Genomic DNA, 144,179 nt, shown 5'->3' with positions numbered 1-144,179 from the left:
ATCTATGCATAATAAGTTCCTTGAAGGCAGAAGCTACTGAATTTTTCATCTTTGTATTTACAGTATATAACAGAGGACCTGGCACAGAGTAGGTACTTAATAAATGCTTTTTAAATTGTTGAACTGAATCTCTCCTTCCTCCCCTTCTCTAGAAGTCAGAATCTTTGTATAGAACAATTTGAGGATGAATGCATAGTACATTTTATCCTTTATCTCATTTGCTTTAGGATTTTTGACACACCTTTTCATCGCCTCTGTCTCCATTTCTCTGCAGTCTTTTCACAGTTGAAATCTCACCTTACAATGGTGACTCTTAGCATATACAAGACTAGCAGAAAACCTTGGTCTCTGAAGAGATGTCTGTCTAGAGTTCCAGTCCTGATTTTTCCCAGGTTGACTGACCCTTTTAGCTAGACATTCCTATCACTCACACGGTTGACCTTGGAAAAATAACTTTACTTCTCATTTGTAAAATAGGATTATTAATAATTGAGCTAATTTATAGTATTAGAGAGGAGCCAGACAAACAGATGAAGGCGGAGACTGACAGAAAAAGACAGAGAGATAGAAAAAGAGACAAAAAAGAGAGGGAAGAGAAAGAAAGAATACTAGGTAGGGGAAAGCAGAAAAAAGATGAGGGAAAGAAATAGGAATGTGCTGGAATCTGCTCTTAAGGGCTCATAAGAACGAATTATTAAATTGGCTTCTTTACATCTTATGAAATCACATGTAAATTCAAATTAAATACAAGAGATAATTGGAAAGGAGCCAGCATGGAGGGATTTGGGAAAGGCTTCATGAAGAAGGTAGCAAAGGATTCGGAGAAGGAAGCAGGGGATTTTAAGAGGCAGAGATAAAGGTGGAATGTATTCCAAGCAAGGGGGACAACTTGTACCAAAGCATGGAAAGTGGGGATGGATTATTACATGTGACAAACACTCAGAAGGCATGTTGGCTGGACCATAGAACTCTCACAGAGACAAGAAACATAGAATGAGGCTGCAGAGGCAGGCCTAGGGTCAGATTGTAGATGGCTTTATATGCCCCAAGATGAAGTTTAGATGTTGACCCACAAGGCAATAGTGAACAATTGTAGTTCCTTGAGTTGGAGGAGGGGGAAAGGCAACATGATCAGACCTGTGCTTTAGAAGACTCATTATATCAACTGTGTGGAAATGAGATTGGAAAGAGACTCAAGGTAGGAAGAATTATAACAATAACTCATTTCTCCTCCATAAATCCATCTTAAAGAGAAAAGTTTGCAAGTAAGAAAAATTTTTTCTTAATAGTAGCTTTTTTATTTTTCAGAATACATGCAGAGATAGTTTTCAACATTCACCCTTGCAAAATCTTGTGTTCCAAATTTATCTCCTTCCCTCCCCTAGACAGCAAATAATCCAATATAGGTTAAACACGTGCAATTCTTCTAAATATATTTTCTTATCTATCATGCTGCACAAGAAAAATCAGATCAAAAAGGGAAAAAAATGAGAGAAATAAACAAGGAAGCAAACAACAACAAAAAAGGTGAAAAAACTATGCTTTGATCCACGTTCAGTTCCCATAGCCCTCTCTCTGGATGCAGATGGCTCTCTCCATCACAAGTCTATTAGAATTGGCCTGAATCATCTCATTGTTGAAAAGAACCAAGTCCATCACAGTTGATCATCATATAATCTTATTATAGTGTTCTTCCTAGGAGAAGCTTAAAAGAAAGGGAAAGATCGCTTTCAAAAGTCAAGGACTAGTTAAATAACTGGATTGCTTTTGGCCTTTGGGCTGGTGAAGGGTCAATAACAGTTTCCTCCCACCCCACCATAATTCATAAGATCTATAAGAGTTAGGAAAACTCTCAGAGATCACATAATCCAAATTCCAAAAGGATTCATTGCCCTGTCCCTCTCTGTTATATCCCTAAAAGATGCTCTTTCAGCCTTTATTTATTTATTAAGTTTTAACTCCCAGCCCAAGTGCATTTAACTATCCTGTATTTGCATTAAGTACACTGGCTCTAATTGAAATAATGAGCAAGCTGAGGGCCAGAGTAGTTAAATGACATCTTCTTATATAACCTAATAGCCTTTGGACTTGTCATCTATCTTGTTGCTGAAACCACTGGGATTATAAAACCTTTCCATCTACCCTACAACTGAACTTTATTCTATGTATTATTGCCTCTTTCAATTAGAGAGAGTGGGCTTTCTGAGGGCAAGAACCCACTCAATTTTCCTTTTGTATTCCCGGAGCTTAGCCCAGCATTTGGCAGATAGTAAGAACTTCATGAATTCTTTCCCACTCATTCACTCATTTATGTCTTTATTTTGGACTATATAAATCTCATTTCTCACCTGGATCCATGACTTTGAGACTTCTCTGATTTTTCCACCCTGGCCCCCATCAGGTACCTTCTCCAGCTCCCTTCTCTTCCTTTCCAGCTTCCTTCCCCCAGTAGACTGTAAGCTCCCAAGGGGCAGGGACTGTCTTTTTTTATATTTGTATCCCCAGTGCTTAACTCAGTGCCTGACATTTAATAAATCTTTGCTGATTGACTGCACTCAGTGGTAGAGTCCTAATTCCAATAGAAATCTTCATCCAGAATCCTTCCCCTTTCATTATTCTGTCTCTCTGTGACCTTGAGCCCCTCTTGGCTTCAGATCTCCATCTGTTAAATGAGGGAGCTGACCCTGAATTTCCTTTCCAATGCTAACACTCGATGAGCATGAAAAATCAAGCTAGATTCTGTCTCTCCAATAAAGAATCACTCTGTAGCTTACATCGGGTCTTTTGCGTACCCCCTAGAGTTCAAATATTTGTATAGCTATCAGAAGTGAATAAGGAGTTAATGTTAGTGCTCTCTTGAGTGTCATTCATTCTTCTGTGTGACTTTAATTAGCATTTGCAGGCTGATCAGGTTCAGGATATTAATGAGTCACTGAGTCGAAGCCAGTTTTCCAGCATGTTGGTTGATGATGAATTAATTGCCTCTGAGGGCTCAAAGCTCTGAGCTCCTTGTTTGCTCTAAGCGAGGCCTGGGAATAGCTCTGGTATTTTTGTAAGGGGCTTTAGGACAGCCAAGCTCTCAGAAGCTCCCCTTTCCCTGCATTGGAGTGCATCACATCTAACTGGGCATCCGATGCCCTTCATAAAACTGACTTTATCTTCCTATTTAATCTCATCTCCCATTACTGACCTACATATACCCCCTATCCGAGCCAATTAGACCTTGATTGTGCTTTGGAACTTCAGTAAAATGAGGAAATGGGTCCTTCTTGGCGTTAAATCCCATTATCTTATGCCAAGCTCATTCCTGCCTTCATAGCTTTGCTTGCACCATTTCCCGTTAGTTGTCCAAGTCATTTTCCTAAAGCACAGGGCAACCATGCCATTCTTCAATTCAGCAAATGCCAGCGGCTTCCTATAATCTCTAGGATCAAATATGAACTTCTCTGTTTGGTTCTTACAGCCTTTCACAACTTTGCCATCACCTTTCTTTCCACCTTTAATATATATTGCTTCCTTTTTGACCCAGCTAAATTGGCCTTGCCGTTCGTCATACGATGCACTCCTGAAAGTAAATTTAATAAATGTTCATTGATTTGACTTATTGACACTCCCTCCCTAGCTCCACTTGTACTAGTATTCCAGGTTCCAATAGGATGGTTGCTACTGTTATTATGATTGTAGACATAATCCCAAGGAGGTTTTTAGTACTATCAACCATGAGCCTTTACTAGTGAGATTTCCACTATGTCAGGCAAAATTTGCTTTTTTGGCAAAGGCAGTTTCAATGGTATAGTAATAATAGTTGGTACAAAATATTTCCCCCAAAAGTCTGAAGCAATTTCAGCAAATACACATGGGGCCAGTGGGGAGAGTGGACATAAACTTAAATTTGTAGTGAAGTACTCATATGCAAAACAGTAACATAGCTTATGCTACTCTTGGTCTCTGCTTTAAACAGAGATATAGATGCATTTGGGGTATGTATAAGTCTCTTTTGCATTCTGAGTATCAATGACTTCAGAGAGATTATGTCCTTCTCTCTATAGTGAGGGATCATGGTCCCTCAAGCTCTCCAGTGACTATCTTTGCTGGTTAGGTTGTCTCCTACTGGTCCAGTTTCCCTGATGACATCATCAGAGGGCATGGGGAGGAAAGAAAGATTCTTTTTCTCTCCTCCTTTTCCTCCTTCTTTTCCTTCTCCTCCTTCTTCTTCCCCTGTTATTTTCATTCTCCTTTTTCTTCTTCTTCTTCTTCTTCTTCTTCTTCTTCTTCTTCTTCTTCTTCTTCTTCTTCTTCTTCTTCTTCTTCTTCTTCTTCTTCTTCTTCTTCTTCTTCTTCTTCTTCTTCTTCTTCTTCTTCTTCTTCTTCTTCTTCTTCTTCTCTCTCTCTCTCTCTCTCTCTCTCTCTCTCTCTCTTCTCTCTCTCTCTCTCTCTCTCTCTCTCTCTCTCTCTCTCACACACACACACACACACACTCACTCACTCATTCAATGAACCACTGTTTTATTGAACTGACTTCAAAATAGCTTGCTATCTTAATGTTTAGCCCAAGAAGTGTGACTTGATCTTTTTATCCAATCACAAGAAGTTTTCTGTGCAGATTTGTCTGTCTTTTGTCCAATCCTTTTAAATTAATTAAGGACTACTTTATACCTAGCTTACACTTTTAACTGATTAATTCAATCAAGCTGTCTGGGTCTATATGATTCTACTGATTAGGTTGAGAGTAGAACCCTTCACTTTTATGACACCTTTTGTTTCCCCCTATAGAATGTAAGTTTATTGGAGGCAAGTAATGTTCTGGTTTTGTTTTTACATCTTCACTGCTTAACACATTGTCTTTACCTTATGAGAATTTAATCAACTCCTGTTGACTGACAAATTAGTAAGTGAACCTCTTCCTTTCTCTTCATCAAATTCAAATTATACTTGTCCTAAGGTTTGGCTCAAACAGAGAAGAGAATAGAGAAAGGGAGGAAGAAGAGAGAAACATGCAAACTAAGAATTACACAAACAAACTGTCAAAGAAAACTGTCATTTCATGAAGTCATTTGTAGACATTGTTGTGTGTTGGACCAAGAAGAACTTGCCCAACCCCTAAACAATTCACTGCATAGTGTTGCTAGTCCTCCAGAAAAAGCTCTCTAGGCGGAGTTGATAGGGTCTGTATTTCCAAAATTTTTCATTTTAAAAGGTGAAAATATTAGTTAGTCTTCACCTTAAGTCATAGAAGGTGAAGGGAAAACTATAAGACAAGTTTTTCTATCAAATGGAAAGAACTTTGGGAATGGCAAGGTCTAAAAGCAAGAGGTCCAGTGTCCCTGGTCCTTAATACAGCTCTTGAAGGAGAGAGTAGAGCTGAAAAGATCTATTAAAATTTTATCAGATCACCTCTGGGCAGGAAACAGGGGTGACAGCCTCTCTTTACCAGCTTCATAGATCATAGGATCATAGACTAAGAGCTCTCAGAGACCATAGTTTAAAACCATCTTTTTATAGGTGAAGTAATTAAGACTTAGGAAGATTCAGTGACTTACCCAAAGTCACTTGGACAGTAATTGGCAGAGTCAGAATTCACTAAGATCCTTCTCCATTCCCATATCACTATGTCTAAAGCCACTGGCTTCCCTGGCTGATCTCAGACTACTCCCAAATTATTCAGACAAGGGTTCATTGCCCCTGCTCCTATTCAGAAAGATCATAGTGAAGCTCACTGTCATTGTTTCACCAGCAACCCAAATGGGAAACTGTGGCTCCCCAGTACAATTGATCATTGTGCCTCAATAATTGGAGCCAAGATGTAGGCTGGAGGGTACTGCCTAAGGGATCTTCTGTGTCCCTTTTGCAGACATTTGTACCCTTAAAGCTCTGCCCTTGAAACCAGTAGATGAACCTCCATCTCTGACAGGAGCTCTTTTTTCCTCCTATCAGAATGAAATGCTCGGATCTGTAGAAAAGACCAGTTGCTATGGCAACCCTGTGACAGAATCAGCCTGTTTCAAAGAGCTTTGCTTTCTAGCAAGGAGAAAGGAGGTGTGCACCTGTCCTAATGTATTATGAAAATAGAACTCACCATCCAGCCTTAGGTTCATGACACTGGGGAAATAAGGCAGGAACCCCTTCAAGAGGGATGAGCCAGCCAGAAAAGTAGTAGCAGGGTGATTTCAGAAGGGTCGTCACCTTTCAAACACCACATTCAGCAGTTCACCTCCATGCTCTCAAATATTCAGCAATTCCCTGTTGCCTCAAGGATCAAGCAATGCAGAGGAAAGAGTAGCTTTGGAGCCACTTTGCTACTTATTACATATATGATCTTAGCCAAGCCAATCTCCAGTATCTCTACCAGCTCTATTCCTCTATTTCTTCCTCTGTTGTTATCTACCTTTTCTAGGTTTCTATGGCCCCAACTTCAGATTTAATCATAAACTTCCTGGTCTTATTATTTCACGATACATTGAAGATAGTAGATAAATTGTTGGATTCTGAGATGTGCAATGCTGGGTTCAAATTCCACCTCTAACACTTAATAACTGATGTGTTGATGCAGTTTACTTGTCCTCAGTTTTGTTTATTTGTACAATGAGACTATAATAATACCTGTAGGACCTATCTTACAAAGTTATTGTGAGACTTGGGTGAGATTATGTGGAAGAGATGGGTGTAGGGACCACATCTGTAATCTCGTTGGAAATAGAGAACTCCTAGCTGAAGAAACACTCTCCACTTTATGCAACTTCAAAACTTAAAATCTTAGAGATTTACCTAGAGAATCAAATTAAGCCACCCAGAATTACACAGACACTTAAGTGTCTAACTGGGGATTTGAACACAGGATTTACTATATTCAAGGCCAGCTCTGTTATCACTAGGCTACAGTACCTCTCAGGATCTTGTATATAAACCTTAGAGTGATAGAATAATGTCTATTATTGTTGTTCTTATTAATATTACCATTAAATCATTTCACAATCTCCCTCCACACTTAGAGTACCATATAGGAACTGGAAAAATGGCATTACATTAATAATCTATCCATTCCAAGAGTCTATTGATGGAAGGACCCAAAAAACAGGCTAAGGGATAGTATACTTGTCCTCTCTGATGTCAGCCTTCAAAGGAAGCTATATCTCAGCTTCCTGGCACCTTTTTTGGCTTAGTCGTGAATAAATATGCCCAAACTTTTCTCTATCTGCTTATGTTTTTCTCCCCTTACCACCTCTTATTACTAACAGGCAGGAACCATTTAATTCAAGAAGCAGTGATTCCTGTTTTTTTTTTAATATATAAATTTACCCTCCTCAAGTATCATGAGGCACCTTCACATCCTAGGACCTCATGATTTCTCATTCTAGTCTCAATCCACCTGACTTAAAATGATTGTGGTTTTATAATTTCCATCATGGTGCCCCTCACTGCAGCATCATGGAAAGAGAAAGCTAGAAGAAAGCTTAGAAATCATCTGCTCCAAACCCCTCAATTGACAGTTGGAGATATTGAAGTCCAGCAAAGGGAAACTGAAGTCACCCACCAGTGAGTAGCAGAGATGGGTTGCTTTAAGAAGAAAGAATACTTTAAGAAGGATCGTGTAGTAGGAAATAAATTAATGTTTGTTGTTGGGGCTCAAATTCTGGATCTGCCACTGAGCCACTAGATAAATCTGTGCAGATCACAGTTCCTCTGGAAGCCTTAATTTCCCTCATTTATAAAAATAAGAGCACTGAACTAGATGATCTCTGAGCTTTTATCCAACTGTAAAATTATCTTAGCCTATGAATTCTACTTAAATGTATGTGCATAGTGTATAAAATTGTGTGTGCATACATATATGCTTGAATAGAATATATACACATATGTATGCATATATGCATGTAGTATGTCTGTATCTAAGTCTCATTTAAGCATTTGTGTTAAGTATTGGAGAAACAAAAAAAAGGCAATAACCATCCCGGCCTCGAGACAGTTAGTCTGATGGAGGAGACAACAAGCAATTACATGTAGAAAAGATATATCCAGATAGATATCTATCCTAGAGAGAGAGAGAATTGGAGGCAGTGGAAAGCACCAGCAATAAGGAGGGCAGGGAGCTGATCATGAAAAGCCTCTTGTAGAAGGTGGGATTTGAGCTTTCCTGAAAAAAAATCTAGGAACATCAGGAGGCAGAAAGAAGGAGAGAAAGCATTCTAAACATGGAAGACAGTCAGTAAAAAGGCAAATAGTCATGAATTAGAGTATCATGTGGGAGAAATAGCATGAAGGTCTCAGTGGCAAGATTGTAACACGCATGGTGGGGAAGGGACTAAAGTAAAAGAACACTAGAAATGTAGAAAGGGGTTAGGTTGAAAAGGGCTTTAAAAATCAAATGAAGGATTTTATCTTTGATCTAAATGACAGGGGAGCCACTTAAATTTATTGGGCGAATTGTGGAAGGGGGGTCAAGGATAAAATAGTCCTACATTTTAGAAATATCAGTTAGGCAACTACTTAGAAGATGGTTTAGAGGGAGAAGGATTCAAGGATGGAGATTTATCAACAATATAGTCTGGAAGTGAGGTGATTGGAGGCTACATCTGTGTATGTGTGTATATATACATATATATGGGGATATGCATATGTATATGATTTAGGTTTGTATGCATATATGTGTATGCATACACACATATTATATATAACACAGAATCACAAAATCCAAAAGTTAGATCTTCAGAATATCTCTCTTATTTGACCAAGACTCTTTTCCTTAACATCCTATCCCATCATGGTCATCCAGTTTGTCTTGAAGGCCTACATCAAAAGTACATCCATTACCTTCCTAGGCAGCATTTGGACAGCTCTCTATGTATTAGAAGTAGGTCCTTATGCAAAGCTGAGTCTGTCTCTAATTTCCACTGTGCCTATTGCTCCCAGTTTTTACCTCTGAGGACAGGTAAAGTAAATCTAATTCCACTTTTCCAAATCCAATGAGCATGTTTAGCCTAAATCATCTCTTGCAGACTAAATTTCACCTGTTCTTTTAACCAAATCACATCTGGGACAGTCTCAGGGGAGTGCTGAAGATAGCTAAAACAAGAGCTGATTATTAACTTTTCAGTGTGAGCATTTACACAGTAAATATCAACAAACCTACACATCATAGCTTAATTTGTTGCTTTGTTGATATCTACATTTAAGAAAGCGATATAGAAACTGTTAATAATGAAAATTAAACTTAAAACTGTGTTGAACATATATTTTCCTCTAAGAGAATCACTTGTCAGATATTTATCACTATACTCTTGGATGATCTATCCTCCCACAATCCTAATTATCCTCTGTTGTTAGATGCACTCCAACTTACCCAAATCTTGCCTAAAATGTGATGCCCTCAATAGATATTACTCTATCAGAGTAGAGGATAATGGAATGATATTATGGAGGCTATGCCCCTTTTAATGCATTTATCTTTGGGAGTTAACATATCACAATGCTGATTCACATTGAGCTTTTGGCCTATTGAAACCTCCAGATCTTTTTCACAAAAGCTGCCATACAGCAAGGTCTCCCTAAGCCTGTACTTGTGAAAGTGATATTTTGACCCCGGTCATATGACTTTATTTCCTCCCTATTAAGCTGTGTGTGTTTTTTAATTCAGGCCATAATTCTGCCTGTTAATATTTTTCTGGATCCTAATCCAGCCAACCAACATGTTACCCACATCCACAAGTTACCTATATTCTCCAGATTTTATCACTGGCAGATACGGCATCCATGCCTTTATCCAAGACATGACTTTATCCAAGTCATTGATAGGAATGTCAGATAGCACAGGTCTAAGGGCAGATATTTGAAACATGGCACAGGAGACTTCTTTATTTGACATTAACTCATCATGAGTCCATTCATTTAGCCATTTCCAAATCCATTTAACCACTTTATTCATGACTTGGTCCATATCTTTGTACCTTGTATACTAAGATAAAACACTTTGTCAAATGTTTAATCAAGATAAACTATGTTCACAGCATTCTCTTTATCTACCATAAGTTGTCTTGTCTAATAAAAGAGACGAGCTTACCTCAGCATTACCTGTTCTTCATGGATCTATGCTTGCTTTTATTGATTATTATTGCCCTTTCTAAGTGCCTCTATGTCATTCCTTTATTCTTACACGCTTGCAGGAACAGAAATCAACCAAGTTTATTTGCAGCTTTTAAAAAAATAATAACACTTGCCCTCTCCAGCCTTATGATAATTATCCTAAAGCTCTCAAAGATCATCAGCTCAGCAATCACACTCTTCTATCAGTTCTTTCAGAAACTGAAGGGATAGTTCTCTTGGGCTTAGTGACTTGTACTCATTAACAGCTGCTAAATATTACCTGACACTAACCTTAACCTGACCCTCACTTATCTAGTGTTTTCATTCCCTGCTAACCAATTTTTTCCTATGCTTGAAATCACTTTTGATGGAAGAGAAAATGGATGAAGAAAATAAAATTGAATGATTCAGTGTCCTTTCTATCCTCTGTGGGTATGATTTCAGCCACTTTGAAATGTAATCCTTTCTCTCCTTTAACCCTCTCGTTGTCCCCAATAGAGCTTTTAAAAAATGTTGCTTGTCTTTAGTATTCAACATTTGTCTCAAATCATTCTGGGTCCTAACTCCCCTGGCACTATTTCTACATAACCTTGTTCATCCTTGCATTCTCATTTTCCATTGCTTGTCCTTCTATATTCCATACAAGTCTTTTTGAAATATAAGTTGGTAATGAGTTCTCTGTGCATTCATATCAGTCTCTTCTACCATTTCCCTCTTTTTTTTCCTCATTAGAAACATTTCTAGGTGCATTTTCAAAATTTCATTTTAGAGAGCTTTCTACCTCATGTGAGCAGACTTCACCTATAAAATATTATGTCACCAAATCCTTCCAAGCCTTTTTTTTTGAACCTTCTAAAATCTGCTCCCCTCAAACCTGGAATGAATGCTAGACCATGCTCAGTTTTCTCTTCTTTATCTATCATTGAGCTCAATGATATCTTGCTCCTAAAATTTTCACCATTTATACTTCAGCAGCCTCAGCAACATTGGATCTAGATGTTGAATAGTGGGCTTTCCTTATTACTATTTTCTTATCTTGATGAGTGAAATTATTATTGAGGGGAATCATAATTTAATTAACCTATTCTGCTATTGGCAGTAAGAGCTCTGGTCAGTCAACTAGCATTAATTATGGACTTAGTATGAGTCTTGGCACATTACTAAGCACAAAGGAAGGCAAAAACCATCTGTAGGAGCTCACAGTTTAATGGAGAAGACAGCATTCAGCCAGCTAGGTATAGATAAGGATAAACTGGATATAATCTCAGAGGGAAGGCAGTAAGATTAAGGAGAACTGGGAAAGGCTTCTCACAGAAGATTGGATTTTAGCTAACATTGAAAGAAGCCAGAATCTAGAGATAAGGAAGAGAGAGAGAGAGAGAGAGAGAGAGAGAGAGAGAGAGAGAGAGAGAGAGAGAGAGAGAGAGAGAGAGAGAGAGAGAGAGAGAGAGAGAGAGAGAGAGAGAAAGAGAGAGACAGAGAGGGGGGAATAGGAAAAAGACAGAGAAAGAGATAAAGAGAGAGAGAGAAGCAGACAGACAGAAAGAGACAGACAGAGAGATAGACAAACAGAAACAGAGATAGATAGAGACAGAGATAGAAACAAAGAGAGATTCTGGGACAGAGACAGTAAAACAAAGAGAGAGAAAATAGAGAGGCAGAAACCGAGAGACAGAGAAAGAAAGAGAAACAGGGAGACAGAGAGGCAGAAGCAGAGAAAAACAGAGAGACTGAGAGAATTAGTTAATTAGTTTCAGGCATGAAAACTAATAGAAATGCTTGGAGTCAGATGACTGCTATGTACATGAGCAGTTGTATCTGTCTAATTCCTCACCTAATTCCTCCTATCTGGATGACCAATGATATACCCTCACAACATTATCATTAATTTTTCCCTCTATTTGTCTTTATCCATATATCCTCCATCTCATTTTCCTGCCAAGTTGCTAAATTTCCTCACATGAACATTACATATTTTCTTAATACCCAATGACTTTACCCTACATCTCTTTATCTCTTGTCTTCCATTTGAATAAAGTGTTTCCTTCCCAAGTCATATCCTAGACATGAGTTCCATTTCAAGTTTCAGTCACATTTTGAGATCAAATTTACCTCCTTATCTTAGATCTATATTTCACCCTATTTACCACCTAGACTTTGTATATTTGAAGATGGATTTCAAAGGCTATGAGTTTTTATTGCCAGCTGTCTTCTTGGTTATTGTATCCCATACCTTATCTCCCTACCCAGCCATCCTAAGTCCCTGAACACATGGTATCTATTTCTTTTGTGTCCATTTTATTGCTGATCTTAGATGGATGAGTATCCAGCATTGGAATAAAACAAGTTGCAACCCTGTGAGCTTCAAAAGGTCAGAACTAATAGAAGTCTCCCTCAATACTCCAAGTCGGTAGCAGATATCTGTTAGCAGCAGTAATTGAGTTAAGTAAAAATAAGACGTAATCTGCCTGACCCAGCTCAGCAGGGGATTGACCCATCCTCAGAGACACCAAATTGAACAAAGAGTTAACCCAGCTGAACAAGGAGCTGTTCATCCATCAATGATATCACACACAGAATCAAACTTGATTGGTATTCCATGAGGAGGAGAAAAGAATTCTCCAGCTTTGTTCACAGGGTTGTTATTAGAAATGTAATTCATAAAATGTCAAGATACTATATAAATGTGAATTATGATTATTAGGTCCCAAGCCCCCTTAAGAGGTCTGGCTGTGTGGTTTTGAGAATTAGCTCAAATAGGGTCTAGAATTCCAACTTCCCTATTATAATCTATGTTGGTTTTCCCAATTCCCACCTCATCCCAATTTCCTACCTTCACCTGCAGGATAGTTACAGCTTCCAATTCTCTGGGTTTTAAAACACAAGAACCTTAAAAAATTTATACTATTAGCCAATAGGAAGTGACTGTCACCTGAGAGAAGCTTATGTATTCTGTCCATCTCTTTCTACTCACACCACCAGGGTAAGGAACCTGTGTGATACTACCTCTGAAAGAGACAACAAAGGCCAGTTCTTTCATTTTATAGGAAACTGAGGAAAATAGGATGAAATGATTTGCCCAGGTTCACACAGCTAGTGTCAGAAACAACTTTTGAATTCAGGTATTCCTGACTCCGTATCTGACATTCTAGCCACCGTGTCACCTAGCTGTCCAATTAAGGACTTTAGTGGCTTCTTCTCCCCTCCCCACTTTTAGAGATAAGAAACTTGAAGTCTGGAGAATATAAAAGAGTACCCAAGGTCATACAAATAGTGACAGAGCTCAGATTCAAATCAGCTCCTCCAAAATTAGTTTTAGACTGTACCACACAGCATCTTAAGAGTGTGTGTGTGTATATACAATATATATGTCTGTGTATATATATGTGTGTGTGTGACATATATGCATATATGTGCATTTGCATATGTGTAGACACATATCATGTATATGCATATATTTGCATCTATGCACAAACATAAATGTGTTCATATATATTTCTTCATCCTCATTGTGGGTGCTCCTTCTGTCAAGGCTGATGCCATCTGGTCCAAACTTTCTCGTCTCAAATTGTTTGCATATTATCTCTCATGAGTTCCTTGAGAGCAGGGACCAACTTTAATCTTTCTTTGTATTTCCACCACTCAGCATCATGCTTGGCATATAGTAGGCACTTAATGAATGTTTGCTGATTAATTGACTGATTATTCCGTGTCTTACGAATCCTTCCTATATATGCTACAGACTTTCTGTAGGTCTTTCCATCTTGAGTATCAACATAAATTTTGGCATCAGTTCTCCTTTGTTCTTGCTAAGAGATTTCCCATCACCAAAAACCCCTAAAATGTGACCCAATTCCTTTACAGCAGCCAAAAGCATCCATAGGAAGTTTAGAGATTATCTCATATAAATCTACTCGCATTTAAAAAATCTGAAACTCAAGGTTCAGGGGCATGATTCTACAGAAGCTCTCTCTATATAGTAAGCAGAAGAACTAGCATTCAAATTTAGAGCATTGGATTCCATGTCTAATTATGGAAAGAAGACTTGTCAAATGTAAAATAATAATAATAATAATAATATAGACAGTATTATATTCTATTTAATTCAATAAACATATATTAATTATTAATTAATTAAAATTATTAAAAATTAAATAAAGTAGATATTAAATATCTACTATATACCAGGCACTATGCTAATAGAGATACAAAAAGAGGGGGGGAATCCCCTGTCCTCATGGGGAAGACAATATGCAAACAAGCTCTATATAGGATAAATAGAAATAACAGAGGGAAAACACTAGAATTAAGAGGGGTTGGAGAAGGCTTCCTATAGGAGATGGGGTTTTAATTGGAACTTAAAGGAAGCCAGGAAGGTCAGTTTGCCAAAGGCTTTGTCTATGCTATCTCATTTTCACTGTAACTCTGTGATGGAGGTGCTATTATTATCCCCATGTGTACATATACATATGTGTATATTGTGTGCATACCAGCAGGTGTAGTCTCGGGACACAACTTAGAGCCAAATTCTAATCCTCCCTTTGCAGTATTGCAGATAGCTGAGCCAAACCTTCCCTCCCTACAGTTCCCTAAGCTCTCGGCAAAGCAGGGCTAGGAAGGAAGGGAGGACCTAGAAGAGGGTCCAGATGGGCCTTGAGATGCTCAATTTCCTGTCCCATGATTTAGCAGGTTTACTCACCCCTCATTTACTGACCATCTGTCGTCTGCGCCGGGAGCTTCCTGAGAACAGGATCTGTTCCTTTCACACCGGAGAGATCTGCTTCTCTCGCCAAAGGTTGCAGCCTGCAGACTGGACTAAAGGGCACTCTTTGGCCTGTACTATCCTCTGGGCTTTTCTCAGCCCCTGGTTCCTGTCTACATGGTCCTATGTCAACCGATGCTCCAACCTTTGAGTTTATCCCCCAGACATTAATAAAGAGATGATGGGGTATAAAAAGTGCAAACCCAAGAGAAACTTTCAGGGAAACCTGGATTATTAAATTTATAAGAGCAATGTCTTTGGCAACCAAGTGGAATAATGGCTTGTAGTCAGGAAAAAACATCTTCCTGAGTTCAAATCCAGCCCCAGACACTTACTAGCTGTGTTACCTTAGGTAAGTCATTTCATCCTGTTTGCCTCAGTTTCCTCATTTGTAAAATGAGCTGGAAAAAGAAATGGCTAAGTTACTCTTGTATCTCTGGAAGAAAACCAAAAATGGGCTCATGAAGAGTTAGATGTGTCTGAGCAACAAGAAAGAAACATTGTCTAAACATTAAAGCACACTCTAGAGTTTTAGGGGAGCAATTATAACAAATCAATCCCTCCCAGAGAACTCTTTCCATTCAAAGTAGACTCACAAGTCAATGGAGCTAAATGGGTTAAACATAGAATGTAACAGCTAGCTAGAGGGAGTTTTTGTGTATCTATCTGATCCAACTCTTTACTTAGCAGACAAGGAAATTGAGGCTCAGAAGGGAGTGCAGTAACAAGAACACCAGATTTAGGCAGCTAGGCTACAAAATAACTAGAGCACTGACCTTGAAGTCAGGAGTTCAAATCCCATTGAAGATACTTCTTAGCTGAGTAACATCAGGCAAGTTACTTAATTACTTTATGCCTCAATTTCTTCATTTATACAATGGAAATAATTGTAGCATTATCAGAATTGTTGTGGGGATAAAATGAAATAATATTTATAATGGGCTTTGCAAAACTAGAATATGTATTATAAGCTATGTAGCTTAATTATCATTTATTTATTATAAAGATTATTTATACGTTATAACTATATATGTCATAACTATATATACTTACAAATGTTAGCTTTTATTAATATTGTTATTTTTAGAAATTTTAGGAGACCTCCGTTTTCTCAGTTGTAAAATAAGAGGGTTAAACCAAATGATTTTCTAGCTTTAGCACCTCTGCATTTATGGTCAATGAAGGACTTAGCTAAGCTTGCAAAACCTAAGGTCCTGACTCCCAACCTATTGATCTGAACATTCTGAAAGCTCATTAATTGGAAATTGATCAATAAGCATTTATTAAGTAACTAAGCACAGGAGTTGTTCAACATAAAACACAGCACAGAACACAAGACTGAAGGAGGAAGCAAAGGTTACATCTTTCTCACTAATCTTCCAACACCTCTATTCATAAAGTCCATCAAAGTTCGGAGTTGGAGGGGACCCAAGAGGCCAAGTAGTTCAGATTCTACCTGACTAAAAATTCCCTTTACAACAACCCCTCACTCAGTTTTCTCTTGAATACCTCCAATGATGGTGAACTCATTATCTAGCTTTCAGTTTTTGGACAGCTTTTACCTTTAGAAAGGCCTTCCATATTGAGCTGAAAAATGGATCCCTGGCCGTTCTACCCATTGAGCTAATTCTCTCTTCCACAAATAGCAGAAAGGATCTGACCTTAGTCATAACTGATCATAGATGGTAGTGGGGTAAGAATAATATCCAGGAAGGGCTCAGTTGCATAAACTAGTTTTTCCACAAAAAAAAAAAAAAAAAAATTGATTATACTTTACTTAAGGCTTAGTCAGTCCATAGACTAAGCCTCATGCTTTATTATCCCCTAAGTAATAAAATCCAGCACATAAAGAGTCAAGGGCTTTTCAATCTTTACACAAACTCCAATCAGGCATATCACCATCACAACTTTGGAGCCTGCATCCAGTGGAATCAGTGTCATATCCTTACTGAATAGGTTAAACCTATAAGCAAGGGCATTTTGGTAAATGTTTAACATTCAGCTCTCTGGGAAGCAAATGTACACATGATATATTTTTACTTTTAAATTGCATTACTAACATTTCCCCCCCTCACTTTCTTAAGTCTAGACAATTAACAAATAAATAAATAAATAAATAAATCAAGCCTTAATTGTTGCTGAGGTGTATATAGTTATATTGAGAATGTAACAATCAGCTTTTTGGAGTCAGTACAAACTGTTTTAGCAAACCCCTGGATAACAACAACAACAACAATAATAATAATAATAATAATAATAATAATAATAATAATAATAAATGCTGTGATGATGGTAGTGGTGGTGATAATAAATAGTTAACATTCATATAGCACGCACTATATTCCAGACACTGTGTTGAGTGTTTTACGATTATGGCATTCGATCCACACAACAACCCTGAAATACTATTATGAGGACTTTGAGACAAAATGTCTTGCCCAAGGTCACATGGCTAGTAAGTGTCTAAGGCCAGATTAGAACTCAAGTCTTCCTAACTCAGGTCCCAGTCTTTATCCACTGAATTACCTGCTTGTATCATTTCTTTCTAATCAAGGGTCTGAACCAGAAGATGAGCCCGAGTCAGTCCTGGACAAAAGCCATTAGACACAGGTCTTGATCAAAAAAGGAAAAAGAAAAATCCTCTTTTGTTCAGTTTCAGTGATGACAATAGAAATAAGTTTTTGTCTTCAAGGAGTTTAATTCTACCAAGGAAAAATAGCTTGCATAAATAAACAAATAGAAAATAAAAACAAATGCAAAGTAATTGCAGCAATGTGGATGGATAGTATACCAGTAACTAGGAAAATCAGCATAAGCATAGTAGGTAGCATTTGGACAGTTCCTTTAAGGGAATTAAGGATTCCAATTTAGGAAAGCATTCTAATCAACAGTATGCCATGGAAACCCAAAAGAGTTCATTTGAATTGAGTCTATATTAATCAAGGCATGGGGGTCAGAAGGAGGGAGGCAATAATCCTGCCTAAGGACTCTGCCTTATTCTAGAACCATATTTTAGGAAGGATAATCATAATCCAGAGACTTAACAAAGAATGGAGAGAGCAGATTGGTAAAAGAAATAGGGGATTGATTGAATGACCTGATTAAAGATGTTTAACTTGCAGAAAAGAAAATAGTGAAAGACACAATCCTAGTTCATAGGTTTTTGAAGAGCTGGCAGTCAAAAAGGGATTCAACTTGTTCTGTTTGATTCCTGAGATAAGAAAAAGGAGCCGAGGACAGACATTCTTTGTAGAAAGACAAACAATGGTTCAACCTAAGGAAAAATTTCCTAGCAACTAAATCTGTGTTTTAAAAATGAAGTTCCATATCAAGAGATAGTGAATTGACCATCACTGAAAGTACTCAAATGGTACCTGGATAACTATTTCTCAGGAAAATATAGAGAAGATTCATGCTGAGATACAGGTTGCCCTGGATCTTGAAATTTTAACTTGAACCCTATTGAGGTCTACAGACAAATGTTAAAGGGTCTGTGAACTTGAAAAGAGAAAATAATTATGTTTTTATTTTATCAACCCATAACTGAAATTTAGCATTTCCTTTTAATATGAGTATTGTCAACAAACAATTATCCTGGGAAGGAGTCCATAGACTTTACCAGACTGCTAAGAAGGATCTATATAGATACAAGAAGAGTTAAGAACTCTAGGCCAAAATTAATTTTGAAATCTCTTCTATTTCTGTCTCTGATAGCTCTCTAATTCTGAAAACTGTCATGAGTTTCTGTATTCCTCTAGTCCAGGTCTCTCCATTAAAAGAAACTGAGGCTCAGATGGTTTAAATAAGTTGCCAAAGTTCATCTAGTTAACCAGAAATTAAACTAGAAGCCAGCTTTTTAGTCCCAAGTCTTGTGTTGTATTTATTATATCATCCAGTCCAATTCTCCTCCATTTAACAGATGAGATAATTGAAGAAAAAATGACTTGGATGAATTGCATGGAAAGGGAATCCAGATCTTCTCATTTCTGGTCCAAAACTCTTCCCACTATGCATCTCTGCCTCTTTAAAGTCTTTGAAAAAGTGCTCAATGTCCTTTTTATCCTCTTCTTCCGACAACGTGTATTCTGCCAATATTCCTATAGAAGCTCTCAACTGCCTGTTTCTAACACTGGAAACAAGCTAAATCCTGGCTGATGCTATGCTTCCCTTCCTTTGTAGGGACAGCTACAGAAGTTCTCTTTATCAAGAGAGATTTCTACTTCTCTCTTCCCCTCGAGACCTCCAATTGAGCTATTTCCTTTATCAGCACGAACCAGAAACTCCTTCCAGATTGGCTCAAGCTTCCCCTGTCCCTTGATTGCCAATTGTTTCTCAAAGCAACATTTCGATATGGGGGTGTTTCTTTCCCCTCCAGTAAGCCTATTCTTGTCAACATCAATAATTCTTTTTAAAATAAAATGCTGAATTCAAAATTTTAAAAAAGCAGTATTGTGATTAGTTTCCACTCTAATAAGAATCAGAGTCAAATGAGCATATTTTGACATTTTCCATTTTTTTATTTTCTTCTTTGAAGAAAATATCCCCTATCCCCTTGATATCTGGAAAACAGGCACTGAGGGAAATTTCAGAGAGCAATCCAAAGGAGTTTCAGAACAGAACTATTGGCTTCTATCTCAGTGGTGTCCAGCATTCTATTTTTTTTTTATCCATTTCCTCCAGAATCCCAGAAAAGTAAAGCTGAAAGGGACCTCCAAAATAATAATCCAGAGGTGGGTGGGATTGGAGAAGGTATAAGAAGCAGTCCAGCACATGCGGAAAAGCATGGGACCAGGAATCAAAGAATCTGGATTTAAATTCCATTTTTGCCACATCCCACTTGTGTGACATTGAATCCCTCTTGGCTTTGGTTATGTTGAAGAATCTTTAGAGATCATCTGATAAAATCTTTTCATTTTTCAGATGAGGGAACTGAGGCTCAAGAGATGCTGTAATTTGCCTACATTTACATAGCTGTTAAAATATTGGAACCACGACTAACTAATTCCAAATCCAGTGCTCAAGATTTCCAAGACACTAAGCTGCCTCTACTGACATCACCAGCTGAGAATCTGTAAGTCATAAAGTTCAAGTCCAAATTTCAATCAACCAATTAATAGCTACATGGTTTTAAGAGAACCACTTTTCTTCTCTTAGCTGTAGTCATTATATCGTGAAAGAACGGATAATAGCAATAACATGACTTATTAAGAATCTGCTGCGTACAAGATAAGAAATAGTATAGCATAATGGATAGGATAAGATAAGGAACTAGCCTTAGGATAAAAGACACTTCCAATCTATAACTATTATTAAGTGTATCAGGGTTTAGAACCTCTGTCCCTAAGTCCATTAGCTGGCCCACTCCAGCATATTAAATATTATTTTTAAACAAACTGGAAAAACTCTTTTCTCAATATGGCTTGTCCATGTCTCCATATAAAACAGATATCCAATCTTAAGTTTAAATAATCATCAAAATTATTGGCTATATAAGTTATTAACAGTATAACAAACAATTAAACAAAAATATAAGTAAATTTTGTCACTGTATTAGTAGTTGAAAAAACTCACAGCCAGAGGTTCTTCTACTGGTTCTGCTGTTTTCTCTTCAATTCTGGAGAGACAAGTATCACCAGTCATCACTCTTAGTTAGCAGTCAAAACCTCTCAGGAATTCTCCAAATAATGCTGCTGCACAAGAGCATAAGTTAAAATCAATTTTTCAGGAAAGAAGTTACGTTAATCCTGTCTGCCTGTACCCCAGTTAGTCTCTTTCTAGCCAGCAGAAATTAACTCTACAGAATAACTGCTATACTCTCATCTCTCAAGATTAATATAACTTCATAGACTGTGTGAGAGAGACTATTAAATTGTTGTCGGAGGAGCTAGATGGCACAGTGGATAGAGTGCTAGCCCTGAAGTCAGGAGAATCTGAGTTCAAATCCAGCCTCAGACACTTAATACTTCCTAGCTGTCTGACCCTGGGCAAGTCACTTAACCTTAGCAAATTGCCTTAAAGGAAAAAAAAGAAAGAAAGAAAGAAAAAGAAAAAAGAAATTGTTGTCACAAATATCATAGATATATCATATTTGTCACATATACATATGTGTTGTATGTATAACACATATGTATATGTGACAAATATGATATATGTAACTTTAAAAAGTCAAAAAGAATATTTTATCATGGAAAAATTCTCAGGAATGAGAAAGTGAAGATGGAGCAGAATAGAGGAGACTCTAGATCAAAGAATAAAATCTTACCAGAAGCATGGGGATAGAGGTGGGAGAAGCAGCTAATGCATTGGACGATATTTAAGACTACTTGACAGGCTAAAACATTTAACTTTAATAATCAAGAATTTGATAGATAGATGTAAATTATTGTACTTTAGTTTAAAAATTCAACTTCTCAAGTACAACAGAAGGCTTGTTCATAAAGCAGTTAATCTAAAAAAATACATAAGAATTTTATCGGGTTGTATGTTCAATATGTATTAATAGTGTGTTACAATAGAGAGGAATAACAATATGATCTTAGTTAATATTAAAAGAATCCTAGCATCCAGGACTAGGCAAGTAATAACTCCACTATTCTCTGCCCTCTAACTCAGTCTATATATAGTTCATTAAGGAGCATTTATTAAGCTCCTACTATGCACCAGCCATTGTCCTGTTTTGGAGATACAAAGGAAGTAAAAAAAATCAGTCTCTAGCCTCAAGGAATTTATAATCTAAAAGGAAATACAGATATAAGAAACTATGTACAAACAAGATGAATTGAGGATAATCTGGGGAAAGCACTATTAAAGAGGAATGGGAAAAGATTCTTATAGGGAGAAGTTTAGCTGGTACTTGAAAGAAACCAGAAAAGGCAGAAAAGTAGCAAGGAAGAGGAGGAGCATTCTAGGCAAGAAATATAATGAGGGAAAATGGCTGGAGTTGTCAGATGGAATGTCTTCAGCAAGGAAAAGCGTGGTGGTCAAGTTTCATTGGCTGGCAAAATATTATCTAAATCTTAAAGATGTCTTAGAGAGTGTCTACTTCAACCCTAGGTTTATTTATTCAGTGTCTGAAGTAGGACTTCAAACCAGGTCCCCCTTCTTCAAAGTCATCCTTTCTTCATTGTGTCAATGTGCGTTGGGAGTATCATGTTTAGTTCTTGGTACTTCCTTTTAGGAAAAACACTGAAAAGCTGGAAAACATCCAGAGGAAAGCAACCACATAGGGAAGGGCCATGAGTTCCTTTCATACGAAGATCATTTGAAAGAGCAAAAGATGTTCAACTCAAAAAAAAAAAAAAGACTTAAGGTGAGCATTAAGATGGTCTTCAAGTTTTTGAAGAGTTGTCCTATAAAAAGTGGTCAGACTTGTTATACCTATCCCCAGAGAGCATCTCTATGAAAAATGGATAGAAATGTTAAAGTAGTAAATTTAAACTAAATATAAAGGGAAATGTCCTAAGAATTAGAGCTGCCCAAAAGTGAAAGGGGAAGCCATTAAATATTCACTTGAAATCTTTATACAAAAATTGGACCAGCTTGTGAAGTATGTGGCAGCAGGAATGTTCAAGGATGTATTAGATGGCTCCTGTCAACCCTGAGATTTTGTGAATTAACAAAACTTGGAGTCCTGAGACTTGGGTTTGGTTCCTGACTTCAACACTTCCTAGTGTGTGACCATAGGCAAATTACTTTCCCTCATCTGCAAAATGGGAATAACAGCATTCCCACCACTTGCCTCTCATGGTTGTTTAAGAAAAAAAGACCATTGTAAAAAACCTTGAAGCATTTGAAGTCTGGCAGTTATTATCATTATCACTAACTGGAATCTGAGAAATCGACTGTGGGCCTTACCGTCAGGGGTTCTGAGGTGGGAAGCCATTTCCCAGTCCATAATTGAGAGCATGGCCCAGCAAACCTATGATTTAAAGCAATTTCATGGCTTCCTTTTGAGTCTGAGTCTGAAGAAAAGAGGTTTGAATCGGGCTGGTTGCCGGCTCAAACAGAGCAAGCAGACACCTCATATTTAAGGCTCGGCAGGCACAGAACAGCCAAATCATGGGCAGGGAGATCCAGCAGCCAATGCAAAGCCAGGAGAGCTTATTAAGGAAACTGTCGGATTGTGTTCTATGAGGAACTAAATCGCAAGCCTGGTGTGGAGAACAAGCCAACCATTAGCATCCAGCCCAGCTCCAAAATTGGACAGAGCCAAGCCCATTAACACCTCACAGCTTTAGTCTCACCCAGGGTGGTAACTGGGCCTGTTAGCAATGCCTTTGCCTAGATATTCTCCCTAGAATCTAGGTTATGATTTCTCTCCCTAGTACCATGTCCCTTGGAAGGGCAGGTTCCTCAGCTTTTTTCTCCCAGGTTTGCCCCTCATTTTAAGGGCCCCCAGTGAATTTCCTAGAATTATAGGGTTATAAGGGATCTCATCTGCTTCATTTTACAGATTGGAGACTGTGATCCGAAACATATAGACAACGAGTCATCAAGCAATTATTTAAGCACTTACTGTATGCCAGTAGAGAGAAGGAAATGGCAAACCACTCTAGTATCTCTGCCAAGAAAACCTCATGGACAGTGTGATCCAAAGGGTCACAAAGAATCAAACATGACTGAATAACAATTGTGCCAGGGACCATGTGAAGCTCTGGGGATTTTGCCAAGCGTTGGTTTGGAAGTGAAATTTGAACCCAATTCTTGAGGAAAGGAGATGGCTCAGTGTCAGCCCCAATCAGGATTTTTCTTGTTTTACTCTTTTTGTGACCCTTAACAAGTCTTTTCAACTTTTCAGATCCCAATTTCATCAGTTTTACAGTCAATGATAGAAACTTTTAGAATCCATTTTTTATGGTTGAGGATAAAAAAGAATGGTAGATATCTCATTTAAGGCCCTTGTTTATAAATAAGGAAACTGAGGAACACAGAGATTAAAAACCTTGTCAAGATCACACAGCTACTGAAATGGTACAATCAGAATTTAAACAAAACCTTACAGAATTCAAGTGCAATGCAATTCCCACCACAGCGTGCTATGACACATGATCCTGCCCACACGTAATTCCTACCAGTTCCTAAGGGAAGGGCCCTTTCTTCACATGGAGCCATATGGACAGATCATAGTTTCAGCAAAGTGGGCTGAAGATCTGCTTGTAGGTTGGTGTGGAAGGCTGGCTGATTGCTCAGCTGTAGCCTTTCATATCACCTCCAGAGAGAGCAGAATTCTTTCTGGTAGTAACTGCCTTGGGAATGTGGGCTCCCCGCTTTGTATCTTGGTTGCTGCTCATCAAAATTCATCATGATTGTCACCTACTCTCAGGATAACAAAAACTTTTGCCTAAAGACACAGGCCATTTTTCTTTTTCCATCATGTCCAACTAAACACGACTCTACTGGCAGATTTCTCAGCAAGGATACTGGAGTGGTTTGCCATTTTGTTCTCCAAATCATTTCACAGATGTGGAAATTGAAGCAAATAGGGTTTTTTGACTAATCTAGCTAATAAGCGTGGTCAGGTAATGAATTCAGGTCTTCCTGACTCCAGGCCCATCACTCTGTCCCATTGAATCACCTAGCTAGCTATCCAGTCAGGTAGCAGAGGATATCTCCATGAAAGCTGAGCCCAGATTTCCGGACTAGATATAGAGACAAACTTGACCTAGCTAAGGAGACAGTTTATACTGAGCCCCACAGAAGGATAATTCTATCTGGTTCCAAAGTTCAGTTTGTACTTGGTATAAAATTCTTTTGCTTGATTCTTGAATCCGTTTTTAATCTCTGAGGCTGACATGCTCTCCTTTAGATCACATTGCTCCTCATGAAGTCTCTAATTAGTTGTATTCTTCAGTCCCTCTCTCCAGCCAAGATTATTTTTGAAAACCCTTTGAGTTAGTTTATGAATCTGGGTTCAATTCTCTTTATCCCCATCTGTGAATCCTATGGCAAGTCACCTTTTCCCTCTGTTCCTCACTTTCTTCCCCTGAAAAATTCCCTCCAATGATGGATTTCAACAACACATCTACAACTTAGAAAGCTTGACACCCCAAAAGGCTAAATAACTTGCCCACTGTGTCATATTATAGCTTATTTGTGTCAAATGAAGGACTTGAATCCTGACATCAAACCCTATACTCTCTTCACTGTGCTAGGCAAGTTTTTTTAAAATCCAGTTTTCAAGTCTCTAGGAGAGCCAGAAAGGCCTCTTTGAATGATTCACAAACAGTTAACTACTGGAATCATTAACACTCATCCACAGAAGATGGCCCAAATTCAAGCACATTCAGTGGAGTGCAATTCACCACAGCAAGACGCTTGTGATCAATGCCAGCAGGTCCCCCAGTGACTGTACAGTCCTTTTTCTGTATCTGGTAAGACTCAAAATGAGAGAGAAAAGGTGGTTTTCATAAGTCCAGGAAACATAAGTCCAGCATATTGCAGTGGAGGCTCATGATTTAGGTATGAGTTCTCAGATTTTTCCCACCACATCTGGAAAATCAAGCGAACCCAGTCACTAGTTAAACATGTATTGAGCATATGGGAAAGTCAAGGCACCAAACTTTTTTGGGGAAACTACTATGAGATGTATGAAGTATTCAGGGTTGTTTAGCCATCTTGGATGTCCACCTTAATCCAACTCTCACCTGTGGTTCCAAGAAGTTATAGCATGTTAAGTGTCCATATCCCACTAAATTATCTGGACAGATGAGCTAAATTAGGTTTAGGGTAACCCATCAGTGAGTTAGGGAGATATCTACCCCAAGAATATGAAGACTTCCACTGTGGAATAGGCATATGAGAACAATTTGTTCCAATGACTTTGAGAGTGGCTAAAACAAGTGCTGTGATGCTCTGAGAGTTTGGTCACAAATCAAAGATTCCAAGACCTCCCACTCTGTCTTGGGCCAGCTATCCATCCTCCAATAAAATTAAACTGTTTATATTCTTACATGGAAAGATGATGCATGTAACCCCAAAGAACTTTAACATTATTAGACATTAGAAGGAGTCTTCATAAATAGAGAGTAAAACTATAAATTTATTATATTGAGATGATTTCATAATAAATAAATAAAGGAGTGATACAGACTATGTTTGAACCTTATTCTCTTTGTAATTGGATCAAAGAGGAAAGAATATAAATACACATTTAGTAGAGAATAGAAATCTATTTTATCAAAAAGGGAATTAAGAGGGGAGTGGGCCAAAGAAAAAGGTGGGGCATGAGATGAAAGGGAAGACAGCTCAGGGTAGGCAGTGGTCAGAAGTAAAATAGACATTTGGGAAGGAACAGAATAAAAAGAGAAAGAGTTAAAGGAAAGGAAGGAAACAAAAACAAATGAGATAGAAATACACAGACAAGAATCATAACTGTGAATGTGAATGGGATGACCTCACCCATAAAATGTAAGGGGACAGCTGAATAGATTAGAAACCACAATCTAATAATATGTTGTTTACAAAAATATACTTGAAACAGAAAAACACACAGAGTTCAATTGAGGAACTGGAGTAGACTCTATTATGCTTCATCTGAGGTTAAAAAAAAAAGGGGAAGAGAAGCAATCATGATCACAGACAAAAGAAAAGCAAAAATAGATCTAATTAAAAGAGATAATTAGAAAAACTACATTTTGCTAAAATGTACATAGCCAGTGTAGTAATATTTTAAAAATTACAGTGTTTCTCTGACAATCACTCAAACATATAAGGAATCAAGTCAATTTTATAAAAACAAGAGCCATTCTTCAATTGGTAAATAATCAAAAGACATGAACAGACAATATTCAGAAGATCTCAAAGTTAAATATAGTAATATAAAAATGTTCTGAATCACTATTGATTAAAGAAATGAAATTTTTTAAGAAATGAAAATTTAAAAAATTCTGAAACACTACCTCTTATGTCTAATTAGTTAACATGACAGAAAAGAAATGTTACAAATATTGTAGAGGATATGGGAGAAACAGATCAACTAGCATACTAACAGAATTATAAAATGGTTCAATCATTCTGGAGAACAATTTAAACTATGTCCAAAGGACCATAAAATTGTGTACACACAATCCAGAAATACCTGTACTAGGTCGTTACCCCAAAAAATATCAAAGAAAAAGAAAAAGTACCTATATGTACAAAAATAGTTATAGCAGTTATATAGTATTGGACATTCAGGGAATGCCCACCAGATAGAGAATAATTCAATAAGTTGTGGTATATGATAGTGATAGAATATTATTTAAGAAATGGAAAGCAGGATGATATCAGAAAAACGTAGGAAGACTTGTATGAAGTGAAAAAATTAAAGTGAACTGAATCAGATGACTGTACAGTATTGTAATAATGATCTCTATGATTAACACTCTGATAAATTTAATGATTCATGACAATTCTAAAGGACTAATGTTGTAAAATGCAGTTCAACTCCATAAAAGGAACTGATGAACTCTCAGTACAAATGGAAGTATTACTTGGTCGTCTTCTTTATTTTCTCTTGTTTTTTGGCAACATAACTAATATGGAAATATGTTTTGCATGATTTCATATGTATAATAAATATCATATTTCTTGCATTCTTAATGGGTAGGAGAAGGGCTAGAAAGAGGGAAAAAATTAGAATTCCATTTTTTAAAGAATGTAAAAAATAAATACATTTTTTTTAAAGAAGAAGAATCATAGACTCTCTGAGTTGCAAAGGACCTTAGAGTTGGGCTACTCTAGACCATATCTAAATCATGAATTCCTTTTACAATTTCCTTGACAAAGGATCATCTCATTTCAGGGTCCATGCTCCCATGCCAACAAGTCTTTTCTTCTAAATGGTGAGTAACTCCTGTTTAGAATAGTATATTTAGAGGTACAAGAGACTTTAAAAGACAATCTAGTCACTTCCCTGGTTTTACATATGGGGAAACAGAGGTCTAAAGAGATCAAGTTACTTATCCAAGGTAGAATTTGAATTCAAGTTGTCTGACTTTGAATCCATTCCAGTATACAGTGACACTTTTTTCTTCTATACCATGACTTCCAGTCCCTTTTACTATCTTACATACCTTTTCCTGGACACTTTCTACATTGTCAATGTCATTCCTAATAGGAATTCTTCACTATCATGGAACTATTGCCTTAGCACATTCCTACCTGGAGCTAATACAGCACCCTATTAATTAATTTCTGCCCCTCAAATAAACATTACAGAAAGTCACCAAAATGAGAAATCAGAATGGATGTCTAATAGGTATCTTGAAGTCAACATGTACAAGACAGAATTAATAATCTTTTCCTCTAATTTTTACTCCTTTCTGAACTCCCCAATTACAGTAAAGGATATCAGCACCTTTGCAGTCATCCAATCTTACAATCTCTGTGCCATTCTTGACTCCTTACTCATACTCATCCATATTATATCCAAATCTTGTCATTTCTGCCTTTGCATATTACTCCCAGGCATTTCCACTAGCATGTCCCTCATGAAATTCTCTGCCTCTTCATTTCTCCTTCCCAATTTTCCTGAATTCCTTCAAATATCAATCAAAATCTCACTTTCTACCAAGACGTTTTTCCCCAGTCCCCTCAGTGTCTTGTCTCTGTTGATTATCTCTTTATCCTGTACATATCTGGTCTGTACATATTTGTTTGCATGTTGTTTTCCCTATTGGACTGTGAGCTCTTTGACAATAGAATTCTTTTTTGCTTTTCTTTCAGTGCTTAGTACTCTATGCCTGGCACAAAGCAGGTGTCTAATAAGTGCTTATAGACTGACTAACATTTCTCATATATGACCATCTTTCTCCACTTATACAACTGCAACCCTGGTTCAGACTATTGCAATAGCCTTCTATTTGATTTCCCTGCTTGTTTCTTTTTTATTCCCAATCATTCTCCATTTAACCTATAGTGATTATTCTAAAGAACAGTTCTGACCATCTAACCTCCCTGTTCAGTCTTCCTATTACTTCCAAGATCAAATATAAAGATCTGCCCCATTTATAACTTTCCAGCCTTCATAGGCTTCACTACTTCTCCATCCAGGAATTCTATAATATAGTTACAAAAGCCCCTCTACCATGACATCCTATCTCCTGTTTCCAAACTTTTGCAAAATGCTCTGTTCCTTCATTTCCACTTCATTTATTTAGCTTCCTTGGAAACTCAGTTCAAATCCCATCTTCTACCAGAGGCTTTTCCAGTTTCTCAGCTGCTTTCAAATTATGTTCATCTATATTTTATATATGTTATATGTTGATTTCCCCCATTAGTATATAGGATTCTTAGGTCTTGAGGTCAAAGACTTTTATTTGTATTTGTGTCCCCAGTGCCTTCCACAATAATTGGCACACACTAAGCACCTAATTAATTTTTTCATTCATTCTTGAATCCCATGGGAATAGAAACAAAAAGACAATCAGAGAGTTCATGAGAAGAATTGGACAGTCCTGATGACAAATTCAACATGGGAAATAAAAGAGCACTTATTACAATGTTTGAACTTGGGAATCTAGAAGAATATATGTTCACCTTTGAAAAAGAAAATGGGAAAACTGGATAAGGAAAGAAGCTTGAACAAGATTATGGCAACTCTGGGTTTAGTGGATGGAGTGCTTATCCTTGTCTTGAAGACCTAAGTTCAAATTTAGCCTCAGGCCAAGTCACCTAAATTTTTATCTCAGTTTCATCTGTTGTAAAATGGTCATAATAATAGTACCTACCTTCTAGGATTGTTGTGAAGATCACTAGATTTTATATATATATATATATATATATATATATATATATATATATATATATATATATATATATATATATATATATATATATATATATATATATATATATATAAAGTTAGACTTGCAATTAGATAGACATCTATTTGGAAAATTCCTCTAGACTTCTGAAGAGAAGGAACTGGAATTTTGGAAGTTAGAACCGGAAACATAGATTTGAGATTTGACAACATTAAGCAAAGATTGAAGTGGAAACCACAGATGAACAAACTCTCCAAGGGACTAAATAGAGAAAAGGAAAAACAGAAGACAGAATTAAGAAAAACATGCTTAAAAAGTAGAAGATAAAAAAGAGCAAAGCAAAGAGCTTAGAAAGATAGTCATTTTAATTTAAATCAATTAAACAAGCATTTATTAAATGCCTATCAACTTCAAGATTATACCATAGGCACCGATGATAGAAAAATAAAAATAACTCAGTCTTTGCCTTCAAGGACCTTGTATCCTATGAAAGCAGGAATACCCAACAGGTATACAAATAGAGGAGGGGGCAAAGGAGAGATTCAGAAAAAATGATTTAAGAAAATGTGTGAAAGCAGAGAGTATTAACAGCTGGGATCAGGATAGACTTTCTGAAGTAAAGAACATCTGAACTGTGTTGAACATCAAAAGTAAGCAATCTGAAAGACAAGATGAAGAGGAAGTGAATTTCAGGGATCAGGAATGGCTTGTACTAATGTAGAAGTGGGAAATTAAAGGTCAAGTTCAAGGAAAAGCTAGTGAAATGTGTCTGAAATATACAAAGCATGAAGAAAAGCAATAAAAGACTGGAGTCAGATTGTGGAAGACTTCAAATACCAAGTGGAGGAATTTGAATTTTATCCTAAAGACAAAAAGGAACCTTTGATTGTTTTTGAGTGAGGAAATGACATAGTCAAATCTGTATTTGTGAAAAATTATTTGGAAGCTGTGGAGAGAGAATATATTGGAAAAGATCAGTGTCAGGGACCTCAATTAAGAAACTTCCAGTGGGAAAGGACAAAAGATGGATAAATGAGATATCATGGAAGGAAACATGTAGAGAAGGAATAGTCAATAATTCCAAAATGTGAATTTGGATTACTAGGAGGAGGAGGATAGACTCAACAGAAAGAGAGAAGTTTGGGAAAGGATAGGTTGGGTAGAGGAAAAGGTTGAAGATGATGAGTTCTGAAATACCACTACACACCTCTCATATTAGCTAAAATGACAGTGTTTCTATGGGGCTTGAATCCCAAAGAAATCATAAAGGAAGGAAAGGGGCCCACATGTGCAAAAATGTTTGTAGCAGTCCTTTTTGTAATGGCAAGGAACTGGAAACTGAGGGGATGCCCATCAATTGGAAAATGGCTGAAAAAGTTATGGTAAATGAATGTTATGGAATATTGATTGCTCTGTAAGAAATGATCAACGGGATGATTTGAGAGAGGCCTGGAGAGATTTATATAAACTGATGCTAAGTGAAATGAACAGAACTAGGAGATCATTATACAGAGCAATAGCAATATTATACAATGATCAACTCTGATGGACGAGGCTCTCTTCAATAATGAGGTGATTCAGGCCAGTTCCAATGGTCTTTTGATGAAGCGAGCCATCTGCACCCAGAGAGAGGACTGTGGGAACTGAGTGTGGATCACAACATAATATTTTCACTTTTTTATTGTTATTTGCTTGCTTTGTTTTGTTTCTCACTTTTTTTTTCCTTTTTGATCTGATTTTTCTTAGGCAGCATGATATGTGTAGGAATATGTATGGAAGAATTGCATATGTTTAACATATATTGAATTATTTGCTATCTAGGGGAGGAGGTGAAGGGAAAGGAGGGAAAAAATTTTGAAACACAAGGTTTTGCAAAGGTGAATGTTAAAAATTATTCATGCATATGTTTTTGAAAATAAAAAAACTTTAATAATTTTTTTTAAAAGTTACATTTTGATAATATTGATACAGGTGAAGCTGTCCAGCAGAAAGTGAGAAATATACAGGGGTATTATAAGATGCAAATGAAATAATGGATATAAAGTGCTTTATAAAACCTAAAACACTGTGTAAGTGCTATTTACTATTACTATTATGAGCTTCCTGAAGCAACAGAACAACCAAACTCTCAAAAACAAAAGTATACACATGCCATTTTAAGTTTATTGATACTTCCCTAAGTTCAGAAAAAAAAAAAAAAACACAATAAATTAAGACCGTAATGTAGTGATTGCTGATTTCTGAGGTATAAATCCCTATACTGGAAATTTAATAACTGCCTTTCACAAACCAGTTAGAGCTGCCTCCAGTATGCCCCTGAACATATAAATACTTCAGTTCAGAAGAGATAGATTATGAATGAATATAGTCTACTACTATAACTACAAGTGATAATTGAACCCATGGAAGCTTTGGGATCAACAAATGGAAATAATAAAGGGGGAGAGAGAGACAGACAGACAGACAGACAGACAGAGACAGAGATAGAGACAGAGACAGAGACAGAGACAGAGAGAGTGTGTGTGCTTTGGAAGAAAGAAGTAGGGTGCCGATAAACCAGCAAAGCAGACTGAAAAGAAGCAGTCAGAGAGTTAGGAGAACCAGGAGAAAATTATCATACAAGCCTAGGTAGGAAAGAATTTCCAAGAGGAGTTCCATTGAATAGAAAATATTAAAAGAGAGATGGAATACTATTAAATAAAAACAAATTAAATTAAAATAAAGACATTCAGAAAGTAGATAAGTATGACAGAAAACATTTGGGTGAAGATCTTTCTTGATGAACTGCCATTAACACCTATGGAAATTCCTCTTTTGTCCTTCCTTCTTAGCCAATCATCCAAACAAATAGCAGATCTAGAAAATAGGAAAGTACTGCCTCATCCTGGGTGAATGTTTTTCCAAAACTATGAGCCAGCATGAGCCAGAATCAATATCTACAAAAATTGTAGCAGCCTTATCCTTATTTCTTCATGATGCCAAAAAGAACTAGATTGAAGCCATCTAGTATGGACCTAGGCCAGGAAGTAAAGGGAGGAGGAAATATCCCAGAGGAGTAGGAAGGGCTCAACAGTGACAAAAACTGCAGAAAGGTTGAGAGGAAGAAGAAAGGATTGAGAAAAGGCCACTGGATTTAGCAATTAAGAAATTACTGGTAACCTTTGAATGAATGTTGTCTGTAAGATGGTAGAGTTGGAAACTTGATTGCAAAGGGCCAGTGAGTGAATGAATTGCTGAGGAAGTGGAGGTAATGATGGGAAGCTAGAACTCTAGGCATTAAAGTGAAATAAGGGAAGAGACAGAAAGAATGATCAATCATTTGAGGGATGTCAGGATCCAGCGAAGGTGGGGATCTGAGTGTATTTGAAGGAAGCTAGAAACGAGCCAGAAAATAAGGGAACATTTGAAGATGAGGTGGAAAGGTAAAAAGATCACTGTCGCAGCAATTTTGAGGAGACAGAAAGGAATAAATCAAATACAAGGATTAACTTTGGCAAAGACAGGGGTTCTCTCCTTTTCTGAGGCTGTAGCAAATCTAGGTTGGTGAATATATAGAGATATTACGGTGTAGTTAGTAATATACAGAGAACACTCATTAAATGTTTGGTGCCTGATTAGCTGGATGGTTAAGGGGGATAGGAGAATCTGCCATGGTTGACCTTAATTTTTCTTTTTACTAAAGGAGAGTAAGTAATTTACCAAATGATAGGAAGGAGACTGGCATTGAGTCCATGAGAAAAAAATTGACAAGACTCCCTGGAGATATTTGATAAAGAATCAAGCAGATTTAGCTAAAGCATTTGCCACATGGCAGTGAAGATCCAGTTGTATTTAGGAAACATGGATTTGTAGTTAACTTGACAGAGTTGTATGCTTTCTTTCATTATTATGGGGGTAGGAGTGGAGAAGGTAGATAGGCCATAGGGCCCAACCTGGAGTTGAAAAGATTCAAGGCATGAATGGCAGGACAAAAGAGTAAGGGACATAAATGTGAAGTACTGTTGAATTGGTTAATGATGCCATCAAGATTATAAGGAAAATAAAATGAGACTTGGGCTAATGAACTAGAACCTCAAGAACCTAAAGTCATATTAATGACGAAGAAGAAGTTGCAAAAGACTGAGACAGAGAGAGAGAAGTAAGTAGGGAAGGGAATTTCAGACTGAGATAGGATAAGATTCCTGGTCAAAGAAGAGGAGAAGGTCATTTAAATGCTGTTAAATTAAAATTCAATTCAAATAAAATTCAAATATTCTGAAGGTCATTAGTGTCAATATCTAAAAGGTAAAAGATGAGAGCTTGGGTTGAGATGAAGAAGGTTGTAAGACAGGTCCAAACTAAGAAAAGAGGAAGAGGGATGCTAAAAGATGACTATAACAATAATCTAATCAGAGTTACTAGACAGATGAAATGAAGCAGGATGAAGGAAAAATTGCTAAGAGATGGCAACAAAGACAGTCTAGAAGTGACCAGAAAAAGCCATCATCTCTTGCTGGTATGAGAGAAATTCCCAAATGTGTGGCAATCAATCAGATTTTTGCAGAAAGTCAGATTTTTGTAAACAGTGGGTGAAAATAGTGTGAAAGAAAAAAATTAAAGATGAAGTTGAGTTTGTTAATTACAGGGAAGAAAATCCAGAAATCACTGTAAAAGGTGAGATCAGAAGAGGCTACGGACTGGGAGGGCTGGGGCTATTCTAAATGGGGATAAGTGCTTGTGTAGAGGTCATAAGGGGAAGAGATTTTTTTTATTTATTTGCTGTAAAAGATAGTGAGTCTGAATTATGAGTTAAAGAAATAGTACTTAGGAATATGCCAGGTCAGAGGAATTAACTATCAGAGTATTCAATTAATTGGAATTATGGGTAGGAAGAAGGATCAAGGAAAATGTTGACCTCTAACTTTGTGCAATATAGGGGAAAGGCAATTGTTATTGCTAAAGCAGAAATCAATGTGTAATTTTCCTGGTCTAGAAGCTTCAAAAGTTCCCACTTGCCTCTAAACTAAAATACAAACTCTTCTGATGCGTATTTAAAAGCTCTTTACTATCTGGTTTCAGCCTTCCTTCCCAGGGTAATAAACTATATTACCTATCACAAGTCAATATGTCCATTTGTTAGAATATATTGTTTATTATAGTTCTAGAATATATGGAATATATAGCTTGGTTTTTTTCTTTAGGGGAAGGGATATTTGTGAAAAAATTGGAATAAATAATAGCTAGCTTTTAAGTAGTTCTTACTATGTGCTAAGCACTTGACAAATATTATCTCATTTGATCTTCACAACTATTCTGAAAGGTAAGTACTAATAATAATACCCTTATATTCCAGTTGAGAAAACTGAGGCAGAAAGCAGTTAACTTAACTTGGCTAAGGTAGCACAGCTAATAAGTGTCTGAGGCTGGATTTAAATTCAGTTCTTCTTGACTTGAGGGCCAGCATTATATCTACTGCACCACCTAGCTGCCAATTAAAAAATAAAATGAAAATGATGTAGGCTTTTTTTCCTTTGCCCAAGCTTTACCCCATACCTGGAATACCCTCTACCCTCATCTCTGCCTCTTGCAAGCCCTAACTCCCATAAAGCTTCAGCTCAAATGACGCCTTTGAAATGAGTCCTTTCCTAATTGTCCTCCCTAATTATTTTCTATTTATTGTACATTGCTTTATATTCACTTATCTGTGTACGTGCTACATATACAGCACCATCCCAAGTACAATGTAATCTACTTGAGGGAAGGAATTGTCTGTACTCCCAGAGCCTAAGATAGTAAATGGTACACAGTAAGCACCAAAATAAATGTTTGTTATAAGATATTGAGCATGTTTACTACCTCTTTCTTGAAGCTTCATATGGGAGGAATGGTGGAAGGTAACTGGATCAGATATTCTCCAAGATCCCTTTGAACTCATATTGGAGACTCTTAGATTTGGCAATTGCAAAGTTATTGGTATCCTTTAATCGGATCCAGCAATAAGCAAGGGAAACAGATGCTTGGAGAAGGGGTGGGAGTTGGGACTCAAATGGGATGCATAAAGAATTAATACTTTTTATAAATGTGCATATTTTATTGCAAGAAAATCCTGCTCTCTACAGTTCCTTTATGTTTATTTTGTGATAAGACACATGTGTTGTAGTACAAGCTCAAAGCATCTGGTGGACAGACACAAACATAGTCAGGAGGTTATTTTCCAAACTTGCTCAGTACTACTTTCAGAAGAATACTTGGAGGGAGAGTGAAAGGACAAGAAGGTTGTCTAGAAATGAGAGGGGTGGGTTATTCTTCTAAGGGACTAGCTTTGAAAAGAAAGGTGCTGCCAAAAAGACTGATGGTTCTGGGCACTGGAACATGATAAAGATAAGTTACAAATTTGCCTTGTAGATTGAGAACTTAAGGGCTCCAGGGGTAGAAGACTCACAAAGAAGCCCCTTCTACTGACTAATTATTTACAATGTAATCTAATGCAAAATAGCTTTTGGAGGTATGGACAAAGTGTCCAGCCCATTACATTGTCTCTATTCTGTTAAATACCCACCCCTCTGCATTGGTCCTGTCCATATTTGGTTCAAGGAACTGGGAAGTCCCAGGAAAACAATCTACAATCTGTACAATTTGCAGGCTACAAGGGATTGTGGGGTCATTTCATTCAGCTGCTTCCCCCTAGGCAGTGCTGCTGCTAAAGCATTCCCGGAGAGCACAAGTTAGCACTCTTTCTAATTTTTTTTTCTAAAATAAATAAATTTCTGGCTCCAAGAGTGGTTTTCAGAAGAGATGGGAATTTGAGACCTTGAGCAGAATTATTAGGGCCTCTGGGAGGAGAGGAGCCCTGCAGCCATAGTTTTTTTTGCCTCACACAAATACCTCTACATGTATCACTTCCTCTGAGTCCTGGCACTTTGTTATTCCTACCTCTGCAGCAAAGAGAAATAGGATTTTTCTTTGGGTCCGCGGGTCGACACTCTCCCCAATCTTACCACATCTCAGTCTTTGCTTCCCTTCATTTCCCTTATCACCACTATCCCTCGCTTCTACCCCCAAGGAAATTTTCCTCCAGGTATTTGGCTATCCAAATTAAATGCCCATGGCACCAGCTTGGGAGAAATGAAGACCTCAGATATTTGGACAGCTTCAGGCGAGACGCCTGGGAAGGGGATGGGAAGGGAGACCAAAGATGTGAGAAAAGGGAAAGTGGAGAGGGAATAAGAAAGAAGGCAACAGAAGAGGGAGGGAAGAGGAGGGGAAAGGTAGAAGAAAGAATGGCGGGAGGGAAGCGAAGAGGAAGGAGAAGAGCAGTTGAAGAAAAAGACGAAAAAAAGTGGAAATAAAAGGAAGATCGGCTAGAAAATGGAAGGGGAATAGAGATGGAGGAGTAAAAACAAAATGAAGATGTAAGAGGAAGAGGATGGAAAGAGAAAGGGAAAGGAGGAAACAGGAGAAGCGAGAGAAAAAGTGGATCAGGAGAAATGGAAAAAGAAGAAAGAGGTAGAAGGATGGCAGAAGAGAGAAAGGTAAAGGATAGACAAAGAGAAGTGAGGGCCAAAAACCCAGAAAGAGCGAGAAGTAGATAGAAAAGCAGCAAAGAAAGAGAAAAGAAAGGTGGGAGAGGAAGAGAGAGGATGGAAAGCGGGAGGAAATAGAAGGAGAAGGGAGACAGGGAGAAGTCGAGGGAGCGGAAAAGACGGAAGAGAAGGGAGGGAGGAGAGAATAAAAAAAGAAGGGGAAAGGGGGAGAAAGGAGAAGGAGGGAGGCCGAGAGGAAGGGAGCGCTCTGTACTGAGGAACACTGGGCTGGAGGGGGGGAGGGCAAGAGAGGAGAGGAGGAAGGGGGTGGGCTGGCTCGGGCCCGGCCCCGCCCCCGGGTGCCCATTCTGGGCTCTGAGCGGCGGCTCCGGCGCCCCTCCTCTGGCGAGCTGCGGAGCTGGGGAAGGAGAGCGAGCGAGGGAGCGAGCGAGTGAGGAGTGGAGAGCAGAGCGCGGAGCGGGAGCGAATGATCACAACGGTGCTGCCTGGCTTCGGGCAGCGCGACGCGGCTCGCCAGAGCGCAGCGGACCGAGCGGAGCCGTAACCGGCCCATGCGCCTCCTCCAGCCGCCCCAGGAGCGCAGTCCCGGCCCGGCCCGGCCAGGTCCCATCCCGGCCCCGGCCCCGGTCCCGGCCGCAGGTAGGAAGGCTGGCTGACTGCTTCGGGGTTCTCTGCTCCCGGAGGGGTGCGGGGAACGAAGGGGTGACTACCCGGGACCCACATCCGTCTCGCGGGGAAAGAGGCTGGACAGCCTCCCTCTGGAGCTGAACCTTGCGCCTTCTTATCCCAAAGAACTCGGGGGTGAAGAGGGGAGGGGGGCGGTGTTGGGTTCTCAGAGGGGTGGCGAGGAGAGCAAAAATTGAGGGTAGGAAAGAGGGGGAAAGGGGGAGGGAGGGAGGAAGGGAGAGAGAGAGAGAGAGAGAGGAGAGAGAGAGAGAGAGAGAGAGAGAGAGAGAGAGAGAGAGAGAGAGAGAGAGAGAGAGAGAGAGAGAGAGAGAGAGAGAGAGAGAGAGAGAGAGAGACTAGAATTGGGAACATCTGCCCCGTTACCCGTTTTCCCAACTGAACTGGGGTCCTCCCTAGAGAATTTGGGGAGAGTGTTGGGCAAACCACACTCCTCCTGTTCCAGTATGGAAAAGAGACGGGAGCTCTTCTAGGCTCCTGATTCCATCCTTCCCAGCATTTGGGGGCTAACTGCCTTCCCTTCCCAATCCAAGTCCCAACTCTCGGCCGGAGCTGGGCTCTCGACGATCGCCTCGAATGCCTTCCCTCCCGAGCCAGCCCTCCCCCCATCCCCGTGATCTGTCCCTTCCGTGTCAGCGCCCCCAACCCCATAGCCCAGTTATTCTTCCAGGGGCTGGTAGCCGCGAGGGTGTCTGGAACTTGAGGTCCGAGACACCTCTGAACCCCTGATCGGGACGGCTAAGGAAAAGAACCCCTGGGGCTCTTTGCAAACGGAGCTTCGAGGGTCTCTCCGATGGGTTAGCTTTGTGTTTCAAGACTCGCTGCAGGACAGCTGTTCTGTTACCTGTGGGCCACTGTTGTGTCATCTCCGTGTGTGACAGCTGCGTCCAACTTGTGGTACAGGTGGAATCTTGAGGCGTTTCAGATGAGTTCTAGGTTTGGGTCAGGGGAGATGTAAGGAGTCCCACATTTTCCTCTGGAACCTTTTTCTCGTGTGACCGCTGCCTCCGCCACCCCCAACCCCCTCCCACTCTCGGTCTTGCCCCCTCCCCCGTCCAGCCCCAAGGGTAATGCTTAAGGACTGGGGTTCGGTCTGGCGACATTTTCATTAAAAATGAAAACTGATTTTTTCCTCCCCTCCAAAGTCCTGCCTCCCAAGGAGACCAACCTTTTCCTCTGGTTAAGATCCCAAACCAGAAAGCTCCAAGTCTTTTGTCTTGAAGAATTTCCGAACAGCAAAGCTTCGTAAGTGAACGTCTGAACTGCCGCCGCTTCTTGTTCCGAATCTCCCTCTTGGCCTGTCACTGCTTTCACAAGATGAAGTGGGGGGGGGGGCGGGTAGAAGAGGTCTAATGTACATACTAATTATGTATTGAGAACATTTTCTTTTGACGTGAACTTTTTCAAAAATAAATGTTCAAGCGGTTTATTTAATGGAGAACCCAAGGTCGCAGGAGAAGATGGGGGACCTCAGACCCCCAAAAGAGGTCAGCAGTGAATTTTAGGTAAATGCTCCCTTGGGGAGTCTACAAAGAACAAGAACAATTTGCTTTCTTCTGGGCAATGTAGGGGAGGGTGCGGGGAGCCTCTGCTGCCTCCAAGCCAACGGAGCCAACAAAATGGTCAATTTCCATCCCATTTTCCCCTAATCAGTTGTGAATCGGGCGATTCTCCATTACCCAGGTTCGGGGCAGTGAGATGACCTTGACCTTAGAAGTTGAAGACTGGGACATACGTATTGACATTTCTAAAAACAAGCAGAGCAAAATGGTTGAGGCGATAGTCATGCTGAAACACTGAGAGGAAAACAAAGGGAGCTTTTGAGCCAAGAGCTGGATCCGTGGTGGGTGCGAGGACAAACAGCAGGTCCAGGGGCAATGGTGGAGACAAAGAATAGAGCCGGGCTTGTTTCAGAGAGGAACGGCAGCCTGAGCTGAGGCTTCCAAGGTGAATTGAAATAACAGCTAAGCAGTCACAAGGAGTAGAGGAGAGGATAGATGAGAATAAGAGAACTACCCCAGAGGAGTAGACCCTACAATTTTGAGGGCTTTGCCTGCTCCCTGCTGGACAGATGGTTAGCAAGATGCAAGGACTTCCCCAAATCTGTATGAAAAAAAAAATGCTGTTTCCCAAACATCAGGGAATGCTTGCTATGTTTTACTCAGGAAATGGGGGGAGGGGGAGACTTAGGCTACAAAAGAAAGCAAGAGAATTCAACAATAAATGAATTGAGGCAATATGTACAACAATCCTGGGGTCCTGAGGGACCTCTGATTTTACCTTCAGGGAAACATACTGTGTAATACCAAGCATACAGTAAGTGCTCAGGCAGTGTCTGGCGAAAAAAGATACATAAGGTTGTGATTCTCTCTTCTGTGTAATCAAACTTAGTGCCCTAAATATCTCCTGAAAGAAATGAATACAAATTCAGATTGCAATTGACAACTACCTCTGATGGCATCCTATTTCAGCAATTCCATGGTGCAAGATTAAGGGAATGTGCTGTCAGAAGGTTTTATTTGGGGTGGAAAGAGCACTGGATCAGGAGCTGTAGGATCTGGGTTCTAGTCCCAGCTCTGCTGCTCACTAGCTGTGTGACCTTGAACAAGCCAGGATTCTTCTCTGAACTATCCCTATATAGTAAGGGATGGGGACCAGATGATCTCCAAGGACCCTTCTAGCCCTTAGTTTTCTTAAAAGTAACACTCTTGGTTCTTTTTTATGAAGGTCTCATAGATGTCTCGAGTTCAATATAAAATACAGCCTAGAACAAAGGTCAGCCTATTTGTTTGGCATTGCATAAAGAAGGGTCCTAGTGGCGTATTTCCTTTTTCAGTAGCATAGACAGCCTGAGCCAGTCAGAATTAGAAAATGTCTTTTTCTGCTTCCTTCTTGCATGTAAGTAGCTTATAAGCTGAATGTCAAATCTTGCCTCTTTGGTTCTATTCAGCATAATCAACAAACCCATAAGCATTATTACTTCCATAGTTAAGGTAGCTTAAAATAACCAGCTGATTATAAAATGGGATCACTATTCGAGAATAGCCAAAGATGATATCGACAAGTTGGCAATCACATGCATTTATTATACACCTACTATGTGCCAAAAACTGTGCTAAGCACCGGAGATTCAAGAGAAAAAAAAAAGGCCAAAAAACCCCAAGTAAACAACAATAAAAAAAACCCAGTCTCTATATTCAGAACACTGGGTGAGATTTCTATTTGAGAATAACCAAAGACCAAAGTGGGATAACCTTTCATTCCATTCATCCTTGAAATCCATATTGCTTAACCATATCTGCTAACCCTAGAGAGGACAGGTGGCTAAAATTCAAAACTGGCCTTCACTGAATGACTGTCCACCTGTTCTGTGATCCTTCAAGATGGTAAATAAACTCCGAAGCCCCAGAGAAAGGGAGACAATGACATAATCACTATGAACATTCACTCATCAGTTGCAGTCCTGATGCTAAATTGAATTAGTGCCATTTAACTCTCCTATACAACCTAAAGTAAGAGAGAAATGTTCTATCAGTGACCTCTCTATGTCTGGTTGTATACCCTCTCAATTCAACCATGTATAATGTCCCAAGCCTTTCTCTGCCCATAATATGGTGTAGAGAGACACATTTCCTTTAGTAATGAAAAAGCCCAGCATTGACTCTGATTGGAATAAACAGCAGTTCCCCTTTTTCCTGGCTTGAATGGCTTGTTAATCACAAGCCATGGCAGTGCCTCTTCAACTGCCTCCATGGATTTGGCTCCCACTCCCTAGTCCTTCAGGCTTTTGCCTGCATTTCTCTTTCTCCAGAGGTAATTGGAATGAATTGGTGCATTATAGGGGGGAAAAGCTGTAAGCGCTAAATGCCAAAATGAAGCCAAAAAAGAGGGCTTCCTAGAGCCTGTTGCCAAAGTAGCTTTCAGGCAGACCCCACACCATTTTCAACCTCTTTCTTATTGCCTCCCTGGGAAACCAATAGAATAGCAGGGTAGCTATTGGGGTCACTACCATGTGGTCCAGAAGATGGCTGCTTTGACATGAGCCAAGGCTAAGGAAAGATGGTATGGGGGTGGCAGCAGGAGCTGTCCAGCTATCTGGAGAATGAGCCATTTTGTGGATGAATTAATTGAGGGAATGAGTGATGGGGATGACAGGTGTGTTTCAGAGGAGAGTGATTATGATAAATGGACTGTAGCCTGGCATTATATAACTGATTGTCAAGTCACAGGGCAGGCTTGCATATCATAGGAGAGCCCCCAATCTCACAATATACAACAAACTCATATAAACAAGAATGGCTACATGATATAGTGGGGAAAGACTGGATTTTTGAAATCAGAAGACTTGGATTTAACTCCCAACTGAAATTTAAACCGAATTACTTGATTCTTCCTTGAATTCTATTTCTTCACCTGTCAAAATAAAGAATTAGACTAGATAACCTTTAAATGTTCTAGTTTTAATTCCTATGGTTTAAGATCCTATGGTTCTTAGTGCTGTTGTCAGAGTTAATAAACAGTACGATACCCTTTAATACTGTGGAAGCAGTCTTTAAAAATGAATCATATATTGGTCCCTAGACTCCTAGAATTTGATGTGGACAGGATCTAAAAGGTTATTTGATTCCCCCTTCTCCATCCACATCCCGGTGTTTGGTGCACACCCCCCTTTCAACAGGTTCTCAGAGGTCCACTTGCATATTTTGTATACAGTCTATGCTCCCAATCATATAATCTAATCCAATTCAATAAGCAATTATTAGGTACCTACTATGTATGAGGCAAGGTACCAGGCTCTTTGATTACAAAACCAAACAAAAATTCTCTGCCCTCAGTTAACTTAATCATATTTATCTCGTTTCTTACTGCATAGCAGAGAAAAGGTATAGTGTGGTGAAAGCATGTTGGGACTGACCAACAATTATTAGCTTTGTAACCAGAGCAATTCAATTGCCTTTGCCGAGGCTCCATTTTCTCATTTGTTAAATGAAAATGATAAGATTTGCACAATCTACCTCACAGAATTGTTGTGATGAAATTGATGTATAGGCTTCAAGATATAAATGTGAGTTCTTGCTGTGTTTATCTACTCCAAAGAAAACATAATCAGATATTGGAGGGTTGTACCCTTCTATAATTTTCTAAATAGTATCGCTGTCTTTGAGAACCAATTTCCTATGGATGAGATAGAAGGTAGCGAATGGAGCGGTCATTTAGGTTTTACTTGATCGGATATGACAACGAGATGGCATCCAATTCGATCTGAGCTGCCCACAGTGAACATTTGTCTATTTTTATATTTCTTGCAAATTGGAAATTACAAGGTGGTCAGAACTTGCCATGTGATTGGCTGTGACGTTCTCAAAGGGGGGTAGGATTGCATCTCAGTGGAACAGGCTGCCTTGGGGTTCCAGAGTCATCCATGCCAGGAAGGGACAAATCCGTGTTTGCTGTTATGACCTTGGGACAGGCTATGTGCTTCTGTGGATATAGCTGTTGACATGTTTTATTAATAATAATTGGAACAATAGCTCACACAAAATCAGAGAGCTAAAAGGTACCTCAGACCATTTAATTGAACCCCTTTACTTTGTCCATGAGGGAAAAGACACTTAGTGAAGGTAAGTGGCTTGCCTAATGTCACACTCACACAGGTAGTAAACATCAGGTCCTCTAACTAGAGGGGAAAAAAAGGAGATAAATATTTATATAGTGTCTACTATGCTAAGCAGATTTTTAAAATTTTTGTTTTTAAAAATCTCATTTTCTCCTCACAATGATCCTAGGAGGTAGGGGCTATTATTATTATTGGTGTTATTATTATTATTATTATTATTATTATTATTATCATTATCATTATTATTATCACTTTACAAGTGAGGAAACTGAGGCAGGCAGAGGCTAAGTGATTTGTTCAGGGTCACACAGCTAAACTACTAAGTGATTGAGGCTGGATTTGAACTAGGGTCTTCCTGATTCCTGACCCAATGTTCTGTCCACTGCACAACCTAGCAGCTGAACACTCCACTAGACCACCAAATTTTTAGGTTTACATTGAAGGGTCCTCAAGGGCCAATTAATCAAATTTTCTCCTTTTACAACTAAGAAAACTGAACATCAGTAAGATTAAGCCTGAGGTCATATAGCTAAGAAGCGTCTAAGGAGGATTTCAAATTCAGATCTCCCTGAGTCAAATCCAGTATTCTATCTACTATATCCCTCCACTTTCAACCTGAAAGAATAGCCCTTCTTGGTGACAGTCACAAGAGGAGGGAGCATGGCATATTCACTTGGGTGGGTAGAGACCCTGGATTCAAAGCCAGTAGACCTGTTCCCGAGTCCTGGCTATTAATCCTAATTTTATGACATTGGAAAAATTACATCACTTAAGCCTTACTTTTCTCACTGTAAGATAAGAAGGTGGGAAAAAGCTAATTGTTAAGATACCTTCCAGCTCTGACTCCTGTAGTTATTATTTCCCAAACAGTGCAGCTCTGTAAATAGACCACTGGACCAGTGATAGAAAAAAACAGAATTTTGTTTCCAGCTTTATCATGAAGGAGCTGAGTGGCCCTGAATCACTTGCTCTCTTTACCTTTCCAATTTCCCCTTTAATAAAATGAGGGCTATGGACTACTTCTAGGGTTCATACCCCAGGGTCCATGATATTTTGGGGGGAGGAAATATTTTGATAACTATTTCTATAAAATTAATTTTTTGTAATCCTATGTAGTTTATTTTATACATTTGAAAACATTCTGAGAAGATTTAGACTGACATTAAAAAAAAAAGATTGTGAACTCCTGGACTGATTAATCAATGTGATCCCTTTCAGTTAGATGCATTCTCCTTCTGTAAGACAGGTGTCCAATGCCTTCACTCCTTATCCTGAAGGGGCAATTAATGAGGATCTTTTTGGGATTCATGAGAACTTTGATCCTGTCTTCTGCCTCACTCACCTAGAATTTTAAGTTATACAGTGCTGGGACAGTGAAGAGAGGGCACCTCTGGAAATTGAATATCTTCCCTCAGCTCCTAAGTGTGCCAGTAAGGAGATGGCACCCAGGGTCAGCCTTTATACCCATCTGGTAGCTTATCCCTGCTTGCCATCCACAGAAGACAGTCCTCTCTATCTCAGGTGCCAGGGATCACTAGAAAGGAGAACAGAAGAGATGTTATGAATGAGCCATTCTCACTCCCTGGGACACAAGTCAAGGAAAGCACTCTCGAACACTTGCAGGCATTAAGGGCACATCCTCCTCTGGCAGAAAAGGTGGTATTCTGTTTTGAGCCTTGGCAACTCATTCCTAGGCTTTCACACTCAAATCTGGAGCCAACAAGAAGGGAATTGCTTGTCCACCACTACTGAATAGCCTTCCCACGAAGATGAATCAACAACTCCATAAAGGTTGAAAAATCAGCCTCGAGCTGTAGAAAGAACAGTGAATTTAAAGGCAGTAGCCTTAAGTTTGAATTCTGGATTAGACTGGACAACCCATGACTCTCTGGAGACCTCCCACCTGTAAAATGAAAAAGTTGGACTAAATAACCTCTAAGTCCCTTCCAATTTTACATTTATAGTGTTATCCAATTTTATATTTCGAGTCTTTTCCAATTATGTCACATGCTGCTATGATAATATAATAGCTACCATTTATAGAATACGTTAAAGTTTGCAAAGAGTTTTAAATAAGTTATCTCATTTGAGTCTAACAACAACCCTGGGAGATTGGTACTATTATGGTACTCATTTTATAACTGAGGAAACTGAGGCAGGCAGGCAGGCAGATTTGCTCAGTTACCAATAAAGGTCTGAGGCACAATTTGAACTATCTTCCCAACAGTCAAATGGTGCGGTGGATAGAGCACCATTCCTAGAATCAGGAAGCTCTGATTTTAAACCCAACTAGCAGTGTCACTTAATCCTGTTTACCTCAGTTTCTTCATTTGTAAAAATGAGTTGGGAAAAGGAAGTTGGGCAAATCGCTCCAGTATCTTTGTCAGAAAGACCCCAAATAGGATTGCAAAGTGTTAAACACAACTCAATAACAACTGCAACATCCTGACTCCAATTCAAGGGACAGTCATGCAGCAAGCAGTTTATGCTGACCCAAGCCTATTGTCATCCCTTTGGGCACTAACCATTGCCCTTTGGGCAAATTTTACTTCTGTGAACTACTGTTGGAAATACCACATCCCTGGGTCAAAGCAAATCAAATTCCAGAGGAATTCTCCTTTCTAGATCCTTGTTCAGAAGAAACCAAATGGGATCCAGTGTTAGTGTCAGATAGAGAGGCAGCACATATTTATTCTTGCACACTGGGCAGGGGATAAGGAATCTCATGCTTTCCTTCCCAACACTCCTTCAAGAAAGACCAATCCAGGGACTTCGGATCATGGAATCAGGTAGGTGGTGGCTTCTGACAACACACCCAGCATTCTTGCCACTACTGCTTCTGACCCCAGATCCAAAAAGCTTTCTGTTACCAAATTACTTCCTCTTAGAACCAACAGCTGACACCTGGAAGAGCGTTCTTTCAGACTGTGAATGTCATTGGCTGTACCCACAGACAGAAGCACATGTCTCCAGGTCAAACCATCACAAGCTGATTTAATCTTTTCCCTTTAGGGAGTGACACGTCCCATTACATCACATATAAGAGAGCAATTCCTCCCCCTATGATTACCCAGCCCTGAAGCCCCGAGCCCCTCTCCTGGGTCCAGAAACTTCATGTAGTGGGGAAAACCACATTTAACAACTGAGTGCCTGCCTTCAGTTCCCAATATGCCTCCTTGTATAATCTCAAGCAAGCTACTAATTCTGAGATTCATCTGTAAGTAATAGAGTTGGCCAAGATCTCTAAGACCCCTGCCCTTGTTGGTTGCTATTGCTGCCTATCATTTATTACTCTTTTTATACTCACCTTCATCTTAAAACAGAGGCTTTCCCTCTAACTTTCCTCTGGTTATGTGACTCAATAAACCCCATGGGGGGATTTGAACCCATCAGGACAGGGTCACAATAGGTTGAACAAGATCTTTGAATCATAGTAAGAAGGTACTGTTGGCTTCTGTTGTTCTTGCCAAGTTTCTCTTAAAAGGACCTGAATAAAGAAGCAGCTACCATCAGACCAGTCACATTCTTCTAGAAATGGCCAATAGGTCTACATCACAGAAGCTCACAGAACTTGGAGTTGAGAGCTAGGAACAATCTTCCTTAATTTGGTATTCATTCCAGTGATCCCTACTAGTAGTTTGCATGAAGAATCTAATTTAATGGAGAAGGAAGGGGTAAGAGACAGAGGGAGAAGTGGGGAGGACTTGAAGGTAGGGCTCTAGCTTTATCAAGATCTGTAAAGATTCAATGGGAAGATATATTTGAAAATATACATTTATTATTTATTTCTTAAGACCTAGAGCTAGAATGGGGTCTCACAAAACATCTGCTCTAATCTCCTCAGTTTACATATAAGGAAATGGAGGTCCATAGAGAGTATGTGACTTGTCCAATATTCCAAGTAAGTGTCTACTAAATATATACATGAAATTTGTCTAGAAAGATATATTTAATCTAGTTGTTTAGTACAGTGGAGTAGAGCGAAAAGAATTTGGTTCTAGGAGGGAGTTGGGAAGATTTAGGTCATAGTTCCAATTCTCTAATAGCTAGATAACCTTGGGTAGTTGATCTCCCTCTATGAGCCTCAGTTTTCTTATTTATTAAATGGAGACTGCTCCTTCTATAATCTTTTTCAGTCCCTATATTCTGTGATTCTCCAAAAGAGCGGAAGGAAATCAGCATGCATGGCTTCCTCCTCCATTTTCCCCCTTCCTAATAGCTTCCCCCAAATTAATGACTTGAGTGGAAGATAATGGCTCTTTCTTTGAATGGCATTGAATGCCATTAATGATATGGTACAGATGTAGCAGTGTTAATTATACCGTGGATATTAAGTGAAAATCTCAACCCCAGAGGAGTTAAAAGGCGCCACTAGAATTGTGACTGGGGAGCTTAAAAGGCTATGTCATTGTCATATGCAAATGAAGAGCTCAGACCCTGCAACCCTTATCCAAAAGCATCCACTATCACTCAGGCTCATTGTCTATATAGGGTAGTGATATCAGGGGGTGATTCTTTGCAGGGAGAAAAGTACATGCTTCAGAACCATTGGATAAAAACAGGCTTCAAGGATCTTAAGGACTAGTGAAGGCAGTGTCTACATGGGCAGTTATGGGAAAGCATATCAAGCTGGGCTCCCTAAAAACAGGACAGTAGTTTGGAACCCATATTTTTCTAGCTTGTATGGATATCGATGGATCAATCAATAAGAGGGCTAAGCACTGGGCATACTAAAACAAAATTCCTGCTCTCAAAAAACCTCATAAACAATCCCCTTGACAGGGGATATATATACATATATATATATATATATATACATATATACATATATATATGTATATATATATATATACACACATATAAACACACCACTAACTCTAGCCAAGTGTCTTTCTCTCTCTGGGGCTCAATATCTTTCTTTCTCTGTAAAATGAGGTTATTGGGCCAGATGGATTATCTTGAAGGTTCCTTCTACTTCTAACATTCTTTTATTCTACTCCCCTAAGGCCTCTGAATCTGTGTCCTCATCCATGCAATGAAAATTATAATAACCTGTCTAGCTGTTGTTGAGGTCTCAGAATCCTATATCTGGAGCTGGAAGGGACTTTAGAACACTTAATCTAAATTCCTCATCTTACAGACAAAGTAACTGAGGCCCAGGAGGTTAAAATGGAAGGCTTGCTACTGGAAACAGCTAGAGGCAAGCCAAAATCTTTGTTAAATAAATATTCCAGCTCAATGAAGACCAGTGGTTGGCTAAGATCATCCATTGGATTTCATTTCTGAGCTATCCTCTTTCAGTCCCCTCCCCTGCTCTTTTCCCTGCTTGCCTCCCACTTATCCTGCTCCTACCAGGTTTCTCTACCCTTGTCCTTACTCCAGGACCATTAGCACCTGGCAGACTGAAGGGAAGTGCCTAGAATAATAGAGCTGGTAGAAGGATTCTGGTTGCCGTGACAACGGAACATGTGCCCTCCAAAGATAATGGGGGAGCCGGAGCCCAGAGCTTGATGCTCTGTGTGTGGAATGTTGATTCCGGCAGCTCTGTTGAATTTGTTTGTGGGGGCTCATCTCTTCTCCCATTGCTCTTTTCCTCCCCACAGGAAAAGTGTTCACACTGCTAGGAAAATGGCCATGCCCTCCTTGGTTTCTGGTGGAAAGACAATATTGAAAGAGTACTTGGAACCAAATGGAGAGGGAGGTTGTCAAACACTCATTTCCCTGACCTACAGGGTTGAACATTGGAAACTGATGTTTATATGTGCACGTGGGCATAGGGAAGCATTTTCTTTTTTCTTTTTTCGATTAACAAGCATTTATTTTTCTCTCTTCTCATTTCCCCATCATTTTTTTTCCTTAAAGAAAAATGAGATTAAATTCTTTTGGAACTTAGACCGTTTGAACTGAAATTTCAATTATAATTAACTTTTTCCCCTTAAAAAAGAAAGAAAAGAAAGAAAAATGAAGTCCTTGTTAAAAAAAATATGTAGTCAAGCAAAACAAATTCTCTCATTGGTCCTGTCCAAAATGAATGTTTCATTCTACAGCTTGAGTCCATCACCTCACTGTCAGGAATTGAGTAATATATTTCATTATAGGTTCGCTATAATTGAATAATCAACTAGTCACTTCATCAATCAGATTTCTCAAGTATTTTGGATTTCTTTGTCTTTAAAATGTTGTTGTTATTATATGAAATATATTCCTGATTCTTCTTCACTTCACTCATCATCATTTCATACAAATCTTATCAGGTTTCTCTAAAACCATCCCTTCCCTTATTTCTTATATTACATTATTTCTATTACAATTTGTCTGCCATAGTTTGTACAGCCATACCCCAACTGATAGACACTCCCATAGTTTCCAGTTCTTTGCCACCACAAAAAGGGTGAAACAGTTCTATTTGCAGCCCTATGAGAGAGTTGGATCAATTGCCCTTAAAGTTCCTGCCAACTCTAAATCTATAATCTATCTCCATTCTCAACATTCTCAACACAAATCCATCTCAGGACATGTGAACATCAAAAGAGGAGCTTTGGGGCCACACAAAGCCTCAAAGCCCATTTGCTAGATTCTTAATTTAGAGTCCATGGACTTAGTGTAAAAATACTTTACAATAATATTTGAATACAATAATATTGAATCAGTTTCTTTTGTAATCCTATATGCTTAAAAACATTATTCTGAGGTTACTTAGTATAGACTTCGCCAGAAAAGATCCATGGCACAGACAAGGTGAAGAACGCTGACTTTAACATGTGGAATGTTTACAATTTATTTCAGTGACAGTAATGCCCATGCTGGTGAAATCATGATTTATAGGATTATAGACAGAGCTGCAAAGAATCTTAGACTCTAGCAAATTCTTACTCTTGTTCCCTTTAGCTTTTGTCTCTATCTCTTCTTTTATTCATTTTCTGTCTCTTTGTCTTTCTCAGTTTCTCTGTCTCTGTCTCTCTTTGTCTCTTCTCCCTTTCCTTTCTCTCTTCTCTTTTTCCCCTTTCTCTCTCTCTCTATCATTTTATCTTTTTCCCCCTTTCTATTTTCTTCCTTTTTCTCTTTCCTTCTCTCTGTATGTCTCTTTTTTCTCTATGTCTGACTCTGTCTCTCTGTTTCTATCTCTGTGTGTGTCTCTCTCTATTCCTCCCTGTCTCTGTCTATCCCTCCTTCCCTCTCTCCTTCTTTCTTCTTCCCTCCCTTTCTCCTTTCTTCTTCTTCTCTTTTTCTTTTTTCTTCTATCTCATTTCTCTTTAGAAGGATCATCATTTCATAAAATCATACATTGTTAGGTCTGAGAAAGATCTCTAAGACTATCCATTCTTACCTCTTCTTTTTGGTAACAGATAACTAAACTGGTCCCTGAGAAAAGAGGTGACTTATGCAAGACCATATAGATAAGAGGAATTGGGAAGTACCTCACTAAATGAAAATTGGGCAGAACCTCTGTGATCATACAGCTTAATTAATCATTACCTTAAAAATCCCCTCTACAATATCCTTAATCAGGTAGTCATCAAGATGCCATTCCAGTACCCTCATATGATGGAGAATTAATGAAAGGAACTAGCATGGCATATTGGATGGCGTTCTGGACCTGGAATAAAAAGATGACTTTAGATCCCACCTCAGTCCCCTACTAGATTTATGCCCCGAAGCAAGTATTTTAAACTCTCCATACTTTAGTTGCCCCACTGGTGGAATCAGGGACTTGACCTCTAAGCTCCTTTCTAGTAACTCCCCAGTGATCTATTCCACTCCTAAAGATCTCTAGCTAGTCTTCAGCTGTCTGAATCCATCACACTTCTTTCCCTTTGCAACCTAAGTCTCCAACTTAGGGGATGACCCTCATGCACAGATTGGTGAAGTCCAGTGATTTTGAGGATTTTTGAGGAAAGTGAAAAGATTGTAATTGAAATTAAGCAATATGTCAAATCAAGGCCATCTCATCGGAAACTGAATACCAAATGGGGGAAAGTAGTTATCCAAGCTTGCAGTGAAGTCAGGGCAAAAAAGAGACTAGATCAACTTTTTACTATGGATAAGGGAAGAATTTTTTGATCAAACCGGGGATTCATATACCAAGGCAGAATGCCCTACCAGGGCAGCTAGATGGCGCCACAGTACCTAGAGCATTGGACTTAGAATCCAGAAGACACCTTCCTGAGTTCAAATCTCACCTCTGACACTTACTAACTGGGCAAGTCATTTAACCCTATTTGCCTCAGTTTCCTTATCTAGCTGGAGGAGGAAATGGAAATGGAAAACCAGATCTGCGTAGGTCAGCACCCCTTTTGTTATCTCTGTACTAGATGACCTCTAAAGGTCCTCTTTAAAACTATGATCCTATGATCCCATTAGTCATCTTTTACTGTATAACTGGCACATCTTTTTAAAAATGATTTCCCTGTGGATATTCTTTATAGCATTTCTCTGCATAATTCATTGTTTATGATATATAGAAGCTGGCACTGTAGAAAATTCAATATGTGAATCTCTGAGCTTAAATGTTATGGGACCTCATTCATATTAAAAGAGGTTCTTCATATTAGAAAAATACTTATAAAGAGGACTCCTTTTAAATAACCGGTAACTTTCCCATGTTTTAAATAACAATTGATTTGCAAAAAAAAAAAAAAAAATGATTGACAAAGAGTTTTTCAGGAAGATATATTGTCTTGGGAGAAACACCCGAGCATCTGAGAAGGCTTCAATCTGATTCTCCCTTGGCTGTGGAAAAGAAATACAAATTTTTTTTGGAGGGGGGGTTCTGTTTTGTACCAAAGATCTGACAAAAGAGCCTGGAAGTTTGAAGAAGTGAGTTCTAGTCTTGGCTCTGTGATTATCTTATATGACCTTGAAGTTTCTGTAGATCTCAAAGTCCTTATCTGTAGAATGGAGATAATGCCTCAGCTACCTTTCAGGAGTTGAGGATCAAGAGAAGAATATATCTCACCATTTGGGACAGTCATTTCCCCAGTGGTAATTTAGTGGAACAAACCCCAACATATTCTCTCCTCTATCTCCAAAATCTTAATTCTGAAGGGTTGTTCCTTATTTCCCTTCTCAATCTTTTAAACACATTTTAAAATTATGAAATTTTGTTGTTTTAATATAGTTGTACAGTGGTTTTCTCACCTAAAAAAAGTATATGCAAAGTATAGTTAATAGACTCTCAAAACCTTGCATGCCTTGTTCTGAATTATCCCTTCCCTTCTGGTTTACTATGGTAAAAAGCAGAAGTAGCACAGTATTTGCATTTGAAACTGAGGGATATTAACCAGGTTCATATACCTTTCAGGACTTTAGTTAAAACTGATCTTTAAAACAAGAAATTGGAGCTAAATAGTCTTTAAGGTCTCTTCCCAAAGTCTATCAAAATTACCTCTTGTGGGATGCTGCAATTCAAAGTCATTGGAACCTTCCAACCTCCCCTCTCCATTTTACAGATAGGAAAACTGAGACCCCAGGGGAAAGAAAGGGAGTAACCTACCTAGAACCACAGCAATTGTAAACAGTAGAGCTTAGATTTGTCAGCAGGTATTCTGATTCTCAGTCTTTCTCAATTCTGAGTTCTTTCCACCCTCATCTGTAAGGTGTTTGGCTCTCTACCTCGGCTCCCCCGGAGGTACAGATACCCACGGTGTCCGTGTCTGCATTTCACAGTTATTCTCAGTTGGCACTGGCAGTTGTGGTAACATATGCTCGTCTGTGAGCTGAGGGTGGTGTTTTTCAGGAATTTCCTTTCACAAGGCACGCCAGAGCTCAGTGCTACTGAGAAACAAGTCATGTTTATTGTGAACAGGAGCAGAGAGTGGGTGAGACTCTTCCTACAACTTAAATCCTGTCCAAAAAGAGGTGAGATCACTGAGAGAGTAAAGTGTCAACAATAGTATGTGGTGAAGAATACCAGAGTTACTCAGGAGGCCTGGATTCGAATCCTGTGGTAAACACTAGCTGTGTGATATGAGCAAGTTATTGAGCTTTGATTTCTTCAGCTACAATATGAAAATATTAACATTGAGAATCCCCCAAGCTACAAGGTTGTTGTTGTAGGGAGAGAGCCTTGATAATGCTGCTGCATCATTCTCAGTAATTCAGTCATGTGTTCAATTCCTCATACACAGCATTCCATATCCTATGTCTTTGCACAAATATATACACATATCTAATGCACATATAATGTCTCCCCTGATAAAATGTAAATTACTGGAGGACAGGGACTGTTTTTTTTTTTCTTTTCTGTTTTTGTACCACCAGTACTTAGCATAGTGCCTGATACCCAGTAGGTGCCTAATAAGTGCTTGCTAGTTGGTCTTTAAATCAGCCAGGCGATGACACAATGGACTCATAAATGAGAAGATCTGGATCCAAACCCCTGTCACTTAAGCTCTCAAAGCTTCATTTTCCTCATCTATCAAATGAGATAATAGTTACCATAATTCCCCCACGGGATTATTGTGGTCAGGCCCAATGTGACAAAAAGTCTTAGTGCAACTTTAAGCTTTAGTGGCTTGAAATTTGAGATTTGGTTTAAGCTTTATATCCAGGCTGTATATAAGGTAACATGCAAAAGTTAAAACGCTACATAAATATCAGTTGTTATTAGGCAATATTATTATTTATTATTCTTATTCTTATCTACTCAAGACCAAATGGCAACAGGAATAATTGGAGATTGGACATCAGTTATAAGTTCTGGAGTCTTGTGCTGGGCAATCTAGGAAATACAAAAGGAGCTTTAGACACAATCTGTGCCCTTGGAGGATTACAGTCTACTCAGGCGGGGACAGGTTGTACACAGGAAACATCCTGGGGTACTGATTAAAAAAAGAAAGAAAAAGAGCAGTCATTGTACAGACAATAATAGAAAAAATAGGAAGAAGACATAGGACTTGGAATGTCACAGTTGAAAGGGAATCTCAATATAAAGAAGAATGTCAAAGCTGGGAAGGACTTTACAACAGAGAATTTCAGTGTTGGGAGGAACTTTAGAACCTAGAATGTCAGAGCTGGGAGAGGTTTAGAACACAGAATGTCAGGACTGGGAGGGGATTTAGAATACAGATTATCAGAGCTGGGAGGGAACAGAGAATGTCAGAGCTGACAGAAGCCTTATAGTAGAGAATGTGAGAACTGGAAAAGTCCCTAGAATATAATGTTAGAACTATCAAGAATTTTAGAACAAGGAATGTGACAGTTGGAAGGCCTTAGGACACAGAATGACAGACCAGGAAGGAATTTTAGAAATCACAAGATTTATAGCCAGAAAGATCATTAGAGGTGTTCTAGTCCATTCTCCTCACCTTGTACAGTAGGACATGGATCTGTGGAATGGACATGACCTGCCTAAGTTCACACAGATGGTTGGCAGGTTGGGGATGTGAACCCACGCTTTCTAACTTTGAATCCCAGGACACCACTTGTGGAGTGGCAGAGGATCCAGGTCTCCAACTCTAGATAGGACTTTCATTGCAGCAACACAGGAAGTCATTCACCATCCCTGAGGCCACAAGCACTTGTAGAAGGGCTGGACCAAAGGGAGGCTGGCTAGGGAAGAGAGGCTTCCTGGAACAGGGGAGGGGGGAGACTCAAGTTGAATCCTCTAGGAAAATGAGCAGTGTGGCTAGGGCAGAGGAGACTTAGTGCTGTGCATGCTAAAGGGTCACACAGGACTGTGGTCATCAAAAAGACCATAGGATCATGGATTTAGAGCTAAAAATATGTGACAAGCCATATGGTCCAAATCTTTCATTTTATAGATATATAAACTGAGAAATAGGAAGATGAGTAGGAAAGGTAAGATTCAAACCTGAAGCTTCTGATTTCAAATTCAGTTTTCTTTTCCCTATACCACACTTCCATCTTAGAAAAAAAATTGAGAGATCACCCAGGGCAAAGCTTTTTAAACTCTGGGTCTTATCCCTGAATGCAGAGATCGTGGAATTATGATTTATTATCAGTAAAGGTTTGCTATGCTTACCTATTTTGTATTCCTATATACCTGGGGACACATACAAATTTCTTAGGCAAAAAAGGGTCTTGAGTGGAAAAAGCTGATCTAGCCCAATCCCTTCATTTTACAAATTAAAAACCAGGAACCCAGGGGAAGGGGAGATTGTTTAATAGACTTAGGATTTGAACCCACATCCCTTGAGATCCCAAATTCAGCATCTTCCAGGACATCCCATCACCATCTCTGTCATCATATGCTTCATTTCCCATCTTCATCTGGGACGAACGAAGCCAGCCTCAGCAAGTGTGAAGCAATTCCTTGAGCTCGTGGCCGCTGTGTGAATTCTGAGCTTTCCAGTTCTGGAACTGAGTCTTTCCTGCGTTATGGAGGGCACAGGTGCCAGAGTGGGCTAGGTGTTAGACTGGCACAGCGCAGTTTATCCAAAACTACTGCCATGCTGGGTCAGGCAGCCCAGCACCAAGGCCCTGCTGGGGCAAATATTGTCCTGGGGTAATGGCTCCAATCTGGAAGCCAACACCTGCCGAGCATGTTGCAACACAGCCTCCAAGTCATACAAATTAGCCACTCTACCTCCCATCACACCTTGGAAAGTCTACCTTCCCTCGCCTTCCCTTCAGTCTTTGGAGCAAAGCTTCACTAACTTGTTTGTTTTTTTGTTTCTAATGTTGATAACTGTAGCAATGGAGTTTGTTTCTTTATAAACCCATGTGCTTAAAAACCTGTGCCCTTAAAAACATTCTTCTGAGAAGGGTCCCTATGTTTTCTCGGACCCCTCAAAAAGATTAGGAACTCCTGCTTTAGAGACAAATCATCCCCAGAGAGAACAGGGATGGAAGGGAACTTAGTAACTCCCTGATTCATTTTATAGAGAAGGAAAATTAAGATTTGACGAAGGGGAGCAATTTGCCCTGGATCACACAGCAAGACCAATGGCAACATTAGGAATAAGACCCAGGCCCCTTGAACTCTTGGTCCTGTGATAGTTCCACTATGATACAGAGAAACTTGGAGACCAAGATGGGACTCTGCAGAGGCCCTTGTTTCAACAGCTAGTTGGGAGAAGGAACAAGGTTAATCTCCCACCAGTGCAACAGACCTCCTCACAAACTTCCTTAACTGAGGTTTTTCTGCCTCAGTTCAAAACGTGTCCTTTCTTCCTAATGATCAATCCTGTGACCCCCAATAAAGAGATGGAAGCTGAGAGACAGTGACCTCAAGGTAGCAATAGTGACATGACATAACTCATCCAAATATATCCAGAAAATAATCAAAGGCAGGTCAGGGCTTCCTCTGGGGGGAATAGGAGCCTTTCACCAGAGATGGGGACCAGGCTTCTGCTGGCTGCAAAGGCTCCTTGAAAGACCATAGTTATCTAGGGGCTCAAGGGCTGGACCTGGAAGTGGAAAATTGGATTCACCGCTTCTGACAATTAGTCATTGTATGACCAAGGACCATCGATCAACAAGATTTATTAAGTACCTACTATATGCCAGATGCTGTGCTAGTTACTACAGATATAAAAGGGAAATTGCCCCTGCTCCTATAGAGATTGAATAATTCTCCTACACTTCCTCCTCTTCCTTCTGTTCCTCCTTCTCCTTCTCCTTCTTCTCTTTCTCCTCCCCATCCTCCTTCTCCTCCTTCTCTTTTTCCTCTTACTTTTCCTTTTCCTCTTTCTCTTCCTCTTCTTCTTTTTTCCTCCTACTTCTTCTTCTCCTCTTTTTTCTCTCCTCCTTCTCCATCTCCTCTTCTTCTTCCTCCTCTTCCTTCTCATCCTCCTTCTCCTTCTATTCCTTCTTTTCTTCCTTCCTTCCTTTCTTCCCCCCTGTCTCGCTCCCTCCTTCCTTCCTTCTTTTTTTTCTTCTTTCTTTCTTCCTTTCTTTTCTTTTTTTCTTTCTCTTCCAATTTTCATCACTCCAGTATCCAGTGTTGGGGCAAATTGGATCTTGTAATACTTGTGGACACTACTGTGCAGTACTATGGGACACCAGAAACCATTTGTAAATGGTGATTCCTATAGTATATTAACAACCCAAAGATATGAGAATGAAAGCCAGAAAATACTGGAGAAAAGTCCCTTGGGAATCCTTCCACTTGAAGAGGAACATGAGGAATATGTTATTAGAAACTGAGGCTCAAAAAAGTGAATAACTTTCCTCAAGGTCACAGAGCAAATTGCCCACAAACTATGCCCCAGATGGGTGCATTTTTTCCACTGTTCCATGTTATGTCACTAATTAATTAATGAGGTGATTAATGAGTGGATTCTCTTTAGGGGGTGGAGGTTAAGGGGGAAGTCCCAGGGGGATGTTGATAAAGATGTGTATTCTGTGTGTGTGTTTGTTTAGTCATGTAATCATGACTCTGTGATCCATCCTGTTCAAGAGATTTTCTTGGCAAAGATCCTGAAGTGGTTTGCCATTTCCTACTCTAGTGGTTTAAGACAAACAGGGGTTTGCCCAGGGCAAAGTAAGTTGGTAAGTTTCTGAGGTCAGATTTGAATTCAGGTCCTCCCAGAGTCCAGGACCAGAGTTCTATCCACTGAGCCAGCTGGCTGCTTCTTGTTTAATAAAAATATTTTAAATCAAACATGGACAAGAGCCACTCAGGATGAGCAGGCACAGATGGGTTGTGATCTCCTCCTCAAATCAACAAGATCCATTTAAGTGTCTGAAAAGGAAACTCAGATGGTTTATACTAGATGCAGTGGCATCGTGGGCATGAGCCGGGGTGTTGCTACAAACATGTTTCCACACGAGCCCCGGGTTCTCCCTCTTTGCCAAGTCATTGGTTGGGGCAGAGGAAGCCTGGGTGCCCCCTTGTCACCCCCACTCACTCTGCATTGTGATGGGCTGGTCCTGAGCCAGGGTTCCCAGCCCCAGACAAAGAGAGAACTGAGCTGGAGCTTTTCTCCTGAATGTGTCCATCCCCCGCTCTGCCCATGCCCCCGGTCACATCGTTCCAGTGCCACACAGACAAAGGGAGATTGTGAGAGGCACTGAGGGAAAACACACACATGCACAAACACCCACACACACTCGGGGCTTCTGTTAGCCTGGGGGACACCCAAGAAGTATCCTCCATGAGCATTTCTCCTCAGAATGAGTCTTCCCTCTCCTCCCTCTGGCTCATCACTGCCAAATCTTGTAAGAGGTCCTGGTTTGGGCTGCAGGGGAGCCGAGTCCCCTTCCTAACTGACTTACAGCTGACTTATTGTCTCTCCCAGCCTTCAGCTTCTTGTGTTACAAAAATGGCATCAGATTCAACGTGCTCTCTAGCTCTGTTGTTTTAGGGGTCTCTAAATTCTCAATAACTCCCCCAGCAGAGTCTCAGACCAACCTTAGAAACCAAATTCGTACATCCTCAGATCCCATCTATTCCCTATTCTCCTATGCCCCTCTCCACAAAGGGGCAAATCCTGTAACCCTGTGGGTCTTGGTTTCCTCATCTGTAAATTGAGGGTCTTGTGGAAAGAGCCTTAGAGCAAGATGACTGAAATCTGGACACAAGATGTGGCTCTTAGCAGCCACAAATCTCTTAGCAGCCTGCACAAATCTCTTTGATCCTTTAAGTCTCAGTTTTCTCATAAATAAAGTGGGAATGAGCAGTTATCCAATGGAGATAGTGCTGGATCTGGAGTCAGGGACCTAGGGTTCAAATATGGTCCCTGATACTTACTCCCTGTGTGATTCCAGGCATTTGACCTCCCTAAGATTCATTTTCCTAAAAGATTTGAAAATCAGGTAGAAATTGGTTTTCTTTGACTATGCATATTTACTACAAGGCTTTTGTTTTCCTTTTTTTTCCTTGTCAGGGGGGTGGTAATTAAAACTAAATGCTTATTGATTAGGGAAAAATAATTCAAATAAAATAAGGAGACAGGGCTAGATAATAATTAGCATTTATACAGCACTTTAACTTTGCATTTTACATGCATCTCTTTTCATTCTCACAACAGCCCTCCCTCCCAAATATGTGCTATTATTATACCTATTTTATAGAGGAAATGGAAGTTAAAAACAGGTGAATACCCTTTGACTAGGAAATAATGTCTAGAAATGACTAGGAAATAATGTCTAGAAATGACTAGGAAATAATGTCTAGAAATGACTAGGAAATAATGAGCTCCCACATAATAGTAGTTGCACCATCAAGGGGATTGCTAGTGAACATTTAACAACCAGCTTTCTGGGAGAGTGGAGAGAATTTACCTACACCCCACACACACACACACTTATTCAAATCCAGTTTCCAGTATTTACTAGCATGTGATCCTAAGCAAGTCATTTGACTTCTATAAGTTTGTTTCCTCATCTCTCACTTTAAAGTTTGATCTTTATTATTAACATTTTCCCATAACTTTCTTAAGTCTAGACAATATACAAAAATATCAAGTTCTAATTTGTAGCTTTTGTGATTTCTGAGGAGCAATTGCTCACACTGAAAATTGAAACAATTGCCTTTGTTCAACTGGTTCCATCACACCCATTAATGAGCATCAGTGAAGAAAATGCTCTCTTCATCTCCACCAAAGTAGGCCTTTAATAATAGCCGACTGATGTGCGAGAAATATGACATGGTAATCATGATTGCATTCTATAATCTATTATTAAACATATTGTTATATATTATTGAATATAAAGTAATAAATTATTCCATATTAAATAAATAAATATCTTAGCATGTATAAGTGGGAATTATTTGATCTATTAAAAAGTGTGGTTTCTTCTTTAAAAATTTGCCTATGGTTTCAGAGACCCCCCTGTTCAAAATTCTTCTGGGCTTTATAGATTACTCATCTGAAAAATGCAAGGGCAATATTAGATTGGTGACTTTCCACCTTCCACCCCGTTTTTCAAATGAGAAAAATAAAAGGCACAGGGAACTTATTTGGATAGGGTTACACAGTGAGAGGACAGTAACCAAGCAGCCCCCCCCCCCACTAGCAGTTTATCAGTGAGATTATTGGGACCACTAAAAGAAAACAAAATTACAAAACAAATGAAAAAAATTAATGTGAATTCAGTCAGTCAATAAAGGGAAGGAAACAAAAATTTATTAAACACCTACTATGTGCCAGATACTGGATTAAGTCCTTTAGAAATCCTTTGCTCCATCCTCACAACAACCCCTGTGAGGTAGGTGCTATTTTGGTCTGTATTTTACAATTGAGGAAATCGTGAAAGACAGAAATTAAATGGCTTGCCTGATGAAATAATAATAATAAACATTTATACAGCTCTTGCTGTATACCAGGTACTATGCTAAACATTTATAATTTCATATAGTTCATGTGATCCTTACAAGAACCCTGGAAGATAGGTGCTATCATTATTATTCCTGTTTTACATTTGAGGACACTGAGGCAGACAGAAGTTAAGTGATTTGCCCAGTTACAAGCAAATAAATGTCTGAAACTGGATTTGAATGCAGATCTTCTAACCCCATGCCTAGTGCCCATATCCACTGTACCACCTAGCTTCCTCTGTCAATATTATGAACAAGGCACTGTGCTAAATTTTGAGGATATAAAAAGAAGCAAAAGACAGTTCTATTATCAAGGAGCCCACAGTTTATCAGCAGTTTAGCCTCTACTTCCATTTCCATTTTGTGTCTTAATCCCCCTGAGGAGAGCTGATTAGCTTAAGACATTATCCTTCCCCCCAAAAAATCATTCCATTTGCATTTTAAAGAGATTTAGAAAACCAAAACTCCATTTTATCCTCAAAGGAATGAATCTCTAATATTAGAATTTCAGGCACCATGATAGGCAGTAGGAGTCCTGAGAAGAACCCCTTAAATCAGATGACTTTTAAGTGTTCCCTAGAGTAGTGTGGAATAAAAAGTAAAATGAGGTAGGGAGACAAACACTAGGTTTGGAGTTAAAAGACCTAAGTTAAGATCTCTGTCTCAGTGTGGGTAAAGACAAGTCACTGTATCAGAACGATATAAAAATAATATATTAAACTAAACAGATGCTATATACCATATGGTACTTTTCAAAATGCTTTACATATGATTTTATTTAACTTTCATAATAACCGTGAGGAAGAATTGTAGATATTATTGTCTCAATTTTACAAACAAAGGTAAGTGAGCCTTAAAGATATTAAATAATTCATCCCATGATCATGCTGCTAAATAAGATTTGGAGGCAGGATTTCAAGAAAGATCTCTCCTGATTCAAAGTCTAGCACTCCTTCCCCATGTGACATTTTTTTTTCTGTCCATACCTTCAGGATGGGAAGAGTGGGTTGACAGGAGTTAGGCAGTTCCAATGTCTCTAGTCCATGAGCGCCTTCTCCCTTAGGTTGACTGAAGGAAAGCCCATTGAAACCAGTTTCAGGAAGAACTGAATTCAAATCCAGTTTCAAGCATTTACTAGCTGTGTGATCTTGAGCAAGTCATTTGACTTCTATAAGTCTGTTTCCTCATCTCTAAAGTGTAAATAATGGTAGCCCCTAACTTCCATGGTTGTTGTGAGGATCAAATGAGTTATTTGTAAAGTGCTTAGCACAGTGTCTAGAATATATTAAATACCTGTTCCCTTTTTCCTTCAAAAGTTGCCTAGAGAATTGAGAAATCAGCTCACTTGCCTAGGGTCACATAAACCAGTTTGGGTCAGAGGTAAGATGTAAATCCAGGTCTTCCTGTCTCTGCTGCCAGCTCTCTATCCAATAATAATAATAATAATAATAATAATAATAATAATAATAATAAACATCAACAAATTTATATAACACAATGTTCCAGGCACCATGCTATGTGCTTTATAATTATTATCTCATTTGATCTTCATGACTGTACTTTAGAAGTGCTATCATTATCCCTATTTTACAGGTGAAAAAACTGAGGCAAACAGGTCACATAGCTGGTAAATGTCAGAGGCAAGACTCAAATCTGGATTTTCTTAACTCTGTTGCTATCTCTATATTCACTACTCCCAAAATGCTTCTTTTACACATGTTGTTCAATCATTTTTCAGTTGTGTTCAACTGGGATTTTCTTTGCAAAAATACTACTTTCCCATTTCCTTATCCAACTCATTTTACAGATGAGAAAACTGAGGCAAATATAGTTAAGTGGCTTGCCCAGAGTCATACAATTAGGAAAATATCTGAGGTCAAATTTGAATTCAGGAAAATGAGTCTTTCTGACTTGACCCAACATTCTACCCAGTGTTGCTCATTTTTGCACATAGAAGATGCTTAATAAATGTTTTCTGAACCAAGAATGGAACTTTCACATCTTTAGGGTTCTAGGAAAAGAGAAAAAGGAGAATTCTAAGGTACTTTCACCAATCAAGTGTTTAGCCCCTTATCAAGAAAATGTGATTATTCGATGACCTTGGTCAAGGTCATTCATTCACCAATTGCTTATTCAACTCAACTAACATTTGTTAAGAGTCTACTGTTCTATTCTATTCTATTCTATTACAAAAGGCAGATGAACACAGCTCTGTCCATGAGGAGTTTAAAATCTACCAGGAGTTTGAAATGGGCACCCTGGTACCCAAATGAAATCAGATGTGATGCAGACAAAGGAAAGAATCCTGACAAGGAAAATATAAAGAAAACATTAGAAATGAGAAATAATTTCTACCTGAGGGGACCAAGAAAGGCTGGAGCATAGAAGGGACATCCTTATGGGCTACATTGGAAGAGGATTGCAGCAACAGAAAAATTAATTTAGGGCCAAAAAGGGTTCTAGAGGTAACCTGGTCTTCTTGACAGGGAATATAGGACATTGTATTATTGCTTACATATGATAATAGAGAATTGGACTTGAAATTAGGAAAACCTGAGTCAAAATCTTGCCTCAGGTATTTATTGACTGTATTATCCTGAGCAAGTCATTTTGCTATTCTGTATCTCAGTTTCCTTATCTGTAAGATGAGGTTATACAAGATGGCTTGGAAGACAGTCCAGTTTTCAGTCCTATTATCCTCCAAAGCACAAAGCCCTACCTCTGAAAAGCAGCCAGCTTTCAAGGAACAAAAGATACTGTGAATTTTTTGTTTCGAAATGGAATTGCCTGAATCCTATCTGTCCTCTGGACGTTTTTTACAGTCCTGATGAAACACATTTGTTTTTGCAGTATTTGTCAATCAATGTCTCATCATTATAATCTTCATTCCTCTGATGGAGCCAGGATCTTTAATGTGAATCCTATCTTTGAGAGTCCTGCAGAACCCTTCCACACCTCGCCTTACTGTGTGCTTAGCTGTGTCCTTCCATAAAGTTCCCTATAAAGGACTACATAATCCTATAAAGAACACCATAGGGTCCTCTATAAAGGATTGCCTCTCTCAAATCTTTAAACATTTGGCAATATCAGCATCTGAGGCTGAACTGAGATTGTCCTTCAGTTATCATTCCCTCAAATTACGTTACCCATCAACTGTCCAACCTTTTCCAATGATAAATCTTACTGATAGCAAGAACCAAATGAGATAATATTTATTAAGTGTTTAGCACTTAATGTGCCTGGCACATAATGGCTGCCATTTAAGTGCTTATTTCCCACTCTATCTCTACTTATTATTGCTGTTGATATACTCCCACCCACACCGCCTGCTCTTGTGTCTTTCCATTACCTTATATAACAATTTTGATTCTTCCAAGATCAGAAAGTTCCATGTTGTCTCTCTCATGAAAATGGAAGTCCCTTAAGGGCAAAAACTGTTTTTGTTTTTTGTCTTCGTGACATCTAGAACTTAGCACTATAAGTTCTAAGCACATAATAAGTGATTAATAAAAGCTTTTAAATTTTTTTCTTTCATTCTATATAATAGTAATTATAAATACTATTTAAAGTTTGCAAGGCTTTTTACACACATTATCTCATTTGATCCTTACAACAGCCCTGAGTAGGTAATCAAACTGAGGCAGAGAAGTTAAGTGACGTGCCACAGTCATATGATAGCTAATAAATATTTGAGGAGGTTTACAAATTCATGTCTTTTTGAAATGGAAAAAATTACTCTCAACTAGGGAATTACAAATGCAGAGCCCACATCCTATCTCTGCCCTTATCTGGCTTCAATTCCTTATTCCAGGCCCAAGTTTATAAAACTGACCGATTCTAGATGAGTTGACATCTTGAGACTCTTTTAGCTCTGGTAACTTTGGAAATGTACAAAGTGCTTTCATGATTTATTATCTCATGCAATCCTCACAACAACCTAGAGAGGAAGGTAAGACATAAATTTGACAGATTGTAAAATGAAGTTGGACAAGATGGCCTGGAAGTTCTAGTTCCAGTTATAAGCCCTATTATCCTCTGAAGCACAAAGCCCTGCCTCAGAAAAGTAGCCATCCTTAAGAGGAGCAAAAGATTCAGTGATTTTTTTGTTTTTAAATGGAATTTGACAGATAAGAAAAATTGAAGCTTATAGGTTTAAACCTGTGGACTCAGGATCCCAGTGGGATTTGGACTCAAGAAGACCTGAGTTAAAATCTTTGCCTCCAACAACAGCTAGGCAAGTCACTTAACAACTCAGCTTCAATTTCCTCATCTGTAAAATGGAATTAATATCATCAACAAATTCATATTCATGCCAATTATTGTCATTTTGATCCCTATGTAATACAGGTCTCTCTCTTGAGGACAGAGGCTCAACACCTGTCTTTGACTTCCCAACAACCAGTTCAGCTCCTTATATATAGTAGGCATTTTATATGTGTTATTACTGCTTGTATTTAGCTCCAACATATTATGTACAATATATGTCATACTCTTATGGAATGAATAAAAAATAACTTGATTATGTATGTGAAAAACAATAATAATATATGTAGATAGTACATAATAAGAAACAAATTCATTTAAAATGTTTCCTGAATGCTCAGTAGCTTTCTGACTTTTCTTAATCCTATATTACCTCAATCAGGAATTATACATGGGGGTATGTGGAGGTGGGGAAGTACCATAAATTGCTCATAAATTAAAAGGCTATGTGAGAAATCGCCAATTTAAGGCAAAGGACCTTGAGATTAAGATTTGGAAACAGAAAGGAATAAGCATTTACATAGCACCTATTATACAACAAGGGCTGATAACAAAAAGATCATGTGATGATCAACTGTGACAGACTTGGCTCTTCTCAACAATGTGGTAATTCAAGGTAATTCTAATAGATTTGGGATGGAAAATACCATTCACATTCAGTGAGAAAACTATGGAGACTGAATAGGGACCAAAGCATAGTATTTTTCACCATTTTTGTTTGTTTGTTTCTCATGCTATTTTCTCTTTTGTTCTGATTTTTCTTGTACAGCATGACAAATATGGAAATATATTTTAAAGGATTGAATGTTTAACTTATATCAGATTGCTTGCTATCTTAGGGAAGGGGGGGGAGTAAGGAAAGGAGGGAGAAATTTTTGAAACATAAAGTATTACCAAAATGAATGTTGAAGACTATCTTTACATGTATTTGGGAAAATAAAATATGAGTGAGAAAAATATATATACCAAGCACTTCATTAAGCACTTTGCATATATTTCATTTGATCCTCAAAAGAACCCCAGAAGTAGGTGCCATTATTGTCCCAATTTTATAGATGAGGAAACTGAAGCAGATCAAGGTAAATGACTTGCCCAGGATCATCCAGCTAAGATGTGTATATCTAAGACTGGACTTGAAATCAGGTTCTCTTCTGACTCCAAGCCCAAATTTCTATCCACTGTACCATTTAATTGAATCTGGGGCAGAACCCTAAAGATCATCTAGCCTTACTGTCTCATATTTTACATGGAGACACTGAGATCCAGAAAAGTTATATTAATTGTCCAAGGTCACACCTTTAAGATTTGAATCTTCAAACCCAGCCCTTCGATTCCCACTTTATCAGCAGGGAAATGACTAGCTCAGAATCACATAACTCAGTGGCAAAATAGGATTCCAACCCAGGATTGAACTTGAACTGCCTCTGATGAATAGACAAAGACATTTTTCTAATTGCCTTTGGCACCTTTGTTCTTGAGGTGAACCACAGACTTACCAGAGGATGGTTTAGCCAGTCTGTTATAGAACAATTATAATACTTACCCTGAGGAAGCAGAGTCAGAATTTGGTAATTAACAGATTTCCCCATTTTCCCCAGGGCATCATTCAGAATATGAAATGCATTATAAAGAGAATTCATCTGAAAAGTCTTCCACTGTGCAGGAAGCCTTCAGGATTTTAAATTTCCCTACAAAATTAGTTTTTAGTGCTGGAAGAAAGCTTAGTTGTCATGGAATCCAACCACTTCATTTGAGGAAACTGAGGACCAGAGAGAAATGATTTATTCAATAGCATGTAGCAAAACCAGGATCTGAAACATAGTAGCTTGGTGGCTCAGTAGATAGAGCCCTGGTCTAAAGTCAGGAAAACCTGAATTCAGATTCATCCTCAGACAAGTTGTGTGATCCTAGGTGGGAACCTTTGTTTACTTCAGTTTTCTTATCTGTGAAATGAAAGGGGTTCAGTCCAATGACCACTGGGGTTTCTTTTAAATTTAATATTTTAAAATCCGCTACTTGCAGCTCAAAATTAAATTTACAATCTCTTTCAATGAAAGAGATTTGGAGACTTTAGAGCTGGAGAATTCTTCAAAATGCATCAGACCCAATGCTCCTTCTCACAAGCAACAAATCGAAGCAAGTGAAATAGAAGAGGAAATTAAATCTCTCCTGGGGTTTGAAGTGGACAGTGGTGTTAGTGAAGCAAAAATCTGAGAGAATACTAAAGAATCAGGAGTTTCAAAGGACTCTAAGAAAGATATTAGAGCAGAAGAGCTCAATGAAGGAGACAAAACAACTTGCTACTAAGCTGTTTCTTCCAAGTCAAAATTCATTTTCTGGGAAGTCGCACTCAATACCTTCCATACAAAGTCCTCCATTTGTGCATTCAGTTTGTATAAAAAAGGCAACTAAACCAAGGGAAAAGCAATAAGTGCAATTTGTGAGTAGAATTTAGGATGCTTTCCTTTTTGCCAAAGCTTTTTTAAACTATATTTCATGAATCCATATGGAATTCTCATAATTTAATGTGGAGGTTTCAAAATTATGATTTATTATCAGTAAATGTTTGATTTATAAACCTGGAATTATGTAAAAAAATTCTCAGGTAAAAAGGGAGTGTAGCTATGATCCTCTGAGACTATATTAATTAATTATAAATAATTCCTAAATTAATAAATTCAGCAATGATCCTACAAAATGGATTTAATTCCTTTTGCTAACTTTAATCTAGTCAAAACACTTCTAACCCTGCCAATTTAGTCTATTCTATGTTAACACTGGATGTTGTCTTGTATCCCAAATATCACCTTTGCAGACATCTCCATTATCCTTAATTATTAGTTAAAGGCTGGGCTACTACAAGGGTGGATGTTCCCTACAAATGTTGTAGTAACATCCTAATGTTCGCTAAATATAAACAGTTTTTAAAGAACTCATTAATATTTGTGAGTAATACTTTGTTTCTTTTCTTAACTTGTTCATGGGAATAAATAAGAGTATTATTTTAGTAAGACATACCATCATGTGACAGGCATTTGCATGATCAGTTAAAGACTTCAAGGAAATTTCTTCTAGGGTGTGATAAAGTCAGACAAATTCACATCTCAGCTGTGCCTATGACCTTATTCTTTCAGATCTTCTCTCCTTTGGGGAATTGATGGTGATAAAATTGTGTTTGTATCATGAAAAAGCTCTTGGAAACCTTGAAACTTTGAAAACTCAAAGAATTCTTGTTCTCTAAAATTCTAGAGGATCTTTGTTAATTATGTGATTTTTAACAAGTCATAGTTTCATTTTGGGACTCAGTTTCCTTATCTTTAAAGTAAGAAAGTACAATAAGAAAATGATCAAAGACTATGATCAACTTTCAAAAGAAGAAATTCAAATAATCAACAACCATATGAAAAAAATTACTGATTATTAATAATAGAAAAGCTTTAAAAAAAACTCTTGCCCATCAAACTGGCAAACATAATAAAAGATAGAAAGACTATAGGAAGGCAGACATGCTAGTATACAATTGATGAAGTTATTATTTAGTCCAGCTATCGAGTAAGACAATTTGGGGTAATGCAAAGCTATACATCCTTTGACTCTGATTCCAGTGCTGAGGCATAACTTAGAGAAGTGAAAAGAAGAAAGAAAGGATTCACTCCCCTTTCCATTTGCAGCTCTGCCTGTTTTCAATTCCAAGGAACACAATGTTCCTCTCAAGATATAAACATCACCATATTGTTAACTCAAGCCTTGATCTCATCTCCCCAGTTCCCTTCTCCCTTCTGACTGAAGAGTTGGAGATGGAATACCATGTGCCCCCCCCCCAACTTTTCTTTATAAATGCAGAACTTGGACTTTCAACTCACTTCACTTTATATCTGCAGTTCTGCCTGGTTTCATCTCCAAAGAACAAGATGCTTCTGCATCCAGCTTTTTGGGGGTATTATCTTCTTCCTTAGATGATAAGCTCCTTACCTTTGTTTCTCTTATTTGTATCCCCACTTCTTAGCACAATTCTTGATATATTTTTGCTATTTTCACTCATTTCAATCATCTCTGACTCTTCTGAACTCCACTTGGAATTTTCTTGGCAAAGAAAGTGGAATGGTTTGACATTTCCTTTTCTAGCTCATTTTACAGATAAGGAAACTGAGGCAAACAGGGTTAAATGGCTTGGAATAATCATTTATTGAACTGAATCAGGCTGAATATATAAAATATTTGTAGCAACACTTTTTGTCAAAGGAAAAAATGGAAGCAAAGTGGAATGTCCAATGGTTACAACATGACTGAACAAACTATAGTATATTAATGCAGTGGAATATTATTATGTCATAAGAAATCATTAAAATAAAAGATCTGAAAATACAAAAGAAGAATTTATGAACTGATACAGAGTGAAATAAGGAGAACCAGGAGAATAGCATACACAGTGACTGCAGTAACACAACTGAAAGCAACATTAAAATGCAATTGAACTCAGATTAAGAAGAAAAGATGATGAAAGACCCTCTTCTAAAAGTTGGAATGGCTCATATGATCTCAAACATGACTTTTTGTTGCCAAGTTTTTGCCTAACAAATTTTCTGTTATAAATGGGTATTTATATTGGGAAATGATTGTGGTGGAAAAGATGAGAATCAACGAAAGATCTTAAAATAAAGGGGTTGGATTAGAGAATAAAGGTCAAGTCTTAAGACCTAGATGGGGCCTCTTGGATCCTGTGGTTCTCACTCATCATAGGAAACAACTATCCAATGGGTTGGGTTGTTGAGGGAGTCTTTCCTTGACTGATCATGTGGATCATCATAGAAGATATCGCTCTGGGTCCTGAGACCAGACTAAAACATAGGAAAGGCTGAAAGTGAATGAGGTCATCTCTGAGGATGAGAGCCAAGTGATGTAAAGCTAGTGCTTTCCAAACAGACGCCCACCATTCCCGTCCAGCTCTCAGCTTCTAGGAAGAGACTATGGCATTAGGTAACTGGGGATTGTGGGGTCCATCTCACATAGCAATGTGCGCATGGGGAGCAGGGAGGGGCTTACGAGGACCTTGAGTATGGGGAAGTAAACCTCACAATCAGCCGCTCTTTTGTGATTTGGCAGTGCTGAGCTGAGGGGCATCTTGGGGAGGGAAGCATCAGGCAGAAAGTTCATGATGCTTTGGCTGGACTGAGATGAGCCTGGATCCCGGATCTTTTCTGACGTGACTGCTTCGGGGTTCACAGTTTGCTGCGTGGGTTCCATAAGTTTAAATGTTGAAAAAAAATAGTTGAGAAAAAAAAATTTTTTTAAAAAGTCATCTATGGCAAATCAGCAGCTCTTCATGAGGCCCCAGAGGAGCTGAGAGCTCCTTGGATCATTTGCATTTTCTTCTGATAAAATTATGGAACATCCTTCTCTCATCTCCACCCTTACTGACCCATCTGCCCTCTGCCCTGAGGACAGCCAACACTGGCACATTGCATGTCTCCAGCTCCCTGCAGTATTGGCTCCATGATGCATGGATATCAACACTGCCCTCCTCTTGGGGAGATCAGCTGGGCACTTATTCATTGCTGGAAAGGGCTGGCAGATTCCCTACCTCCCCTCTTCCCTCCAAGCACTGCTGCAGGGCTCCCTGGTCCCTGGCACCCCCGCCCTCCTGCTTACAGCTTGTTTCTTCTCTCTCCACAGTGATATTGGTAATACATGTGGATGGAACCTCACCCAGGCAGACTGACCACACAGATATTCCAGGTAACTGAAGAAGGAACTCAGTGGGGCAACAAGAGGGAGTCATCAGGAGGAAACAAAAGGAGATGTGGATTTTGAGATGGGAGAGCTTTGGCTCAAATCAAATACTGTCTCTTGCTACTGCACCATATTGGACAGGTCACTTAAGCTCTCCTTTCCTTATCTATAAAACTAAGTGATCTTCAAAGTCCCTCCCAGCTCTAACCTGTGATATTTAGAAGTATCTAGTGTGTTTTTTGGTCTATAAGCAAAAATATATCCCTAAGTAAATAACAGTGATAACAGCTAATATTTAGCAAGCATTTTAAGGTTTGCAAAAAGTATCACAGACATCTTATTTAGAAATCCAGTTAGGCTCATGAATTGTCTTCCCCGGCTTCTTAGCTGATGCAAGTTCAGGATGAGGGGAAAAGAAATCATAATATAATACAATATGATATATGATATAATATGATACAATATAATGTGATATAATATAGTATAGCATAGCATAATACCATATAATAAAATTAATTTAGCCTTTGTCAATCACCCAAACAGTTTGCAACTTCTGCTTTAAATATCTATGTGGCTAACTAAGTGGGTGGTATAGCTGAACTTGGACTTAGGAAGACTTGCATTCAAATCCTGCCATAAACTTAAAAGCTGTGCATCCACAGGCAAGTTATTGCCCTCTACCCATCTCATTTTCCTCACCTGTAAAATGGGGATGGTAATCGCATTTACCTGCCAGGGATGTTGTATATCAGAGGAGATCAGTGAAGTCAAAAAGTATTTATTGATTACCTGCTATGTGCCAGGCACTGTGCTAAAAGTAATATATACATCCAAGACATTTTTTCCAAATTTATATAATATAGTGTTATATAAATGGTAACTATCATAATCATCATGATTATGATGATGGTACCCTTTCTTATGCACTAAATTACAAAACATGTATGTCATTTGGTGAAGCACAAAAACTGGACTTGGAGTTAAGAGGGATAGGTTCAAATTCTGACCCTTAGATTTCCAAGCTGTATAACCATAACAAGCTCTTTCTTTCTCATCGGCAAAATGAGAATAAGAGTATTTGTATTACCTCTCTAACAGAGGTGCGCTACAGCAAAGTGTTTTGTCAAGCTTAGAATGGTCTGCCAGTGGAAGCTGTCTTATATAAATAGACATGATGAATATCAGAGAAAGAGGAGGTAAATTTTCTGGGACTAATGCATGGTCAACAAGTTAATTCTGTTTAGAGGCTGAGATCATTTCACAGTCTATGTACTCCATTTGAGCTTTGAAGGACAATCATTTTTCTTTCATGTTTCACTGAAGGAAGAGATGTAGAATGACAACTCCACTAAATCCCAACTCTGCATTTTCTAGGAGCTGAGACCCACTTCCAGGATCTTTGCACTCTGACTATCCCCATCATTCCCTCTCTTCCATTGATCCCAGCAAACTTTTGACTCCCTAGTTGGGTGACAGAGGACTGCAAAGCTGCTGTCCACGTGGACTGGGGCTGATATCTCCCGTCCATCTGCCAGGGCCTCCCCATCCAAACCCAGAGACATGGCAACCAATGGGACCAAGATTGCAGATGGGCAGATTTCCACTGAGGTCAGTGAAGCCTCCATCACCAATGACAAGCCCAAGACGTTGGTGGTAAAAGTACAGAAGAAGAAGTCAACGGATCTTCCTGACCGGGACACCTGGAAAGGCCGATTTGACTTCCTCATGTCCTGTGTGGGCTACGCCATAGGACTGGGGAATGTTTGGCGCTTTCCCTATCTTTGTGGAAAGAATGGTGGTGGTACGTGAATGTGGTCTCCTACAGACTGGGGAGAAGAGGACAGTAGATAGCTCAGCTATATTCCTCAAAGGTTCCGAAAAAGAAAGAAAGGAGGGAAATGGAGGCAGGAAATCAGTAGCCTTTTGGGAGAAAAGTCTGAGTTCTAGTTCTAGTTTGTCCACTGTGTGACCTTCAGTAGAAATCTATCAGAAATGCCCCATTTCCTGTCTTTTACCTTTTATACCAAAGATGTACAAATCTGTGCAAACCATTTGATGGTACAAACCATCAAATGTACAAATGAAATAGTGTAGTGAGAAGAATTCCAGTTTTGAAGGTATTTAAACCTCAGTTTACATTCCAACTTTTCCTCTTATGTCTTGCACAAGGCACATCATTCTCTGGATCTTAGTTTCTTCATCTCTAAAATGAAAGAATTAAATTAATGTGAGTGTTTTTTTGGGGGGTGGGCTATGAATTTGTCTTTCAAGTAATTCATTTGTTTATAATTATACTTCAAAATTATCAATTTTCTTTGCAACCTCTGTATTTTATTTTTTGTAAAGACATTATTCTGAAAAGAAGTATAAGACTTCTCTTTATAATCAGGGTCTTTCTTTCTCTCTCTCTCTCTCTCTCTCTCTCTCTCTCTCTCTCTCTCTCACACACACACACACACACACACACACACACACACACACACACACACACACAATGTTATAAGAGATAAGGGGATCATTAAACACCACCATTTCACTACTTAAACAGCTCTCACAATTCTTACTAAAATCCTAGTTTGGTGCCTTGTGATCCAGAGAGTGATCTAGCTAGGTTTTCGATAGCTAGGCCAATGGGATGCCAACTCCACAGATCTTTCCAAACTATTAGGACTTGATGTATGGTCCCATCCAAGAGCCAGCCTGGCCCAGATCAGAGCAGCTCATGGCTAGCTACTGAAGGGGGTGGGGATTAAATTTTTGGCCCCAACAACTCACAAAGACCATCTGTTCAGTGAAGGACACATCCACAGGGAAGAAATCACAAAGCCTTGAAAGACTGCAGGAAGTTTCCATTAGTTTCCCCCCTCCCATCCCTTACCCCAAGGCTTCCTTTGATTTTTCCACTCTACTACTGGGCTAATGACTGTGTCCTGCCCAGTGAGTGGCCTTCCCAGGGTCTTGGTGCCTATTGCCTTTCTTCTCTCTTCTCTACAGGGGCATTTCTGATCCCTTACTTTCTTACTCTGATCTTTGCCGGAGTCCCTCTCTTCCTTCTGGAGTGTTCCCTGGGCCAGTACACATCTATTGGAGGCCTCGGGGTTTGGAAGCTTGCTCCAATGTTCAAGGGTAAGTTGAGGGAAAGAGGAAACTTTGTGATTATTGAAGAGGATGTGCCTTAAGTTCCAATGGCAACCAGGTGGCCTTGTTTGGAGTCCTGGGGCAAGGTTGGGAGGCAGTGGGGTGGTAAAAAGCACCCATTGGTCTATGAGTCAGGATACAGAGAATCTAGACCTGCTGATTATATGACCTTGGGCAAGGTAACTACTTCCATGCATCTAAATTTCCTCATCTATAAAAGGAGGGGATTCAATTGATCTCTGAGTTTTCTTTCCGAGCTAATATTCTATTAGGATGTATTCATTCAATTACTTAGCACAAACCTACTATCTGTGTATGTTAGTCATTCCACAAACACTCACTAATCACCTATTGCAAGCAGAGCAGTTTTCTTGGGCTAGAAAACAACAATTAGATAAGACTCAAATTCTGCCTTTCCAAGTGAATTGTAAGGGAAGGAGCCCAGTCTTACATGTATTTGCATCCCCTGTGCACACAGTGAATGCTAAAGAAACACTTACAAGACTGCTAATGCTTGCCCATAACCTTCAATATTTATTTTTCCTCTCCCAGGTGTAGGGCTGGCTGCTGCCGTGTTATCTTTTTGGCTCAATATTTACTACATTGTCATCATCTCTTGGGCCATCTACTACCTGTACAACTCATTCACCACAGTAAGTATCCCCTCTCCCCACCTCTGTGCTCTCTGCTTTAGGAAACAGAGCCAGCTGGTTGGGGTGGAAGACCTATAAGGCCTTGGAGGTCTCAACCCTAAAAACACTAAGAGGCTAACACAGATTGTCTTCAACCTCTCTTCCAACCACACACACACACACACACACACACACACACACACACACACACACACATGCACAAATACATCCCATTTCTTCAAATTTCAGTATTTTCTCTACATAAGTTATTTCATATAAATTGTCTTCCTAATCAGTCAAGAAACACTAATTTTTAAAATACATTTTAATTACTATATTTCATTTTCACATCACCTAAATTTCCCTCAATCCCTTTAAGGAATCTTACATAATTAATTTCTTTTAAAAGAAAAAAAGGGAAAAATAGACAAACCAATCAATACCTTGAAAAAAAATCTAACAATACAAAAAAATTTTACACCCATGGGCCCTCACCTCCACAAAAAAGTCAGGGAAAGGTGTTTTCTCACAGTTCTTCTTTAGGGCCTAGCTTCAACATGCATTTATTCTTACTATGGCGCCCAAGACCAAACAAGGAGGGGTTATGAAGAAAAAGAAGGTATCCCTGCTCTCCAGGAACTTACGTTCTAAGTGAGAGGACGAACATGCAAATAAGCAGGTGAATACAAGATAGAATAGATGCAAAGTAATCTGCTGCCCTTCTTGGGTGTCAAAGTGAAAAATGGAAATGGTGTTGGATATATAAATGTAAAAAACACTCCCAGGTTCCCACTCTCTGGAAGAAAAGGAATTCAAACTATTTTTCCTAATTTGGTGTAAATTAGTTGAATATTCTCATCTTCCCAGAGATAAACTTTAAAATGAGTTAAATTTTAAAATGAGCCCTTAAAGGGAGAGACCTCAGTCATCAGTTCCCTTGCCCCAAACACATTCCTAATGGTGCAGTTCTAAACAATAGCACAATGGATCAGGACTGGATAAAGAGCTAGTCTTTGAGTAAGGAAGGGCCTGGGTTCTCCTTCTGTCTCTGAAACATTAGTGGCCAAGTCTCTTAAGCTTTTAGTGTCTCAGGTAGCTCCGTATCATTTGTCTCTCTAAGGAGACATTGATCTGAACTGATATAAAAGGTTCCCCCACTGTGAGCTCCCTACACAAATAATTTTGGTGTTGGGGGGAAAATGAAGGAGGGAACAGGCAAACTATATCCCTGTAGGACAAGGCAACTACCAACTACATATTCTGCTTAGTTCCACCCCTAGGACATCTACAGGCAGGGGCAATTCATCATACAGGTGTCAGAGAATGAGTGAGTCACCATCCTGCTGCCTCCACCTTGAGAAATTCCATCAGACCCTCAAGTTGTTGAGACCCTTGAGTTGTTGAGACCCTTTTCTCCTCTCTCTTTCTCTCTCTCTCTCCCTCTCTCTTTCTCTCTTTCCCTCTCCTTTTCCCTCTCCTCTTCTTCTCCCTCTTCATTCTCTCTCTTTCTCCCCTGCTGTTTCTGTTTCTATCTCTTTCTGTTTTTCTTTCTGACACTTCTGTGTCTTTCTCTATTTATGTCTATGTGTATCTCTTTTTCTGTCTCTCTGTCTGTCTCTGTCTCTATCTCTCTCTCTATCTGTGTGTGTGTTTCTCTGTTTGTGTCTCTGTCTCTGCCTTTCTCTCTCTTTTTCTCTTTCTCTCTAGTCTCTCTCTCTCCTTCCCTCCCTCCCTCTCTCTCTTTCTGTCCCTTCTTTCTGTCTATGTCTCTCTCCTTCCCTCCCTCCTTCTTTCTCTCTGTCTCTCTAATTGTCAAGATCCTCTCTTCTCTCTTTCTCTCTTTTTCCTTCTCTCTGTATCTCACTCTCTTTGTGTCTCTTACTCTCTCTGTCTCTCAATCTCTTTGTGTGTCTCTATCTCAATTTCCCTGTCTGTCTCTGTTTCTGTCACTGTCTCTGTCTCTCTCACTCCATCTATATGTGTCTGTCTTTCTCTCTTTCTCTCGCTCACACACACACACACATACACACCCCCCATGATAGTCATCATTATATATAGTTCCATATATATATATATATATGTGTGTGTGTGTGTGTGTGTGTGTGTGTGTGTGTGTGTGTGTGTGTATCTAAAGAACACACAGTCATAACTGAGGTTCCCTTCTAAGAAAGGTGCTTATACCCAAGCCCTACTGCCTAAAAGTCAGTTGCTCAATACAGTCAAAGCAGAAATCACTCCATTCAGTCAACGAACTACAGCCAATGACCAGAATACCCATGATGTGCATCTAGGGCAGGGTCAGTACTTGGTCTTGGGGAAGATCATCTATCCCCAGTACCAAAGCCAAACTTGATGAAACAGCTCATTTCCTTTAGCTGGATCTCTTTCTCATGATACTGCCCTTGTCTTCTTAAGCAGTGACCTGGTCAATATATTCTGTTGGGATCTAGGCAAGACTGTGACTGGTAAAAATGCTAATCCTCCCTAGGGCCTCAGCCTTGGCTTTGAGGAGCAGAGCACAAGGGCCACTGCCCCAACTTTCTCCACCTTGCCTGACTCACCACAAGCCCTCTCCATGTAGTTTCTAGTGAGTCTCTGACCTGATTGTATCTCCACAGACGCTTCCCTGGAGACACTGTGAAAATTCCTGGAACACGGACCGTTGCTTCTCCAACTACAGCATCGCAAACACCACCAATATGACCAGCGCTGTGGTGGAATTCTGGGAGTAAGTGTGGAACTTCCTTCCTCCTCAAATTCATAGGCTACAGTCCAGAGTCCTAAACTGAGAGTTGAAAAATTCTATAGATTATAGGTAACAGATTTAAAGTTAGAAGGGATCTTGGAAGCTCTCTTATTCATCACATTCATTTTACAGATGAGAAAATGAAAGCCTAGTGACTTGTCTAAAGGTCACATAGAATGTTAGACAGTGGTGGGATTTGAATGCAACTGAATTTTGAATGACCTTAAACTCAGTGCTCTTTCCAATATGCTAATTTCTCTACACTAAAAATAAAAAAAGAAGAATGCCTTTCCCTCCATCCAGTAGCGTTAATTAAACATCTACTGTGTGTGAGATATTCTAATAAGCACTGAGGATAAAAGATAAGAGAAAAAATTCTATCTGCCTTCAAGAATCTTACATTTGACTGGGGGCAGAGAGTGGTATGATGAAACATGAAAACAGATAGATGTTTGAGGAAGGAGAGAAAACACTGATGATATACTAGGGATATCAGGAATGACTTCTAGGAGTTTATAGTACATGAAGTGAATCCTGAAGAAAACCAAAGATTCTAAGAGTCAGAGATGAAAAGAGAGTATATTTCCTTCTTGAAAGAATCTATCAGAGCTTGTCCATCACCACCTTGAGGGAAAGCTGCACAAAGGTGTGGAAGTGGGAAATGAGAATGAGAAATCAGTCTATTGAAGTGGAACAGAGATTGGGTAAAGGAGTGAATCTTAAATAATTAGGAAAGAGCAGATCAAAAACACATTATGAAGAACTCTAAATGCTAATCTGGAGATTTTTTGTCACAGAGATAAAAGGAAACCTCTGAAGGTTATAGGGTAGGGAATTGATAAGGTCAGACTTATGTTTCAGAAAGATTATTCTGGAAGCTGGCTTCATATGCTTTCTTAGCTATATGACCCTAGGCAAGTCACTTAACCATGTTTACCTCAGTTTCCTCATCTGCAAAATGAGTTGAAAAAAAAGATACTTTCCGTATCTTTACCAAGAAAACTTCAAATGTGGTCATGAAGAATCAGACAGAACTGAAATGATTAAACAGCAACAAAATATATAGATCGGACTGGACACAGTAGAACTTGTAAACCAAGAGTCCAATTAGGAAGTTATTTCTGTAATCTAAGAGGTGATGAGGACCTGCACTAGGATGGTTGCCAAGGAAATGGATGCAAGATATATTATGAAGGGAGAACTAACATAAATAGACAAATCATTGGAATGGAATGTGAAGGAGATGGAAGAGTCAAGGATGACTTTAAGGTTGCAAACCTAATTGACCAGAAGGATGATGATCCCCTCAACCAAAAATTGCAACATTTGAAGTGGGTTTAAGATAAAGAGCTCTGTTTCAGACAAGTTGAATGGGAAATGCTTACAGGACCTCCATTTAGAGATGCCCAAAATGCAGTTGGTGATAAGATGGCAGTTCAAGAAAAAGAGATTGAGGTTGGATGCTTAGATCTCAGAGTCATCTGCAAAGGGATGATCATTAAAATCAGGGGAGCTGAGGATGCATCCAATCAACCAATCAAGCAAATAAATACTTGTGCTCTAGGCACTGTGCTTGGCACTAAAGATAAAGATACAAAGACCAAAAAATTAAACAGACCTTGCCCCCAAATAGCTCAAATTATAACAGGTGAGACATCATAGCCATGTATAAGTATGTATAAAAAGATTTAAGGTTGGGTTGGAATGGTGGGGGTATTATAGAGCCAATTAACAGTTGGAGTTTATTAGAAAAGGCCCCATGAGGACATAGAGAGAGAGAAAAGAAAGCAGGCTGAAGACAAGAGGAAGAGAGGAACTCCTTGGCTGATGGTACCTCAAAGAATAATCAGACAGAATAATCAAGTAGATAGAAGAATTAAAGAGAAGGACCTTTCCAAACCCTAATCTCTACTTCCAACCTTTCCTATTCCTATTCTTTTCTAATTCTAATATCCCTTCCTCATTTCTCTGTACTCCACTTTCAATACCTTTGACCTTCTCTTCTTGGTTATGGGGAAAAGGGGGAGGAAGTTAATCATGACAGAGATGTTTCTTTCTTTTCCCCACCCCGACCTGTTTCTCAAGGCGCAACATGCATCAGATGACAGATGGACTGGAGAAGCCAGGACAGATCCGATGGCCCCTGGCTATCACTCTGGCCATCGCCTGGATCTTGGTGTATTTCTGTATCTGGAAAGGTGTTGGCTGGACTGGAAAGGTAAGCTGTTTATGCTCTAAGTGGAGGAAAATATCTCTCATGGGCTTTGTAAGTAACATTGGGTGGTATGTTAGACCAGAGAATTTGGGGTCCTTTTCAAGTTTCTCCAATGTCGCCAAGGTCAAAAGACAGGAACAGAAAACTAACTTTATCCATAGTTTTCAGGTGTAGTCCTCCTTATTTCATCAACCACCTTTTTCCCCAAACATTTATGTTTCTTTAGTAAATGGTCACTTTAATCTACCTCCAAATGGATCCTTTCAGCCTGGGCTAGCCAAGTGCAGCTTGTATGAATCTCAGAATTCATTCATGTTTTCAACTCTAGATGAGTTACTTTTTGAAAAGCAATGGAAGGGGCAGCTAAGTGGCACAGTGGATAGAGCACTGACCCTAAATTCAGGAGGACCTGAGTTTAGATACTTAACTCTGGGCAAATCATTAACCCCAATTACCTCACAACAACAACAACAATAATAACAAAAAGAAAGAAAAAGAAGAAAGAAAAGAGAAAAAAATAGAGCAGGGTAAGGGGGTGGAACTTTCAGTAGAAGAGGACTGGATTTGGAGACAGAAGATGGGGTTTTCTTTTTTCCTTTTTTGTATTTTTTCAGGCAATCAGAGTTAAGTGATTTGTCCAGGGTTACACAGCTAGTAAGCACCAGGTCAAATTTACTTATATCCTCTTGACTCTAAGGTTGGTGCTTCATCCACTGAGACACCTAATTGTCCTCAGTAGATGTGGCTTTAAATCCAAACTCTGACAATTGCTACTGTGTAGCATTTAATGTCTCATGTCTCAGTTTCCTCTTCTGTAAAGGAAAGGGGACTGGAATAAATTATTACTGAGGATCCTTCTACCTCTAAATCGATGAAACAATACAATTTCAAATCCAAATTATTTAACTTCTCTGTACTCAGTTTCCTAATCTGTAAGGAACTTGGTCAAATAAAGGGTTGATATCAAAGGTCTCTAAAATCCCTTGCAGTTCTAAATCTAAACCTTAGATATAATTTACTGGTGATTAAATTGATTACTCCAATGTGGTACAATGGAAAGATTACTAGATCAGGGGTCAGAGAATGTGACTTCAAATCCTGCCTTTGATGCTTATTATCTGTATGACCTTGGGCACAAGTCATTTAACCTTGAAAGGAGTTGAACTGGATAATCTCTTCCACCCCTTGTGATCCTATATCCCTCAGGTCTCCACCAAGTTTAAATGTTTAAAACCAGAAAACATCATAATTTCCAGGGAAAGCCTTAATTATTAAAACAGTCCTCGTGTCCCAGAAATATATGATTCAATGAAACCTATTTCCCCACCTGTAGATAATTATCTATAGCCTGAAAGGAGCCGTAAGGTTGCAGGATGTTATAGCTGAAAGAGGCATTAGATATCATTTGATCTAACTGCCACATTTGAAAAAATTGAGACCCCTAAAGAGGTCTTCTCCAAAAGGATAAGTGACTTGTCTAAGATTATATAATGAGTGAGTTGGGGCAGACCTGGATCTAGACCCCAGGTATACTGACTCTCAGTCAGTTCCTTCTTATTTCATCCTTCCTTTTGCTCAATTCTATGCCCCCTCTGAAGAGGGTGACCTTGGGTCAACTGGATCTCCTATCACCACCTGCAGGTTAGGAAATCAAGAATCATCAAGTATTCCATGCTGATCCATTGACATATTCAAGTCAGTCAGGTCTCTTTGTAGACCTTTCTCTTGCACGTTTCAGAAGTGCCAAACTCAAAAAGAATATAAAGGATATATTCCGGATAGAAAAAAGAACCCAAACCTAAATAGATATTGGATAAGGGGACCAGTGTGTGCTGTGCTCCCTGAAACTTGTGAGTATGCCATTGGACAAGTCTCACTTCTTTATGGGCATGTAGCTCAATAATAGAGGGAGAGGAAGCTGGCCAATAGAACAAGTCCTCCCCAGAGCATTCTGACTCTTGGACAGGGAAAGAGATTCAGGTCACTGACACATTCCACTCCCCACCTTGAACCAGACCCTCCAATTCCACATACCCTCAGAGCATTCATCCATCCCTCAAGATTCTCTCCCTCAAGAGGTATTAGCCAAATAGAAGGGCTATCCAAGGAACTGGCTTATACACATGTCCTTCCTGCAGAGCAAGAAAAGAAAGAAGTTGCTCAATACTCACAGTGATGGGATAATGAGTACAGGCCAGCCTTAATGAATTCTGCTCTTGGACCTCACTAATAAAAAGCTTCCTTCTCCCAGGATGGTGGGAGCTACAACCCTAATTAAGCTACTAGATGAAAAAATGGCCTAATTTCATGACAGCTTCTACTATGGGACCAGATTAATTCTGCCAAAGCCAACTTCCCCATTGCCCCTTATAGTTCTCACTCTTTTCAGTGATAACTAAGATTGAGGAGACACCTCCCTGGCTCATCACTGATTTGTCAAAATGATCAACAAAGAATAAAGGGAGATGACTAGCTTCAAGGAAAGAGAGCCATGTTCCCAACTAGTGTGTGTCTTTAAGGTTTTTTTGGTCCTGTGACCAAAGAATCATTGATCTAGGGCTACAGCCGACTAACCCCTTCATTTTACAGATAAGGAAACTGATGTCAAACAAGATTAAATGACTCACTTGGGATCACACATATACAAAGTGTCAGAGGCAAAATTTGAACCCAGATTCTCTGCCTCTGGAGTTAATGGCCTTCCTCCTGTACCATGTTGCCTTCCTCTGGTAGAGGCTCCATCACATCCAGCCCATGACTGACATCTGGTCTAGAGAGAAATGGAGCCATTGAGTCAATCACTTAATCAGTCAACACTACTTTTGACTCATGTCTACAGTGGTCTGAGAATTAGTAGAGTACAGGAAAGTATGAGCCTCTGCTCTCAAGGAATTTGCACTCTAATTCTTAACCAGTGAGCAACTAATTGCAATAAGATTTTTAATATTACACTTCATATATATTTACATATATACATACATATACATATATATGAACATATAAAGAGAGGGAGAGAGAGAGAGATCATAGAGTTTTAGAGTTGGGAAGAACTTAGACAGCCTCATTTTATGGAAAAGGAAATGAAGACCTGGAATTATTCATTGACCTATCAGAAAGTCACACATGCAGCAAATAATGGAATTGAGATTCTGCTCAGTCCAAATCCACTGACCCAAATTAGATCTCTTTCTACACCTCTGTGACTCCAGTGTAGACTGGAAGCATAGTTTATTGAACTGGTTCTAGTATGCTAAATTCTAATGTGTTACTTTGCTTCTTAGACCAGGAAGACTTCCTGAAGGAGATGAAGTAAAGGATATGGGTGGAATTTATGTAGGTGAGAATAAAGATAAGGGTTTGCCAGGTCAGAACATTATGGGGAAAAAAAGCAAATACATTCCTAGTGTGTGTCTATTTCTGATAAAGAGACACTGAAAGGATAAATGTTGCAGAAGAGTGTTATCTGAGCCTTGCCTGACACATTCCTTCCTCCTATTAGGTAGTCTACTTCTCCGCCACATATCCGTACATCATGCTCATCATTCTGTTCTTCCGTGGGGTGACACTGCCTGGAGCCAGAGAGGGAATCCTTTTCTACATCACTCCCAACTTTGGCAAACTGTCTGACTCAGAGGTGAGCCTACCCCTTATCCCAGGCGCCTTCCTACTCTGCATGTATGACTTCTGGGTCCCTGAGTAGCAAGGAGTAACCATGAAGCTGGAACCACAAGTCCTTGTCAATACTCATGGGACTTTCATCTGTTCAACAGGTGTGGCTGGATGCAGCAACTCAGATCTTCTTCTCCTATGGTCTGGGTCTTGGATCACTTATTGCTTTGGGAAGTTACAATCCATTCCACAACAATGTCTATAGGTAGGAAGAGCCCTCCTCCTCATGCTTTCTTTTCTTTCTTATATAATCTTCTTTTTTAATTTCTCTTTGTCTTCATTCTCTGTGTACCTCTCTCTGTCTCTCCCTCCCTCCTTCCCTCTGTGTCTCTGTCTCTCTGTCTCTGTCTGTCTCCATCTCTCCTTCCTTCCCTCTCTGCTTCCCTTTGTCCCTCCCTTTCTCTCTCCATTTCTCTCTTCTGTCCCTCTCCTTTTCCTTCTCCCTCTCCCTCCCTCCCTCCCTTTTCCTTCTTTTCCATTTCCCTTTCCCTCCTTCCCTCCCTCCTTCCTCCCCCCCTCTCTGTCTCTCTCTCCCTGTCTCTCTCTGTCTCTGTCTCTTTCTCTTTCTCTCTCTCTCCACAACTTTGGTCATATTTTCTTTCCAATACTTTCACTTCTCTGTAATCATTTCTTCTAACTGTTCCTTTTCTAGCCTTCACTTTGCTCTCCAATTCCATCCCTTCTCTAGTCCTATATGCAACTTTTGATTTTTGTCCTATACCCTCAATAATTCCATATAATTTTATTTTCTCCATTTCTTTCAACCCTCTTTGACTCCATCCTTTATCTGTCCCCTTCCTCTGTCCTCACTCCCTGTCATCTTTCTTTGAATCCTTTCTGGTCCCTTCCTCTCACTATCTTTGTTTCTTTCCACTAGCCCTTTTGTTCCCAAATTCTTCCTTCTATCTATCTGTGGTTCCTCTCTGACGCCATCTCCTCAATGTCATCATCTTTAACCCTTCAGTCTCCTCATCCTCTATGTCTCTTGTTTGGGCCCAATTTAACCCCTCTCTCTTTCCCTCGTTATTACTATCTCCTTATGATTCCCTTTGTTCTCTTTCTTTCAGAGACTCCATTATTGTTTGCTGTATCAATTCCTGCACCAGCATGTTTGCTGGCTTTGTCATCTTCTCCATCGTGGGCTTTATGGCAAATGTTACCAAGAGACCAATTGCTGATGTTGCAGCTTCAGGTCGGGTACCATGTTCTACCTAACTCCCATGTTTCCCTAGCAATCCCTGTGAGCAGACTTGGATTGAAGGGAAAGTCATTTGGAAAGAAATTGTATAATGATATTAATCTCTGGCTCTAGTCTGGTCTGGTCCTAGGCATTCTGGGAGGAAGATGGCCTAGTTTCTTTCTTCTAAAAATCAGAATGTCATAGAATATCATGATCTCATAGAGATGGAGGGAACTACTCCCTCATTTACAGGTGAGGAATCTGAAATTTTCATAGATGACCTGACTTGGTGTCAAGTTTATTATCTCATAGAGCTGGACCAGCACATGGTCTCCTGACAGTCAGAAATCTAACATCCTTTTCACTACACAATGTTAGCTCAAACTCAGATACACAGGGATTCAGGACAAAAACCATCAATAACAACTTCACTAGCCAAGTATTGAAATCTAGTGGGCTGGAGTGAGCCTCCTTCCCACCCTCTTCCAATATTTTGTTTCTCAAGAAATATGACTTTAGGAAAACTAGGTAATTACAATGGTAGAATCATAGAATTTAAGAGCTGAAAGGGACTTTAGTTGTCATCTAGTCCAACCCTAATATAAATCACAAATGGCCTCTACAGCATCACTTTTTTATTATAAGACATGAATGCAAATAATTAGCATACAGTTCTTCATGCATAAAAATAATACAAAATTTTGTGAAATCAGAGAAAGGAGAACATATCCATTTGAGGGATTCAGGGAAGACTCTTCATATCTGTCATCGATACTACTCTGTCATTCGATAACTGTTTCTTCTTCTAAATTCCTCATATCCTTAATATTTTCTTCTGTCCCTAGAAAAAGTCATAGAACCAAAGTAGAGGATGTAAAGTCATGGTTTGTTTCACTTTTTCCACTCTTTAACTGATGTTTTTATTCTGGTGCTATGTAACCAGTTTTCCATTTATTTCTGAGGTATAGAAGTCAACACATAGGAGATCAAAGTAGAAAATGTCCTAGAACATAGAAAGTTGAAACTGCAAGGAATTCTAGGACATCCAGTGTCAGAACTGGAAGGAGTCTTAGAACTCACAATATTAGACCTGAGAGATATCTTGGAACATGGAATGCTAGAATATCAACTATTAGGGCTAAGAATGGCAGATCATGGGATGTTTGAATCTATCATGAAAGAGGTGAAAGGAACCTTAGAAATTATCTAATTTCAGGATTCTTTTTAATGTTATGGACATTCTTTAATCATCTAGTAAAGCCCATAGACCTTTCCTCAGAAAATATTTTAATAACAGAAGGAAATGTTAAAATTTAGTTAGAGCTTAGTCAAAATAAAGATGTAATTTTTCTCCAGTCCCAGTATATGGATTCCTTGAGGTCCACCCATGGACCCCAGCTTAAGAACCTTTGATCTAGTCCATCTCCCTTAGTTTATAGTGAGGGCTATAAATGTGAAAGGACTCAGGCAAGATGGTACAAAGAGATAATAGCCAATATAGAATTCAGTTATCATATTCCTGAATTGACTTACCCTATCTCCTTCTTTCTCTCTGCTCTCTAGATTCCTTTCCCCAAGTAATTTGGGCATGAGTGAGTAAAATTCTACTAGCAAATACTTAATGACCCCCTATCACATGCAAAGAATTGTGCCATGTTCTATAAAAAGAAGAATGCTAAAAAAAAGTCAGATTCTAAGTGATTTGTCCAATTTTACACAGGTTGCAAATACCAAGAACAAGATTTGAATACAAATCCTCTGACTCCAGTATTAGTGCTTACCCTCACAAATCATTTGCTCTTTCTAAATCTCAGTTTGTCTATCTGAAATATATGTTAATCCTATTCGTCCTACTTGCCATGTAGGATTTCTACGAAGAAAGCACTGTATACAAGTGAATTATAAAATGACATAGACCAGCAATCTAATTAAGGCAATAAATGCAAATAACTACTCTACAATTCACTATGGGGTTAGTGATACAGACAATGGGTACTGCAGGAGATCAGAGGAGAGAGAAGGAACCAAAGAGAAGATAATTAATTTTCTGTATTTTGAGATTCACAGTTGACAGTCTCTCAGTTCTCGGAGGCCTGAGCATAAATCTATTAGCTATTCTGCCCTTAGCCAAGAAGTCTAAAATTAGAAGCCTACTTATTAATAAAGCCCTAAGAGGTTGTTATTTTGCCTTTATGTAGTGTACAACCTTGGAGAGACCATGACTTAGAGCTAGTCTGGGGCTAGGACTGATCCCTCAAAGAACCATGATCACTGTCACCAGAGGACTCTTCTTGAAATCCACCAAAAGTACCACCAAGCCCAATTGATGCTGTGTACAGTTTTATATTGAGAGGGAAAAGAAAGGGGATCAAAGTGAGAATCCTAGTTGCCAGAATACTTCCCAATTCCACTGAATATCAGAGGATTTTCTATTTAATCCTGAAAAAATGAAAAGGAACCAATGGAGTTTATTGAAAAAAACATAACATAATTATAATCAAGCTTTTTGGAAAAGAAATTTGACTACTGTAGGGAAAAGGGAGTTGAATGAGAAGAGACTTCAGAAAGAGACCCACCAGAAGTCTATTGCATTAGTCCAGGTTTGAGATGATAAGGGCTTTCTTCACCATGGTGGTGAACTTCTTCAAAGATGAGAGAAGAGGGCATATATAATGGAAGTTAAGAACTTAATAAGGCAAGTTGAATTGAATTGGATTGATTCTTTTCCAGGTCCGGGACTGGCATTCTTGGCCTACCCAGAAGCAGTAACCCAGCTGCCCATCTCCCCACTGTGGGCCATCCTCTTCTTCTCCATGCTGCTCATGCTGGGCATTGACAGTCAGGTAAGGGTTCCCTGCCATCCTTTTCTCCCTCTTTGTCCCCAGGACTTCTCATTAGAGACTCTTGAGTTTAGCTTTCCTTTATATAGTTCTTTAAGATTTGCAAAGAATTTCCATCTATTATTTTATTTGATCCTTACAATAATCCTGGAAGGTAGATATTATTATCAGTGCTATTATTATTAGCATTTTACAAATGAGCAGACTGAGGCATTTTCTTTTTTTTCCCCTTCCTTCCTTCTTTCCTTCCTTCCTTCTTTCTGTTCTTTCTTTTTCTTTCTTTCTTGCATTCTTATACAAAACTACTATTATATGTAACCTCCCACCCAGAGGTTACTGATTGCCAGTCTTGCCTTGTCCCAGGGCTTCAGAAATATTACCCAATCATAGGTCCTAAGAGATTTCTGGCCACTCCCTCTCTGAACCGTAGTTTGCATGTCCAACAGAGCACCGGGATGCAGTGGCTCACAAGCTCAGGTCTTTATTTAACTCGATCACATCCTGTATTGCCCTACTTCCTGGTCCCCACTCCTTATATCAGGTCTATGTGGTCACATGCACAGACAATAAGAGAAGGAGACATCTCCTGTTGATGACACATACCCAATGCAACCAGAACTTCTGCTCATGAGGCAGTCTATACTGGTTGCAGAGATCACATCTGGGTGCCTCTGACATCAAAAACCTTTTTACTTCCTGATCACACTGTGTGAGATTCCTCTCTGGACTCTTACAATTATAGAAATGTTTTACATGTTTACATTGTCAGATTGATTACCATCTCAGGGAGCAGGGAAGGGAAGGAATAGAATTTGGAAGACAAAATTTTTAAAAATCTTTAAAATTGTTTAGCATGTGATCAGGGAAAAAATTAAATGTTGTTTAAATATAACACAAAAGGAAGTTTTGGCCTAAAATGAAATCTTTATTTCTATAGACTTCCCTGTGATTTGGTTCATGATTTTTGGCATTATTGTGCCAAACCAAACCCAAGAGAATTCTAGGTGGAGCCAAAGGGCAAAAGTAGAGACTTTGGGAAAATGTATGGAGATGTCAGGTCTTCTCCCAAATCTAGGACTCCAGAATTTTCAGGGCCATTTACTTCTCAGATCAATTAGTTTGAATGGGATAAGAGCTAATTTTAAGGGGAGATTTGGTAAGTCATTGAGGTCCCTAAGGGAGAGGATTCACCTCCTCTGTATTATTTTTCTGAAAGTTCTGTACTGTGGAAGGATTCATCACTGCCCTGGTCGATGAGTTCCCAAGATTACTCCGTAGCCGAAGGGAGCTCTTCATTGCCATTGTGTGCATTGTCTCCTATCTGATTGGCCTTTCCAATATCACTCAGGTGAGTTTTTCTTTCTGCTCCCCTCTGCAACTCGCATCTCTGCTATCCTCCTCCAAATCCCTCACTAGGGACTCATGAGTTTGGTTACAATAGTTTTCATTGGCATAGTGTCTTAAGATTTGCAAAGCATTTTCATATATTATCACATTTGATCCTCACAATAGCCCTGGCAGGCAAATGTACCATTATTAATAGTACTATTATTTTCACTATTTTACAGATGAGCCACTGAGGCAGATAGAGGCTAAGTGATTGTCCAAGGTCACACAGGTAGTAAGTGCCTGAAGCTGGATTCCAACTTAGGTCTTTCTGATTCCAGACTGAACATTTTATACATTGTGTCACCTAACTGCCCAAGAGAGCCTGGGGGAAAAAGTCAGAAGAGAGCATATGTCTTTGTAGCAGAGACCAAGACCCTTGGCATTTATTGAGTGATATTTCTCCATTTCTCCCTTCGTTCTCATTCAGAATATTTTTACTGATTGCCTGGTCTGCTTAGCTCAGGATTAGATGCTTTGAGAAGATATGGAGGAAGAAGACATAGTCCTTGTCCTCACAGTGCTAATTATTTAGTCTATTTGAAGAGAGGAACAGCAAATGAATAATAAGGATTTCACCATAGAAACTCCTGACTAGAGAAACTCCCTTCATCAATGCAGATCTGCACCTCTTCAGCTGTTAGTATTTATGGGTCACTCCCCAAAGCAGCAAATAGGGAAGTAAGGAACTGGAAGGAGATGCCCAGGGTCATACAGGTTGTGTATATTAGAAGTAAAACTTCTGTCCAGGTTTTCCTGGTACCAAGGACAGCTCTCTCTCCATTATATCAGTCTGCCCCTCATTAACAAATCATAATAGAGTTCAGTCACAGTCCACACATAGCCACTCTTTTTTTCCCAAATACACAGGGAACAAAAAGACTTGGGAATTTGGGTCACCATTGAGAGATTTAAGGAAGGGAAATGAGCTGTCCCAAAAGATGAAAAACAAATTTCCATGTCTCTCTGCCCCCTGTGAACACAGTAAAAGGTTCTACAAGTTAAAATTCAAAAGTGGTCCTGGGCTCATGCCAGAATGATGGAAATCATGAGTGAATGAATATTACAAGAGTTTGGAGAAAGGAGTGACCTCTTTGGGCTAAAATTCTCCAAGAAGACTTCATGGAGAAGCAGGATTTTGTTCTATTTTAAGTGAATGATGCTATTGATTCCAGAAATCTTCATTTCCTAGGATAAATATATTTATCAAAGTAAAAGTTAACTATTAAACTAATTATATCAAGTGTAAAAAGAAATGAATCGCTAAATTATACATAAGCATCCTCATGAACCATATATTGACTTAGAAAACCACATATCAACATAATCTGTGTTTTAGTGTATTTTATTAAATATTGTCCAAGCTTATTTAACCTAGTTTGGGCCACACTTGAGAGTATTTGAACAGCATGTAGTATACTAAAACCATTCTTTGAGAGATAGCACGGCGTAGGGAATTGAGCAATGGTTTTACCATCAAGAAAACCTAAGTTCAGCTCTCAATTCTGATACATCCCTTCTGTGTGATCTTGGGAAGGTACTTCTTCTCAGTGCCCCCCAGGAAACTCTCTAAGACCTTAAATACAGAGGAGTTAATGATATGCATCACTGGAGGGGGTTTTCATACTAAGTTACTCTTTACACCAATGAAATCCAAAATCTAGACTCATAAAATTAAAAAAATTAAAACCATCCTTAACCATCTCTACAATAAAATACATTTTCTTTTATTAGTCAAATGACATCTGGAAACCCAGACAGTCATAGAATCCATTTTCCCACCTCTGGCTGGGAGATGGAAGGGTCTGAATATCAGCTGTTCCATTGAGTCACTTAATCTTTTTTTTTTCTTAATTGAAATAAAACACATACATACACATACACACACACACACACACACACACACACACACACAGAGTCCTTTAAATTCTATGATATATGTTCCTACACTAGACCTATGAAACAGTAAGTCAAAATCCTCAATCTTTCTAGCACATGGTCTGTCCTCATTTCACCTTCTGCTTTGCAGTTAACTTTTAAATCTCTTGCTTTTATCCTAGTCTTTATCTACTCCTCTTAATTTTCTGGAGTTCTAAGGAAATCTCTCCTGCTCTTACAGGGTGGGATTTATGTGTTTAAGCTTTTTGATTACTACTCAGCCAGCGGGATGAGCCTCCTCTTCCTGGTATTCTTTGAATGTGTTTCTATCTCCTGGTGCTATGGTGAGTGCTCCCTCCTCTTCCCCCCTACCTCCTTCTGTTTCCCCTCCCCCACCTCTAAAGATAAAAAAGAAAGAGGGAAATGTAGTAATCTAAATCCAAGGAAGTTCTATCCAATCAGTCCTACACAGCCTGCAGTGTACCCACATTTTTAATTCAGCTTGAGGATGGGAGACAATACAATATAATAAAAGGGACATCAAAGCTAAGTGTCCAGGAAACTTTCTATTTCAGCTCTGCCATCAATTAACTTTGTGAGTTTACCACCTCTTTAGGGTTTTAATTCCCTCTCCCCCCCCCAATTGTCATAGGGGCCACAGACCTAAATCTCTGAGAACAGGGCAGAATTCCTACCAAAATCTCCATCTTCACCTATTTTGTTTTACTTGTCTCAGGGGTCAATCGGTTTTATGATAACATCCAGGAGATGGTTGGCTCTCGGCCCTGCATCTGGTGGAAACTCTGCTGGTCCTTCTTTACTCCAATCATTGTGGCGGTAAGGTTGATCTCTGATCCCAGGTTTATTTGGTACAAGAAAACATTCTTCTGGAGCAGAAAGGGATGGGTGCCCAGGCCATCAAGAGAGACTAGTGTCAACTCCAGGAATTCCTGGCTTGTTTGTATGAGCTTGTCTTCCTTCTTTGTCTATTTCTTCTTTGGCAAGAAAAACATTTAACTGGATTTGGATCCTTATGATTAGCAAAGTTCTAGCTTCCCTCCACCCAGCGGGACCTGAGAGCTACACAAAATCTCATAGTTGAGTGCTCCACAAAATGGTCCAAGAACATAGTGGAAAGCTGCCCCACTCCTGATGATCAGGTCATCTTCCCTGAATCTTCTAGAATAACTGGTCATCATGAGTGGTAGTTCTAGTGTCATGGTTTTTTTGGGGGGAGACCTAAGAATGATCAAGATGCTTTTAGGAACTGGCAAGAGGCTTTTTCTGCAAAGGAACTGAAGGGATACATCTGGGAGGCCCAAATAACTGGCCAACTGCTTGTCTTACCCTATCTGTTTGTTTCCCAGGGTGTCTTCATTTTCAGTGCAGTGCAGATGACTCCACTCACCATGGGCAACTACGTGTTCCCCAAATGGGGGCAGGGAGTAGGTTGGTTCATGGCTTTGTCTTCCATGGTCCTTATCCCTGGCTATATGGCTTACATGTTCCTGACCTTAAAGGGCTCCCTAAAGCAGGTAAGAACACAGTCCCTGGGAGTACAACCAAATGTATCTCCTTAAGCCACTTCTTCTCAGACCAAAGACTAACCAAGAACTGCTCCCCGACTTTACCCAAGAATTATCAGATGTTTTCTGAGCAACTATTATGTGTCATGGGGATACAAGAGAATTGTGAGACATAGCCCTTTCCTCCTTAAGAGTTTACTAGCACATCTGAAGCAATATGCTACAACATAACTGATGAAATAAATAAACATTTATATTCCCATTTATGTGAGCATATGCAGATGCAAAGACATGTGTGCACATAGACGTAGACAGTAACATGAACATATATGCCAGTAATTAGTAAAAGTGAACAGAGCACTGGACCTAGAATAAGGAAGAGATGAGCTCAAATGAAGCCTCAGACATTTACTAGTTGTGTGATCCTGTGCAAGTCACTTGATCTCCATCTGCCTCCGTCCTCTCAATTCCAAAATGTGAATAATATTACTACCTCTCTCCCAAAGCTATTGTAAAGTTAAAATGAGCTAAAACTTGTAAAGTCTGTCTCAATCTAAAAGTGCTGTATAAATGCTAGAAATTGTTGCTATTGGTATTTTTATAAATGAATATTCAGGTTCTCAAAGAACTTTGTGTTATTGTCTCAGAAGAACACTGTGAAGTATTTAACCCCATTTTACTGAAGAAAAAAATTAAGTTCAGGAAGCCTAAGCTACAGGCTCAAACAAGATGTAAGCATCAGAAGAAGAATTTGAGCCCTGCCTGACTCAAATCCAGAACTCGGTCCATTGTACAAAGTTGTACCAGTATTTATCCCCATTTCATAAATAAGGACATTGAGATTTAGAGAACCCGATCCAAGATCACCCAACTTCTGTGACTCAAACCCAAGTCTCAGGACCCCCAAGGGCAATGATCTTGCCTTTCAGACCTTAATTGCTTTAAGAAGTAAAATCCCTATGGACCACATATTTAGTTTTTAAATGTGGTATTAGATAGGTTTTGTCGTATTTTCATTTATTTTATTAAATATTTTCCACTCACATTTTCGTCTGTTTCTGGATGAATACTGGTGTGTGATGGGTCACATATGGCCCAGGGACAGTGTTTTAAACATCTCTAGTATAATGAATGCTGACCTTAGAATATTCCTGGGTCTCCTCAGAGATCAATTACAATGTCCCAGCTCAGTCCCATGTATACTCACTGGTTTCTGGAGCACTCCCCCATGTATCTTTATTGCCTTCCTTTCCCTCTCACCTCTCACATCCCACAGCGCCTCCAGGTCATGATCCAACCCAGTGAAGATATAGTTCGTCCAGAAAATGGGCCAGAGCAGCCCCAGACAAGCAATTCAGCCAACAAAGAAGCTTACATCTAGCAGGTTGCCCGTGGCACCAAGACCAAGAGGACGCTGGAGAAAACTATCACTCAATCCAACCTGGTTGAACATGACCACAAATTGATGTCTGAAGATACTATCGATCAACCTACCTCTAGTGGCAAAATAAAAGACCATCACCACTCAAAGGGAAGTGACATGGGGACTGTCAGACCATTTGGTGGGCTCCAGTGGGTGGAAACGATTAGCGGCTTTCCAGCAATCCACAGACTGTTAATGTTTTTAATCCTTTCTCAATAAGAATTGAATTATTGTGGAATTTGTAATTAACAAATAGGGCATTTTTATCCCACCTTATGGCACAACCAAGGCTTTGAGGTTCTGTGCCATGGATTATTTCATCCTTTTCATGACCTATTTCTTACCCAGGACTGTTATCTCTGAATTTGCAGGAGTGCAATTCCATTTGAAAGCTGTTTTGTACGTGTGAATACAGTATTTTGTATGCTGAAGATTTCCAGGGAAAGCTTGCCCTTAAGGTGTCCGTAACCAGCTCTGCTTTTTGGTTATTTCTTGCGTTCTTTTCTCTTTGGAGGCAGCTTAAGCAGAGTGACGTTAACCACCCGCCCCAAATCAGATCAGGAAGGTCCATTTCTTAGAGCACAGGCTTAATCCTTCCCCAGAGCTGTTTGCTGCAAAACTTTCCATCCCCAAAAGGAAACTGCCAATCAGGCTTTTCTAACCAGCAGCCTGTTTTCTCTCTTACTTGCCCATATGGGTACAGGAAGCACAAAAAGAATTTTTTCCCAACCATTCCAGGGGCAAAATGTCCCATTGCTGAAAGTCAGCAGAGGTGGTGCCATCATATGTTGGTTCTAAGATGCCCAACTCAAAGTACAAAACAGCTGCAGATTTAGCCACATTAAAAGGGCCTATCCAAGGCTTGGCTCTGACCTGTTTGCTAATTAATTTCTCCCTTTCCTTTCACCCCGTCTGAAACCTCAGCATCTCACCATCATCCTTGAGTTCTACATAGTAAAGGGCTTTCCTCCATCCCCTACCCGCCAATGCCAGACAAAGTCACCAATGTTACGCCAGGAACTCCATTAACCCTTTGAAGATTTAACACACACATGTGCACACAACCTTTTGGTTTGGGGGATTTGGGTTGTTTTATTGGGGTTTTTTTTTCTTTTAAGAAAGTATGTCTTAGTGGCAGTTGTTGTGGTGACAGCGTCAGTAGCAGTGACAAGATGACAATGGCCTTGGCATGAGGACAGTTTCTCAGTAAAATACTAATATTCCATTCACAGAGCATCTCTCCTTTGGCAGCTCCAAGTAAGACATCTGAATATTGAAGGATTCCAGTGTCTGATTGTAAACAGCTGAGAGAACTGTTTGATGCAGCATGTTTTGCGACCAACTTTCTGTGCATCATAAATAAATCCTTAGCAAGCCCTCAAACCGCATAGGGCAAACCTGTGACAAATATGGTAACTAACTGTGACTTGGTTTATCTTTTTTGTCGTTTTTGTCTGAAGGTGACCAACATATACCCATTCTTGCAATAAAGTATTATTCAGAATGTTAAACACATTATTGTAGAAAACACATATATACATATATAATATATAAATGCACACAACACATACACATCTATTTCTGCTCGCATCATTCCCAGTCTCACTCGCAAAATGTTGTTCAATAGTTTTGAAATCATTTCCAAATTGTAATATAGCCTCAACTATAAGGCATTTTCAATGTTGATAGCTGAACTTATGAAACAAAAACATCTTGTAAATCTTTGGGGTTTAAGATGAAGAAAAAGAAACCCACCTTATTATAATCTCATGCTATCACAGCCATCATTCCCATGCTGTCTCTGAACTCCATTTAGTATTTTAAAAAAACCCTCTTCCACCTTTTTTCTCTCGTGTTGAATGTTAAGTGGATTCCATGTTGTTCTAAGCTCCATGCTGAGTATTTCATGTGTGACTGTAAACATTTGTAAGCAAGATGTTTGGCAAGAAGTCCCTGAGCTGGTTTCTGCCCAGACATCTCATATATAGCACAAAATTAGTGTTGTAGCCCTCTTATGTGAACTGTGAATAACTGTAACTTTTTGTAGTATCTGCCCAGAAAGAAAAAAAAAAGATATTGTATTATCATATATGCTTTTTGCAATAAGGAATTTATTCTCAGAAACACCAAGCAAATTTATCTCTATATAAAAATATATATGTAATATATACATATTCAAAACTATATACAGAGCCTGTTAAAAGAGTACAGTATTATTTAGAAGGGGAAAAGATCTGTTCTATGGACCAAATGTAAAATATTTATAAATGAAAATGCATTTTAACTGTCTATAAATGGTGTCATAATTAAAGCACGATTGTTATGTAAGTTTCCAAGAGTCTAGAGAGACAAATAAAGGTACATTATATGATTCCTTTGTTTCCCTGCTGATGTTCTTGCCTTAATTTTTTTTTCTTCTTGGCACAAGACCTCCTACCCAATCACAGCTTGATTAGAATTCACACAACAGTGGGAATGGAGCTGTTCCAATGGACTAAGCAATTGTGGATGACTTTCAGCCCTAAGGTTGACAAAGTTATGAAGGTGAAAAGAAGCTGTGTGAATGTCCTTTAGGCTCAGGAAGCCCTGGGTTCAAATCATGCCTTTGGCACTTGCTAATTATGTAATCAGGGGCAAGTGAATTTTTTCAAGGGATAGGACACAAAAGATCTCTAAGGTCTAAATTTATGATCCTGTTTCATTCCATGCCCCGCCTTCTATATATTAAGCTTATAGATCTACAATCCATGTAGGAATATCTTATAGAGGATCCTTGACTTGGACTCACCCAATTTCCACTTGAACACTTGGAATGATGGGAAATTTATTATCTCATGAGGAAGTCCATTTCGTTGTTGAAAGGGTATAATTATTAGACATTCTCTCCTTTCTGTTCATTCCACTTCTACAAGTATTTCTTAAGCATATAGTTTGTGACATATAGAGGTAGCTTGTGGCAGTGGATATAGAGCCTTCTTTAGAGATAGGAAGTCCTGAGTTCAAATTCTGTCTTTCACATATTGGCTATTGGCAAGTTACTTCATCTCTTAGAAAAGAAGATAAGTGCTGTCCCATGCTATAGTAGAGGGGAATTTTCCTCATTGGGGTACTCTATCAATTAAATCATAAGCCTAGTCCCATCCCCAGAAATGCTACTCTTCCAAGTGACTACTATTCAGATATTAGAGGAAAGCTTTCATGGCCGATTCCCATCTTCCGGGGCTTCTCTTCTCCAAGCTCAATATCTCAGTTCCTTCAGTTGATCTAAATACAATAAAGCTTTCTGCCTTTCCAGATCCTGAGCAGCCCTCTCTAGCTTGTTAGCTTCCACTCCAAGCAAGTCATTTTCTGTCCCTCAACTCCCCCTTTATGCTTCCTTTAGGAACATCAAAATCTCTACAACTGTCTAGCATCCTGGCACAAGTGATTTGGGAGCAGTGTGAGGAGAGGGGAAGGAAAGAAGTAGAGAAAAATGAGAAATGAATTAGAGGGAGAAGATGAAGGATGTAGAATAATTGGGGTGAAGAATAAGAGAAGGAAGAGAGAAGAGAGAAAGAGGAGAAAGAAGGAAAGAAAGAGAAGAAAGAAAGAAAGAAAGAAAGAAAGAAAGAGAAAGAAAGAAAGAAAGAAAGAAAGAAAGAAAGAAAGAAAAGAAAGAAAGAAAGAAAGAATAAGAAAGAAAGAAAGAAAGAAGAGAGAGAGAGAGAGAGAAAGAAGAGAGAGAGAGAGAGAGAGAGAGGAGAGAAGAAAGAAGAAAGAAAGAAAGAAGAAGAAAGAAAGAAAGAAAGAAAGAAAAGAAAGAAAGAAAGAAAGAAAGAAGAAAGAAAGAAAGAAAGAAAGAAAGAAAGAAAGAAAGAAAGAAAGAAAGAAAGAAAGAAAGAAAGAAAGAAAGAAAGAAGGAAGGAAGGAAGGAGGAGAAGGAAGGAAGGAAGGAAGGAAGGAAGGAGGAAGGAAGGAAGGAAGGAAGGAAGGAAGGAAGGAAGGAAGGAAGGGAGGGAGGGAGGGAGGGAGGGAGGGGGAGGGGAGGGAGGGAGGGAGGGAGGGAGAAACTAGGGGACATGGGAAGGAAAGAAAGGAGAAAAGAAAAGAGAAAGGATAAATGATGTGGTAGAGATAAGAAGAAGAATAAGGGAAAGGAGAAGGAAAAAAGGGGGAAAAGAAAAAGGTGTCAGAATATGATGGAGAATAATAGGAGGGAGGAAAAACAGAGAAAAGATAAAAGATTTGGGAGAGGTAGGATGGGGAAAAGGGAGGGAGAGAGGGCTAATGCAGAGTGATGACTTCACTACAAACTGGATCTTTTTAAAGGACGCCAATGAAGCTCCGAGTTAGAAAGGACAGCAGATGTAAGAGCAGGTGTGCATGGTGCTGAAAGAGAAAACAGACAGGTTAGATAAGAGAAAGACCCTGTCCATCAGAGAACATCAATTCCAGCACCTGACAAAATGTTCTTCTCGACAAACGTCATCTAGCTATTTCTTGATATTGGGGTCAAGTTCTCGAGACAGCCCATTTCCCCTTTTGGACAGTTCTGGTCATTTGATGAAACAATATGGTGCCACAGAAAGCACAGGGGGCTTGGAAGGAGAAAATAATTGGGTATGAATCTCAGCTTTGATGTGTACAAATACTCCAAGACTCTGTTCCTCATCTTAGAATAACAGAGTTTTTTTTTTTTTAGAGTTAGAAAGGACTTTGGAGATCATTGTCATCTTATTGCTTCATTTTACAGATGAGAACACTGAGGCAGGAGAGATTAAGGTATTTGTGCATTGTCAGAGATAGAACAATAAAATACATGATTTGAAAAAACTAAGTGCTCTGGCCCCATACCAACTCATTTATAAAATGAGGTTTAAAAAAATGGGTCTAGTTTCTTTATGGGATTGCTGAAAGGAAATATTGTCCAAACCGTTTTCAATCAACAAATACTTATTAAATCTCTAGCAGGAACTATGCTAAGCAATGGAATACAAAGACACACAGAAAGCAACTTACATTTTAATAGAGGAAACAACATATACATATTTAGATATATTTAGAATGCACAACAATATATATCAATCTAAGATAGTTTTGAAAGGGAGGGCAGTAATTACAGGGGTAAGGAAAGGCTAAATGTAGAAAGCAGAATTTGAACTGAATCTTGAAGGAAGGAAGCCAGGGATTACAGGAAGCAGAGATGTGGAGGGAGAGCATTTTAGGTAGGGGATATAGCTATTGGATAATTCCAAAAGAACAGCAAGTTGGGCAGCTCTGCTGTAATGTAGGCTTAAAGGAAGAGTTTTACATAAAAGGGTAGCTGGTTGACACAGTGAATAAAGCAAGGGATCTAACTCAGGAAGACCTGAGTTGAAACTTTTAGCTGTGTGATCTTAGATAAGTCATTTAATCCTATCTGCCTCAGTTTCCTCATCTGTAAAATGAGCTGGGTTGGGAAATGGCAAACCTCCAGTATCTTTGCCAGGAAACCCCCAAAAAGGATCATGAAAAGGAGGACATATCTGAAATAACTGTATAACAACAATATATAAGAAGACTGGGAAGGGGGAAATGGGCTACATTGTGAAGGACAGGCCAGACAGAAAGGAGTTTCAATTATATCTTAGAAGTAATAGACACTCCCTGGAGTAATCAGATGACTTGGTCAGACTCGAGGATTAAGAACTGGTATCTATGTGAAGGATGAAGTGGATCAGAAAGAAGAAGAGCAGAAAAGGAGAGGCAATAGGGACCTGAACTTGGGGAAATAGAAAGAAGAGGCCAAATTCAGTTGATTTGTTATGCCAAGTTTTGGCAACCAGCTGGAAGTATTGGATGAAGAGGAATGAAGAATCAAGGATAATACCAGGATTTCAACACCATGTGACCAGAAGGATGACACATTTGAGGATCCAGATTTTAGAAGTCACTTGTTCTGACTCTCTCAATTTACAGATGTAACATCAGGATTTCCAATCAGTATGACTAGCAAAATGGTAGCGCCATTAACAGAGATAGAGAGGTTTGGGGGGCAGGGGATAATGGTTTGGAGAGAGCCAAAAATAATGAGTTTGGTTTCAGGTTGTTGAGGTCAAGATGCCTATGAGATGTTTAAGCAGAGCTGTCCAACAAGCCATTGGAAATACAGCTCTAGTTCAGGAGAAAGGTTAGAACTGGATATCTTCAAAGCTTCCTTGTAGTGGAAACTATATATACAAGAGAAAGGAGAGGAGAGGTATGGAAAGAAGAGTGCTCAATTAGATGTCAAAAAACCTACGTTCAAATCCCAATTCTACAACTATGTGGTTTTCAGCAACTCACTTCTCCTCTTTCTCTGGCCTTCATTTTCTCAACAACCAAAAAACTTAGAAGACCTGACATGAAGCCCATAGCTACCATTGATTCACTGTGTGATTTTAAGCAGATTACTTCCCCTCTCTGAAAATCAATAAGTACTTCTGCAAAAAGAGAGGGCCAATGAAATGAACTCTAAAATCCTTCACTTTTCTAACATCCCATACTATTCCCTGATCTATATATTGAATGTCTGTTTCATCCCTCCTCCTATGGCCTCTACCACTGAATAAAACTTCCCAACTTCTTTAATTGCTCTCCATTCTCTTTGTACCCTGAGCCTTTGTCCCATCTTCTCAGTATGAGATTTGCTTCTAATTGAGTTTGCCATTTTCCTCCATTCTCCCAAGTCCTTATCAGTCTCATATTTGGAAGACAATTGCAGCTGGCCCTATCCAATTCTCCCTTCCAAGAGCATTGTGCATAGAACAAAGAGAAGCAGAACAAGCTTTGAAGAAAGGCAAGCAAGAGAGTGCTATGCTCACAGCTGGAGGGGGGAGGAGCAAGGAGCTTGGAGATTACTGGCCAGGCAGCTGATTTGTTTGAGTATTCTAGGATGGAAAGGGCTATCCCCAGTTGGTGACATGCATGTTCGTGTCAAGGAGCCAGAAAGATGAGAATATGAAAACCAAGATGGAACAGGGGTTGGCAGAGAGAGACAGGGCAGGAAATATTAAGAGAAGAACTACCACCAAATCCAGTGATGAATCCCTAGATGAATCCTTAAAGAACTCCTAACCTTGTGTTATGAGAGAGGCTGTGTGGAATAGTGGCTAGAGCATTATAGAGTAGGAGAGTCCAGGATTTATATCTCACTTCAGACACTCATGATCATTATTATGGTTAATGTTTTTATAGCACCTACTATGTGCCAAGCTTTATGCTATCAACTTTTCAATTATTATCTCATTTGATCCTTAAAAGAACCCTGAGAACAAGTGCTATTATTATCCTAATTTTACAGATGAAGAAACTGAGGCAAACAAAAGTTAAGTGACTTGCCCAGGATCACAAAGCTAGCAAGTGTCTGAGAATGATGTGAATTCATATCTTCCTAACTTCACCCTGGACCTCTAAGAACCCTATCTGCTTGACTCTAGATAAGTTTTTTATTCTCTCTGCATCTCAATTTCTTCCTTTGTAAAATGAAGGAGTTCCACTAACTGGCCTGAGAGGTCCCTTCCAGACCTAAATGTCTGATCTTATGATCCCTTGATTGGTTAGTTGGCTAGTAGTTGAGTTGACCTTAGCAATGTCATGAAAGAGATTTGCTGTAAATCCCTTCTCCTTTTATGGCTCTTTTCTTCTACCCCCTTCTCCACCTTCCAAGTCCATTGTGCTCTTTTTGTCTTGGTCTCTCTTGCCTAAGGTTTAATCATAGACATAAAGGAATTATGCTTTAATGGTGGAATTTCAGGTATCAGAAACAAGCTAGTAGTGAAGCTATTTGGGGCAAGCACTACCCATGTTTAATACAGCAACCTTCCTGGACACCCCTTCTGTGTCTCTTGTCCCTGTCAATAATTCCTCCTTCCTTTTCCATATCCCTAAACTCTTCCTTTGAAGACCAAGGATTTCTGACTTTCTTTCATCCTTCTCCTTATATAGAATCAAGATTTTAAATAAATTCTGATATCAGGATTGCATGTTTGGGGGGGGAAGGAGGGAGAAATTTAGGTTCCAAATTTAGCAGCAGTTAGTGAAAAGCTGAGTTTGTAGCACCCAACTAGCAGGAAGAAGGAGAAAGGACTTAATAATCTGATGGTCCTTAGAAGAGCCCTTTGAACTAGTCTTATGTCCAGTGTAAGGGATAAGGGCATTAAAAGGTGACTGGATTTTGATGTATTGGTCACTTCTTAATTTTTTTTCTTTTTCTTAAAAAAACAAAACCTCATTTATGCAATGACTCTATGGGAGAGGAAGGAGAATGCATACTGGAAGAATTTAGAGAAACTAAAACCAAGATATCAATAATTTTATAAATATAAAAAAATTGAAAAGGGAAAGAAATCATTTTCATCTATAAGAAGAGAAGGTAACTGCATATAGGAGAGAAACCATATGGTTCAATGGAAATAATGTTAGACCTGGGATTAGAAGACCCAAGATTCTAATTTAGATTCTGCCACTTATTATTTGTGTGACTTGGGAAAAGCATTTCATTTCTTTTGGTCTCCATTTCCTTATCTATAGATGGAGGAAATTGTACTTGATAGGTTTCTTCCGGCTCTAAAATCTATGGTCCTATGATTATAAAGGATGAACAGATGGAGACTCTGACTGGGCCCAGCATAGCAAGGAACTCCTTGGAGCAGCAATGGTTTATGGGTAACCCTGGGAGTTTGGGGATAGTGTGGAGACAAGAAGATTGGAGTCTACTGAATGAAATTATGTCGATGGATGGCAGAGGATGTAATTGCCCTGTTCTGGCTGATAGTGACTGTCAGGAAACATGAGATCATAGACTAGAAAGGGTCATCTTGTCTAGTCCCAAGGACGTGAATTGAATTCCAGGGTCATGGGCATGAAAAGAAATAAGTGGAAGGGTAGAGTTTTAATTACACAGATCTTTGCATGTCTATTCCAAGGATGCCTCCCTTCTATTGTATCTGCCCTGATATGCTAAGTAACTGGGAAGGGCTCCCACTTACATGGTTGCTTAGGTAGAGGGGTTGGAGGATATATTCACAAAAAAAGGTACCCAATGAGCCAGTCCATAGACCTACCTCAGAAGCAATACAGTGTGCTGTGTGACCTTGTCCCTTCTGAACTTCATTTTCTTCATCTGTTAAATATATATTATGCTCAAATTACCAGTGTCAAAGAGGTTGGGAAGCAAGTGTTTTTAAACTATAAAATTGACACACAAATGGGATCTGATCTTCACCCTTATGATTATCGTGCTGTGGAAAGTCCACTGGCTTGGGAATAAAAGGAGATGAGTTATGACTTGGATGACCTTGAATGAGAGGGGGTTAGATGCAATTACCTCAGAGGTCATCTCTAAATCTATGATCCCATGAATCTCTAGAATTTAGGAGGAAAAAAGGATTCATTCAAACCTTGTTTGTTCATTCTGCTATTGTTGTTCAAGTAACTTAAAATGATAACCTTTCAATGTTACTAATGGGAGGCATATACTAGGAAGACAAAAGAGATCTGAATCTCAGATATTTATATTTGGAAGGAAATCAAAAGATTATCTAATCCAACCCTTGTATTTAGCACAGTGTCTGACACTTAGCAGGATCTTAATAAATATTAACTGACTGGCTTCTCATTTTAAAGAAAAGGAGACTGAGGCCTGAATAATTAAATGATGCATTCAAGGTTATAGACATTATGAACTAAGTTGTGAGTAAGGTGGTGCAATGGATGAAGTCAGGAAGATCTGAGTTCCCATTTGGTCTTCTACAATTACTAATTGTATGATCCTGAGCAAGGCACAATTTCCTCATTTGTAAATTGGGGATAATAATATCATCTACCATCAAGGGTTGTTGTGAAGATCAAATGAGAATTGTAAAACACTTAGCACAATGTCTGGCACATAGTAGGTGCTGTGCAAATGTTATGTATTATTATTATTATGAATCTATTGTGTTTTTTTTTACCGTATACTCCCTTGAACCTCAGTCTACTTGTCTGGGGTATTTGGGCAAAATGTTCACTAAGATCCCTTTCAACACTTGTGTTCTACTCTTTTCAGATTAGCCAAGAATTCCACTCTAGATTTCCTCTGGCTCCAGAAATTATGGAGGATGACAAAAATGACAGCATTTTCTGAAACTCTGGATCATCCTCCATTTGGATGGAGTATCTTGGACCTCAGAAATTAGCTTAGGGAAAGTGACTGGCCCAATTCCAATTCATTTTATCCAATAGGTCAATAGAACTCCCAGGTCAGGGGTAAGAGAATGATGCTCGGGGACAGGAGTTGAGGTTTGTACGGAAAAGAAGCAGAGAGAAGAGATACCATGATATCATTGAATTTTAAAGAACCATAGATTTAGGGTCAGAAGTTCATAGTCTGATGTTGGAAAGGATCTCAGGGATCATTATCTAGTCTAACCCCCTCATTGTCCAAATGCGGAAAGTGAGGCTCAAGGAACTTAAAGTGACTTATCCAAGATCATATATATCAGAGGTAGTATATAAACCCGGGTCTTCACTCTCCAGAATAAATATTTTCCTCTTGTATCACCTAGTTTTAAGCCTCAGCCCTGCCACTTGCCTATGTGAAGTTGACTCAGTCATCCCCCCCATCTTTGGTTTCAGTGTCTTCACCTGAAAAATGAAGGAATCAGACTATGTGATCTTGAAAGTTCTTCTTTTTATTGATCCTATTAGCCAGAGTTATTTACTGGTCTTCTAAGAACCCCAGGATCTTAAGATATAATGCAGCAATACCTATGAGCAGCCAGTAGGCCAGGAGAAGAAACTCAGAAACCCCAATAATGGACTGCCCATACTTAGAGGGAGAAATTTGAGCCCAGGGCCCCAGGAGCATCACAAGGCTTCAGAGACAGATCTCCTTATCTTAGGATCTCTTGTCCTATGTTGGCCATTTGGAAAAGAAAGTAATAGTTACACAGCATCATTTAATTAAATCTAGAGTGAGGAAAGAGATTAAACAGACACCACACAAGGTCGCAAGAGCAATGATTGCCACCCTGGGGAGGAGAGAAAGCTGTAGCCCCAGGTGAGAGCTCAAATCCAGAAGATAGAAATGTCCAGCACTTTCCCTTTGATTTCAGAGATAAAGAGATTCATGATGAACTAATATGCAGAATGAGACATATTTTTGCTCATGGCCAATAAAGGAATTTGTTTTGCTTGACTGTGCATATTTTTACAAGGGCTTTGTTTTTTTTTTCTTTTCTTTCAGTCACAGAGGGAGAAGATGGGAGAGAAAAAAAATTAAATGCTGGGTAATTGGAGTAGAAAAATAAAGCAGAAAATGAAGAAGACAGGTCCTAAGTGGAAAATGGATAAAGTAGCATCTTTTTTCCTAGGCTTATGGGTGCTAACTATAGGGCACAGTGAAGATGAACATAGGTGAGCTTGTTTTAGGACACAGAGCTTGTCTTACCTGCACTTTCATAGAATCAAATACCCAATAGCTAATAAAAGCTACTAGTTCTGTTTGCATAAATGAATAGATAAATGAATGAATGATTAAAGGCATACCTATGCAAAGATACAAACAGGAACACACACAGATGTAGGTATGTATTTATATATGAGGACATGTGTAATTATATAGCATATAAATAAATATAAGTGTACATATACATTGTGTAAACACACAAATGAGCCCCGGGATCTAGGAGCATCTTAAGTTCCCACTAAGAGCTGTCACAAAGCTTGTCAATCTAAAAAATATCTATTTACCTTGGGATTCTTAGTCCCAAACTTGTGTACATACACACACACATTCACACAAGCATATATCATATGTATATGTGTATATAAACATGTATATATGTATATGTTGTGTATGTGTGCACATATCCATGTGCATTTATACATATGTGTGCATTGTTTAAATATATATGCACTCTCACACTTGACCTTTTAGAAATATCTGACAATGGCTCATAAAACCATATTCCCAAGTTATTGGGGTCAGGGGGACCTAGGAATTTAACTCTATTGAGAAGTGCCTTGAATTCATCAAGAGTTGTTAGACGTTCTCTGGTGATATTGCTATTTATCTTGATTATCAACTCCCTATTTACCATTTCTTTCTTTTCCAGTCCAAGGGCCATTCTAATTGTCAGAAAAATCAACACCAAGGAGCAATTCCCCCTCTTCTCTATTATGCAACATCAGCAGCATCTCATCAGCTCCCAGTTTCCAGCCTATTGCTTCTTTGCTTGCCCAGAAAAGCTGTCAAAGCAAAACAAAACAATATCAATTCCACGCTTTACCATCCTTCTCTTTCCTCGACAGCCTCGCTTCATTTGGAGCTTTCACACACCTTACCCTGTTTTTCATAATCACACTATGATTTTTTATTCATCCTCCATTACATGCCTTCACTTCCATCTGCTGTGTTGTTTTCAAATCTAAATTAGTTGATGAGTTCCCTGTGCATCCACAGCCGTCTCTTTAAACAATTCCCCTTTTCCTCCTCATTAGAATTGTTTTGTTTTATTTTTTGAGTCTTCAGCATTTCATTCTTGAGAACTTCACATCAATATCGGGCTGACTTTCCCTGTAGAATTTTAGAATTTAGTAGAATTGTACTTTTGATTTTTCTATGAAACTGTTAAAATTTGTTCTTTAAGAATCAGGGCTAGATGATAGATTACATTTGACGTTCCTCTTGTTCTGTGTTACATATTCTAAGGAGTGGCCACTTTTATCCAAAGTCCCCATCATTTCCACACCAGCAAGGGGAAAGATCTAAACAGGTCTAAAACAGATTTTTTTTCAAATTTGTTTCTGTGTTGTTTGAAGAATAAAATGATCACTGAAGCATGTCAACAAATTGTTAGCTGTGTGAATTCAATCTCTTCCCAAATCAGATCAAGTAATGATTTCTTGATTGTTGTATTTTTGTATATCTAGATTTTTTTTTATTTTCAATTACATCCTTGGCCTATACAGTAGTGGAATCCTGGGTTAAAGGATATAAACAACTTCTCTTACATAATTTTGAACTGTTTTGCAAAATGATTGATCAATTCCTAGATCCATTAACAGGATACTAGCTATGCCTGTCTTCCCATAGCCTCTCCAACAGATGAGTTTCTGCATCTTTGCTAATTTGATATAATAGCTAACACTATATCTGTGTGTTTATTGCTTTCAGCTTTGCAAAATGCTTTCCACATATTATCTCAACTTAACGGGTATGAAATAATGCCTCAGAATCATTTTAATTTGCATTTCTTTACTTATTAGTGGTACAGTGGATAGAATGCTGGGGCTGGACTTAGGAAGGCTCATTTTCCTGGATTTAAATCAGACCTCAAACAGTTACTAGCTGAGTGACCCTGGGCAAGTCATTTAATCCTATTTGACTCAATTCCTCATCTGTAAAATGAGCTGGAAAAAGAAATGGCAAACCACTTCAGTGTCTCTGCCAAAAAAAAAAAAAAAAACCCACCAAATAGAGTCACCAAGAGTTGTGAACAACAAAAACAACTTATTAGTGATTTTTTACTTTTTTCTGAATGGTGAGTCAAATCATCCCCATCACCTACCTTGGCTATCACTTCTTCTCAGACTCAGAAAAAGACAGCCCAGGAACCTTGGAAGTAACGGGGTCCTCCAGATTAGTCCTGCTTCTAGCCCAGGCCCAGAAGCCATGATTTTAAGAAGCAACCCAAGGCTGTAGCCTGGCAACTGGTCCTATAAATGCTGCAACCACATCTAATAAAAACCAAGAGAAAAAAAAGCCCTTATCACCAGAATCCACAACATTGTCACATGGCTCAATCAGAAGTAAATGACATGAAAGAGGATTTGCTACCACCTGTTTTGCTGCTGCACCTTAAGAATGATGGGTCTTTTTCATCTTATTTGCAGCTAAAACCTCCTCTGTGTTATGTGTTATTTCCTCCATTAAAATGTGAGCTCAGAAACCATCTTGTTCTTTTATTGGGATCCTAAGTGTGTTGCACATGCTTAATGAATACATTTTCATTGATTCAAGTGTCCAGTAGTCATCTGAACACTTCCTCCTTCTGAATACAGACCCCCCCCCCTCCTCGTATTATTTTTCTTCCTTGACTTCACATTCTGGTCCTTCTTTTTGGAGTGTTTTTTTAAAGAAAGGTTTTGTTTTTAAGTGTGTTAAGGAAGACCATTTCAAACCAATACTTCACTCTGGTAAGTTAAGTCAAGGAACATTTCAGTGCCTACCATGTGCCAATGCTTAACACTGGGCATCTAAAGAAAGGCAAGAATAACCATTCCTTATTATAGCTCTGTAAGAAATGACCAGCAGGAGGAATACAGAGAGGCTTGGAGAGACTTACATCAACTGATGCTGAGTGAAATGAGCAGAACCAGAAGATCACTGTACACTTCAACAACAATACTGTATGAGGATGTATTCTGATGGAAGTGGAAATCTTCAACATAAAGAAGATCCAACTCACTTCCAGTGGATCAATGATGGACAGAAATAACTACACCCAGAGAAGGAACACTGGGAAGTGAATGTAAATTGTTAGCACTACTGTCTATCTACCCAGGTTACTTATACCTTCGGAATCCAATACTTAATGTGCAACAAGAAAATGGTATTTACACACATATATTGTATCTAGGTTATATTGTAACACATGTAAAATGTATGGGATTGCCTGTCATCTAGGGGAGGGAGTAGAGAGAGGGAAGGGATAATTTGGACAAATGAATACAAGGGATAATATAATAAAAAAAATACTCATGCATATATACTGTGAAAAAAATTATAAATAAATAAAAAAAATAAAGTTTACTTGATGAAAAAAAAAGAATAACCATTCCTACTTTCAAGAAACAGGTCCTCCTTCTTCCCCAGTTTGCTTTGCTGATTCACCTTTGCTGGAACTTTACCATATCAGAAAAACCCCTTCACCCTGAAATCTTATTCCATCCCTAGACTATTTCTCATGTTGAAAGTCTTCCATTATTTTCTCTCCCTCTAATTAACTGATTCTTCCCAGAATCTCCATTTTAAGGTGATGGCCAAGATCACTGCCCTTCAAGTCTGACTCATCTCCAGAAAACTTTCTCCAATCTTTCTTTCCCTCTTATTTTTCAGCTCCCTGCCTACATTAGTAAGTAAACACTTTGAGAATAAGGACTTTCTGTTTGTATTTGTATCTGCTATTAGTCATTTAAGTGTTTAATAAATGTTTGTTGACTTGAAGGAGCTGATAGAACACTGATGTTAAACTCAAATATTAAGTTAGAAAACCACAAATTAATATTATTCATTTATTTTGCCAAACATTTCCTAATTAAGTAGAATCAAAAGATCATTGTACACAGCAATAACAAGTTTATAAGATGCTCAATGGATGTGGCTTTGGTGATTCAGGCCAGTTCCAATGGATGATGGAGAAAGCCATCTGCACCTAGAGAGAGAACTGTGGGAACTGAGTGTAGATCACAACATGGTATTTTCATTTTTGTCATTTGCTTGCATTTTGTTTGCTTTCTCATTTTTTATCTGATTTTTCGTGTGTAGAATGATAATTGTGAAAATATGTATATAAGAATTGCATGTGTTTAACATATATTGGATTGCTTACCATCTAGGGGAGAGGGTGGAGGGAAGGGAAGAAGAAAAAAAATGGAACACAAGATTTTGCAAGGTTGAATGTTAAAAACTATTTATGCATGTGTTTTGAAAATAAAAAGTTTTATAAAAAATAAATAAACATTTCCCAATTGCATTTTAATTAAGTTTGTTGCACTGGAGAGTTTTTGAACTTGATCAGGCAGAAAGTTTGACATATTTAGTTGATACTTCTGACCTAACTAAATGTTTCTCAAATTTACTCCTCCAGAAGGAAGACCTGCCTACATTTGGAGCATAAATAACAGTCATTTGAACATGGTATAAATATAAACATCATATGCTTTATTCAGATCACTATAAAATTCTCCCAGTTCTCTATATTTGTTGGAAATGAGATCCTTAGTCCTGTGTTAATCTACCTGGGAGAATGTGTGTGTATACACATAAACATATTATGTATAATGTATATGTATACATGTGTATACAGACAGGTATGTGTCTGTGAGATAGTACATATACATATGACAGAATTGTCCACACATACAAAGACAGATGGGTAGATATATACACACACATATATGCATTCAAAAACATGTAGATAAATAGGTAAACATGAAGAGATATAAACACACACATGTAAAGAGAGCAGATAATGGAACGGTGAGTGATATTTTTTACCTTATGCCAGGGTCCTCAACAAGGGCCCAGTAATAGAATGTTAAGAGAAAGCTCAATAAAACTGAGAATGACATCGAGGAAGACAGAGTATAGCTCCTAAAATATGTGTGCATAACTGTTAGGATTACTAGGTGAGAACTCAGGTTGTCTGGACAATTACAAGGTGAGAACTCAGGTTGACTTGACAGTTCTCTGGCTCAGACCTGTAAAGGGAGTTTACACCTTAGGAATCCTAAAAGGAGCAAGCTCATTGGTTGAAGTGGTTCTTCCCAGAAGCCTTTGCATTATCCCATGCCCATTCTCTGGGAGGATAAAAGAGGACACCACTCCAGAGATAGGAGAAGTCTCTGCATTACATCAAGCCTGACGGGGCTCTCTGCAGGAAGGGAAGTCACTTCTCTGGACAAGAGTTAACAGCAACTGCCTGGAGACAACGGTTCACTACAGGAAGAAGAATCTGTCTGAGAGATTTGAGTAGACACAGCAAATCTCTTCCCAGAGAGCGATCCGGCAGCTTCTGGAGACAACAGCTCGCTACACATAACCTTGAGGTATGAAAGGTTCCTGGCCCCCATGACAGTGGAAAATGAAATTCCAGAGCACAGGGGTATGTCAACAGCAAAACAGGAAATGCACACCCAGGAACAGTGCTCAAATATCAGAAAGAAGCTAGAGAGGCAAGGATGTGTTGCCAACAATGACATCTCATTATCATGTACTTATATTTAAAGATTGTGCATATTTTGGTTCATAATGAGAGTTGTTTTTTACTGAATATGCTAATGAGGACATTGGCAAAAACACTGATGGAAAACTTTAATAATATGACAATAACATCTAAGGAGAAACTATTTGTTTCAATGATAAACTCATCTTAGTTTTGAGTACTTTGCAAACAAATTTATTTGTTCAGTCTGCCTTTACTTCTAAGCAGTTTTCTTCTGCCCAAGGAAAGTTTTCCAATAATGATGCGTTTAGATTACAGTCATGCCCCAGTTGTATGGATTGAAGATATATTTGATTAAAGATACACATTATAAATGTATGACCTGTATTATAAATAGGTCATTTATAAATTATAAATAATATGACCTATATATCACTCTCAGGATATCCCTGCATCACCTATGGTACACCAGATGGATCCTCCTTTATCTTTCTTTCTCCATCAACATAACCAAGATAGCACTCTCCTCTCTCTGTCTCTGTTTCTGTCTATGTATATGTGTGTGTGTCCACCCTCCCTCTCCCTTCTGTTGCCATCCCTCCTCCCTCTCTCTCTCCCCTTCCCCTCCCCCTCTTTGTCATCTTCTTCTTTGAGTCTTTTCCTCCCTCTCCCTCTCCCTCTCCTTCTCTCCCTCCCTCTCTTCTTCTCCCCCTCTCTTCTTCTCCCCTTCCCTTCCTCTCTCTCTCTTTGCTTTTCTCCCTCCCATTCCTATTCCCCCTTCCCCTTTCCCTCTTTCTCACACATGTACATACAGCCTTAAGGCTTATAAAGTACTTTCTGCACAACAATCTTGTGATGGGAGTCAGGTAGATATTCAATCTTATTTTTCAGATGAGAAAACTAAAAAATTGAATGACCTGCCTTAGGTCACATAATTGTAAATGATGAAGACAGGACACAAACCAACTCTTTTGAGTCCTAATACTCTTTCTTCTGTAACTAAAATCTCACTGGTATCATCACAGTGAAAGAAAGAAAATAATAATTAAGAACAGAAACAAGAAAACTCTTTCCCCCAAATCTGTGATTTCATCAGGAATCAAGGTAGACATTTTAAATGGATACATATAGATGATTAACCTGTAACACATCATCTTGGACACACATAAAGGGCACTAAGAACTTAGCCAGAGTTTTGAACTTGAGTCTTCCTAAATCCCTCAACCACTATAGATTTCTGTCCATTTATTCCCTGGTTTTATCCAGCAATTGAGAGAGAACGAAGAAGGTGTCCATTGATCATATCAGTACCTTGATTCAGAGCCAACATAACCAGGATATTTAAGGGAAGGAAACAGAGTGAATGGGGCCGTCTATTTTTAGAATACTGGAAGATATGACACTATACTTCACAAAGAAATTTTTGTGAGGTAAAAGTGCAAATGGAAACCAGAGCGAGACTAGCAAGGGTAATAATGGGTTGCGGTCCTTTGCTGCTTGTTTGCAATGCTGTTCTTTGAGAATGTTGGTCAGAAAGTTGTGGTATGTGTGTCAAAAGGGTGTTGGTCATATTTTCCTGTGTCTGTGTTGCTCATGGCTCCAGAGCTTGACATATTTTTACATCAGGGTTGGAATATTATGAATAATATGTCCAGAGTCAACAGAGACTTTCACTGAGAACATAGTCAATAGAGGCTGTGTTTCTGAACCATTTTCCCTTCTTAAAGGCATGTTTGTGCCAGGGGTCAAGAGCCTCTAGAAGTCAGACGTCATGGGATTCCAACAATTGAGTTTTAGAAGATTATCCAATTATGATGCATACTAGATATAGGTGTCTATTAGGTTTTACCCTCCAAAGGGTTATTTGTATTTTATAAGAATAGTCAAATGATCCAAAGAATCTCTAGTTAGTGGATTGTTTCCTTTCTATGGATTCTGTGGGAAAAGAAGGGAGTATTGTTGAGTATGAGCAGTCTCAGCAACAGACAGTCTCTGTAGGCGCAAGGGGCTATAGAAAATTATAATTTGAATGCCGTTTCATGACCTCCAACTATAAGGATCCCATGACCCTCAGGCTTAGGCAAATCCCAAGAGAGCATGGAAGAGCTCAGAAGATATAATCAGTGACACAGACATTGCTGACCTTGCAACACAGCATGGTTGACGTGTCTGGTTCTTTGATCTGGGCTGTGCCTTGAGACCACCATTACATTGTAACCCACTGTCTGATACTGTCTCCAGATCTGCTCACAAAACAAAGGAAAACAGACACAGAGAAAGCTACTTGGAAAAACCAAATGCCCTAAAATTAACTGCTCCTGCCATCAAAGTTCTCACCTGATTAGTAGGTTCTCCCTCCTGATAATAGTTGGCTCTGCCGTGCCAGAATCAATTTATAAGCCCTCTTTATGAACTGGTTACAGACTACTTTAGGAAAAGGAGACAGTCTCCTCATCAAGCTGATTTGGCAATAGCTGTTGTCTTCCTATTCTGCTAATTAATTATCTACCACCCAATGGATAGGTGTTTGGCCCACTGGATAAAATGATCGGTCCTAGAGTCAGAAAAACCTGAGTTCAAATCCAGCCTCATGCAATTACTGACTGTAAAATGGTGACTTGTGCAGTGTGGAAGAAGGCTGAGATGTGGTTGAGGAAATCACAATCAAAAGGCAGAAATTAAGCCATAGGGAACTATAAAGGGAAAAAAATTAAAATTACCAGTGATCCCAGAAGGAAGAAATTTCAATTAAAGGTATTCAGAATAAACAGATAAACTGGTAGGAATGATATAATAAAAGAAAATATAGCCTCCAGATCTAGTTTTTTAAAAAGTCTAGATATCTATGAACAAATACTGCAAAATAAAAGAAAATTAATCAACTCCTTTATCAGGAGTTGATTCAGGCAAAGGATCCTTTGTATTCCCAAATAGGCAGGTTGTTTCTGAATAACTTATAAAAGAAATAAGAATTGTGAAAGCAGAATTTGTGACCTATAACACAGAAATGGGGAGAAGAGAAAAACTTGAATCCAAATCTCAACAAAGAAACAAAAGAGAAAATTGATTGGGAATTCAAATACATAAAAAATGAATGACAATCTAAGAGAAGCAAAAGATAATGTTTTAAAAGAAAGCATGCTCTCCCTAGAATCACAACATATGAAACTTGAAAACAAGATGAAGAGATGGCTTAAGAATTATAATTCTCCAAGAAGAATATGACAAGTCAAATAAGCTATAAGAAACAATGGGGAACATTAATGGAAGAGAGGGGGAGTGGTCCATCAGGCTCAACTCTCTATTTACTGAACCACCTAGCTAACCCAGCTTTTTATGTCTGTGTGTGGGCCATGACTTCCTGCCTCCTTTCCTTTCTAAGGATTGTATTAGTAGCACTCCAGGTAGATCACCCCCCTCCAAGTCCAAAACTCCAGTTTAGGAAATGGCTGAGAAAAAAGGCCAGATGCCCACAAGAAGCTCTCTATCCCTCTGCTCCTCTCCTTTGGTGACTAAGTCTCTGGGCAAAGACAGACCATGAGAGAGGGAGTTAAACAAGCAAGAGAGGTTCTGGGAAAAGGGCCATCTTTTTCTGAAGGGGGTATCCTCATACAGTATTCAAACTAAAGATTCAGAGACTAGCAGGCTCAACAAAGATCATGCTGGTTTGGTAAAAACGACAAGCCCAGAGGAGCCTGGAAGAAACATACCTGAGCCTTTAAAAATAATAAATGAATCAAATAAACAGAAAACCAGAAAGCCAAGCTACCTAAGCCCCCCAAAATGAGCACTGTGTGATCCCAGACAACATTTTGCCTATATTGACTGTGTGATTCTCTAGCCTTCAGTTTCCTTTCCTGTAAAGCAAATGGTTTGCACTAGGTAATCTTTCCAAGACATTTCCAGATTTAAAATCTTAGGGTGCCATAAGCCAATGCTCCCAAGCCAGATGCCCACCCATTCTAATAGAAACGCTTCATTTGAGCTTCAAGGAAAGACTGAATCAAGTTCATGGACTTCCATTGTAGATCCAATGGGACCACAGGGGTAAAGGAACTCCCTAAGCCAATTCTACCAAGCAGAGAAGAGGCTCGTTCTTAATTTCCCACTTCACATCCCACCAACTGGTTCCCTTAGATTCTCCTCCCCAAAGGGCAGGTTGCCAAGTCCTGACCCATTAAAATATTAATTTTAAAGAAACTGCTTCACACATATTTTTAAACTGTGGCTTCACAACACAACAATTTGTCTCATTAGGCTACATTGAAAACATGGAGCTGTGCCTTCCAATCAGGCTAATAGAGCTATCACATGAGGCCTGCAGCTGGACAAATTTGAGGACGTGGAAACCAGCTGAGGGTCTGAAAGCAAAACAGCCCCCAACTGAGCAGCTCTCCCTCTAAGCCTGCCATTGAGATTATTTCTACAAGCAGAAGGGAAAAAATAAAATAAACCAAATTCTCTTTCCAACTGAAGGACTTTCATGGTGAGTCACCATTCCCAATAGCTCTTCTCATATTTTTGCAGGTGTTCACTAAGAGGCAGCCTCTGGAAAACAGCTGGGTCCCGCCAGGGCCACCTCAGAGCCTTTAGCCCTATGACCTTCAGTCTGAACCAATTACAACCCTTCTATCTTCCCCACCTCCTACCTCCAGCTCTAAGGAGAGGCAATGGAAAGAGCTGGAAGAGGCAATGAAGAGTGTGAATGGTTGCTTAGAAAGTTCAAAATTAGGACCATGAAACTTAGGATTCTGTCAGGTCAAAAATGAGGAAAATTGCCCATAAGCCCTCTCCTCAGGCCACGTGGGTGAGAATATGGCATCCTCTACAATGTGGCTCTCAAGGAATTCTTATTTCTTCCCTATTTCCCCAGCAGTAACATCACTTGGGCTAAGGAAATCCACTCTCAGCAATCTGGTTTCTGATCTATACTCAAATAACTAAGCAAATGCATTCAAGCCTTCATTCAAACTCTAATTAAGGCTCCTCTGATGACTGTCTGTCCTTCTAAGGATCCAAACCAACAGGTACTCTGGTTGCTAGAGCCCTTCTACCTACAGAAAGCAAGGGGTGACTCTAGAAGAGCCAGTCTTCAATACAGCCTCAGTCTCTGGAATCCAATTGGGATTTGTCTTTGCTTAACAAGATGTCAATCAACATTTCTATACTGCACAATATTAGGTTTGTGTCTCATTGACCTCTTTGGCAGTCTTATGAAGCTCTCATCTTCTCAGAATAATGTTGTCTAAACGGATCAAATAAAATCCATAGGATAACAAAGGAAACAAATTATATTGAAAAAAGAGGTATTTCCCCCCATCCAATTTCAAGAGATTCCCCTGAAATCTATGAAAAGTCTAGCTTAAGAATACTTGCTCGGTAAGGAAGATGCTTTCAAAAATTCCAAAGGCTTACTTATTGTTCCATAAATTCATCAAATTCATGGAAGGAACTTCCCTAATAAACCTCTTTTACATCATTATTTTGTTGAGGGAAGGGAGGGTTGAATATATGTATGTTTCCGTGTCTCTTAGGTAGCTCCTAAAAGTTTTCCTTTTTCTTCTTTAAACCTCAGTTTCTCCATATCTAAAATGTAAGGGTTAGACTAACTGGCTTGTAAGGTACAAAATCTTGTGAGTCTGTGACTGTTTTGAAATTCTCAAAATTCTATGTACTGCCTGAGCTAACTGGAAGATTTTCCCTGACACCTCAATCTGAATAGGAAAGGAGCTTAGAGGCCCCTTAAAAGCCAGGTGTGGTAGTGGGGAAACCATTGAGCAATATCCTGAGCAATAATGATATAATAATGATAATAATAATAACCACCATAACTAGTAATTACAGGATATTTCAAGGTCTGTAAAAGCTCTTTACAAATATTTTATCCTCACAACAACCTGAGAACTATATGCTATTATTATTTCCATTTTACAAGTGTGGGATGAATGAACCAATGAGCCAGAAAAAAAATGTATTGATCTGGAGTTCAACTGTGAGTACTCATTTCTTCTTATCCAAGGTTTTTCTTCAGAAGATGCTAATACTTGAAACTTTCTTTATAAAAAAAACAAAGAAAACCTAAGTGTCTCAGGTGGAGCAGAACTCCAGCAAGGACTGTTAGAAAAAAATGAGTTTTGCTCAGAGGAATTTTGGGACTGAAAAGAAGAGACTCTTTGGGTAACTGAAAAAGAACTTTATAATGGAAGATGGCAGGAAGATAAAGACTTCACAGTGAGCCAAAAAAGGATGTTGGACTATTAATAGACTGGTTTCAAGAAGAATTTTTAAGTACTATCTCCAAAGATCGATATTGTGTGTATGCATACACATATATATACACACACACACACACACACACACACACACACATATATATATGTGTGTGTGTGTGTGTGTGTGTGTGTATCTGTTTGTATATATAGTAATATATAGCGATTTTTGTAATGGTATTACAATATTTTATAATTATATTATAATTAATTTGGATTTGTAGTCAGGAGACATAGGTTTAAATTCTGGCAAGAGCAATTGCTATCTGTTTGATCATGAGCAAGTCACAAAATCCCTGATCTTCAGTTGCCTGATATGTAAATGGAATGGATGGTACCTGCTTTACATACCTGGTGGGATTTCTGTGAAACACTGTAAAACTTAAAAGTGCCATAGGAGTATCACTTGTAAACTCAATCCAATTTAGTTGGCAAGTGTAGCCCTTGTGATCAGCCCTCTCATACATCCCCATTGGAAAAGCTGTTTAAGGTTTGAAGTATTCTTGGGGTGTGAGTTTAATTTATTTACATATACCAGGGAGCCAGAGGATGAAATTAGTTCAAAGTAAAAGCATTTAGTGAACAACAGAGTAAGTAAATTGGCACTCTAACTAAGGTACACTTTCCTATAAATATATATTTCCCTAAGTGGGAAGAGGAGACACATGTAGGAATCTCCCTGGTAGGTACATATGTGAATACCCATGTGAAGAAACAATTCAAAACTCTCACATCATAAGGTCCCCAATATGTTCTGATAACAATACCATTTTTCTTTTGTTAGATATTGGTTTTTATTGAGTACCATATCTCTGTCTGCTACCCTCCACCTCTCTTTTTGCTACCAGTCTCTGGGTTTTTCTTCTGCTACCTATCTTGTCTTCTACTTGTTAAAATCCAGGGATTAGAATACTTCTCCCTAATACACATGAACTGATATCTTTTTACGATGGAAGCAATGATATATCTCATTTATCCAATGGCTTCTTAGCAAAAGCCAGGCAGATTATTCCCTGGCTAAGATTAAAGTTATTATTTTAACTATTTGTGCCTAAGTCAAAATCAAAGTCCATTATCCCAGACATCTATCTGACTTAATTTTCAGAATCTGTTATAGAAATTCTCAAGAAAGGTGATAGGACCTGTACTTCACTACCAAGATCTTCTGTTTTGACCTGCTAAAAACTTTAAGCAAATACAAAACTAAGCAAAGTAGAAAAATAAACATAATTAACCTTTCTAGCCCACCTTCCTGTCTTTATTGCTTACATCTGTCAGCAAGAAAAAAAGTCTTATTTTTCTGCAATGAGCAAACTGAGTTATATGGTACACAAGATTTCTACAAACTCATACTTTACATGACAAACATTAAGAGAAGGGGAATGGAATGACTGAAAAAAAAACCCTTGTTCTTCTTAGTCAAAACAAAAAAAAAAAAAAAACCACTGGTCACAGTGGAAAAAGAGATAAGAACCATATTAGGTGAGGAAGAGTAAAATATTTTCATTTAAAAGAGAGTCTTCTGGAGGCAGTGCCTCAATCTAAAAGCAAGGACAATATTTTGAACATGTAAGCCTTTTGATCTAAACCCAGAACTGACCCCATCCATTCAAGGATGTATTGAGCACCTACTAAATTTAAATAAAACCACCTTGTAAGTAATACTGAGATGCTAAGTAAGTATCCCTATTGAAGGAGAAAAATATTTTGAAACCACAGCTGCTGAGGTCAAGGATTATGATTTGCTGGCTTTTGAACATAACTTTTAAAGCATCTGCTTACTTGAATTAGAATAACATCCAGCTTTTGCTGAAATGCCTCCAGTGAGGGGGAACCAACTACTTCCTTAAGAAGTCTATTCCACTTGAGGATAAATCTAATTCTTTGAAAATGTTTCCTTACAATTAAACCTAAATTTACAGCTTCTCGACTTCCACCTATGGCTTCTCCTCATTCTGCCTTCTGGAGCCAAAAGGAACAAAACTAATCCCTCTAATACAAGATGGTCCTTCATAGTTTAAGACAGCTGCCATGTTTTCTCTAAAATTTCTCTTTCCTTGGTCTCCATGTGGTATAAATATTTGGTCCATTGTCATTTTCTTTGTATTCCTCTAGTTCAAAAGTTATTGATTTGGGATTTATAGATTAATAGATTATTCATGGATTGGTATTTTTTTCTAACATTTTTATAATTGTGTTTCTATATAATAGTTTTCCTTTGTAATCCTTATGTCTCATAAATTCACAAACTTTATTTCTCTACCCATCAATATGTATCAGTATCAGTACCCATCATCCTCCACGCAAATTTCCAAAGGGGTCCCCCCTCAAGGAGCTTATATTCTACTTATTAGATTCAGCCCAGTGTTCTAGGCTGTCAGGAAGTTTTTTGATCTTATTTTCATCGTCTAGTCATTTCATTTTCCACTCATCTTATTTCTTTAAGGAAGCAAGAGGAAAAGGTTTTCTTTTATTGTGTTTTTCTTTTTTTTTCTTTTCTTTTTTTTTAACATTTTCTCTCTTTATTGAATTCTTCTATTTACATATCATCTTCAATTCCAAATATATCCTTTGTTTCCTACCTAGGGGTTACCTTTGTAACAAAGAATACAAAGAAAATTGGAAAAGTGAGGGGAGCTTTCAGCCAAACTAACCCACACATTAATCAAAATATGAAAATAAATGTACTGATCCACACTCATAGAACCCCATCCCCATTTCTTTTTTAATTTTTTTGCTGAGGCATTTGGGCTTAAGTGACTTGCCCAGGGTCACACAGCTAGGAAGTGTTAAGTGTCTGAACAGATTTGAACTCAGATCCTCCTGATTTCAGGGCTAGCGCTCTATCACTGTGTCACCTAGCTGCCCCCCATCCCCATTTCTAAAAATAAAATTTACATTATACAACATTATACAATACGTGCTTTTGGCACTCTACAAGCAGAGATTCTTCTTCCTATTTTACTGTTGTAGAAACTCAAGGCTAGAGGAAATAAAAGAAATTTGCCAAAGTTCACATAGTGAGTTGGTCATAAAACATGGACTCCAACCCGGCATTCCAACTGCCATAATGGGGTTCTCTGTGAGTGACTCCAAAGCTGGTACCCAGCAGAGACTCCTCAGGACATCAAATGAGCCCTGCTTAGGCTGATCCTTCCTACCCGCCATGGGGCTGCTGCTGCTTCCTATAAATCACAGTGACTTAACTTACTATGAAGAGGAATCAGAGCAGGCTGAAGGGTAAGGGGAAACTATCTCCCTACCATTCTAGAATCGTTCTGCCAAGGATGAAGATAGACTGATGAACTGTGCCAGGAGCATATCAATCCAACTAATGAAACTAAAAGAAAAGCCTCACTCAGGGCAGAACCGACTGAGTCTGAAATTCATCTTTCCCAAGTCCTCCAGGGGCCAGCCAAGCCCATTGGGTATTTAATGAGGGAACAAATGAAGTTGCAGCAGGTTCTTGGAATACCAGCTGTTGACTTTCCCTCTCCTAGCCTGGCCTGCTTTATGAGCCATGATGAATTGCAGTTCTACTGCCTTCTCCAGCTTCATGGACCACTTGGGAGACAGTCAGGGCTCTCCAGCTGCCCTTCTGAGTGAGATTATTGCACCAGCAGCAGGAAAGGGGCATCAGAAGTTCACAGCCTCCTGATAAAGGGGAGCTCTCACCCCTACTGCTGCCAAGTTGCTGAATGACTTGATACCACCTGTTCTTAACCTAGAGTTCATACATGTTTCAAAGCATTTTTAATAACTATATTTCAAAATAAATGATTTCCTTTGTCATCCTCTTTGTTTCATTGTATGCATTTAAAAACATTATTCTGAGGAGGGGTCTAAAGGCTTCACCTGCCAAGGGAGACATTGACAATAAAGTTAAACCCTATTGACAGAGAACCTCATTTCTCATTCTCAGAATATTTCCCAGAGTCCCTGTATTTCCCAAATCCCCCTATGCCCAAGTCCTCTTCCCCATTCCATGTTGCTATGTGGACTTCCAAAGCACCCCAACTCTAATAGATATTCCACCCAGAACCCTACCTCCATGGCTTCCCCCACCTAAAACCCTGTCCCTCTCTCAAATCCTCTTCTCTATCTAGAATGCGGCATAGAACAGCAGTCACCAAACTTTTTCTGTAAAGATCATATATTTTAAGCCTTGAAACCAAAAGACAAAAATCAAAACTAGAATGAAGGTACTTATAAAACAGGAAAGAAAGCAAAATTTCACCAAAAAGTTTATAATAAAATTCAAAATATAGTAATGATATATTTGTGATTACATATAAAATACAATAATGAGTAGTTTTTAAAATACAGGACTACTAATGAAAATTGAATTATTTTCATAGAATTAGGGTTCAATTATCAAAACTAATTATCAAAAATGATTTACAAATGTTTATCTGTTAATGCTCTTAAGTCATGACATTTTACATATTTCACATTTTAAAATGTCTTTTCACACAGATAGGTACTGCCAAATATTGATATCAACCCATGAGTAAGTGATTTTGTTTTGTTATATTCATCATTTATGGAACTGTTAGATTCTTCTCTTGATATTTGCTTTTCAGCATGTCCTTACATTGCAGATTGATTATTTGAATTTTAATATTTTGATATTTTAATTCAATATCAATTGAATTCAATAATTTGAAGGAAGGTTAGGTGGAGGCTTGTCAAGTGTATTAAGTGGATTTGAAATGTAGAAGTTTGTTTTGTATTTGCATTAAGTTCTGAAAATATACTACTAGAACTGTAGTTTGAGCTCAGAAAATGTATCCTTTTCAAATTTGCATGGAAATGGAGATCTAGCTTCTTGTTTCAACTCCAGCAACACAGGAAGTTCATACAACAATAAAATATTAATAATAAGTAAAAATAATGGAGTGAATGCTAAAAATTATCTTTGTGTATTTTGAAAAATAAAAAGATATTACTGTAAAAAACAAAAGTATATAAATGACATTACTTGTAATTCAAACAAAATTAATTATCAAATTGACTTTGTTACAGTATAAGTTTTGCATATAACCATCATTGTAGCAATGTAATTAGAAATGCTGTGATAGGTAAGTAAGTGGCTTATCCCATTACTCCTTCACTTAAAAACAAAATCTTATATTTGCTTAATTCTTTGTTTTTCTCACCTTTCCTTAATATCTTCCCCTCCATGTTCCTTGCTTCCTCAAGTTCAAGGACATTTTTTTTAATATCAATCCTGCTAAAGTGCAGAGGGTTTGGGGTTTCTCTCTAGATGAAATCTGTTCAGTTTAATTAAAAGGAAAACATTTATCCGAGGATCCCTCCCCTTCCTCATGTAGGAACCTTCTAATTTTAAGTAAGAAGCATTATCAGTTTTGCATCAAAAGCTAACTTTCAGATCAGTCGGAGATCATAATAAGGCAAAAGCAGATTTTCCTATTGAGGAAAAAAAAATTTAAGTCTCAGCCTTGAGCTCAAAAAAATCACAATAAATCTTTTTTTTCTTATTTTCTTATTGACATGATGGGTTTGCATAGGTGATTTTTTAAAAGTAATATAAAATGTCACAGAACAATAGCTATACTTGGGGCACTCAACCCCATCAAGTTATAATTACATCACTATGATTTGAAGGACACCAAGCAGTAGTGCCATGTGAAGAGAGAGCACCATATATGACCTCTATTGAAACTACTCAGCTTTGCTATTGTAGCTCAAATGTAGCCAAAGACAATAGGGAAACAATTGAATGTGGCTGTATTCCAAGAAAACTTTATTTATGAACAACGATATATGAATTTTATTTAACTTTCATGTGTCATGAAATAGAATTCTTCTTTTGATTTTTTCAATGATTAAAAAATGTAACAAACATTCTTAACTCACAGGCCATACCAAAAAAAAAAAAAAAAAAAGGTGGAAAGCCTTATTTGCCAGCCTCTAGTATGGAGGGAAAGCACTGAGTTGAGAATCAAGAATTCTAGTCCTGCATCAGCCCCTACCTTAGCTATGTGACTAATTAAATTATTTCACTAGAGGTTCTTTATCTGTAAAATAAGAGTGAGACTTAAGGTAGGAATGCTTAACTTTACTGTCAATGTCCCCTTGGCAGGTGAAGTCTATAGACCCTTCCTCAGAATAATGCATTTAAATGCATATGATGAAACACAGAGGATGACAAAGGAAATGGGATTACCTTAAGGAATAAATGATGAAAAGATTACAGAAAAACTTTGAAAAATCTAATTTACTGTGCAAGTGTGATATTTTTAACCATCACAGAGCTGGGGTTTGGCTCAGCTCAAACCCGCAGGAAAGTAGATCTTTAGATGGCAAATCTTGGAGGTAGAGAACAGAATCAAAGTTGATCAGGAGACAGTAGGTACAATCTGGTTTTCCTGTCCATTGACTGCAAGCAAAAGGCTTGGGACAGATCTTGGGCCTGATAAAGTCAGCATCATTTCCTTCTTTCACCTCTTTCCCCAGAGATATTGGAATAGTCCGATGAGAAATTCACAAAACATTAGGTCTGGAAGGGACTTTAGAGATCATTTAGTCAAATTCTTTCATTCAATAGAAAAGAAAAAAAAATGGAGGCCCAGAAATGGCGATTGATTCTCCCAAGATCACACAGTTAGGAAGTGACAGGACTTTTGAATACAAAACTTTCTTTTCTACTTCCCCATAGATACTTCCTCATTGCCTTCTCTGAGTTTACTGTCTCCCCTTCCAAACCAGCCTGATCTGGGATAGAGGTGCCTGGAGCAATAGGCCTGGATCTGGGGGTACCAATCCCAACACACAGACTCACCTTACTTTTATCCCCATCCAAAAACCAATCAGAACCAGAGAAAGGGCCCTGCTCTCTTGAAAAGGAGAAAAAGAAAAAAAGAAAAACACCATATTGTGTCTCTCCTCATTACCTTCTGAAAGGCAAGCATTGGAGCTCATCTGTAACTTTCAATTAACCAGACCATAGGCTCCCAAGGAGTGATTTATCAAACAAAATGATCCTTCTAAAGCAACTGCTCCCAGATGGGGAGGGGGAGGAACCCCAGATGAATGTTTTCTTTTTAATTAAGCTGAGAAGTAGGTTTCACCTAGAGACAGCCCCCATTTCTTCTATTTCTCAGGACTGATGCTGAAGGATGCCCTTGAACCTGTGGGGTCAGGGAATATGGAGGGAAAAATACCAAGGGCAGGTGAGAAAAACAAAGGATTAAGCAAGCTCAGGTCTGTTTTTTTTTAAGCAGAGGAGTGATGGGACAAACCACTTACCTGTCACGGCTTTTCTAATTACACTCCCACAGCCCTGGTTGTTCCATAATTGCATTAAAGAATGGCTGCTGATTCCTTCAAATGGTGCCCGTTAATTAGCTCTCAGCATCATTGTTAATAATAGCTATTAGCATAGCTAGGGAATGAGAACTCTGCCCAGCTCCTGAAGGCTGGGCTCTTGGGGCTCACTCAGATAACCCCCAGCCTCCACCCCAAATCCAAGTGAATAATGGGTCTGGTATTTCAAGTTCCCTATTCAGGAGGAGAGGGGGCAAGGAAATCTCAAGAGCAAATTCAGCTGTCCTCTGCTTCTTGTTTTTGGAAAGCTTCCCATAACATTAAAGGAAGGTTTATACGAAGGAATGGACTCAATTCTGTTTCCCATTTCCCTCTCAGAAGAGCCAAGTTCACTATTGGAAAAAAGACCCATTCTGCCAGTGGGGACACAGAGGCTACTTGGCTACTGTCCTTTGGCCTTTATTCCCAACATGGAGAGGAAGAGGAGAGCTTCTAGAGGAGGGTGACATAATGATGGAAGATATCAAGAGCTGACCAAATGGAAATGAGTTGAGGAATGAGGAATATTTAACCCAAAGATTAGGAGGGTTTTTAATAGGAGAGTATTTGAAGGGTTTTTATGTAGAAGTGGCATTTGATTTCATCATTATCATCAATCTGCAATTATTAAGCTCTTACTTTGTACCAGGAACCATGTTGAGTGCACAAGAGAACAAAAAAGAGGCAAAAATGTAGTTCCTGCTCTCAAGAAGCTTATGTTCAATGAGGGAGAAAACACGTTATTTACACATGGGTCCATGGTCAGCTAGGTGGTATAGAGCATAGAGCACTGAGCTAAGAGTAAATAAAATGAGTTCAAATCCAGCTTCAGATATTTACCCACTTATATGACCCTAGTGAATCACTTCACCCCATTTGCACTGGTTTCCTCATCCATAAAAAAATTTAGAAAAAGAAATGGCAAACCACTATAGTATCTTTGCCAAGAAAACTCTAAATAGGGACGTGAAGAATCAGACACAACCAAAATGACTGAATACCAATAACAATAACAAAATAAGTAATTATGATAGATAGAGTATAAATGGATAGTAATCCCACAGACAAGGCACAAGTCATTATAGGGTAGGAGGAACTGAGATCTTTTTTTTATAAAAGGTGGTTTTTGAGCTGAGCCTTGGAAAAAAGCGGGAATAAGAGGTGGAAGTGAGGAGAAAAAGCATTCAAGATATGTTGTCTGACCCCAGAAGACAGAACTAGGAATAATAGGTAGACATAATAGGAAATCAGGTTTGTCCTCATTACCAAGAAAAATGTCCCACTAGAAGGAAGACTGGTCCAGAAGGATAGTACTCTGGCTCTGGAATCAAAGAACTTGCATCCAGATATTACATGTGGTATTTAGTGCTCCATGACTGAGAGTTAAAATAGATTAACTGTAGGATCCCTTCTGGCTAGATATCCAAGATCCACTTTGCAGAATGGAAATGGGCTATTTGGGGAGGGGGGTTCTCTCTCACAGGAGACCCTCCAGCAAAGGCTGAATGGCCACTGGTCAGGTATGTGGCGGAGGGGATTCTCATTTAGCAATAGGTTGGACTCGATTTCCCGTCATTCTGGGAAATATTGGAGTTTGTGATTGGGGTTTGAAACTATCTTCAATGACTACTCTTATGAAAAAAAAACCATAATTGCTTTTACCCTGCTTCCCATGCCTCTAGTGTCCATTTACTATATAAATCTTCCATATTGTACTCTGAGACCAGCCCTCTGAAAAACTGGAACATCAGCATGCCTCTCATCACCACGGTACCACATCCTGCCTGTCTAGAGGCTGTTGAATTTGGAGGCTCTGCCACTTCCTTCCCTGCCTAGATGTAGAACTGGAAGAGACTTCCAAGATCAGACACGGGGGCTGACTCCTAAAGAAGGTTTTTCTTTTTTCCCTCAGTCTGGACTGATCTTTCTCACTCTACTTATCAATGACATAATCTTGCTTCAAGTACCATCTTCCTCCCTAATTGAACTCCCTTCCCACATCTTATTAGAGGAATCTCTCTTTTTGCCAAGTCACTGTCACTCCTCCTCTGCTCAGTTTAACTATTCAACTCTCTACTCAATTAAAACCTGATTAGAAAACAGAACCAAGGAATTTGGGGATGGAGAAAAACAAGGAAGCTTAGAGAAAAATAAAATCTTGGCTTAGTAAAGTTGAAACTAGATACTTCAATCCCATATTCCCTTTGTCTCTCATAAGCAATATTTTCTTTTCTTTCCACGGACTATGGAAAATAGAATCACAGAAAGAAAAGATTTTAGAAGTCAGCTAATTCACCTACACCTGAAAAATAAACCCTTACAAAATATCCTTGACAAATAATCACGCTGTCTCTACTCAAAAGCCTTACACATAATAGCACTTGAAGACAATTCTTATGAGTCCCTCAACCTTTTCTTCTCTGGGTTAAGTACCCTCAGTTTCTTTCCCCAATGCTTACATATCATGATGTACAGAATCTTCACTATTCCTGCTGCCTTTCTTTCTCAGACATATTCCAGCTTGTCTCCATCATCACCCATGGTACAGATTCTTTAAAGGACTATCTACCTCAAGCATATGAAGACTTCCCTCCACAAAATGGGTGGCTGAGAACAATTGGCTCCAATAGCCATGAAGATGGCTGAAACAGACACTCTGGAGGGTTTAGAGCAGGGGTTCTCAAACCAGGGGTTCAGATGCGGCCCCCCCGGGTTATGGCAAATGGGCTGAGGGGCGGAGACAGAGTGTGAGTTTTTGTTTTTTACTATAGTCTGGCCCTCCAACATTCTGAGGGACAGTGAACTGGCCCCTATTTAAAAAGTTTGAGGACCACTGGCTAAGAGCTTAGTCCAACATCAAAGACACCAAGGTCATTCACTGCATCTTAGGTCCTCATCAGACACCCTGATTTTTGTCCTGCCACTGGACTGCAATGCTTCTGAAGAGAGTAAGCCCAATAACTTTGCACAACTCTACCTTCTTTTAATCCATTTCTTATGACAGCACACAAGTGATGTTATTGCTCCTTGAAAAAGAAGGACCAACAATAGCAACAATCATCACCCATGTTGCTACTACACTACCTGCCTTTTATCATACTCTAGCCCCAAATTTCCTCCTGGGAATATTTAGCTAAGAGCATGCTTTTCCCTTTTCCCAGGGTAAACTGGGCTTTTGTTAATATTCCCTCTTTCTCCTTCTATCTAAAGATTGAGACTTTCTAACTTACTTTCCACAAAAGAAATTATAGCAGGGCAATTTACTACTGCAAGCTCTCTCTGTTCCTATTTATTTTTCTTTTTTATCATCAAAGCAAGGAGAGCACTTGTGTACCTAGCACTCTTTAATTTATGTTTGTTTCATTCCCTGCCAGAACAGATTTTCCTTCCTTTTCCCCTCCCTCTCAATGTCATTAAATAGGAATAGTCCTTCTTGGTCCCCTACTCCCCGTCTGGAGGTTCCATACTCCCTTCCCTTGAAAGGGGTAATGGTATAATGAAAAGAAAACTGGGCTTTGAGTCAAGATTGATTGCTGAGCCCAATATTTCCATGCACTATTTGACCCCGGGGAGGTTGTTTTAACCCTCTGTTAAAATGATGATACTAATATTGTACCTAGACTATATTGTAACACATGTAAAATGTATGGGATTGCCTGTCATCGGAGGGAGGGAATAGAGGGAGGGGGGGTAATTTGGAAAAATGAATACAAGGGATAACATTATAAAAAATATATATATAATAAAAAAAATTTTAAAAAATGATGATACTAATGCTGCCTGCCTCATAATAGGCTCTGTGAGCCTTGTTATTATAATTTAGTCGTTTCAGTCATGTGTGACTCTTTGTTGACCCCTCTGAGGTTTTCTTCACAATGATATATAAGAATAGTTTGCTATTTTCCTCTCCAGCTCATTTTACAGATGAGGAGACTGAGGAACACGGGGTGAAGTGACTTGACCAGCTAGTAAGTGTCTGACACTGGATTTGAACTCAAGTCTTCCTAATTCCAGTTCTAACACTCTAACCACTGTACCACCTAGCTGTCCCTGTAAGCCATAGTGGCCTATATAAGCATGAGCTTTTATTAACCCAAGAAGATTAGACCCATGACTATTTCCCAAAGAGATCTTGGCACTGGGTGAAATCTGGAAGAGATCTGAGTTTGAATGTTGACTTTGCTACATAACTAAGTTCATAATCTTAAATAAGTCACTTTGCCTTTGGGTGCCTCAGTTTCCTCTTTTTTAAAATGAAAGTTTGGACTAGATAATGCCTCGGGTCCCTTCCATTAATGGGGAATCCTTGATTTTGAAAAGCAATGACCCCTGAGGGAACAGCTGGACTGTTAAGGATGGACTTCCCAATCCACCTAGCTCAATTTTTTGTATGCTATAGATGGGGAAAGTGAAGTACAGAGCAACATGCCCCAGGCTACACACTATTCCTAGCATGGATACAATGTCATCTTAAGAATCATTTTATTAACTCACTACTTGTTTCAAAATAACATATATAGTGTCCTAAAAATCCTGGTGCAGTATTAAGCTACTGAAATTTATATTCACACTAAGACTTTTGGGACACTATGTAATCTAGTTAATGACAATCTTCCTTTATGTTGGCCATAGAATCATTAGACTTGAAAGAGAGCACAGGGGTGTAGTCCAATTCTCTCATTTTCCTAATGAGAAAACAGAGGGTCAGAGCAACTTTGCCTAAAAGTCACCTCATTAGTGGAAAAGGCAAAACTAGAAACCAGACCTCCAACTTTTTGTCCAGGGCTAATTCCATCATGCTTTACTTCTCTCTTCATATTTATTGATAGGCAGTTGGGTATTAAGGTGGCTAGAGCACTGGACTGCAAATACAGAAGACTTGAATTTGAATCCGGCCTCAGACACTTACTAGTTGTGCCAATCTGGCCAAGTCACTTAACCTTTCTCTGAATATCTCAGTTTACTTGTCTGTAAAATGTAGATAATAAGGGGCAGCTATGTGGAACCATAGATATAGTACCAATACTTGTTAGGTTCTTACTAAGTGCTAATGAGATAATGAGATATTAGGTTCTTACTAAGTGCTAAGTCGGTACTTGACAATTCTCTAGTTCCAGGCCTTTCCTGGGGAAGAGCTTGCATGCTTAGGAGGAGTGAGTTCATTGGTTGAAGTGCTTCTTCCCAGAAGCCCTTGCATTATCCCATGCCCATTCTCTGGGAGGATAAAGAGGGCAGCTCTGGAGGAAAAAGGGAGTCTCTGCTCTAGACCAAACCTGAGGCAGCTCTCTGCAGGAAGGGAAATCACTTCTCTGGATGAGAGTTAACGGCAACTGTCTAGAGACAACGGTTCTCTACAGGAAGAAGAATCTGTCCGAGAGATTTGAGTTGACACAGCAGATCTCCTCCCAGAGAGCGATCGGCAGCTTCTGGAGACAACAGCACGTTACAAATACTGAAATCAGGAGGACCTTAGTTCAAATCTTACCTCAGACACTTAATACTTCCTAGCTGTGTGACCCTGGGCAGGTCACTTAACCCTAATTGTCTCAGAAAATAATAATAATATTGTAGGTAATAATAGTGCCAACCTCACAAGGTTGTTACAAAGATCAAATTGATACAATTATTTGTAAAGCATTTTGCAAGCATTAAAGTGCTTTATAAATGGCATCATATTATCATTTGTTTCACATATATATCTATATATACATATATAGTACACACACATATATATATATCCTCTTCTCCCTTTCCTCCCTCCATCTCTCTTTTTCTCTGTCTCTGTCTCTTTCTCTTTGTCTCTCTCTCTTTCTCTTTGTCTCTGTCTCTCTCTGTCTCTCTCTCTGTCTCTCTGTCTCTCTGTCTCTCTCTCTCTGTCTCTCTCTCTCTCACACACACACACACACACACACACACACACACACACACACATAGACACACACACACCAATTTCCCCAGACCATTCTCTTAACAAGGGTCCCCCCTCCTACTACTTTCCTACAAGCATGCCCACAACCCACTTCTCTGCCTCAGGGATGTGATATGATGTGCACTTCATGCCCCATCAATTTGCATTATGCTGGGCTCGGGACCCTGCCGCCTCCTTATCATCACGTGTGGCCCCTGGGCTGTGCCCGTGCAAGAAGGGTGAAGTTAGAGGATGCAGACACAAGGGGAGCTAGCCCAGAGCCTGGCAACTCAGCCAGAACAGGAGGTGGGGGAGGTCCAAGTGCCATTCCAATAGATGCCTCCCTTCTTCTTCTCATTCCCTGCCCCCACCCCCATTAGAAGCTTTTCCTTTTCCTCAGTAGAAATGCTATGCTTGTAGTCACTTTGATGCTATATTTGAGGGAGCATGCCGAAGTAGAAACAGCTCTGAACATGTAGTCAGCAAATAACTGAATTGGAAATCTGCCTCTGAAATTCGACAGCTGGAAGACCATGGACAGGTCATCACATCCTGAAAGCAAGGCTGAAAAGGTTCTTGAGAAATCCAGATTCTTCAGTTTAGGATTGAGGATTGAGACCTAATCATTTTACCTATCTAAACCTCAGATTCCTCATCTGTCAAATGGGGATAATAAGGCTTATAACATCTGCTTCACACCATGGTTGTGAAGATAAAATGAGATGACACATGTAAAGTGCTCAGCAAATGATGGATCTATGATTTCATCTACGGCGGTACTCCCTCCAATGGTTCAGATAACAACCCATATTTGTTCCTCATTCTTTGTGGCTTTCATACAACTAATCTCATAATTCCTCCAATGGAGACACATCCACCTCATTGGAGGCCTTCTCCTATAAATTTTGCTGTTGTCTATATATCACTGAAACATATGGATTGTCCATAGGTCTTCCCTCAATATTTGTAAATCACTTAGCAAATGCCTAGCACATCACAGATTCCTAATAAATGCTTGTTCCTTTTCCCTCTTGCTAGGTGACTGGGCTTCCTCCTTTTCCAATCATAAATTCTTTGTATTACACCACTTCTCCCAAGAAAATTTACTGTTACAATAAATCGCAGTCTACCCACACCCACCACGTACCTCTCTATTTCCCAAAACTAAACAGTTTTCTGAAAGGAAATCTAACTTGCTCTGTGTCTCTTGTTCAAATCTGGGCAGCCAGTTCATTGTCCCTCTATAGTGTCTGTGTAAAAGGTATGTATAGAGAGACAAGTTTAATAGTACATCCAAAAATCTACATTCCTTATCATTTATTTTTTCTGAATTATTGTGGAGTTTATTTAGAAGGCTCCACAATATTTCTGAGGTTTAATGCAATTGATCATCTAAAAACAGGAATTTCTGGAAATTTTTACTATTTATAAGAAATTCTTTCATTTTGTCTCTGCAGTAGGCATCCTCCATGACAGAAGAAGATTTCTCTGGTGATCTTAAACCTCCCCAATTTCTACCTTACATGTCATCAACAATCTTCAAGAAAAATGTCTCTTTTGTCCTATATTTCAAGAAATCTCACAATCTTTTTATCTATTAGCTCCTTCCATGTTGTCTTGGGATATGTTCAGAGCTATCCCATCTTAAAAAAAAAAAAAACCAGTCCATTTCTTCAAGCTATTATCCTGTATCTCTTCTTCCTCTAAGCTAAATTTCTAAGAAAATTTAGCTATTATCTATGACTTTCATTTTCTCACCACCCACCCATTTTACCCCTTTATAATTCAGTTCAACTTCACCTCTACATTTAAATTGCTCTCTGTAAGGATACTTATGATCTCTTTTTTGGTAAATTCAATGGTTTTTACTCATCTTTCTTGAATTTCCTGAGCCTTTGACTATCCCTTCTTCATGGATGCTCTCTTTCCCTGAATTGTCATGATCCTACACATTGTGATTCTATTTCTACCTATCAAACCAATTGTTCTTGATTTCTTTTATAAAATTAACATCCTTGTTCCACTGTCTATACAGGATTCTTCTCTGGGTCTTCTTTTACTTTCTTGACCTGACCCTCTTGGGTAATTTCATCAGCTTCTAAGGATTCAATTTTGATCTCTAACCAGATAACTCTTAAATCTCCATGTCCAACCTTCATTTTTCTCTGGCATTACCAACTACCTGATTGACATCTAAAACTGGATGTACAAGGGCAAATCACATTCATTGAGTCCAAGACTGGGTTCATTATCTTTCCTCCTAAACCCAGTCTTCTTCCTCATTTCCCTATTTCCATCAAGGCTAATACTTTCTTTCCTTTCACTCAGGTGTGCAACACTAGAGTCATCTGAGTCTTTTAATTCTTCCTCACCTTCCCAAGATCCAACTAAGTTGATTTTACTCCACAGCCATCTCTCAGTTCCATCCCTAATTGTAGGATGTAAACTCCTTGAGGACAGAGATTCTCTCACTTTTGTCTTTGTATCTACACATTAAACATAAAAGCTGATAAAAATGGATATTCAATAAAAGCTTGTTGACATTTATTTATTAAGCAAGAAAAAATGTCCTGAAGGAGGTGTCTTTGGGCTCAAAATTAGTAAGAAGGATGAAATCTTGAAATGCAAATGGAGGTCCCCTGAAACAAAAGTAGAAACCAGCTTAGTACCTTGGTGGTTTCCCCAATTTAGACAAGATGCTCATCTCCCAAACTTCCTAATGTCACACATGGTTTCTAAAAAGTTGAGGAGCAGCCACATTAAGAGATTCGGAATCCAGATGTTCCAACAACTGCCACATAGATGTTGTACCACTAGTAACTTATGACTAGTAACTGATGCACCCAGGTTATTCCCTCATGGCCCCCATCCCTGGGCTGCCAGTCCATCAGTATTGGTCCCATCTATAGGGATGCCACATCAATGTGAGACTTATTCTGTAGGGTGCTGAATGAAGCAATAGTATTTGGATATACAGTGTATATACACTGGTGTATTCAGACTTGTACCAAACAATGACTTTTCCATTTATTCACCAGCAGCACAGGAAGAGCTGATGTAATTTTCAAGGCCTGTAAATTTTCGTTTTCAGTTTTTAATGATTTTGTCCAATTGAGTGCTCTCTTCACTGATACAGGTTGCAGCCAATCCCTCTGTCACCTAATGGTCCTTGAGAGTTGCTGGGATGAAAATTCATTCCCATAGGCCAACTTCAAAATTCGCACCTCCAAACACAACTAAGTCAATTCTAGATGTGGTCATCACTGACACTGGACCCACAATGTTAACATATATCTGAAGTCTTTCCTACTTGGTAGGCTCTGTCAGTGCCTATGATTAGCTGTCATGTGCCAAAGCATCCAAGGTTACCTTCCCACCAGGAGGAACCATTAGAGAAGGATTTTAGTGAAGGGAGACAAGGGCAAAAAACACAGTCAACACTTTCTCCTTCATTTCCCCATGTATTTCATTCTCTTTCTTCCTTGTTTCTCTTTCTTCCTTTCTATTTCTTTTTTCTTCCTTTCTTTCCTTCCTTCCTTCCTGCTTTATCTTTTCCTCTTTTTCCCCCATATACTATCACAAAATGTTAATGTTGATTTATATCTACTCCTTTTTGTCTCTTTCTTCCTTTCCATCTTTTGTCTTCCATTTCTTCCTATTATTCTTCTTCCTTACTATGCTTCTTTTTCCTTTTTCCCTTTTCTTCCTCCTCTTCTTTTTCCTCTTCCTCTTCCTTTTTTTCTTTTCCATTTCTTTCTATTCTTTCCCCTCTTTTCTTCCCTTTTTTCTTTCCTCTTTTTCTTCTTCTTCTTATGTCTCCTTTCTGTCCTTTATCTTGTTCTTCTTTCTCCTCCTTTTTCCTTCTTCCTTTTCTTCTTCTTCTTGCATTTCTTCCTGTTGCCTTTTCTCTTTTCTCCTTCTCTCTCTCTTCTTCCTTCTCTTTTTCTTTTTTCTCTTCATCTTTTATCTTTTTCCTTATACTCTTTCTAATCTTTCATCTTCCATTTTTTCCTATTCTTCTTCCTACCTCTTTTTTTATCTTCTTCTTCCCTTTTTCCTCTTTTGCTTCCTCTTTTCTTGCTTCTTCATACTTTTCCTTCAGCAACTTCAAATGTTTTTCTATATTAATAATATCAATCATTTATATAGTGTTTTACAATTTTCAAAACACCTTACATATATAAATAATACACATAAATACCTTACATATATAAACATAAACATATGAAGTGCTTTGCACACCTTAAAGATCTATATGATAAAAGCTAGTACTTTGCAAAAAAATCATCCCATTTGAGTATCACAACCACCTAAGGACTATTGTTATCCCCATTTTACAGGTGAGCAAACTGAGGCTAAAAGAAACTATACAATTTTCCCAAGTTCACAGAAGTAGTAAGAGTCTGAAGCTGTATTTGAATTCTGTTCTTCGTTTTTCCAGGTCCAGAGCTCTTCCCTGTGTCACCTAGCTGCTGCTTATTTGTTCATTGGGAGCAATTCAAACCATTGATGCTTTATGATCCTAGTTTCAAAAGTTGTCTTCAACTCAAAATTGATCTTCACTTCCTTTCTACTCCCTCTACTATCTTTCTGTCCTCTTCCCTACATACCCTATCCACTCTTCACGTTTGGGCTTCTGCCACCAGTTGGAAATATTTTTTCTTAGACCTTGACTGCCATCTGGTGACTCTCTCTGAGGACTGCACATAGGACTTAGTTTTAAAAAATTACAAATTCATAGCAGAGACCCAAGAAACATACCAGGAGATATGTGAAGAAGGGAGGCACAAGGAAAGTTGAGGACCAGGGGATAAATAAATGACCAACAGGAAGAGAAATCTTCAAATGTTAGAGTCAAGATGGACTCTCTTTTTAGAGATGAGGAAAATAAAATTCAGATACATTAAGGGAGTCACAAAATAAGACCTAGAATTAGAGCCTGTAATGGGTGATTCAGTTCATCAAATTGGACAAAACTAATGTAGCCTTTTACTCGTTAAGCTCTCTTAACGTGAAAGTCTCTGTTTTGCTTTGGGGAACTTTTTGCCCCTACCCAGATGATCTGAGAATTTCAGTTTCTGAAATGTCTCCTTATGATCACATGGGCTCACAAGGCTTCTAAAGATAGATTTATATGGAGATATAGGGGAGCCAATAGAAGTTGTCAGATACGGAAAATAACAATACCTACCAAAGAATCAAACTCTATCCATCCCCTTCCCTCCCTCCATGAAACAAATCTCTACTTCTCTCCATCCCAAATAAGCAAAATTAGATCCCTCCCCTGCCCTCGTCCTCTTAGCATCTCAAGCACTTAGCTTACTTCCAGAACTAGAGCTTCAGCAAAGGGTATTCAGTATAATTTAGCAAGCATCAAAAGGGCTACTCTGTACCAGATATTGTACTAGGCATTGGGAATTCTGAAATAAAATGAACCAATCTTCAGGAAGCTTAGATTCTTACAGAAGGATGGTGGATAGGGGAATATTCAGATAGTTATACAAATATATCAAGGAAAGACATCAGCAACTAGGGGCTTCAGGAATGACCTAATGTAGGAGATGCCATTGGGGCTGAATTTTAAATGGAGCAAGGGATCCTGAGAGACAGAGGTGAGGTAGGGGAGAGTGTGCCCGATATGAAAAGCATAAGCAAAGGGAGGGACATGAGGAGTCATGCATACAAGAGTCATGCATACAAAATAGAGGAGTTTGTCTGGAGAATAGAGAGAGAGGAAATAACAAGAAATCTAGAAAGTTTTGAAGCTTGGAAAGATAGGCAGAGCCAAGACCTTTCATGCAAAGCAGAGGACCTGGGATGTGGGAGACAGAAATGTAAGGCTATACATGGAGGATCATCATCAAGCCAGGTTGTCTAGAAAGGAAAGTTCTTGAAGTAGTGAAATGTGAAGGAAATCTGGAGACAGACTGAAATTTTTTTGAGGGGAAGGAGGTCTTCAAATATCAAACTAAAGAGATTGTATTTTATTCTAGAAACAAGATGGAGGCACTGGAGGGAAACTGGTTTAGGAATATTCATTTAACAGCTGTTAATTGATGATTCAGGAGAAGAGACAAGGAGAAAAATGAGGAGGCTTTCCTAAGCTTGAAAACAGGGAAGAAAATAACATTGATAAAATTGATAAAATTGGGAAATTGAGGTAAACATGGTTAAGTGACTTGGCCAAAGTCATACAGCTAGCAAGTATCTTAGGAATCCAGTTTTTCCTGACTCCAGACCCAGTGTTTTATCCACTTATGTGTTCTAAATTTCACCAAAATTAGTGATACCTAAAAGGATGCACATTCTGCAGGGAGGTAGTTCTAGTAAGTTATGGCTGTCTTTGGAGCCAGATATATGCCAAGATATTTGCTTAGAGGATATATCTCTTAGACATGGGTAGAGCCGCAAGACCTGAATGGGGCCTAGTTTGGTGGAATTATCTTCATCCCTGCATCAGGATACAAGCTTTGGAGTTTGGAGGCATCACTATTGGTTAAGATTACCATAAAAAGTATGTATCTGGACCCTTAACTTTTACAGATTTATGTTTGTGCTGCTCACAAAGAACAATACAGGTCAGAATCTTTGCAACCCTTTATTCTTGAAAAGTTTAAGAATAAATTGATTGCTCCAAAGTGCAATGATGTAAATGACCAACCATAATTCCAGAAGAGCAATGATAAAATATACTACCCAATTCCTGACAGTTGATAGATTCAGGGACAGGATAAAAAACTTAAGTATGTGTGAATGTGTACGTATACATATTGTACATAAACATATATGTATTTGTTTATGTGTATATATATTCATACTTATTATAGCTTACATGCAGGTATGTGAATGTATATGTATTTTGGACATGAGCAATACAGGAATCTGTTTTATTTGACAACACATATTTATTACAGAGCTTTTGTTTTGTTTTCTAGTAGGGATGAGGGTAGAGTGGGAAGGTGAGAAAATAGATATTTTGTTACTTGAAAAATACATTAATTTTTAAGTGTTATAATGTAGTCTATTTAATAATTAATGAAATTTCGATATTTATTTGCAGCATAACAAAGTTATGCTTCAAATAGTTACGTCCCATAAACTCACAAGGGAAATTAGCAGTTACTTATCTGAAATATAATTTGTCCCACTCTCTCTGGTCAAATATGACCTGGCTTTCTATCCACTCATTTTTTGTGTTTTCTAAGGACAACAATATCTCATAATAGTACTCCATCTCCTCACTATAAATCCAGGCAGCAATCTTTAGTATAACATTGTTGTTCCCAGTGTTGAGCCCATGGAAAAGAAATAGATGTCTTTCGATTGGTCTCTCTGTCAAGTGATGTATTACTGCTCATCGGTCTTTAGATCTCCCAAGGCTTCTGATGTGGATAGTTGAGATTCTTCCCTTAAACATTATCATCAGAGTAAAGTGTCATTCCTAATAGCATTAAAAGTCTGTGTAATAATCGCCACATGCTAACTGCACTGAGCCTTTGGCTGTGACCACAATGTTCACCATCAGTATAGTCTGTGTGTCCAGACCTCCCAAAATTATTTTATTCATGAGCCCCAATAAGTAAGCTTGCATTTAATAATCAGCTAGTAGGTAAATTAAAGTAAAAGCATTGATATAACAAAAATAGTAACTACAAAATACCTTCTATCCTCACCTGGGATACATTCTCAAATACAACACCAATGAAAAGATTGATCCACAACGTTTGTAAGTTGCACAGGTATGGAATATATATGGCCGTGGCAACTAGAACTACAGGAATCCTAATGTCCTATCTCTTCTTGTGGAATCCTTAAATTGCTGTCCTCTGAATTAGTATTTTCTTCTTGTCTTGAGCTGTGCAACTCTATGAACAGCTCTTTCCTGTATGAGATCCTTTTACTTAGTAAGTTAACTGGAAAATAACAAGGCCAATGGGAAGAGAGGGGAAGAGAGAGGGAGAGGGAGAAGGAGGAAAAAACTCTTCTTTTCTTTGATGATCTCATAAAGAGACAGTCAGATGTCAAATTCCACAAAGCTATTCCCTCCTCAAATGCTGACTTTTGAATTAGACTGACAACTAGAACTGACAAACTTAGTTTTTAAAGACAATTGAGAGCTTGATCAGTCTTCAGTCAACTAATGACAATTGTTCCCTTTAATTCAAACTTTGTGAGATTTATAGAATGGATCTCTATTTCTACATTTAGTTTAACCTTTGCAATCCGACTCTTGCTTTCTGTGATTACATCTTGATTACCCTTTTCCCTCTACACATAAACTGAGAAATATTTCTAATACTTTTCCCATCTGAGTGGGTGGGTATGTAGTTAAGTGACGATGGTGGTGGGAGAAAGCTAGCTGAGTGCTTGGAGATGCAGACTGCAAGGTCACTATGTACCAGAATGGAACTGGGCAGAAAGTCCCGCTTAAAAGATACGATATATCATATAAATGATATTCTAGATGACAGTGAGGAGTTCCTTTGTCTTTGAGAAACTTAATATTGAAATATGATTCACTCTTAGCAACAAGCTTCTCAGGATGTGTCTAGATGAATAATACTGAGACCATAATTTGGAGAATTCAGGCTCCAAACCAGTTCAATTCAATTTAATAACATTAAAGAATTTCCCTGACAGAGATCCTACCCTCAAGAAGATTACCTTCTACTAGACTTGGGCAATTATTCATAGAGATAAGCAAATGCAATTTATGGAAAGAGGCAGGAAATTAATAATTAAAAGGATCAAGAAAGGATTTCCATAGGAATTAATCCTGAAGGAAGAGAAGAATCTTTATATAGAATGAAGAAGGAAAGGGAGGGAATAAGCATTTATTAAATGTTTACCACATGCCAGGCACTATACTAAGTATTTCATAAATGTTATCTTATTTAATTTTCATAATAACCTGTGAGGTGGATGCCATTATTTTCTCCATTTTGCAGATGAACAAACTGTGGCAGACTTTCCAGGTACTAAGTGCATTTGGATTTAAATTCAGATCTTCTTGACTTCAGACCTAGTGCAAATTTTACATTTTCACTTAATTATTGGAAAGTATATTCCATCTAATTGTGTAGGACAGCCTACGCAAAAGCACAACGGTAGGAAGCATAATATTGAGTTCTAGGAACAACTAATAGATCATTGTGACATATTTAAAGCACACAAATGGGGGAGGGGAAGTAAAATAAGTCTGGAAAGGTTAGATTGAGCCTAACTATGGGCTTAAGCTGGAATCAATGTGTGAGCCAAGAGACAGTAGGGAGTCAGTGATGATTCTTGAGCTATAGAGGGAAGTGTCAGTTCTGTGTTCCAGGAGTGTCTTTCAACAGCTGAGAAGAGAGTGGATCAGAAAGGAAGGAGGCAGGAAATGGAAACAGAATCAGGCCTTTATTGACTAGGCCCCCGGAAAATGTGTTGAGTGCTTGAAGGCAGAACAGTGGACATATAAGTAAAGAGAAGGAGATAGACAAGTGAGGGAGGATGACATGGATGATGATCTAGCAGTCTGGACAGGTTAGCCAGGAATTACAAGATAATGAGTTTAGATGATCTAAAAAGGGAAATCCCTATTTTCTGTAGGTTCATAAACGATGTCAATACAAAATATAGTAAATCGAAAACCCAGGCTTTCTAAGGCTGCCCACCTAGAGGAGAGCCCCTTGATACATGCATTTTTTCTGTTGTCCACTAGAGGGAACTACATTTCATCAAACAATATTGCAAAGTGGCCCCAGGCTCCCTCTTCCTCCCCCATCTTTATGTCTACATTCAACTCCAGGAACAGGTTTAGATGCAGAGAAACAAGAGTCCTCAACAACTTGACAGAAGCATGCCCCAGTGAAGGAAATGCCAGGCTTAGGTGGAAGGAGTCCATTACCACCTTGCTGTGGCCGTGGCTATATCCCTTGTTCCTGGCCTCTATTACTTGTTCTTGAAAAAAGGTTAAGGTGAAGGGGGGGGGGGGGGATGGAGGCAAGGTGAGAAGGGAAAATGGAAGGAAGGAAGGGAGAGAGGAAGGGAGGGAGGGAGGGAGGGAGGAAGGAAGGAAGGAAGGAAGGAAGGAAAGAAGGAAGGAAGGAAGGAAGGAAGGAAGGAAGGAAGGAAGGAAGGAAGGAAGGAAGGAAGGAAGGAAGGAAGGAAGGAAGGAAGGAAGGAAGGAAGGAAGGAAGGAAGGAAGGAAGGAAGGAAGGAAGGAAGGAAGGAAGGAAGGAAGGAAGGAAGGAAGGAAGGAAGGAAAAAAGAAAGGAAAAAAGAAAGAAAGAAGAAAGAAAGAAAGAAAGAAAGAGAGAGAGAGAGAGAGAGAGAGAGAGAGGGAGGAGGGAGGGAGGGAGGGAGGGAGGAGGGAGGAAAGAAGGAAAGGAAGGAAGGGAAGGAAGAAGGAAGGAAGAAAGAAAGAAAGAAAGAAAGAAAGAAAGAAAGAAGAAAGAAAGAAAGAAAGAAAGAAAGAAAGAAAGAAAGAAAGAAAGAAAGAGAAAGAAAGAAAAGAAAGAAAGAAAGAAAGAAGAGAAAGAGAAGAGAGAGAGAGAGAGAGAGAGAGAGAGAGGAGAGAGGGAGGAGGGAGGAGGGAGGGAGGGAGGAGGAGGAAGGAAAGGAAGGAAGGAAGGAAGGAAGGAAGGAAGGAAGGAAGGAAGGAAGGAAGGAAGAAGGAAGGAAGGAAGGAAGGAAGGAAGGAAGGAAGGAAGGAAGGAAGGAAGGAAGGAAGGAAGAAGGAAGGAAGGAAAAAGAGAGGGAAGGAGGAGAAGGAGGAGGGAGGGAAAGAGGAGGGGGGAAAGAATCTTGGATTTGATCATTAGCCATTGTGGCTTCAGTTCCCCATCTGTAGAATGAAGGGGTTGGACTAGAAAACCTTCAGATGCCTTCCAGCTTTAGACCTCTGATCATATGACAAACGAGACCTGGTTGTTTTTATAGCAAAAAATTAAAATAAGTAAGGGTGACATGGGGCATGAGCCATGTCTGTGTTCACTAAATTCAGAACCTATTACAGGAAATGACTCCTGACTAATAGCCAGGCCCCATCTCAGGCCACACAGACATCATTCTAGGGTAATGGGTCCTTATCACAGAGAGGAAGGAGATAGCCATGGGATGAAAACCAGCCCCTTTTACTGAGCACACTCAAGGAAGGTACTGATTCAACAACTCACTCCCATCACCTTAAACCCCCCCCCCCCCCCAGGCCGTCCATGAACCAAAGGCTCTGTGTTTGGCATTTCTCTCAATGCTTGAAGGACATGTGAAGAAATGAAAATTTTGAAATTAGGCAACTTTCTCCTGGGCTCTGGACAGTGTGGCCTTGGGCACATCCCTCAATCCCTCTAAATCTCCGTTTCCTGATCTGTAAAATGAAGGACTACAACTCATTGCGCTCCGAGGTCTTTTCCAATGCTGGGACCCTATTAAGTTGGCTGGAGGAAGATTTGCCTCCAAATGAGGGGCCACAGGGTGTCACTATTTCCTCTGGTTCATGTGTAAAAGTGCTAGAAGCCAACTGGAAAGTGGAGAAGCCTCCAGACTTTTCACCTGCAGCTTCTGAAAAAAGGAAAAATATTAGGAAACTTCTAGAACTATATTTAGCTTTCCCCTAGGAGTGAAATCCATCAGGAACACTGTAAAAAGGGGTTCATATAAAGGGGTCAGGGGTTGCATGAGATGTTTCATTTTATCAATTCCTTTGATCTTTTTTGAGTCAGGCTCTTCTTTGCCTCTAACTTGTTGTGGGATGGGCAAATTACTTCATTTCTTGCCCCTCAATTTCCATAAATGATTAATGAGAAGCATCTTTTCTGCCCCTCAGGAGAAAGGTGGTAGAATATGGATGAAGAATGAGCATGTATTTTTACACATGGCCTCAGCGATGATTTGTTTTGTTTGCTCTACGAATTTGTTACAAGGGTTTGACTGGGGATGAAGAGAACCACTGGAAAATAACAGTAATGCAAAAATAAATAAATAAATAAATAAATAGACCTTCCATAAGCTATTTTAAAAGATAAAGGAAGAGCCTTTCAAATGAAGATGGGTTGAAAGAACTACGAGAGAGACATGGTAGCTATCGTCAGAATCTATAGCCCAAAGCTTCTTAAACTGTAGATTGAAATGTCATATAGGGTCATGTAACTGAACATGAAATTATGATTTATTATCAGTAAATGTTTGATTCATATATCTCTTTTACATACTTATATATCTGAAGTTGCCTAAAAGTTTCTTGGGTAAAAAGGTGTCATGAATAGAAAAAGTTTTAAAAGCCCATAGACCATAGGACCATAGAGTTAAACTAGAAAATTTCTTAGAATCCAATCATCTCATTTTACAGATAAAGAAACTGAGGCTTAGAGAAGGTGACTGATTTACTCAGGATTATACAAAAAAAAAATGCCTATCTGAGGCCCACATATTTGAGTCCAAATCTTCCTGATTTTAGGTCTAGAATACTGTTCTCTAAATTAAATTACCACTCAAGATACCAAGATGTCAATGGAAAATGCTGGGGCTTTAAATCCTTTGATCTAGACAGTAAGATTTCCTAGACTCAAGGAAATCAGATAAAAATAAGAAAGAAAACCAAGAATCTGCAGTCGGGGATGGTTTGCCAGTCAATTGAAACCTCAAGGAGATCATAACTGGGAGTCTGGGAAAAAGAAATTAAGTTTGAATCCTATCAACTCTCCCTTAATGAATTAGAAACTTAATTGAATCATAGAATCTTGAAAACAAAAGAGATAGCCAACTCTACTTAGTCCAACTGCTACATTAAAATACTTTCTCCAACAGTTCAGTGCAATGGAAAAAATTTTGTTGCAGAGGAATAAAACCAAATCCCAGTTCTTCTCCATTCTGTGATCTAGATCCAGTATTCTTAATTTTTTTTGTGTCCTAGACCTCGATGGCCATTGGATGAAACCTATGAGCCCCTTCTCGGGGGTAAAATAAACACAATCATTGGAATATCTTAAGAAAACAAACTTACCATTCTCTCTCAGCTCTAGTTCTATGGTCTGATGACAAAGAGTTATCCAGCTTCCACATGAAGACTTCCAGAGATGGAAAGAAAATTACAGGATTTTAGCACTGAAAAGTATCCAATAGCTAAGGAAACTGAGTCTTGCTTAAAGTCACATAGGTAAGTAGCAAAAGCCAGATTGGAACCCTGTTATGACTCTACCTCCAGATGGATGCCATCTGCATCCAGAGAAAGAACTGATTAATAGAAATATGTATACAATGACATCATCCATCCAGTACCATCCAAAATCATGCTGTCTTCCCATATGATACAAATGAGGAAATTAAAGTTCAAAGTCAGGAAACTACTTATCTAAGGTCACTCAGATATTAAATAACAAAATCAGGATTCAAAACTCAGGTTCTCTAACTACAAATCCAATGCTCTTTTTATGACCTCAAACTGTCATCTGCTACCCTCCTGCATTCACAGTCAGCTCACCTTACATCACATGGAGAAGGCTCAGGCTTGGCAGTTTAATTAGGTGCTTATCCTAACTTACAGATTTCCAGTTCCTGTCTCAGATCATAAATGTCTTTCACTGTAAGCTACCACACTGTGCCTTCATATCCTCAAGGGAATGCTTCTTTTCAGTCTTCTACTTCTATAATCCAAAACTTAGTTTGTTATTTAAAAACAGAGTTCAAATCCTACCTCCAATCCTGACACTTCCAGTCCATAATTCTCTGTTTCTGAATCCTTATTGTTCACATGTCTGTAGCACTCATATTACAATAATACAATGCAATAAACATTCATTAAATGCCTACTATGTGTCAGGTACTAGCATTTAGAATTAATTGATTTATTATGTTATCTAATTATTTTGTTAAGTATTTTCTCTTCATCCAGAATGTATTCCAGGACCATGTTCTTTTTTTAATTTATAAAAAAAATTATAAAATTTAATTTATATGTATAAAAACACAAGCATTTCCATTAGGAGAATTTTTAAAAAGACAATTCAATAATGAAACTGAAAATCTATTGTGTACAACTTACTATTCCTTTTAAATATACAATAAAATTATCTTGTAACTTTCATTTTTTTCTTCTCTCCTTTCCCTTTCATCTTAAAGATGGTTACCATTAGATTCAAAGACATAGATTGATAGATATAGATATAGATGTGTGTATGTATGTATAGGCATATAATGTGCATTAAATGCGAGTATATAAAATAAAATACCTACTTCTATTTATCAGTTCTTTCTCTGGATGCAGACCTTATCTTCTTTAATATGTCCTTTGAAATTAATTTGAGTATTTGTAATAGGGAAAATGACTTAGTTGCTCAAAATTGTTTTTAAAACAAGATTACTGTTACTATATATAATCTCTTGGTTCTCATTTTTCTCTTCATTATTTCATGCAAGTCTATCCATGTTTTTCTAAAATCAACAAATTCATCATTTTTATAGCACAGTAGTATTCCATCTCTATTATATGCTACAACTTGTTCAGACAGGG

At 38.9% G+C, this 144,179-nt stretch overlaps 1 protein-coding gene across 1 annotated transcript; it reads left to right on the top strand.

Annotated features, from left to right (window-relative positions):
* The first annotated feature begins 37,505 nt into the window (after positions 1-37,505).
* On the top strand, positions 37,506-95,625 carry SLC6A1 (solute carrier family 6 member 1). The gene is made up of 16 exons (XM_074283906.1): positions 37,506-37,745; positions 70,568-70,630; positions 71,999-72,425; positions 73,619-73,750; positions 74,315-74,415; positions 77,013-77,122; positions 79,226-79,358; positions 82,855-82,989; positions 83,126-83,229; positions 84,092-84,216; positions 86,935-87,047; positions 88,261-88,392; positions 90,550-90,652; positions 91,045-91,145; positions 91,676-91,843; positions 93,111-95,625. Exons 3-16 carry the CDS (start codon positions 72,185-72,187, stop codon positions 93,213-93,215), a joined length of 1,803 nt encoding a protein of 600 aa, XP_074140007.1. The 5' UTR covers positions 37,506-37,745; positions 70,568-70,630; positions 71,999-72,184; the 3' UTR covers positions 93,216-95,625.
* The last annotated feature ends 48,554 nt before the right edge of the window (positions 95,626-144,179 follow it).

The sequence above is a fragment of the Sminthopsis crassicaudata genome, chromosome 1, assembly GCF_048593235.1.
Source record: "Sminthopsis crassicaudata isolate SCR6 chromosome 1, ASM4859323v1, whole genome shotgun sequence".
NCBI classification, from domain to species: Eukaryota; Metazoa; Chordata; class Mammalia; order Dasyuromorphia; family Dasyuridae; genus Sminthopsis; species Sminthopsis crassicaudata.
Note: the sequence above shows the minus strand (reverse complement) of the source record. Positions and strands in the feature narration are given on the sequence as shown.

Coding starts and splice junctions, on each gene's coding strand:
- SLC6A1 (XM_074283906.1), top strand. CDS start 72,185: ATGGCAACCAATGGGACCAAGATTGCAGATGGGCAGATTTCCACTGAG. Junction 83,230..84,091: donor TTCCACAACAATGTCTATAG/GTAGGAAGAGCC, acceptor TCTTTCTTTCAG/AGACTCCATTATTGTTTGCT. Junction 88,393..90,549: donor GCCTTTCCAATATCACTCAG/GTGAGTTTTTCT, acceptor CTGCTCTTACAG/GGTGGGATTTATGTGTTTAA.